General features: G+C 40.2%; 2 protein-coding genes across 3 annotated transcripts; one reads left to right on the top strand and one right to left on the bottom strand.

The window, feature by feature from the left end:
• The first annotated feature begins 39096 nt into the window (after positions 1 to 39096).
• Positions 39097 to 101423, top strand: LOC114478533 (TGF-beta receptor type-2-like). Of its 2 annotated transcripts, none has more exons than XM_028471645.1 (10): positions 39097 to 39349; positions 60993 to 61137; positions 62057 to 62247; positions 75216 to 75511; positions 75589 to 75837; positions 75920 to 76033; positions 77472 to 77609; positions 80347 to 80488; positions 98072 to 98199; positions 100527 to 101423. In XM_028471645.1, the coding sequence occupies exons 1-10, from the start codon at positions 39232 to 39234 to the stop codon at positions 100785 to 100787; spliced, it is 1782 nt and encodes a 593-aa protein (XP_028327446.1). In that variant the 5' UTR covers positions 39097 to 39231; the 3' UTR covers positions 100788 to 101423. The 2 variants fall into 2 exon arrangements, with proteins under 2 accessions (XP_028327446.1, XP_028327445.1); XM_028471644.1 differs by having other exon boundaries at positions 75213 to 75511.
• Positions 101424 to 112449: 11026 nt separating this feature from the next.
• Positions 112450 to 115572, bottom strand: LOC114478458 (potassium voltage-gated channel subfamily G member 4-like). The gene is made up of 2 exons (XM_028471555.1): positions 114841 to 115572; positions 112450 to 113208 (listed from the first exon to the last, which is right to left on the bottom strand). The coding sequence occupies exons 1-2, from the start codon at positions 115570 to 115572 to the stop codon at positions 112450 to 112452; spliced, it is 1491 nt and encodes a 496-aa protein (XP_028327356.1).
• Between the last annotated feature and the right edge of the window lie 28607 nt (positions 115573 to 144179).

Genomic DNA, 144179 nt, shown 5'->3' with positions numbered 1-144179 from the left:
CATTGGTGAACTCGATTTGCAACGCCCTGTCGACCCAACCCTAGCGCTCACGGCACGTGACTAGAAAAAGGGTAGGGTAAGGAAAGGAGGCATGCAGGCTCCAAGCTAAGTTTATTTAATGATATCAAAAACGAACTAAGTCCCAAAGAAAAACAATAAAAGCCACAAATTAAAACTAACAACGGACTGACCAACACTTACCCTTCATGTTATTCTAATGTTTCTTAGATGTACCTGTATTTTCGTGGGGACAGAGCTTTGATTTTCTGTACATAGTCTTAGTTCGTCTTTTTGTAGTTATGTTTTTGGATTTATTTTACTTCTAAGTGCAAGACAGCCTCCTTAGTTTGAATCCAGCCTTTTGTGTGACTTCCTTGAGAGTGACTTGTTAATTTACGTCATTGTAAATAAATTGTTAAATATTTTGTACCTTCGACCTTGCGTATTAGTTTACGGACAGGGGCTAACACTTATTTTCCTGAAAACATTATGTTATGTACCTTCCCCTTAGATGGGTGCATAACAGGATTGTTTCAAGCAATGGCCGAATATCGAACATGTGATATCTACCTTTTCATACGGTATTTATGGTTCAAACAGTCCTTTAAATAGTGAAACTGGATACACCTGCATAGTGACAAGAGGAAGCCTTCTCTTGCTCTCTGAACATATGCAATTGTAAGACGGGGTGTTGACAACTTGAAAGTAGTAGTAGTGAGAGAGACACGGCTCAAGAAATAAATCAATATACAAGAACAACAAAAGTACAAAAACGACCAGCAAAGTTTTTGAACGGGGGATTTGAACCTCACACATTACTTTCATGTTGCACTACTTTGTGTGCTATCAACACAATTTAACACAACCACAAAAACAACAAAATATAACTCATTAATGAACACAAACGTTCATTTGACTTTCACAGATCCATATACAAACTTCACTCTGCATGTAGGGGGTATTTATGTCCCATTCTCCTTCCTGTGGATTCTTGTTCTTGTTCCATTTTGGCCTCTTCCAGGCATCTCTGACTTCAGCAAACAGATCTTTGACAACAGAGTTTTGTTTTTTCCACATATTGTACCCCTCTCCTGTTCCCGTATGTGGAGGTAATGCATGTACACAGGAAGAGTTTGCAACCTGTTGCATATTTATCTTCAAACTTTGTGTCAAGGATGTTGGCAAGGCTGCGTTGTGTTTGCAATATAAAAAAAATCTGTGCCAACTGGTCTCTCTGGTTTATAAAAATAATAAAAATAATAATAAAAAAATCAAAGACACAGGGCAGAGTATTTGTAGTTTTGCACAAGAATAACCAACAGCTGCAAATAGACACTATGGCAAACCCAACTAAGGAACTAAAAGAAAAGAAAATTGGAAGCAGAGACAGAGTCCAAACAATCAAAGGCAGCCATAGCAACAGAAGACACACTGTTTAAACATAAGGTCTGTATTTTAATTCAAACTCTTGAAAAAACATGTATTTGAATTTAGACTTTGAATTGTGGGTTTTGCAAAAACATCCAACAAAGCTCACGTTAAATAATCAGGGTTGGGAGGGTTACTTTCAAAAAGTAATCCGGTACAATTACAAGTTACCTGTATAGAATCAGTAACTTACTCTAAGTATCACTATATTAAAGTAATGTAACTGATTACTTTTAGTTACTTTTTGGATTACTTCAATACAAATGTGTGTAACCTGCTCACTGTATTATTTTAGACAAATATAAAACCACAGTCAGACTGAAATGTTTTAGTTTTACACAGACTGGGAGAAACTGTAGTTTGAATAAATAAGGTGTTGAAAAATCAGTTTATTCATTAATTATGGACAATTAAGTTGGACCACTGACCTAGACCAAAGACTATACCATATTGATTATTGTATTGTGTATGATAATTGTTACAGTTTTGTATAGTATGTAAAGCAAAAACACCACCTGAAGTGGTATGTCATGTTTTAACTAGTTCTATAGTTATAGCTACAAAGTTATAGCTACAACATAGAAACAATTGTCATTTCTATTAGAAAAAAAACACCACCTGAACTACTGTAGATGTTGTAAGTATTAACATGCTCCAAAGTTAATCATAAGTAATTTTGTCTACACTGGTGTCAGCATGTCTATCATTTGTCATCCTGCATCCAACCTCCACTGGGCGGACTTCTGTATTCCAGCCGCGATGTTGTGCTTCTGCAGCTAGTTTGGCATAGCGCAGGTTTCATATATATAAACACTAGATGACTTACCCGTGGTGTTAGACAATGGGGAGCAACGTGGCGGCCATCTTACCTCAGACAGCTGGCCCCGCTCATTACATCAATGTCAAAGTACTATTTAAACAACCCTAACTTGCTCAATTTTCAACCAATTTTCAAATGTTTTGACTTGTTATAAACCTCAGAGACATAGCTGTCAAGTATCTTGTTTTGGCCAGGAAACTCAGGTATTTCACTCCCCTTTCCTGCCATCTTCCTGTATTATTATCCCGTCAATTTCCCATATTAACAAAATACAACCATTTTAATGTCAGCAAAGATAGGCCTATCCGATTCTGATCAACCATTTGTAGTTTGTAAATGGTTGACAAGGTGGTATTTTGGATTTCTTGTCCATCTCTTAAAATGCGATTGTTTCCCGTCCAACATGGGAGACTTGACAGCTGAAATGCAACGGATATTGAAGCTTGGTTGGTGCGGTGGGACGGGTCGCGGCGGACACCAAAAAATAAAATACAAAACTCAACAGGTATGGTCGGATATGTATGTTCCTTTATACTCAATGCATTGATTTTAACCATGGTCTTTCATAAATATTAAGCAGATAGCTAAAGCAATTGATATACAAACAAAGCAGTTATATTAAATCATTATTTATAAATAAAACATTTTATTGTTCCATGTATGCTACATTAGTAACTTCTAGTATAATTATAACTAAATACATAGTGAAATATGGCGTATGTATTTGTTTTTAGATATAAATATCAGTATCATGTTAGCTTTATATTTCACCATTCTGTGAACTAGGAGTTGTTAAGAGATGGGGCCTCAAGGTTCAAGGTTATTTCATTTTGTCTTTTGAGGTAAAGACCATATAAACACATTACAGTATAATACAAAATGTGCACCCAAACAAATAAGAAGACAACAAGCAACAAATACCCAAATCACATCTGTCAGCCAGAACTGGCCCACCAGCAATAAAATCCAGCAAATGATTTTGTATTTTCACTTCTTCTTGAACAGTCGTTTTCTCATTTATGGAATTTATTTTGATTTAGTCATGAAATTACTGAAAAAATCTTTAAAGGTTAAACTTTTTGGGAATGTATTCTGAAAAGGTTTAAAATAATTAAAAACAAAAGGTAGATCGATAGATGGATGAATACCTTATTGATCCCGCAAAGGAAAAATTCAGGTGTCCAGTTGCAACAACAAAAAATCATGATTGTTGTCTCAGCCTTGATAACTTACGTAATAGGCGAGACATAACTATGTTGCACAATGAAGTCCTTTTTCCGAAAGCAAAAGCGGCAATTTCAACATGTACAGGCATCCTTTATCATACCTATGTATAATAAGGTTTGTAATAAGGCAAACCGTTTGTAGATCCATCAATGTTTCATCGAGTTAAGGGTATTTATGTATATTTGCCTCCATCGCAGTTACGCACTCTGGGCTGAGCGGCCCTGAAGTGTGGGCGTTCCCATTCAAATCTGGCCTTACACGTATTCTCCTGTCTGCTTAAGTTCTTTTTCTCATACGCGCTTCCAAACCTGGAATAAGTGCGGCGCCCCAATAAGGTGAAACATTGTGGTGCACTAGAAATATGGACTTAGTTACATAGTTAACAACAAAGGTTAATCTGTCGTTAGTATGAGGGCAGAAAAGGAGAGATTTTAGCTGTGACTCGGACAGAAGAATGCGGCCGATTCTCCCACTGCGACAATCTGATCAAATCAACTAACAACAATGTGATCAGACTAACAACAGTCTGGTCTAATGGTAGTAAATGAGCAGGTGTTTGACATCGTTCACCAGCAAAAACATGCACATACGCAAATGTCGAATAGGTCTTTTAGGTTGCCTTCTAACGTATTTACCCCGAACTGCTCCCCAGGCGCTGCAAAATGGCTGCCCACTGCTCCTCAGGGATGGGTTAAATGCAGAGGACAAATTCCATTAATGTAATAACATTACATGGCCAATTAAAGCCAATTTAATCTTTTTAATCTTTTAATTTAGAAACTCCTCTATGTCCCCTTTAAATTACATTTTAACAGAATTTAAGACAGCCATGTGGTGAGTACCCAGCAGTAACCACTTGCTTAAAGAGTAACTAAACCAAACCCACTTTTTCTGTGAAATATTATGTATTTGGGTATTAAGTAGTGTTGTTGCTTGATCCTAGTCCAACTATTAACATTTCAGGAAAAGTATTATTATTTATTTATATTTAGCTGTAAAATGTCAGAGTAACTGCCCTCTAAGGGTTGAATGCCGGATATTACAATTGAATTTTGCTATTGCTGAGACAGATTATTTGGACCATTGTATGTCACCAACTGTCACTGTTGGTCCTATAAAAGCTGGGAGAAGGAAGGAGAATATCCTCCAATCACAGCCCTCAGTGAGCATTGATTGAGGGCTCATCAATCTTTGTGTGTATGTGCAGATACATTGTGTGTATTCCCATCTGTCTCTGCGTGTGCGTGAACGTGAGTGTACTTTTCGCCGCTGTGTGTGGGTCTTCCTGGTTTATGTGTGTGAGGTGATGTTCTGAGTCTGAAAACTGGAGAGCAGGGCTGTTTGCACATAGTGTATGTAGGGTTGTGTGTGAGATTCATGTCAGGATTGTGTGTGTATGTTAAGCATGGGAATCTCCATCACTGACAATGATTCGATACACACCTCGATACAGTACAATACATTAGCGATACATTGAATCCCCTGGCAATACAATTCACCCCTGTTCCCGATTCGATACAATTTGATATTGATTTGAAGGAGATTCAATTCTACACAATGCGTTACAAAATTTTAATAGTAAATAAGGAGCTGCAATTCAGTAGAGTTTATACAGGATTCATAGTATTCCCTATAAGCCCCAAATTTAACAAAAAAGTGCACATTTTGCTTATGATCTTTACTAGTACTATGCATCACTTTGTGCAACTTCTTTTTGGCCTCTGTTTTTCAAGTAGTATTGGGATTTGGAACCAGATTCAACATAGGAACAGGAATCGTTTCCTCACATTTGGAACCTGTTTATCTCACTGTCACAACTTAAACAGTAAACATGAGTGCCTTAAAGTGACACTTTCAATAGTAAAATGTCCATATTTCTGTCTGCCAGACAGATACTAATATGAACTGTTCCGCAGGTATTAGGCTAATACAGTAGTGAGGAGCAGAAAGCATTACCATTTCTAATAAGAATACAGTAGTCCCTCGCTATATCGCGCTTCACCTTTTGCAGCCTCGGTGTTCTGCTGATTTTTTTTACAGTGCAATTTTGGATGCATTTTTTTACAGCGTATGAACACGCATTATGTTCTGCGTCCTGATTGGCTAATGCTGCGTTCACCCACCAGCGACACATCCAACTCGGTGAGTTTCACTGCCTGCTGAAGTGAGGAGCTGTGCTCCTTTTTCTGCTCTCATAAACATAAACCACCAGTGAAAAAATTAGGGGGAATAGCGGCTAATGCTATCCTAGCTCAGTGCTACAGAGAGAACTTTTAGCTGCTACTACCACCTCCTCGCTGATTCACCTCCACGCAAAATCCTTCCTAGTCCGGTCCCGGTTATAAAGGCTGTGTCCTACAGCTCCAGGTGGTCACACACAGCTTCTACTCCATGGTTGAATGGGTGAACAGACCAGTGTCCCTGCTGACAGCCTGACGTCATTGTCAACAAAGACTCTGATTGTGTTCGGCATCAATGTCTGATCACTAGCAGTGTGACTCTGAAGTGCTGTATGTTTGAAAACAGACTGAAGTTTTAAAATCTACGAAGGTTTGAACTTTGAGAGTGTTTAAACAAGAGAGAAACGTGAGAAAATGTTAATTCCTGTCTGAAAAAAGTGTATAAATTATGTGGTGAGGGGTGTTACAGCCTTAAAACGTATAATAATTGTGAAAAAAATAAAGCTGACTACTTCGCGGATTTCGCCTATTGCGGTTTATTTTCAGAACGTAACCCCCATGATAAACAAGGGACTACTGTAATACAATTAGGTGTTTTAAAATTGCTTGTGCAAAGAAAGAAGGAAACTATTATTTAACAGTCATTTCTGATACTTTTCTGACCTGTTTTGCTGGAGCTGTGATTCCAATCTGCTTCGGTATCATCGGAGGGAGCAGCGGCTTTGTATCGTTACGACTGAGCCCCTCAGTTTGTGTAACGTTTAGCAGCACAGCATTCTTTGAAAATCACCTGCGTCTGGACAAGTTTACCATCTTTTTACGACTAATTTTTTGTTTTTTGGTGCATTATAAATCTCTTCTATAGCTGCTGCTGCTGCTCTCACTGACCTCTGTGCTGTAACTGTGTTGTGGAACAAATGTGCTTCCCGGCTTCATTCCGTGTTCAGAACAAAACAGAGATGGAGCATTCATTGTGCCTCGGAAACACAGGATAAAATGAAATACATGTAAAAAATGCCCTGTGACCCTGAAAACAGGAACAGGCAGCTCAGAAAATGGATGGATGGATGAAAAAATTGATGCAACCATGGATTTTATCGATGCATCTCGATTTCACCCGTAAAGCGTACCGTTGCACACTGAATGAATCGATACACTCGCATCGTGCATGTTTGTATCTAAATACCAATTCGTATCGGTATTAATCTCCACATCCTTTGTGTGTGTGTGTGTGTGTGTGTGAATGTGTGACACTGTAGAAGTTGACCACAGCTGAGTCAGCTGTCATTGCCAGCGCTGTGCACTGCCTGACTGGGCATGTCTTACTGCTTCAGCAGTAACACCATAATCAAGGCTTTATTTTTAAAATTTCCAACCTAGTGGCAGGTCAGCAGAAAACAGGGGTTTAGTTACTCTTTAAACATAACTGTGGATTTGACGGCTACGGCACCAGCATCAGGAGGGATTCATGAAAAAATCTGCCCTTGCTTAAACTTCCGTATGGCGCAAGGGAAAAAGAATGTAAGCGGTTTGCTTCAAAAATGTATCAACGCAAAATCAATAAAATCCTCTGAGCTTTGTTCATTGTTGGTACTGTGGCTGTTTTCTATGCACTGTGGTGCTATGTAGGGGAAAAGTGAGTTAGCAGTGGAAAGACATGCCTGACAAATACAATTATAATTACATTTGTCCTTTAAATGCTAACAGCCTCTTTCTCCGTACTAAAGGGGGTTAACATTTGGATTACTATTCTCTGAGAAAGCATGTGAATAAACTGCATGCTAATATCATTTATTATAACATAGAACACGCACATCTACTGGACCTAAGATATTGTCCAATAGCTTACCCAAAATTTGTATATCAAAAGTACACTGGCTAAAAAGCTGGCTAATAATATCTACTTTAATGAAATTAAAGTTGATATTATTAGAAATCTCTGACTCTGTTTCCTTGCTGTGGAGGGTAAGTGGAGCAGGGAAATCACAGGGCGGCAACGTGCATGGATCATGTTCTGCTGACTGATGAGTCCCGGGCTCCCTGCACTTCTACCTGCTAAAGAAAACCAGCAAGCTCATATTCTGTCCACATCTGTGCCAGATGCAATGCTGGATACTTGTTTTTACACACAACATGGGATTAACAGAGTGTCCCCTCCACAAGCAACAGGAAAAATCAGCCGCTGAAACAGACAGTGGACTAAGTTATTAATCCATGGGTTTTAATTGAATTTAAGCTTTTTACTCCTGAAACTCCTCTCCCTTTGGGCCACATGGTCCTGTCTGATTAGGCTGATTGTATGCACCTGGCTTGCACTTCCATGCAAGAAAAAGAGAAGTGAAAGAATATCCCAAAAATGAAACCATTTCAAACAATGAATTAGCAAGATTAAAATATAGGAAAATACCAAATTATACTAAATATTGTAGAGGTGGAGTCCATACATCTGTACAGTGAGGGAGAGTTCACTACAACCCAGTCTCACTACAACTCGTCACATATCAACGTTTGAGAGGGTACCTTTGATGTCACTATGACACCAAAGTTACCCTCAAGAACGTCAATATGTGACGAGTTGGGAGTGAGAATGTGTTGTTCACTACAACTCCCTCACAACCCCTTATTTTACCTATTGCTCTGTTACAGACATTTCATATATATATATATATATATATATATATACACACACATTTACATACATTTGTAGACAGATGTTGATGTATATTAAAAGAAAGGAAAAGTGTCTTGATGGAACAGTGCTTTTTATATCCATCATAAAAGATGTTAAATTGTGTACATTTTCATTAAATTGATTCTCTTCAAACTTTAACTATTATTAGGGTCCGATGTCCCAGAATGGGACAGAGGAACCTATTGTTTTCGCTTTTATTTCCTATTATTATTATTATTATACCCCGCCCGCCTTTGATCGCTAATTCGACCCCCTAAAAATGCCCGAAAACTCACCGAAATTTGCACGCACCTCAGGCCTGGCGAAAAATTTGATAATTTGGTGGCGTGAAAAAAACCGGACAGAAAACGCACGCATAGCGTGCGTTTTAGCCGCCAAAACAAACGATGGAACCACACGACCGCCAGGTCTGACCGATTTGCACGAAAATCGCCACATGTAGTCTTCGCCCCAGAATGAGCAAAAAGTTACATTGTGACCCCGCCCAAAACCAAACAGGAAGTCAGCCATCTTGGGTCAAAGGTCAAAAATGGCGTTTCGCCCTCGAAACGCATCTGCGCTATCTAGTCTGAGGGGATTCATCCGATTCGCTTAAAACTTGGCAACACCACATAGGACCCATTGAAGATGAAAAGTTATCGAAAGAATTTTCGTATCTGTCACGGTTTGGTCGTGGCGCCGCCACAAAAATGCAATGCTAATTTTCGTTAGCACGCAAAAAATTCCAAATCTCCATAACTCTGACACACAAACTTCGATCAGCTTAAAATTTCACACAAAGGACATGTGCCCAAGCTTGGTCATGACTGCTTTGAAACATTTCCCATCATGCCTTGTGTTTTCGACCGGTGTCATTTAAGGTCATGTACACGGTTAGCATTTACAGGACGCCGTTCTAGGAAAAAGCTTATAACTCTAGAATGCAAAGTTCAAACTGCTTCATATTTGATACACATGATGACCGTACAGCCATAAACAAAACTCGAGAACCAATTTACCCATAATGCCTTGCGTTCACAGAGGGCGCCGCTTCTGTGGTCGTCCAACACGAGCAGCTGTAGCGGACGGACGATATGTCGTGTTGACTTCAAAACACTGTAGGATGAACCTACACAGAAGGTAGCAAATTGCTATGGAAGAAAAAACAGGCTGTGATCAGTGGGAGGGGCCTAAAATGACACGGGAGAATCCTTCGCCATCAGCACGCTATAATAGGAAAATGCTTATAACGCTTCAATGCAAAGTTCAAACTGCTTCATATTTGATACACACGATGATTGTCCATCCATAAACAATGCTCGATGACCAAATTATCCATCATGGCCAGTGGGAGGGGCCTATAATGACACGAAAATCCCTCGCCATAACTACGCCGTTATACGAAAACGCTTATAACTCTAGAGTGCAAAGTTCAAACTGCTTCATATTTGATACACACGATCACTGTCCAGAGCTAAACAACAAACGATAACCAATTTACCCACAATGCCTTGCGTTCTCAGAGGGCGCCGCTTCTGTGGTCGTCCTACACGAGCAGCTGTAGCGGACAGACGATATGTCGTGTTGACTTCAAAACACTGTAGGATGAATCTTATTAGATGGAAGCACATTGCTATGGAAAATAGAGCAGGCTGTGAAAAGTGGGAGGGGCCTATCATGACACAGGAAAATCCTTCGCCATAACTACACCGTTATACGAAAACGCTTACAACTCCAGGCCAATTCCCAAATCCCCAACAGTGGTATACGTGACCGTGGGTTACCGCCCCCGGCCGCTTCATCTGACCCTATGACGCCGCTCGCGGCTTTAATTATTATTATTATTAGAAATCATAATATTTTTTGCACTTCTCCTAAATAAAAACTGTGCCAAACCAAGAAACATATTACAAAATTATTACAAGATTGCCTACAACAATGTCAACCTGTGCCTTTTCCCTATAATGTAATTTATCATATCATTGTATATAATTTGTAAATAATTTATGTGTATATTGTTCAGAGTTTTCTTTAAATTGTTTTAAAATTAAATCTCCTGTTTTCCCAAGACTTGCCAAATTCTCCTTTTTTGTGCAGTATTTGTGGCTGCTTTACAGATACAAAGGACATTTTTGGCTCCTTGTCTCTCCTCGGAGTCAAAACTCAGATTACCTTTTTTCTTTGGTAGCCATAATTCTCTCTGATCAAAACATCTCTTCATTTTCACTCACCACTACGACCTGTGAGTGTTTGAGCAGATGTGTCTCCTCTGTGTGTGTGTGTGTGTGTGTGTGCACGATGGCTTTAGCAGATGTACATAGTGCGCTCCTGTCCTGCCAGCTAGGAAAATGAGAGGAAGCGTTTTACAAGTTGTGTGCTTGTCCCCCTCTAACCTGACACACTGTAAGTCTCAGCCTCTACTGCTGAAAGCTGCTATTGTGTGACATCAGAAAAACAATCTAAACTCTACTTCACCTTTAATTATGCAATGTTGTGTGAAAAAGGCAAACCTACTCTTAATGTTTACAACCTTGGAAAGACTTGGTTAGAGAGAAGAGACTTGATAAAAGCAATGGCTTATACAGTGCATTATAATCTAAATCCATTCTGACAGAAACATGGCTGCCAGCTTTATGCAAACCCATAAAAAGAGTTACATTTACACAGGGGTTCTTTTTCAAGGACACAATAACAGTGTTCATTATTGACAAAAATGTTTGAGAAATGAATTTGGTAATTTATTGGTGATGACTCTTGGATGCAAGGGTAGGTTGGTGATGCGATTTTTGAATGTAATTAAAGCAAATTTCCAAATCACTGTACAGTGGCTCGATACTTACATACTTTATAGAAAGCAACAACAGAGATTAGTTTAAGGGACTCCAGTGGGGTTTAGTGCAGAATTTGAAATCTGATTGTAGAAGAGCTAAGCGTAAATGGAGAACAACAAAACTCCAAAAATTATCCAGAACTGTACAAAATTAGTCTGCGTAAATTCATGGATGGATTGTTCAAAGCGAGGCAGTTACACTTTTCGAAAATTATAGCTAACAACATTAACAACTCTCACACATTGTTTTCTATAATTGAAAAGCTCACAACCCCCCTAGATCAGATAGCCCCTGAATTACTGTCAACTGGAAAATGCAATGAATTACAGTCAATATGATCAAACCAGCAAAATAATAAAAAGCTTGAACAGCTTCAACCACTGAGGGATGAGTCAACTACAATGTCAGAGTTTATCTCGGTGAACCTCAAAACAAAAGAGGAAACTGTTCCACAGCTAAATCTTTATTGCCTTGACGCAATACCTTCAAACTTATTTAAAACTGCTGTAAAGTCAGTTGTGACTGATTTGTGTCAGATCAAGAACTGCTCATTCCAGTCAGGCACCGTACTGAAATCCCTGAAAGTAGCTGCTGTGAAACCTCGGTTTAAAAAGAGAACAATGGATGCCTCTATACTGGCTAACTATAGACCAATCAGCCACCTTCTTTTCATGGCCAAGATCATTGAGAAGGTGGTCTTCAACCAACTGAGTCAATTCTTAACCTTCAACATAATAGTTAATACATTTCAGTCAGGCTTTTGTTCTGATCACAGCACAGAAACCGCTTTTATCAAAGTGATCAATGATATAAGGTTGAACACTGATTCAGGAAAAGTGTTTGTTCTCATTTTATTGGATCTAAGTGCTTCATTTGACACTGTGGACCAGAACAGTACTGGAGCACTAGAGTACTAGAGTTTAAGTCCTACTTGGAGGAGCGAAGTTATTTTGTAAGCATCAAAAACTTTGAATCTGACAGATCAACAATGTCCTTTGGGGTTCCTCAGGGCTCTGTTCTTAGACTCCTTTTATTCAGCCTTTATACAGTGCTTCTTTTAGGACACATTCTATAGAGCTGTAATTATCAGAGATATGCAGGCGACACACAAATATATCTGTTACTGAACCCAGAAGACGATAGTCCCATAGAGATTTTGTGACTGTTTTGAAAAGGTAAACTGCTGGATGAGTAAAAACTGCCTTCAACTAAATCATGACAAGATGGAAGTCTTCAGTAACAAAGAAAATAGAACTGCCGTCTGCGAGTACCTTCAATCTCCATCTCTAAAAGACCAAGTCCGAAACGTTGATGTTCTGATTGTCTCAGATCTGAATTTCAGCAGTCAGATCAAATCAATTAAACTTAAGATCATTTCCAGAATGAAAGGTTTCATGACTCAGAAAGATCAGGAGAAGCTGCTTCATGCTTTTATCTCCAGCTTAGTTGAACTATTTGGCCGTAATTCCAAAAGCTATATTTGCGCGCAAAAACAACACTGCTCACCACCAAAAGAACACCATACCTACAGTGAAGCATGGAGGTGGCAGCATCATGCTTTGGGTCTGTTTTTCTTCAGGTGAAACTGGGGCCTTGGTCAGGGTGGAGGGAATTATGAACAGTTCCAAATTCCAGGCAGTGTTGGTACAAAACCTTCGGGCTTCTGTTAGAAAGCTGAAGATGAAGAGGAACTTTATCTTTCAACACAACAATGACCCTAAGCACACAGCCAAATCAACAAAAGAATGGCTTCACCAGAATAAGATTGAGATTTTGGAATGGCCCAGCCAGAGTCCAGACCTGAATCCAACTGAACATCTGAAGAGGGCTGTGCACAGGGGATGCCCTCACAATCTGTCAGATTTGGAGTGGTTTTGTAAAGAAGAGTGGACAAATATTGCCTCATCAAGATGTGCCACACTGATAAGACTCTTACCCAAAAAGACTGAAGTAAAAGCCAAAGGTGCTGCAACAAAGTATTAGTTTAAGGGTCTGCATGTTTATGCAACCAGGTTATCTTGAGTTTTATTTTTTTTATTTTTCCCCTTAAAAGGTTTTAGTTTGTTTTTGAATTGCATTGTACATGTTATAGTTCACATTAAAGGTGGAACAAGTTGTGAAATTATTTATCTTGGTGTCATTTTTTTACATCACAAAAACCTGGCATTTAAACAGGGGTGTGTAGACTTTTTATATCCATTGTGTGAACCCAGCAGGTCTCTCAGATCTACGAAGACAGGTCAGATAGTGGAGCCCAGAGGTCACAGCAAACATGGTGATGCTGCTTTTAGTTGTTATGCTGCAAAGAAGTGGAACACACTCCTTTTCAACTTCGTATGACCGAGAGGGAGATTTGTAATACATTTACTGTTGCTTTTTAAACTATGTTTACTGTTTTCTAGATGTTGCTCTTTTAATCAAGTAAAGCACATATAATCACCTTGTGTGTGAAATCTACTATACAAATCCATTTGCCTGTTCTTTATCAATCAAACATGAAAGCATGGAACGTGTGTTTCCCGTTTCTCATTGCTCCGCTTGAGCTTTCCAAACTACAGCGGTGAAAGGTCAATCCCATAAAGCTGAGCTGTGAGATGTGTGTCATGTCAGAGGTCCTTTGCAGAAAAGCATTCATACAGCTCAAGCTAAAGAGAATGTGATAGCAGAGAGCCAAAGAAGACACCAAAGATGAAGCAAGAGATCGCTTTTGATATGATTTTTTAACATTGATATCAGATGAGACATAGTTTTTCTTTTAAAGCAAATAATGCTGCTTCATGTTCAGACATGCATGTAGAGGCGAAAAGGTGTATTGCTCATAAGAGTTTCCATGCAAAAAAATCATTGCTAACTTTTTACCACATTATCCTAAAAAGATTTATGCATAAAGTTATGCAAAAATTACTAACAGGCCAAGTAACAATATATTAAATATGATGTTTAATACATTAAGATAAGGAAACCTAAGTAAAACAGGAACTCTTACAGACTCCCTGAGTGCTCTTCACAATGGCTTTGAATGGTTAATAAATACACTCTAGTTTCTCCTTTTGGGCTTGCTCTACAAGTGAGTGAAAAGCATTATGACAAGCATCAAAACAAAGCTTTCCCAGGGATTTCAGTCCACTGAGCTTGATGGTAATGACTCTCCCACTTTACATCCCGAGCTCTCCCAGCCTTCCATTAAAGCCATGTATGACTTGGAACAAAGCTCTCTCTTCTATCTCGATCCAAAAGGGTTCTGCCTCTCACACAAACCCTCCTCTGTGCTGCTGACGTCTGTATTTCCTGCATCTGTGCCAGGAAACCATGATAAATGATGAAGAAGCAAAGCAAGTGCAGAAAATAATGTCTTTGTAAAAACAGGATTTTAAAATCTTTTGCATCATTTGTTGGTGGCTGATCCTATGCAATGTGCTGCTTGTTTTAAATTTGACATATTCTATTTTTCTTAGAAGGAAGGAGATTAAAACCTCTTCTTGCTTCTGAAGCAATGAAGTGTGTGTAGGACTTGGTGATATTTGCAGTACACAGAAGCACATTCCATGCTTTAGGAGCTGTCCTCCACACAGGACACAGTTGAATGCAAACGCATGCAAATTCACATGTTCCACATGCTCCTCTGCCCACTCTAATCAGCTGTTATTTGTTCTTGACCGTAGATTTCTTTTCGTGACCTCCCACATCTGCTCTGGAGATAAGGGCGTCCTGACACAAACCAGCTAATCATTCAGGGCTAATCTGTATGAGGCATAAAGAGTTGGGAGGAAACACATTAACAAGAGGCATAAGATTATGACAAGATGTCTAAAATGTTCCTCCCTTTAAGTCTGAAAACAACAGCTATAATACATGATAACTAGAAAACACTCACGAGAACACAGACCTCTGCCACATCCTAGCAGTCCCCATTGTCTCCTAAATGATAAGATGTGGATGGATGGACACCCCCCACCTATTTTCTTTAAATTTGCTATCATATTTGCAATTTAGATCCGATCTGGAACCGTGATAGGTTTCTTTATCACTATATATTATATATACGTACATTACATACATACATATACATTATAGTATCACAAACTCAGCTGCTGCTTCGCGATTAATTAAACCTCTGACAGACGCAGACTTCTGTCCACGTTGGTCACAGTGATGTCCAACGCAAAGTCACAGTTTGTTCCACTACAGAGTAAAACAAGCTGTCATATGCGTGGATGCATGGATGAGGATGGACCACAAACTGTTCCCACACATATTTTAATGAGGCTCAGCTCAGGTCACTTTAAACTATTTATATTTAAAACAGCGTATCATACTAGCCAATAGTTCTGTTTCACTGCAAACATCCCTCTGGGTTATTTCCTCATATCTCCAGCGCATCTAACTCAGTCACGCTTTACAGCGATGGTGATGATGATGATGATGATTATTAAGGAGAGAGATTTTAACTGTGACTCGGACAGAAGAATGCGGCCGATCCTCAGTCACAGTGCAATAATCTGATCAATGATCTGATCAAATCAACCTACATTACATTGTTTATCAATGAAGGCGTTTCAAATTAAAAGTGAACTTTATAATTTTCACGGATTTCGATGACATTTACAAGCTTTGGGAAAACTCCATGTTCCGTGATTTCTAGACAGCCCCAAAAAATGACATCACTGCCTTCATTCACAGACTATGAGATTTTGCTCTACTTACGCGCGGTGGGCGTGTCAGTAGTAGGCTTGGAAAAAAAAAAAGTAGAAGGCTAAAACTTGCAGTGAGTTGCTGATGACGTACAACACCTTGGGGGGTCATCAAGGTGATTTTTCCTTCCCCCCCGGGAAAATTTAGCAAAAATTATGCTTTATGGAGGCTTTTGGTGCATTATACTGTATTAGGGTTATTGTGGCTTTTAATCTGTCTGTTTTGTAGCACTTAGCTTTGCATGATGTATTTTCTCACCTAGTTTTTGTTTGCATGATGCATTTACAAGTTGAAATCTGGTATCCATGGTAATGATGCTAATAGGAAAAACCTGACTTTTACAGATATTCACGTAATATTACACACACACACACACACACACACACACAGGTGTCAGAGAGAGAGAGTGATAACAGACGCGTGTAAACCACGATAAGCTTATTCAAGGTGAAATAATTCTATATTCTAGAAGTGGAGTGAGCTCTGTGAGCTCTCTGGTGGGGACGAGCTGACGGCAGTAGCCGCGTTGCTCTGGACAGTAACTAGAGTGATACGTGCGTTCATGTTACAGTCTCTAAAACACCAGAAACATATCCAATAACACAAGATAAAGTCCATACATTTGTCACTAGTCTATATTGAGAAAAAAGTCAGTGTTCAGAAAATATACCGGTCAGGGAGGTTCAGTTTAAGTTTCGGTTTGAAAATGGAACGGAGAGAGGATTCTCAGAACTGCAGCTTTAAGAGTAGAAGGCGACCAGAAAGAGAGTAGTAGGAGATTCCGCCCGCCGCCTTTGCTTCTGGACATCCCTAGAAATGTAACTAATGTTTCTGACCAAACCGACAAGCCCCAAAAATCATGGCCTGAAGGGGTGAGAAATGATGAACTTAGATGGTGAAAAATTAGAATGTGTGTAGAATGCACGCCTGTGTTAATGTGACACAGACATTGATAAGGAAACTCCATCCATATGATGAAACAAAAAATAGCTGGAAAGAAAAAAAACAGAAAAACTCAAATCACTAGACTGATATGCTGCCTTGCTATTAAGCAAGTGTGAACCCTACTTTAATCTTGTTGTATTTAAGTTGTTCTTCAGTTTGAGTTCAGCAAAAGAAAATGACTGTAACAAAAGAAACACCTCAAAGAGTGTGAACATTTTTGTTTGATGTTAACTGTACATAGAACAGTATTAATAAGTGTCTTAACTAAATAAAAAAGAAATGGTTGAAAAGTTGCCAGTTTTCCATATAGGGCTAAGATACTAAATAGGTCAATAGGCTTGTTTTACTGGGATATAACTTTCAAAACAGTCTGATAATCTAAATTAAGAAGTTGTGACAAAATCATGATCAATATTTAGCAAAAAAAAAAAAGGGATTAATTGGGATATGATTTCAGCAGTTACAAGCAAAAAGACAACATACTGTATTCTTGCTTCCTCTGTGTCTACATCTACGCACGTCTGCCCATATTCATTGCTTTGTCTGCATATGAGCCATTGTTTAAAGCCTCTTCCTCCTTTTCAGGGACGGGAGGTTTACATGGAAACAGATTTATTTGGCCTTATTAAATTTTGCTTTATGTCTAGGGTTGGGAAGGCTTCTGATTGGACGGGGCACGAGGGTGATGTATCACGTCTGAAAAAACACAAAAAACCTTTTATTGTCGTCTACAACACAGAAAACCACACATGATAACTATTTTCATCTTTATTTTGATTGTAGTTTTGAAGCAGCATCCATCTTGGATTATATCATCACCAGCGCGTCATCGCGACTGGCCGAGCATCTGCAGAACAACCAGAATGAACTTAAAGCAGAATTAAGTGTTTACAAGATGGAGGAATTATTGAATTTGAAATTAAAATCGGAAAAATACAGCCAACTAATTTGGATTTAAGTTTAATTTGGAATTGCATTTGCTTTAAAGGGTACATATCATGCTAAATCTACTTTTTTAGCCCTTAAATGCATTTTGTTGTATATTTAGAGTGCTTAGAAGTACAGAAAAAATCAAATTAGTCACTTCAGGTGCTCCGTAGACATCTTTATATTCTGTTTTGGTCATATTTTTCAATCTGTTTCGATTTTTCTTTTCAATCCGCCATTTTTGTTTCTTGCTGCGATTTTGTAGTCCAAGCTCAAGGATGCCGAAGTTACGAGAAGATAAGTCAAAATGTTTGGTTGTTGGATGTAGTAACCCACACGCTTCATTACACCGTCTCCCAGCATCAGAACCTTTTCAAAGTGCCTGGTTGAGTTTTATTTTCACAGAAATGTACCCACATCTGTGGGTAAGGTCATTTTTGTGTGCGCGAAGCACTTCAATGATGACTGCTTCAGCAACCTCCACCAGTATAAAGAAGGATTTGCTGAAAGACTTTGTCTGATTGAGGGTTCAATTCCTTCTATCTTTGGAGACGACGAACAGAGCACTTCGGTAAGCTGTAAATAACGCTAAAAAGTGTGATGATAAGACAGCTTCATATGTTAGCGCTGTGTGCTCGTTTTAGATCCTTGATGATATGGCCTACGTGATTTAATTTAAGTCTAAAGTTTTCATTAGTCATTTCCTTTTGCCGTTTTTGTCTTTGAAAAGACTGTATTAAAATGCATTTTGTGACGTTAGCTTGGTGCTAGCGTTAGCTCGGTGCTTGTGTTAGCTCACTTGTTAGTGTTCTGCAGGTTCATCATCTTCATTTTCATCTCGCTCCGCCGGGTCAGACTCTGGCTTGAACATGTAAGGCTGGATGGACAAGTCTTCTGTTGTTGACATTTTGTAAATAACCTCTGAATAAAAAGTTTATGCGCCGCTACATAACCGTATCTCTTCTATCAAACTACAAAAATGGCCGAGCAGGGTGGAGTTGAACCGAGTGTCACCTGGAAAGGGGGCGGGGTATGAAGTGTCTCATTTGCATTTAAAGAGACCGCACCAAAACGAGTTGCTCTCAGAAGCACATCAGAAAAGGGGTGGAGCTATAATAATGAGGAATTCAGACCCAAGCATTGCAGTTCCGCTTTATATAGACCACAACTGTATGATTTATATCTAAAAAGAAGGATTTAAAACCATATGTCCCCTTTAAGAATTAAGTAATTACAAGGTCAGTTTAAAGAGGATTTAACTTTCATTCTGAATTAAAGAGGAATTAAAGCTCCCATGTAAACGTGGCCACTCACTCCTACGGGATATCTAGACCCTCCAATTTAACTAACAGTCATGGTTATGGATGGTGGGAGGAAGCCTAAGTACCTGGAGAAAACCCACACCAGCATGCAGAGAACATGCAAACTCCACAGAGAAAGGACCTAAGTGTCCACCCTAGGGGTTTTTAAAGTTGGATTGGCTCTGTAGCTGTCAGTCAGCTCTCTGTCAAAGCTGTGAATTCCATTGGAAACGCTTCATTACGGCCAAAACTTTGCTCCACACTTTGTTTGCGTGTTTACACCGGCCCAAACAAGGTGGACTTTGGAACAAACAAATTCTCTAGTGTTTCAAACGCTCCAGGATTTGCGGGTGTGAACCAACCCTAGAAGAACCACAGTATCACAAAGGTTTTTTATGCTTTGGCACCAATGAGTTGCTAGCACTAACAAGTTGTCATGTTTTCACAAATAAGTTTGTATTGGAATTCTCTGATTGTATTGGAGTTTTCTCTAGAACTGCCTTCACAGCAAAGATCTGAATCTGAGAAAGCATTCCAAGCACATCCTGAATAATATACAACAGTTCCTGTTTCCTGTGATGGCTAACTATCTCTAAGCCTAAAGAAATTCCATCAGAAGACAATAGCGGAAGATGAGAAGATCCCAGGATTACTGCTATGGTTGGGTGAATACAGCTGTGTATAGATGATTATGTACAAAGATACACAACTCAATCACAGTTTTTACACTCAGAAGTATCTTGGTGTTATTTAGTTTCTCCTTAAGCATCCTCTGCTCCTCCCTCCTCCATAATACATCTCCTGTTTTGAGCTCCTTGTCCTTCGCTTCCTGTCAGCAACATTCCAAAGCGCATATCGAGCCCCCCCCCTCGTTTCTGCAGGGATTGCTGTTGTGAAGAAAAATCTTCCTCAGAATACCATGTTTTCTTATCCTCCTGGTGTGTTTACCACTGAGCTTCAAAACAAAGAGTCGGGAATGTGTAAGAAAATGCTGAGAGGCTTCTATTTCCTCTTCCTTTCACAGTTTATAAAGTACAGGTTTCATTTTGAGCAATGGTTCCACATGCTGTATTTATCATTTATTTATCAGTCAGTTTGTAACGATAAACTTTTACAGTAAATGCATGTGGTTTTGTAGCACTGCGACCATGTCATGGCTTGTTCAGAATCCTTCTCACTTTCCTGTTTAAACAAAGCTTAGGTGCAAACATGCCAACTGTCCTTTAAAGGCTCAAACATACTTGGGCGGAACGCACGCATAGCGGACTTAGCAGACTCTCCTCAGAGCTTACATACTTACACCGCGTAGTAGTTTCCATTATAATCCTACATGTCCCATGATTCTTAGTACTTCTCTGTAGTCCTTGTACTCCTGGGACGTGTTTTAAAGGTGTCGCTACTGTCGTAGTTTATCTGCCAGTCTCTGTAATCTAGTCACTGAAGTGACGAGATTACTTTCACAGTCAATCTAAAAGACACGACTTCAAGCGAACTCTCTTCAAGCAACCCGACTTGCGTGATTCCGGCGACTAGGTCCTGTGTGATCTAGTCGCTCAAAGTTAAAAAAAAATGTTAACTTTTCAAGAGACAACTCCCCCATCCTTCACTGTCCGTAGAGCCGAGGCAGCCCCTCCCTCCCGCTACAGTGACCTACAGTGACCATTTAAACTGTAAAAGCAGCGCTGTCTATGATAAGTGCTGTAAATGTACAGCCGGAGAAGAAGTGATCAGCTGATCAGCCCTCTCTCTTCACTGTCACCGACCACACACACACACACACACACACACACACACACACACACACACACACACACACACACACACACACACACACACACACACACACACACACACACACACACACACACACACACACTGTTCCCTGGTCATCACATCACTGGAGCATTGAAGTGATGGAGTGACCAAAAAGCACCACGATGTTCAAGCGACTCATCACGGGTGATTGAAGTGACTGCAGTGTGAACGCACCTTAAGCTCGTGTTCATCTCTCCTGCTCTGTTTCACCAAGACAGTGAAATGCAGGTCAGTGTTACATTTATTGCTGGTCGATACAATGCAGAGCAGTGTTTTGAGTGACACCAACTATGCAGTCATAAAATCTGAGCTTTGCATTTAATTGGCTCCGCTCCACGTACTCTGCGAGGAGTTCGTGTGGACTCAGCTTTTCAGGGATGTACGCCCGAGTAGGTTTGGGCCTTTAGGACAAGTACCAGGGTTGGGGTCGATTATAATTGTAATCATGTAATTGATAATTAACTGCAATTATGCATAATTATAACTGTAATTTCAAAATTATGTTGCTATCGTAATCATAATTAAATTGTAATTGATTTTAGATAATTGACTAGGTAATTGTAATTACCATGAAAATTCTATAATAATTTGCCAATTATAATTTAGCTGGGAAACCATGTCACAGTTCTACATACAGTATATGTAGTTAACAATTATACTGACACAAAAAAAGCTCAGACGCCCACAGTAAAAATATTAAAACCTATTATTTCATTGATTATGAAGCCTAACAACGTAACCAATACATAGGACATAAATTAGATGATACATATTTGTTTTTAGTATATTTTACAGCTGATTTAGGACCCATTGTCATAAGAGATGCTAACAGAAAGTTAACACAAGAGGAAGGTTAACTTTTATGAGATTTATTTCAGGCTCAGTAATTGATTTATATTAGATAAACTTTAGTAATTGAGAACAGAATTGTTTACTTTCTGAGAATTGAAAAAATAATGAATTAATTATAATTGTAAAAAATGTTGGTCACTGTAATCGTAACGGAACTGTAATTGAACAATGATATTGAAAACGTAAAAAATGTAATTGACCTCAACCCTACCTGGCCTGTACTACTTTAGCAGGCTTCACCTAACCACACATTCTCTGTCAGGGAGCCCCTGTCCTACGAAGCAGGATATAAACACCCTCACTTAAGCGAGTTGATTTCAAACAGACTACGTGCACGCTCCTGTGACAGAGGTGGAGATTGCAGCATCATACTAATCACAAACATGGACAGACTGTGTAGAGGAATTTACATCACAATTTAGGAATAATTCTTCAAAAACATTAAGAATTAAAATCCATAATTCAGACCAAAAGCAACACTGTTGCTGCAGTAAAAGGAGAGAGGAACACAGGCAGGAAGCTTCCATGGGATGATAGACAGCGCTCTGATCAGTTTCACTTTATTACATCACAGACATGTTTTTATTCATGTCGTCCTCCTCAATTTATCTCACACACATTTTTGTAAATAAGTGGAATGAGATGGTATTTAGTGCCTCCTGAATAGATTTATTTATCATTTTATTGTATTTTCAGTTCATGTTCTAATCAAGATCATTTTCATCATTATTATTATGATTATCAGTTTTAACTAAAAAACAATCATTAGAAAATCTTATGTTTTATTGCTTTAATTTATTAATTTTCCATCTCTCTCTCTTAAAGGTATAGAGGAGAATTTTCCCTGAAGTTTCCCTCTCCACTTTTTGAAAAAATGCACATGCGAAACGCTCTACCAGCTCCCAAGAGGGAACGCCTATTAAATGTGTGCGAGAGAGCGTGCACAAGCCCAGTTTTCCTCGTGCACAGCTCTGTTTACAAGTTGGTGTCGGCATTGCTCATACAAGCTTCAATAAATGGCTGAAACCGTAGCTCACGAGACACAAACACTTGAAAGTGCGCATGCACAGCAAGTAAAAACTAGGAATGAGCACATACGTCAGAACGATTGACAGTTAGGAGGACTGATAGTCTTGATGATCCACCCGGAATTTATTTATTTTATTTTTTATTTATTTATTCAGTTTATTTCCGACATGGTTACATTCACTTTTTTTTTTTTTCACATTTTTTTTTTCTTTTTTGTACATGCCGAAAAAGGAGACGAGAGAAGCAGTTTGCTTATCCGGGTCCCGTCCCCTGTTTTACCATCGCAAATTTACATGGGTTTACATGTCTCTCTGGTCAAACATTCTTGAGTTGTTCTAAACCGTCCTTTTTTGTGTATTCTCATCTGTGTTGTCCTCCTCCTCTCTATCGTTTGAAGCCAAAATAACATCCTCCACAATACCTTAAAGTACCCCCTGCAGTGCCATTGCGTAACCCTCGGGATACACGTACCCCCATTTGAGAAACACTGTTCTAAATCACTCTCTTAGGGTAGAAATTCATATAAATTTGTAATGATTTCTCCAAAAGAGTAGGAGGTCAATGCCCTAGCGGTCGATCACAGTTGTATGATTTTGGCAAACACAAGTCTTGACTATATATTTACTGTTCAGTGGGTCCAATTTGATTTAATGTGACTGAATGGCAGTTTATCCACTCTAATCTGCCTAGAACTTCTAGAATAACTTCATCTAAGTATAACTTTCGGCTTGTTCTTCCTCTTACTGTGTAGACATATAGCTTTTATCTCCAATGTAAGAAGAAATGCCATCAAACATTTTGTGATCCCATTTGAAACCATCCTTTTCTCTACTCAAACTTGTTTTACAGACCTTTTGTCAATGGACAATGGTTCCTTCTTAACATTGTTGGCTGATGGACAGTGTTGGTGGGGAGAAGAATTAGGAATGAGGGCAGTGGGTACTTTCCAAAGTATCACTAACCCTTTGAGTTTGTAAAGGAGCTGAAGTGATCTGAACGACCTCTTTTCTGGACTCCAGTCAGCACCGTTAACTATGACATGAGTGAGAAAAGAATAAAAAGCTGTTTATTAGTAAACGGTCTTTTAAACCTAGAGGGTTATTCCTAAAGGGGTGTGGCAAATGGATAGAAATGTGTGTGTGAACAACCCTGACATTCATCCATTTATGTGTCCCTCTGTGCTTTATGTTCTGGTTATTTAATAGACATTTCAACACGGAGCCATATGTTGCAACATGAGCTTCCCCTCCAGCCACAGGACAACAGGTGGTCCTGGTGCTTATCAGCCCACTGCATTCAGCTGCCTTCAATTAGTGGTGTGAATGTGTGTGTGCATGTGTGAAGGCAAAGCCAGGCCTTTTACATGTGCTCAATACTATTAACCCATAATACATAGGAATTGTCTTTCAACGTGTCAATTCATCAATGCCACAATCATCTGTGTGCGTCTGTGTAAACTTACACATTGAGTGCTTGGTTACAGACACAGGTGTTTTATTACTATAGTTGTTAGAAGTGTTTGCGTATGAAAATAATGTTAATAATCATATTCACTGAACAAAAATATAAACACAACACTTGTTTTTGCTCCCATTTGAACTCAAAGATCTAAAACATTTTCTATAAACACTAAAGACCTATTTCTCACAAATATTGTTCACAAATCTGTCTAAATCTGTTAGTGAGCGCTTCTCCTTTGCAGAGATAATCCATCCACCTCACCTCACAGGTGTGGCATATCAAGATGCTGATTAGTAAGCATGATTATTGCACAGGTGTGCCTCAGGGTGGCCACAAAAAAAAGGTTCAGTTTAATCATAGCACAGTGCCACAGATGATGCAAGTTCTGAGGGAGAGTGCAATTGACATGTTGACTGCAGGAATGTCCACCAGAGCCCGAGTTGAATGTTCATTTCTCTACCATAAGCCATCTCCAAAGGCGTTTCAGAGAATTTGGCAGTACATCCAACCGGCCTCACAACCGCAGACCTTGTGTAACCACACCAGCCCAGGACCTCCACAACCAGCATGTTCACCTCCATGATCATCTGAGACCAGCCACACGGACAGCTGCTGCAACAATTGGTTTGCATAACCAAAAAATTTCTGCACAAACTGTCAGAAACCGTCTCAGGGTAACTCCTCTGCATGCACGTCGTCCTCATCGGGGTCTGAACCTGACTGCAGTTTGTCATCGTAACTGACTTAAGTGGGCAAATGCTCACATTCAATGGCATCTGGCACATTGGAGAGGTGTTCCCTTCACAGATGATTCCCGGTTTTCACTGTTCAGGGCAGAGGGTAGACAGCGTGTGGGTGAGCGGTTTGCTGATTTCAACGTTGTGGATGCAGTAGCCCATGGTAACGGTGGAGTTATGGCAGTGACGTGCAGGCAGTGCTTACCCAAGGGTGAATTGATATTTTGATTATTTGTTTTAATTATAATATAATTATAAATTATTTATTTTACAATTTCCGATAGCCTACAGTACCTATAAGTTTGACCAACACCTGAGCTACCAGACCTTCAGCAAAGGTAATTTCAGAAAATGTTTCATACTTTCCACAGTAAATGATACAAAAGGAAGGAATGGCTTTGTGGATGCGCCTCACTGAGGCTGTTCCGAGTTGTTGTTGTTGTCATTCTGTGTTTCTGTGTTTCCGACACATACAACGGATGCGCTGCCGTGTCATGAGATATATCTTGTTGGGAGAGTATGGAAGCTATATTAAATAATTGTTTGTTTCTTTAACTCACTCAGTGCCATTGATGAGATAACTCATCATTTCAAATCCAAACGCTGAGTGCCACTGACGAGATAACTCGTCATTTGCGTTTTTTCACGGGGATTACGAGAAAACACTCTGGCGGAGGTCCCTCATCAATATCTAAGCTGTGGGGTGTTGTAGTGACCAACTGTGTCCTGAAGATGGCAGCAGTGCACCTTTAGATGAGAGATTAGCCACTGATGCTACCCAGCGAAGCAGGAAGAAGCAGGAAAAAGGGAGATTATGGCGCAATATAGTGATATTGTGACGTATCCAGCAGCTCACAGCTCCACATATGAACACAGAACATGTGTGGACCTGTGTGGATTATTGATAATGTTGTGATCGTGAGAGAAAACCATCAACAAACCAGGCCAAACGGGTCATCCCTGCATGTCGGGAGGAGGGGGTGTGTGGAGGGGGGTACAAAATACCCCCAGCCTGTGAGCCAGATAGCAAAATAATAGGTGACATGTAGATCATCCATGCTCCGTAGAGCTAAGAGGGAGAGGAGGAAAGGCGTTTTACGAGACAGAAAATGGTGCTACGTACAGAGCTGACGTTCCCAGCAGAGCACACTCGACCAGAGCATGTGTGGAACTCATGGATAGTGTGGCGATGGTGAGATAAAAACAGGGAACGCAGTGTATGTCCGGGAGGAGAAGGAAGTTACGTGTGTGCAGAATGACGGGAGAGAAAGTTGGAGGAACGCCAAAATACAGTAAGAAATACATTCAACTCTGACCCAGTTAGCAAAATAATAATAGTTCTGCCATCAAAAGCCCAGTCTAAGTGTTTTTTTTAAAAAATGTTTTATATAAGGAAACAATGTTCAGAGCTGTCACTAAAGCAAAAAGGCTTTTTTCTCAGGTTTTTGCTCTGAAACTGATGATTTGTGTAAAACTTGCTCTATTCAACGGCTGATTACAAAAGGACGAAACAAGCCAGAACAAATGTTTTTTTTTTTTTTTTGTTTTTTTATGAAAGTACAGGCTTCAAGAATCTGGTGTCAGATTTCAGATAGTCATAGTAGAAAATATTCTGTGGGTCTTTAAAATCTGTCAAAATGCTCAAAAACGGCTGGCACTGAGGGGGGTAGAAAATCGGAAAATGGCTGGCACGGAATGAGTTAATGACGTTTTACAATGTTGATTTTGTTAGATTAACACTAGCCAGCAGAAATATATGGAATTGTCATTGGTGTTGACATTGGTGGTCTCGATTTGCAACGCTCTGCCTACCCAACACTAGTGCTCACGGCACTTCACTGGGTTATGGTATGGGCAGGCAGCGTATATTATGGACAACGAACACAGGTGCATTTTATTGATGGGATTTTGAAAGCACAGAGAGACCGTGATGAGATCCTGAGCCCCATTGTTGTGCCTTTCATCTGCGACCATCACCTCATGTTGCAGCATAATATTCACGGCCCCATGTTGCAAGGATCTGTACACAATTCCTGGCAGCTGAAAACATACCAGTTCTTGAATGGCCAGCATACTCACCTGACATGTCACCCATTGAGCATGTTTGGGATGCTCTGGATCGGCGTATACGACAGTTTAAAGTTTAGTTTCCTGCCAATATCCCGCAACTTGGCACAGCCATTGAAAAGGAGTGGACCAACATTCCACAGGCCACAATCAACAACCTGATCAACGCAATGCCAAGGAGATGTGTCGGACTGTGTGAGGCAAATGGTGTTCACACAAAATACTTCCTGGTTTTCTATTACTATAGCAGTCAGCCATGTTTGAGATATTTGGACATGTTAGGAAATCGGAATGTTCAACTCGGAAAGGCAGAGTTCTGAGTTACCTTGAATTGGCTAATTTCAGTTAATGTTACAAATCAGGGAACATGAGTCGGGAGTCGTCATCTTTCCTCACAAACAAGGATTTTCAGTTATTAAAAAAGTTTAATATTTAAGAGTGTCGCGCCTTTCAGACCAGATTATCAGGACTTTAGTCATTTTTGTGATTTTATCCCCCCATCCCAACAAAATGGGTCAAAAATTGTTAGACCAGGGTTAGACAGTGGGACCAAAATAAATAAAAATACAAAAATACTTCAATCCTAAAGTATCTACAATATATTTCAGTGTTAATATAGCAATATTTATTACTTCAGTAAAAATAGTGACGTTTATCTTAACGTTACATTAATGCCAGTCAGTTAAGTCCAGTGCGGAGGTCAACTGGTCAGGACTAAGCGGGACAATTAGGTTAGCAGGCAGCCAGGTCGTTTTTTTGAATAGGCTAACACTCAAGAGGTTTTCAGGTGCAGAAAAATATAGAAAGAAAAAAAAATGAAGAGGAACAAAAGTAGAGACAGCGGTGGGCTATACAGAAGTTTCTGTTGGACAACTGCTAATGTTAGCAGAGCCAGAGGCCGAGCAAGGCCTGAAGACACGGCCTGAAGACAAATCAATGGTGGGGGGCCCAAAAAATACAGTCTGCCGAGTGTAGTCCATTTATTTAATTTGGCTCTGCTCATAAACAAAAATGCCATACTAAGCACATACTAACGGAGCGAGTGAAAGAGAGAACAGAACACAATGTGTTTTTGTTAGCTTGATTAAGCTAATATTGTGATTTCTTGTAGATTGTGTTGCTGAATCAGCCTTTGGTCTGTGAGGGACGACCAATGCTCCGACTGTCTCAGTCTGAGCGGCTGACGCACAGAACATAGAGTTTGTAGTTTGAAAGCTGAGGTCAGGAAGTCGCTGCATGTTGAGCAGGTTGCTGTGGTGACAAGTGATTAGGTTGGAAAGGAATGCAAGTGTGTAGATAGAGAAAGAGCAGAACAGAGGGGGCAGATGTGACTCACTCTGTGTGTGTGTGTTGCTAATATTACCCTTCTCCTTTTTAACCCTGATATGTTTTTAATGCAGAATATCAATAAAGTAGATCCAAACCATCTAATCCTAAAAGTATAGTGATGATGAAAGGAATGCTGTGAATGAACAACAGTGTTTTGTTTTTGTTGAAGGTTCTCAGATGTGACCTAACTTTACAGAAGAAAGTAAATAAATGCACATAAAGCAGGACCTGAGGGAGGTTTGCTCTATGAAACACTGTGTGCACAAAGTGCTACCTGCAACATGACTGTGGTTTCATCAAGTCTCATGTGCATGATTCATGTTTCCGGTACGACTTTGTTTTGGGATGAAAGGTGTAACCAAATCCACTCGTTTGAAAAAAATCAACCTACACAAAATGTAGCATTTTCCACTGGTACTGGGAAACCTTGCTCACCAGCTTTCTAACGTTCCTTATCACTAGTTTAGTGAACAGTTACTTTATCAGTGGCAGGCTGTCATGGTGCAGTGCCTAACACACTCAACACAAGGAGGACAGATGATAAGAAGACTCAACTACTAAGACAGTCACCAGACATTACTGGATGACATTTAGAGCTAATAAGAGTTCAATAATAATTTTTTGGGAGAGCTTTTCCTATGCTCACAAAAAAAACAAATCCACAAGATCTACTACACACCAGATTCTAATGGCTGGTGTTTTATTAATTTTTTGTTTCAACTGAGCTGAAAATCATACCCAGAGCAAGTACATGAGTACTGTGTGACAGCCTGCTGTTTGACACATTCACACATGAGCTGCAGGGTTGTGGAGGTGTGTGTCTCAGTCGTTCTCTCTTTCTCTCTCTCTCTCTACCTTGCTCTACACCTGTAGCTGCTTTTTCTGAGTGAGACGTGAGGGTTGGATAAATAATACAGCCACAACTCGTAGTTGACGTAAAAGTAAATTATACAATTTGACTTTGTCATTAAACTTGTGACAGGTGTCTCTTAAAGTTACATGAATAGTGCTGTTAATGTTCCACTACAGTTAATAATTGGAGATCAAACTTAGCATGTAACCAAATACTTTAAGATACCGGTAAGTATTTCCAAATCAATCCAATGGAATGATACGGTCATTATCTGCTTCTCTATACAGATGTGTGCCTTCAGGGATCCTGTGTAGCACAGATCACATTAGCTAACTAATCTGGCAACAATAGAGAGGAACTACAGTATATTTTTCCATCATGTGTAACATGATGTTGAATAACCTTTGACTTTTCCAATATTCACCCAGAAAGAAAGAAAGTATGCTCCAAACCCAACAAATGTCAAGATTTCAATGTGATGATTTATGAACTTTTAACTAGAGATTAGTTAGAAATGAGTTCATATTTTTGTGTGTTCATCCATTTTATGACCCGCTTGCTCCTTTTCAGGGTCGAAGGGTCTGATGGTGCCTATCCCAGCTTTTATCCAATGCCTGGCAGGAGAACTCACTGCTATGGGAAATCTAGAGCCTCATGTTTTTGAATGGTAGAGGAAACCTACACAAGCACGGGGAGAACATGCAAACTACACTCCAGGGCACCCATACATAGATAAATATCACATATTAATATATCATCATTTTTTCCCCAATATAAATATCAGAAAAACAAATGTTGAATAATATCTGCATCTTGGCAAAAAGCTATCACCAAACATCCATAAAAGCAGCAAATCCCAGAATTCTGTATACGTGCATTTCAGACTACATGATGACATGACCACACTGAAGGTAAACACATGTCATTCGTGTTGTTTCTACTTGTTTTAAAGCCTTCCTGTTTTGAGCATGTAGCTCCACTCACTCTGAGTTCACAGCCTGCTCATTTAAAGCTGTTCCTCTACAGCTGTGATGTTGGACAAACAGACCTGCAGCCTGCTGGGCTCTGACCCGAAGTTACAGAAGCACACACCGGAGAACTGGGGGTTTGGAGGGGAAGGGGAAATGTGAGTGGCCAGTGTTGATGCAGAGCTGCAGGTTCAGACCTGCTGAGCCACACGACGAGCTATGAATTGTTGGCTCTCTGTCACTGAGCTCAGTTTCTGATGCTACTAGTAATATCCCATCAGTGTTTCACTGTCAGAGTTACACGGATGTAATTTTATGTCTAACCTTTAATTTCCACCAGATGCATATCTGCTCAGAAACTGCTCCGCCGCACAATTGCAGCACAATCTGATGTCCGTCAATCCCCACCGCCTCCGGTTCTGCTGCGTATCTGTTGCAGCAAGGACTCAGAAGAACCCGCTAACCCACGTGTAATCATGCAATATATATATATATATATATATATATATATACTGTATATGTGATTCAACCATGGAGAAATGCAATATTTACATGTTAAATATGATTTTGGATTGAGCCAAACGTGGTATCAATGGAAAGGTCTGGTCCCCCCTCAAGTCCGAATATGTGCTTGGTTTTCAGATAGAGTCCAAACTGGGCCCGCTGGAGGCCCCGGAAGGTCAGTGTTTTCCTCTGCCAATTGGATGGAATTATGATCTGCCTTGAGTTTTTTATTTTGAAAATAATCCAGATATTTTATTCTGTGTCTATGCACTACTTCCTGTCCCGCACAAGCTTATTTTTGTTAAATTACTGCAGCACAACTCCTGCGTCAGCCAAAAATAGAAGGGCTGTGTATTTGCTGCCGAGGGCTCAGCATGATGGAGCAGTAACTGTGATGTGTTGGTGCAGATTCGGATGTGATGGGAATTGACAGATTGACTTTGATGGAAACCTATCAGATGTGCCTATCTGCTTTAGTTAAAGTAACTAATGATCTACTCTGGGCTTCAGATGAAGGACGACTCTCAGTGCTGGTTTTATTAGATCTTAGTGCAGCTTTTGACACTATAGATCACTATATTCTACTAGAGAGATTAGAGAAATTACTTGGAATTACAGGGACTGCCCTAAACTGGTTTAAGTCCTACCTATCTGATAGGTACCAGTTTGTACACGTGAATAATAAGTCTTCTGTGTACACTAAAGTAAGCTACGGGGTTCCTCAGGGCTCTGTGCTAGGTCCAATCCTCTTCTGTATCTATATGATCCCCCTTGGTAATGTTATGAGAAAATACTCTGTTAACTTTCACTGCTATGCTGATGATACCCAACTGTATGTATCAATGAAGCCAGGTGAGACAAATCAGCTATCTAAACTTGAGGCCTGTCTAAAGGACATTAGGGCCTGGATGGACCAAAATTTTCTTCTTCTCAACTCAGACAAGACTGAGGTCATTGTACTGGGCCCGCGACACCTTAGAGAAACCTATGCTAGCCTAACTGCCCTAGATGGCATTACTCTGGCACGAAGCACAACTGTTAGAAACCTTGGGGTTCTATTTGATCAGGATTTATCCTTCAACTCTCACATAAAACAAACTTCAAGAACTGCCTTCTTTCATCTCCGTAACATTGCTAAAATCAGATCTATCCTGTCTCAGGGCGACGCCGAAAAACTAGTCCATGCTTTTGTTACCTCTAGACTGGATTATTGTAATTCTCTTTTAGCAGGCTGCCCGAGCAAGTCGCTTAAGACACTTCAGCTGGTTCAAAATGCTGCAGCACGTGTACTGACTAAAACTAGGAGAAGAGATCACATTACTCCTGTATTAGCCTCTCTGCATTGGCATCCCATAAAATATAGAATAGAATTCAAGATTCTTCTTCTCACTTATAAAGCCCTAAATGGACAGGCACCAGTCTATCTCAAGGAGCTTGTAGTGCCATACAATCCCCCCAGAACACTACGCTCGCAAAATGCTGGACTACTCGTTGTTCCATTTGTCTCTAAAAGTAGTATAGGAGGAAGAGTTTTCAGTTATCAGGCCCCACTTCTCTGGAACCATCTACCAACCACGGTTCGGGGAGCAGACACCCTCTCTACCTTTAAGGTTAGGCTCAAAACATTCCTCTTTGATAAAGCTTTTAGTTAGGAACCAGCTCATAGCTCATAATTAAGATGCAATAGGCATAGACTGCCGGGGGGGGGGTCTGGCATGCTCGGTTGGAGAGAGGTTGGAGAGGGCGTTAAGAGAGAGGTCATTTAGGTTAGAGAGGGACCGGAGAGGGTCCCATTCCTCTTTCAAACACTCCCTCTATGTCTGCTTCTTCCCTTGTGTGTTTGCTCCTGTACTCCTTCTGGCTTTTGTCTTGCAGGTCCGTGGGATCCTCAGTGTGGAGTTACAGAGTCTCAACAACTCTGTCTCCACCCTTTCCTCTGCACACACCCAACACAGCATAACGTGGATTGCTGTTCATCATAGGAATGGGATCCACACAAGGTTCCTGCTGCTTAACAGAAGGTTTTCCTTGCCGCCATGATGAATTCATGTTGGGTGTGGGATACTTATGTATGTGTATATACGTATATATGCATATGTGTGTATCCATAAAATGAAGAGTCCGTCCTTAAGACTGCTCTACTGTAAAGTGCCTTGAGATACCATTGGTTATGATTTGGCGCTATACAAATAAAGATTGATTGATTGATTGATTGATGTGTTGCGGTTTCGGAGCAGTTTTGGGGCTGAGTTACAGATCCCCAATTTCCACCGAATGCGTAACTGCTGCATCTGCTGCAGAACGGCAGATGAGCTGGTAGGTTTCCATTAAAGCCAATGTGCCAATTCCCACCGTATGAGGTCTGTCACTGCTATGTAACTACTCTTTCATGCCGGAGCCCTCCACAACAGATACACAGCCCTTCTAGAGCTGTACTGCATAAATTCAGCATAGATACTGTAAGTAGTAGTTTATTTTCAAAATAAAATATTCCATGTTCACGGTGGATCTTATTTCCATCCAGGATCTACTGAATCCTTGCTGCAACAGATATGTATCACAGAGGCAGTGGGGATTGAGGGATTACAGATTATGCTGCAGTTACCCACCGGAGACATGACGAAGCAGTTACGCATCTGGTGGAAATGCAATGCGATTGGCCGTCCTGCCGTTTGGGGATTGTGGATGTGTGTTGTTAGAAATGAGCATTAAAAAAGCCCTAGTTTATCTTCCGGTCACAGAAAAATATGTTTTATGTTTTTTAAGAATTAAAATGTAATTTATTTCTGGATTATTACTGACCTACTGTACCTAACTGTGTGTTTTGTTGGACACAAATATTAAAACAACAGTTTCAAAACGTGCACTTTATTATTCAATACAAACATAGGTGACTAAGTGTAAAAGTGCATCGAGCTGACTGTCGACTGCTCCAGTTAACAGTCACACCAGGGGTGAGGGGGCTCCGACCCCGCCATAAAGTAGAGAGAGAGCAGCGAGGTAACCGGGTCCACGGCCCCAAGAAGCGGGGAGTTGGAGTGGGACTACGCTGTAAAGTTTGCTTTAAACATAACGTCATGTCTGCTCCCCTATCAGCCTCCACAGCATGTTTACTGTTTATGAAACACACACTGTAAGTACAGGGATGAGGCAGTAGTAGTGATAATAACAGTAAACACACACCTTTTGTCTGTGATTGACTCCGTTTGGCGATGTTTCATGTGCTGCAGCCATGACAGGAAATAATAAAATTCTGGCACTTTTAGTCCGTCTTGGTTCTCTCTGTGACTCAATCCACTGTAGAAACAACTCTCGTATCGCTACGCTAAAAGTTGAAACATGGCGATGTGACTGGAAAAGGCAGAGACTGGGGCTAAGGTTGGGAGCTGACCAATCACAGCGCTTGTTAACTACCCATCAAGGCATCGCTTTGACTAGCAGTCAGGATTTTTGGAAGGCGCACGGTTAGACAAGGCAAGGTTACGGGGGAAGGGGTCTGCACCTACGTGCATCTACGGTGGGGGATTTTACGCAGAACCTTAAATCAGGTTTAAGGCTGCACATCTAACCTGGTCGGGACCAGGTTATGAGGTGGTTAAGATCAGTGTTTGGAATAACAGCGTTTAAAATAACGGCGTTATGTAACGGCGTTTGTTTTTCAGTAACGGGGTAATCTAACTAATTACTTTTTATGCCGTTACAACGCTTTTATTGTTACTGAAAGCCAAATGCGGTGCGTTACATGCACTGATTGAATAAACTGTTATCCGAAAGCATCCCCGGCTTCTTACTCAGCTGTAGTGAGGAGGTGGGTTAAAAACAAGGTGAGCGATTATGATTGGCTAAGGCGGCGTCATGTGTCATGGTAGCCAATCAGAGCCAGTATTTTTACACATGTGCCAGCACACGCGCCACACACACACACACACTACAGATTTGATGAAGCAGCAGAGATGGCAAGCGTGGAGCAGTCCAATGAAAAGTTGACATTTTTAAGGTGGCGATACAAACACTACTTTAAATTAATTGTAGTCAAAGGCAAGAATGTGCATGTGAAGTGTTCATTATATCCAGGAGAGAAGACTTTGTCCACATCAGTTGTAAGCAACTCGAATTTAATGAAGCACCTCACAACACACGCATCTAAAAAAATCTAAATTCTTTGACATAGAGCAACTTATTTTTTTTTTTTAACGGTAACGCAAATAGTTACTTTACTTTGTAATGAGTTACTTTTATTATAGAATAATTCAGTTACTAACTCAGTTACTTTTTGGAACAAGTAGTGAGTAACTATAACTAATTACTTTTTTTAAAGTAACGTTCCCAACACTGGTTAAGATATGATGGAGTACTAAAGTCCCGCCTCCTGACCAACCAGTTCTCTTGGAAAATGAGCTGCCCATTGTTAGAAGATCCTGGTTGGTGCAGACCTGACAGCCGTGTAAGGAAAGAAAGATTATTAATGTATAAATGCAGTCCTTTCATTTTCATTATTATTTTATTAATTCATACATACGCTATAGTAACGGTGTGACAGATCAGGTCTGTCACTGATTGCGGGCAGCATTCACTTTAGGTAACAAGTTGATATTGTGCTTCATAGTCCAGCTTCTGTCTTATGGAGAACATAGATAAATCCAGGCTTCATTTATCTAGTTTTGTTGTACAGGGCATGCACATTAAAGTTTATTTTCTAGAAGTCAGACATGAATACTTACATTGATAAAGCAAAAAAACAACAAAAAAACATGATCCTTTCCAAACAAAACATTCATTCATTCATTTTCAGACCCACTTATTCCTGTTCAGGGACGCGGGGCTCTGCCGGTGCCAATCTCCGCCTCTCACTGGGCGCTGGGCGGGGGTACACCCTGGACATGGCGCCAGTCCATCGCAGAGCAACACAGACAAAAACCCACTCACTCTCATTCACTCATATGGGCAATTTAGAGACTCCAATCAACCTTCCAGTCATGTTTTTGGATTGTGGGAGGAAGCCAGAGTACCCGGAGGAAACCCACGTAGCACGGGAAGAACATGCAAACTCCACACAGAAAGGACCCAGGTGTCCACCCCAGGGCTTGAACCCAGAGCCTTCTTGCTGTGCGGTGGACGTGCTAACCACTAATCCACCGTGCGCAAACAAAACATTATATTTAAAATAAACTAACAAGACGGCTAGTGAAAGAACTTAACAAACCACAGCGTGGGAAATGAAACCCAACACATAGTTAACAGAAAACAGAACTTATATATCATCTGAAAGGGGAAAAACAAGAACCAAATTTTAGAATCAGAAAGTTTTTTTTTTTCAGTTTAAAAACAACATAACTAAACTCCAAACTCACATCACTAACAAGACTATATTCTCATAACGTAATAAACAAACTTAACTCAGATGAAAATTGGATCCCTGGAACACTGTTTGAAGTTAGAAAGAATAGAAGTAAAATGTAAACACAAAAACCTTCAAATTACTTGGTGGAAAAAAGCCTAATCAGGCAACAATGACTTGTCGCACCGTTTCTGTAGCTGCCAATTCAAACAGATGCAGTGGTATTTGTTTTGTTCTTCACCAGCCAAAATGGCTAGTAACGCTACAATGTTACCTGCTAAAGTTAATTTTTACCCACATCAGAATCAGAATCAGAATCAACTTTATTGACCAAGAGAGTATGAATACACACGAGGAATTTGTCTTGGTGACCTGTGCTCTCTCAGATAGTGTAACATTAAATAATAACAATCAACTAGAATAAAGAAAAATAAATTAAAAAAAAAGTATAAACATGAATATAAGAGTAGTTAGACTAATATGTGCAAACTAAATAAAATAACAAGATAATAATAATAATAACAATAATAATAATAATAATAACAATAATAATAATAACAATAACAATAATAATAATAATAATAATAATAATAATAATAATAATAATAACGAAATAAAATACAATAATAATAATAAGATAATAGTGCAGTAGTGCATTGATGAGTAGTGCAGGTGAACATTTAAATGAAAATATTATGTCCATGAACATTCTCAGTGACAGGTTGATCCAGGGTTGTTATGTTTAGTTCCATGGTTATTTCACAGAAACAGAAACAGGTCTGACACACTATGACTGTTTAGTGTTGATCAGAGTGACAGCCTGGGGGAAGAAACTGTTTTTATGGCGGGTTGTTTTGGCGTACAGTGATCTGTAGCGTCTGCCGGAGGGGAGGAGTTTAAACAGATTGTGTGCAGGGTGGGAGGGGTCTGATGCGATGCTACCTGCCCGTTTCCTGACCCTGGACAGGTATAAGTCTTGGATGGAGGGCAGATCAACACCAATGATCTTTTCTGCAGTCCTGACTATCCTTTGTAGTCTGTGTCTGTCTAGTTTGGTTGTAGATCCAAACCAGACAGTGATGGAGGTGCACAGAACAGACTGAATGATGGAGGTTGTAGAACATGATCAGCAGCTCCTGGGGCAGGTTGAACTTCCTCAGCTGACGCAGGAAGTACATCCTCTGCTGTGCCTTTTTTCTGGTTGTGTCTATGTATGAGGTCCACTTCAGGTCCTGTGAGATTGTGGCTCCCAGGAACCTGAAGGAGTCCACGGTAGCCACTTTGCTATTCAGAATGGTAAGGGGGGAGAGTGGGGGGGGATTTCTCCTGAAGTCCACTGTCATCGCCACATTTGGTGGGTGTTAATTTAAAGCCCTGATAGTATGGAAAGATTGCGTAAGTGAGAATTTTTTTTTTTTGGAAGCTGGGCACACTATCAACCGCCCCATGATGCATTATGAGCGGAAAGTAAAATCGTCCTGGGACCGGTGTCATGTACGCATCGTACTGAGATTGTATATGCGCATGTATACAATCTCATACCGGAAAATGAATTTTTGCTGAAAAAAAATAATAATTCATTTTTGTTTTCAAAGTGAACAAACTCGTGTTTTGTTTGTTTATTGGATTATGTTAGGGTTAGGGTTATAATCTGAGTACGGAGGTAAACTCAGTACGTGACACGGGCTTTAAATATTCCCTTTTCAAATAAAGGCATCTCTTCTTGTCTTTCATTAGTTTTTAACACTTTTGTAAATAGGTCTCTTGTTTTGAGGTTAACCGAAAGTTTAGTCAGTAGCACAACGGTGGGTCTCCGAAAATCTAAGAAAATCTAAGGAATGTCGGCATGAAATGTGTTTCTGCGATCCTAATTCCCATTGAGCAAGCCAAAGTTGAAATAGATTTCTTTTGTGGACGTCGTCTGGTCAGGTTACTTCATTAAAATACTCCCAAAATGATGTTCGCTCTCACAGGGCAAAACAGTTATTACAATGTATTTTAATGCTGTATTTTGTCACTAATTCAGACAATTTCACACAACATCCAAAAAAGACGTAAAAACTTTCACTCTGCACAGAGACGTCTTCGCAACCATCACATCACTTCAACGTTGTTTTGCTCAGTGGGTACTTGAGGTCCCGACCCCAAGGTTGAAAAATACCAGAGGTGACAAGTAACGCAGTACAAATACTGTACTTTGTTACTGTACTTAAAGCTGATATCTGGAGTTTCTGAGAAATATGTTTATGTATAATTATTTTGAAATACCTAACTAGTATTTTACTATGGTCTACTGCCGGTGGTCATTCATATACATTAATGTATATAAGTCCCTCCTTTGTCCTATAGACCCCTATGCTAATGTAAAAGAGCGCCGTGACCGCCCAGCCAATAGGCTTCAACTTCCTGTTTTTGAGACTGTCAATCAAAGTGAATGCGGAAACAGGGCCGTGCATCAAAACAGCAAAAAGGTAAATATGATTTTGGCTCTTACCTGACCCATAGACATATATCACTGTGACCCAATGCGACCTTGTTATGTCCGCGATGCGCATGCAGAAAAGTAGAGGCGTGGCTTCTGGTAGATTGGCAGAGGCAGAGGAGGAAGTGGAGCGGTTTAGGGCGGGACATTGAGACGTTTCTCAGAAACTCCGGATATCAGCTTTAAGTAGTTTTTTCAGGTATCTGTATTTTACTTGAATATTATTTTTTGGTGCTTTTTTACTTTTTAAACAAATATATGTTCTTTCTACTCCTTAAATTTAAAAAAAAATAAGCACGTTACTTTTAAGACCTACTGATGATGTGGTGTTGCAATAGTAATCCTGCTATTATTGAAGGGACATTTGTTTTACTTTTTACTTTCGGTAGTCTGTACTTTTTTACTTTTACTCAACTTCAATACTTTTTCTTTTACCAGTCATTTTTTATTCAAGTATCTATATTTTTACTTGAGTATTGAAGATTAATACTTTTGCCACCTCTAAAAAACACTGGACTAAAGCATGTGTTTGATGATAATCTGCTTAAAAGTGTCTGAAGTTGTTGAGATGTTTGCTCTTCAGATTCCGTATTTAGAGAGCGCGCGTACACACACGTGGGGAGAGAGGGGGTCCTCCCTCTGACAGCGCTGTGTGTGTGTGTGTGTGTGTGTGTGTGTGTGTGTGGTGGAGCAGGGACTCTCCAGCTGCTGAGCACTAGAGCAGCGGTAGTTCTTCCACCTCTGGCTCCGTACGGTCTGCGGACTAACGTCGCCATGGAGGAGCGCTGCGGCCTCACTGCGCGGATACCTCTACCTTCACGCCTGCCTCTACCTCTACCGCTTCCTCTCCTTCTCCTCCTCCTCGCTGCTCTGCTGGAGTCCGGGACTAGCGGTGAGTCACAGAGACCAGAGTAAAGTCCACAGCCGTGAGACTGAGTTCAGACAGTCAACAGGTGACTGATTAATTTATGATTAATTTATGATTAACAGATCATTAAAATAACAATAATCAGTGCTCTATTCTGAGTAAGTGTTCACTTTAAACTTAGTTTTAGTCGAAGTCTTTCGCAGCGGTGACAAAAACATCGTTACTGTACGAGTAATTTTTTTCTGGTATTTGTACTTTATTAAAGAGTTTTTTTTTTTATTTTTTTTTGGCAACTTTTAACTTTTACTCCTTACTTTTTTTTGAAGCAAATATCAGCACTTTCCACTCCATACATTTAAAAAAAAAATGAGCTTGTTACTGTTAAGACTTTTACGTCATAACGTAAAATACATTGTGGTTGTAGGATCTTTAATAAACTTTTTCAAGTTTTTCAAAATCTTAAACTCAAAGCTGTTCTGCATGGGTTTTGTTTTTCATTAGCACTTTTTTTCTTGACACATTTTATTACATGAGTTCTGATTAGTTTTGTCCCATGTGACAAAATTTGAGTTTTGTTTTTATTAGTCAATGAAAAATATATATATTTTGATATACTGTAGTTTTCATTAAAATGTATTGCCGGTAGTCATAGTCTAGTTATTGTCACTAAAAATAGTCGATAAAAACTATGATGAACATTTTTAGTAAATGTTGTTGGAGGTTTCATTCACTGAATTGTTTGAGATTGGAAAAATGAATAAGGATTTTATTCTGACACCCGTAAACCTGGGCCAATTATTTCTTTGTCCTTTATTTAAATTTTTATGAATTAATATTTAAAATAAAATAAAAAAAAATAATAACATTGTTATCTTAGTTTAAAGCTGCTGAAGACAAACCTTTTTTGCTTTATTTTTTAAAACAGATAAGACAGTGTAGGCCTCACAGATCAATAAATCAAAGATAATTAGTTTAAGAAAAAAGACATAAAGAGTTGAAATTACAGCTTTCACCTCCACCATAAACACTCTGTTTGACATTAGCAGAAACGTGTTGTGCATTGCATTGTGGGACAATGCAAAGTAAACAGATGCATACAAGTGTTTTTACTCTATTGTTACTGTAATTATTTTAGTTTCTTCTCCAGACAAGGAGAACAGTGATTGGTTTGACTCCATTTTTGTTCCAGTTTGTTCCCGGATTTCCCACAATATCAAATGCAATGCACACAACTTTTCTGGCAACTTTAATTAACAGTAGAGCTCAGAACAAACATTCTAATAGCAATTTTAACCTTCTACATCTAATTTCATTTTAGAGTAAATGATCTTTGATGATTGTATCTATGAGGTTGACACTGTGTCTTTATCTGATAATAAAAACATTTATCGTTATTATGCAGTCATCATGTGTTTGGATTTTGGACAGAAGCTGCAGTTTTAAGAAAGAATCTAAGCTTCTTTGGAGACGGGAGGGCATCCAAACTCTGTACAGTAAGACTTGGTCCAAGTATGTGAATGAGGAGCCCAGTCCTCCAGTAAGAGGCAACACCAGTGACAGTAAATAAATGTTGGCATGTGGGAAACCTACGTGTTGTGATAGAAGCTGCATCCTGCTCAGAGGTATCTGGGACCTCAGACCTATTAGAGCACGGATGTCAAATATGGCTGAACAATCAATTGCATTTGCGATAATAATGCAATATGAGAAAGCACAATTTCCTAACCGCAAAGGTAACTTCCCAGATACGGTAGTCCGGTGCCCTCTGCCAGATATACGCAGGGCTTCGATTTCTGGAGGACACCGGAGCACGACGCATCAATAAGCACAGAGCAAATGAAGCTAAACGGGAAATTAAGCACGTACTCTGCAATAAAATATCGGATTACTTTTCAAAATAAAACACTTCAGATTATATTTCAAGTAACTACATCACCAAAAACGTCATAATGTGTAAAAACAAATTCACATCCACTATATTGATTCCTCTCATACTGTAACTCACTGTAAACTGCAACAACTTTAATTTAGTTCATGTTTTACTGGTGCAGTTTTATCTCTTCTCTGTTGCTTAAAAATGTGTCTATGATAAATCCAGAGTCCAACCTTCTTGTTCTCCTTCGTTAGGAACACTGACCTGTTTATCTGTTTATTGTTGCGTATATAACACATACATTTAACTGCGTTCTCGTGCAATTATATAAGTATCGTGAGAACTGCTCTGTCTCGTGACGTCACAGTCGTCCAACCAGAGTGCACCGTGGCGTACTCAAAATGCAACCGGTGGGGATTACCGGACGGCGGACAGCGAGGCAAAACCGAATTGGTGCTGTGGCGCAGCAGAGACGTATCTAGTGGAAACCCCCAGTCAGGCTCAACAGATGCCGACACCACACAAAGTTTAGTACCAAAGAGGAGGAGCGCAGCAGTTGTGTGGAATTTTTTTGGCTATAAAAAAAGATGCTGCACTCCTCCACCAAGCGACGCGTCTTGCTACAAGGGCTACAATGTAGCAAGACGATTGTAGAATACTATAGATATTATGTTGAAAGTTAAAAATGATGTAACCAAATGGGTCAGTGTTTCTCATACCTACTGTTGCTGACTATTGTTCTCTGTTTGAGTAACATCACTTGATCAAGACTTTTCTAACATTCCACACTACAAAATAAGTAATAAAAGTATGTACGATCTCTACTGATATCGTATCGCTATCGGCAAATACCCAAGGCTGCAATGTTGGTATTGTATCGGAAGTGAAAAAGTTGTTTCTGGACATCCCTAATTTTTATTAGTGTTCAAAATGTTTTGTTTAATAAGAACTTACACGTGTTTATTGGGACTTTGATTTATCTGATAATATGCTTTTTGTTTAAGCACATATTTGTTCTCCTTATTTCATATGTCAATATATGTATATATTATAGCATTATGTATATAAAATACTAGTTTTAGCAGTCGCTGCTTTTACTTCTCAGAACAACATGTAAAGCTCAGTTAAATGATTAATGAGTGCACATATTGTGCATCTGTTTAATAATAAATGTCGCTGTGTAGCATTTTGCATCAGCAAATTTAACCCAGAATTGTCTTTCTGGTCAGACTTTATTTGATTAAATTATCTAGATTTAAATCGTTTATCCCCATTTTGAGAAAATATATTGAGATATGAGTTTTGGTCCATATCACCCAGCCCTAGTAGGAATGTTCACAGCTTTTTAATGTTAATAAAGGTTGACCTACCAGATTCTAATCACATAATTGTATTTAGTAAGTGGTTGACAATTGGGTATTTTAGATTTCTCCTACACCTGTCTTAAAATATAAGGGATAGTGGTGCTTGGTTGGGCGGGTGGGAAGGCTCGTAGTGGGCGTTAGAAAATTTCCCTTATTTTCAAATCCAAAACTCGACAGGCATGAGTTTGACATGTGAAATCAGTTACATTTCTTTTTTTTAAACATTCAAACCGCAGACATTACATCTTGTGACGTTTTAATATGGCGAGATCTCGTCGCACCCCCCTGATGCACTGTTAATGTGGCTTCATGCAGATCCTCAGGGTTTACCCTAAAAACAAACTGAGGTTTCATAGCAGCAGCACTGCAGCAGATGGAAAGTCCTGTGAGTCACTGATTGTATCACTATGTGTGTGTGTGTTGGAACTGCCAGCCCAACATGTCTCAGTCTTGAACTCTTGTTCTATTCTTCTTGAACTAGTCCATGCTTTTGTTACCTCTAGACTGGATTATTGTAATTCTCTTTTAGCAGGCTGCCCGAGCAAGTCGCTTAAGACACTTCAGCTGGTTCAAAATGCTGCAGCACGTGTACTGACTAAAACTAGGAGAAGAGATCACATTACTCCTGTATTAGCCTCTCTGCATTGGCTTCCCATAAAATATAGAATAGAATTCAAGATTCTTCTTCTCACTTATAAAGCCCTAAATGGACAGGCACCAGTCTATCTCAAGGAGCTTGTAGTGCCATACAATCCCCCCAGAACACTACGCTCTCAAAATGCTGGACTACTCGTTGTTCCATTCATCTCTAAAAGTAGTATAGGAGGAAGAGCTTTCAGTTATCAGGCCCCACTTCTCTGGAACCATCTACCAACCACGGTTCGGGGGGCAGACACCCTCTCTACCTTTAAGGTTAGGCTCAAAACATTCCTCTTTGATAAAGCTTTTAGTTAGGAACCAGCTCATAGCTCATAATTAAGATGCAATAGGCATAGACTGCCGGGGGGGGGGGTCTGGCATGCTCGGTTGGAGAGAGGTTGGAGAGGGCGTTAAGAGAGAGGTCATTTAGGTTAGAGAGGGACCGGAGAGGGTCCCATTCCTCTTTCAAACACTCCCTCTATGTCTGCTTACTCCCTTGTGTGTTTGCTCCTGTACTCCTTCTGGCTTTTGTCTTGCAGGTCCGTGGGATCCTCAGTGTGGAGTTACAGAGTCTCAGCGGCTCTGTCTCCACCCTTTTCTCTGCACACACCCAACACAGCATAACGTGGATGGCTGTTCATCATAGGAATGGGATCCACACAAGGTTCCTGCTGCTTAACAGAAGGTTTTCCTTGCCGCCATGATGAATTCATGTTGGGTGTGGGATACATATGTATGTGTATATACGTATATATGCATATGTGTGTATCCATAAAATGAAGAGTCCGTCCTTAAGACTGCTCTACTGTAAAGTGCCTTGAGATACCATTGGTTATGATTTGGCGCTATACAAATAAAGATTGATTGATTGATTGATTGTTGTTTTGTGTCTTGTAATGCGGCGGAACAACTTCACCCACCTGGTAACCGTTCTTCTTTAACGGACTTGGCCACTTTCCACCTCTCTGTTTGGAAAAACTCCTATTTTTATAAACCAAGGCTTCTTCCCACTGCTGGTTAATACCCAGTAAAAGGCTGGGAGAAAAAATGTAGACTTTCATTGGAGATTTTAAAATGTATGTCTATGCACTGCGATCCCGGTATATAGTGGCAGGACGTTGTTAAGATGCAATAAGGAAGAAGGTATGTGAGAGCACGACTTGTGTGGATGCAGACATAACAAGGTGTGGGAGTCTCCTGCATATAGAACACTATCTGCTGGGGATTTTCACCTTAGCAAACATATTTACATTATTTTCATGAAGTTGTGTTAGTCAGAGTGTCTTGGGTTCCGAGGAAGCTTCAGCATCTTCTCTGATGTTTTAGAAGGTGTGGGGAAAAAAGAGGGTATGGATGTTCCACTAATCCAAAGCCCACTTTCTCCTACAGACACATGTTTAGGTAATTTTCATCATGCAGGGTTCTGGCCAGCACCGCTTAGCGTAAGGCCCCCGACGTTGGGGGTTTTCTTGTTGTTTTTTCTATTTTGAATCGGTACCGTCGTAATAATTGTTGCACACTTGGACAGAAAAGGGACTTCCAGGTATGCATGGGTTGTTTTAATTCTCTTTTTAATATGAATAACCTTGAAACACATACATCTATTTAGTACAAGAGATTTGTTCAGATGGCCCTGTCTTTACCTGAGGACCCCTGTCGCCACTTAGCTGCCCCTGATGTTGCTTGTGTGCATCCTCCGTAATCACCGTCCGATATAAACAGTGTGCTTCAACCAGACGAAGCGTGTAGCATCACGTGCTCGTTATGTTTATAACTCACAACGGATCATTCTACATGCATGCGTGTGGATGTAAATACCGTCTGGTTGAAACGCGTTCAGGTTTAAAGAAACATCGGCTTCATTAGAGTTGGACAGGTTCAAACCGTGCTCTCTTGGGTCAGGTCTTCTATTTTCGGCCGGATTAAAGCTCTACTAATTTGGACCTCAGAGAGTTATACATTTCAAAATGTTCTACGCCTGCGGCTCTCACTCACGCACTGCGCGAACGCCCTATGCTGTGAAAAATTCCTGGTGAGAACCCAGTAGTAGTTATTGCTACCTGTGTATACTGACTGCATTTAAGGAAGAAAGTAAGTAAAAGTGGTCATGGAATGTCCATGCTACCTTTATTTAATCCAGTTGTTGTAAATAAATATCACAAAGTGGTGATTTCTAAGGAAATTCATATGGTGATTAAAAATATTTTTGTCAAGTGATTATTTTTACCCAATCAAAAAATGCCATTTTTTGTTCTTGTGTAAAAGAGACGATGCTTTCACCAGGAAAACCTCACATGCCAAAGACCAAAGACCAAGTTTCCAGTTTCATTATTTTTTTTTCCCAAAGAATATTTTGTTCTTACATTTTTAACTTTTCAGTAATTTTGGTTAATATTTTTAGAGTCCACCCATTTTGTTAAGCATGGCATGGTTTTCCATGTATTGTCATGTTTTGATTATTATTACTTTTTATTGGATATAAAAAAAATCACCCAGCGATAGTGATGGTGTTACTAATTTTAGCGATAGGTTAATAGCATGTCCCTGATGGATGCCAATCATGGGAGGCATGCGGTGTTTAGCGATTTTATGGCTATATTCACTGAATTTTCACACTCCTCCAGGAAAGCTATATCACACAAAGTGCTGAGCGACAGATTTAGCAACTTTTTCTGCTGTTATTGGAGACTTTTGCAGATAAAAACATGGATTGTTTCATGGACCTTTTTAATGAGCAGCGGTGGTCACCCTGAGCTCCGCCCCCATCTCACTGCATTCACAGGCAGCTCAGTCCTTGCTCAAAGACGCACTGACAGAGAGCTCACTGACAGCTACAGTACTGCAGTGCAAGGAACTTTTTTAAAAACACATTAAAAACGGCTCATACGTAGACAAATTGCAGGTGAATTGGGCAGGCGTGTGACTGTTTGAAAAAACTCCGTGGGAAGTTTTTCCCTGAGCACTGCCTGCAGACACAATGAGCTGTGACACCCAGAGGAGGAGTGAGTAAAGCAGTCAGTTTTTCTGTCACTTTGGAGTGGACCAAAAGGTGTGCTGTGAACACAAACCAAACCATATCAAGGTGATACAATCATCATCTGTTCTCCGCCCAGTTTGGGACCTAATGTTTGTCTATGATATTAATGTCTTATTCTAGGATTAATTTGCTCAGATACTCCGCCTAGTTTGGGCGGTGTGAACAGGCAAACGAAGTCTAGAGCGAATCAAACAGGCAAATTCTAGAGCAATTGTTTCTGTCGTCTCGGAGCGTTTCCAATCGAAGCTATTTGGAGCGCCATGAACACAACCACACTTGGAGCGGCTCAAATACAGGAAGTATCGTAATCATGGCTTTATGGGTGATCAGTAGAACCAGCAGCGGTCCAGAACCAGACTTTAAAACCACCAAAAGCACAGCAACTTGGTGCTGCTCCATTGTTAAATGTTGTGAAGGAACAAACGGACAAGGCAGAATTTTCTCAGCACTCTTACGCTTTGACTCATTGATGAGAGTCTCTTTTTCTGTCTAGAGAAGTCTCTACTCCAGTGACAGCACCCTCAAGTGGTTAGCTCATGTAACTGCACCAGAGGCTGTTTAAAGAGGCTCAGAAGTTGTGCTCTGAACGCAAACCGAATCAAACCAAGGTGATAAAAGTATCACCTGTCCTTCGCCCATTCGAACTGAGTGCAGGACTAATACCGCCAACTGGCAAAGCACCCTCACCTTTTACACAAAATCCCACACACAGTGTGATTGGATTAGCTTCTGCTGTGATGTGCCACCAGGTAAACTGATCACCAGTTCAGCTATCACACCATCAGCTAAACATGCCTTTGTACCGGAGCCTTTACAAATGTGAATGCAGTCATAATACTTATTACCTGCACCAGAGGCTTTTAGGAGTGAAGCAGAAGTTGTGCTCTGAACGTAAACCCACAAAACCCACAATGTCGACTTCTGTCTTAAAAAAGTGTATAAAGTGTGTGGGGAGGGGTTTTACCGCTAAAAACATGTATAATAATTGTAAAAAAAAAATAAAAAAACAAAGTTGACTACTTCGTGGATTTCGCCTATTGGTGGTTATTTTTTAGAACGTACCCCCCACTATAAACGAGGGACTACTGTATCTAATAAATTCACAATTTTCAGTAATAATAAATAAATAATTGATAGTTAATTATAATAATAAAGATAAAAACTGTACAGCACTGTGGTCAGCTGAAGTTGTTTTTAAAATGTGCACAATTTGTTTTATAAATGTTGATATTGTACTCTACATTTATGTTAATAAAGGTCCCTGTGTGACATTTGGCATGTGGCTTCAACTGACTTACCTTATTTTATGGGTTTGTCTGTGAAAAAAGAAACTAATAGAAACTAATTTTCCCATAACTAATAGTTATGGGAAAACCCAATGACATCACAGAGAAAACAATAATATATATTAAGTATTGCCATTCTGGTTCCATTTTATGCATCAATGCATCATCTCAAGGCAAGGGCAAAATATTGAGATATATATATTGTATATCATGATATAGTTTGAAAATATTGAGTTATTTAAAAAACACCGTATTGGCCAGCCCTAGGAAAAAAATTGCCATCACATTTTGGGAAATTTGTAATTTTAAAAAATTGCAAGATGTAAATAGTTGGTGGTATAAAGCGTTCAGCAATTCACCCGCTTCTGTTTCTGCTGCTTGTTTCTGCCCTCCTGCTACAGCGAGGCCTATTTTGAACCTGGAAATCCCACATACCAGAAGGACTGTGTGGTCCAGCTACAATGTGTGTCACAAATAGATACACATGCACATGAAGACATACAAACTCGCCCTTTGACTAATGCACACACTAACACGCAAACACACACGGCAGATCCGTTTGAAGGTTTTCTGCTTCTCTCCCAGTGTTAGAGCATCCTACTCTTCTGCTCATCCACTCAGCAGTGTCACTGGTTTTCTAATCTCCTCTTTTTCTGCTTTGAATTGATTCCAATAACAATCCGCTTGGCTGGCTGTCTGCAAGGTTTTGTCTTCTTTCCTATCCATGGTGTCGGGGCAAAGGCCACTGAGTGCTCATGTTTCTCAACCTTTGTATGAAGGCCAAGGGTTCGATCTGAAAAGAGACTCATTATCATTGCTGCACGTATTTTTAAGCTGCTTTGTGGTGTCTCAACGTGAAGATGATCAGTTTAAGTTTATTCTCTGTGCTTTTATTGTGCTTTTATGTTGGGTTTTCAGGTAAAACCCTTTTAGACTTCATAGGTACACATTTTTGTTCTGTCAAATTTAAATATTAAATATGAAAATTTGTTTTTTTAATTTACTTCCTGTAATAGGAAAACGTTTTCCCATTTATATTTTAGTTACACAGGTAATTCCCCAACTGTTGTTTTAATAATGATCAAACCATAATGACAAAGGAATGACAATGACAAAACTTAATTATCAGAAAATACCATTAATACCACTAAAATAATTATTAAATATACAATTCATTAAAAGAAAACAGCATACATAAGAATATAACAAATGTAGTGTCTCCAATATTCTGTGATCAAAAAAAAATGGACAGACAAAAAAACTAAATTCATGTTCTGAAAGGGATAAAGCAATGTGTTTTTTTCTCTCTTTTTATTTAAAATCAGGCTCCAACATGACACAGATATGCCCTTAAATTCATGTTTCAGGACAATATTACACGTTCACATACTATTTTTCACGGGAAAATCTGTGACTGAATGTCTAAAAAGTTTCACAAATGAACCAACATGTCAAATTCTGCCCATAATCCCGTTCAAAATTTCTCACTATGTATAAAAGTTCCTGAGGCTGGTGGCTTTTAACTTTTTCTGCTACAAAACAGAAACTTTAAACCCATTTTTGTCAGCATATGTCACTATTTTACCAAAACACATTTGGGCTTTGATTCAGCTCATTTTCTTCCTGAAAGAAAGAAAATGAACATTTGAAAACAACTTTTCAAATGTTTTTCTAGATCTGCAGCGAGTTGCAAGTATGTAATCATAATCTTCAGGGATTAGCACTCTGTGAGGAGTTTGCATGTGCTCCCCACTTACTCCCACTGTCCTAAAACATGTATTGTAGGGGCTATGGAGTTTCAGAATCAGAATCAGAAATACTTTCTTTATCCCAGGCGGAAATTACATTTTATATTCCTTAAAGATAACAACATGGTTTAAACTGAACTGAACCAATTTAAGTAACACAAAATAGGAGCTTATCAGAAATAAAAATACAGTGATAGATATAGTTTAGTTTAGTATAGTCTGTTAAACTTATACACATAAATACCTTGTAATAAAAATAAATCCCTCTACTAAAGGGTGTGTCTACAAATGTCAGCAAAATTAAAGTACAAAAGTATATAGCCTAGAGCACTGCCTACGACCCACGAGAGTTTTTGGTTCAGTAGTCTGATGGCTTGTTTTTAGTCTTTATTTTCACACTCTTAGGACCTATTTACACAACAACTTTTGAGCTGAGTCCAATCAGAAGACGGTCCTGTTTTAACGTCACATTGGAAAGCCTTCCTGTTTCTTTAGGAGTGGACATGGTTCTTTGTGTTGGGTGTACGATGTGAGCTGGGATAGGCCTCAGCAGACATGGATACATGATACTTTCAGGTTGTAAAATATTTCAATGTAACACATAGGTATTGCAGATGGTCATTAAAAGAGAAAAAAGACCCAGTTTTTCAGTTCTTTGATACACATCCACGTTTTTTATCATTGATATCTCCACTGACGTTATTAATTTATCAGTTCTTCCCATCTCTGTAATAGCACAATTTTTGGAGATCGTACCTATAACCTTGGTAATGTGTTCAAACCTCAACTATTTGAACCTTTTTCGACTTAAAGTGTGTTTGGGTTGGTTTAAGAATTGCTTAAATAGGTTAGTTTGTAAAAAGTTAAGAAATAACTGGGATTAAAACCAGTACTAGCATGAAATCCCAGGAGTCTAGTAGAGCACTACTGGCCCATAAGAAAGATCAATAGTTGGATAAAAACAAGTGGCAATGGGAAGAGTGGAGTTGAGTTGGAAGGAGATTAGATTAAAAGATGTGGGTGATAACTTTCCGGACCAAAGGGGGGAGTGGAGTCGCCTGCTGAGGCAGTTATGTAGCTGTAAGCCGCCTCCTGCCAGTTGTCTCCATTCATTTCAGTGACAGCTCTCCAAGCAGAAGAAGAGAGGCTCCTGTTTCCTGTCACATGAAGTTATGTTGTTGTATTGGTGCTTGACAGATTCAGTGACGTTTATCACTTGGATTTATGCACCTTTGTTGTTTGAGCTCTTTAGTTATGAACTAGAATGTGTGCTCATCATAAACAGTAATGAGTCATCTGACTTAAATAACATCTGTAATCATTAACCTACATTCTTGTTGGTAGTAAAGAAAGTAGGCATTTTTTTGCGTAATCTCACCCAGGTACATGCATACTTCCACCTACGCAACATCAACTGTCTCCGCCCCTCTCTCACTCCTCACTCCACTGCCATTCTGGTTCACAGCCTCGTCACTTCATGCATCGATATTTGTAACTCACTCCTTTTCGGTGTTTCTCACAAATCCCTCCATAAACTCCAACTGGTTCAGAACTCTGCAGCCCGTATCATAACCGGAACCCCCTTCTCTGACCACATCTCCCTGTCCTTCAGCAGCTCCATTGGCTCCTCATCAAATTCAGAATACATTTAAAAATCCTTCTGTACACTTTCACACAACCTTGCCCCCACTACCTGTCTGACCTCCTTCATATCATCACTTCCTCTCGCTCCCTCAGGTCTTCATCCTCCATCCACCTCATTGTATCTACTGCTCAGATCACTACCATGGGGAGCAGAGCTTTCAGTCACTCTGCTCCCAAACTCTGGAACTCCCTCCCCCCTGACATCAAAATCATTGACTCCTCACCCCTCTTCAAATCCATACTCAAAACCCATCTCTTCCAATCAGCCCACTTTCTGTAAATTCTCATCCCTATTTCACCTACTGTACATTGCTTTTCTTTTGTGTTCTTTGTACTGTTTTAATGTATTGCGCTGTTTGTATTATTCTGTTTTATTATTCTGTTTTTACTGTAAAGTGTCCTTAGGTGGCCTGGAAGGCGTTTTTAAAAAAAAAGAATTATCATTATTAATTCCTTTATGCTGTCACGTATTTGTTGGAGTTACTCTACATTCAAAAACGACTTTTAACACCACTGAATTTACACATGAAGATAACCCTGTGTTGTAGATTTTATGTTTAGTCGTGTTTGCATTGGTTGCACTGGAGCGCATAAAAGCGATGTTTGACATTTGTGCTTTTGCTGCCACAAAAGTTATTATTAAGTTTGTTCATTGGTCATTAGTGGGAGTTACTGACAGAAGCAGGGATTTCCTCCTTGGAAACCTGGAGCACAAATAAAGCCAGATTTGGTCACATCCCTTTCAGAGCAATGAAGTGTACAAATTATGATTTTTAACATTTTCCTCATCTGCTTTTCCAGTGACAGACTGAGGTCACTTATGTTTTTACTTCTATAATCGCAGCACACACAAAACCACTGACCACGATTTCTTTAATTTAGCGCTACATGTACAGAAGTTGATACATTAAGTTAGAATTAGGAATTGACTAATGAGGTTTGTTTTAAATGGATTGGAGCAGGACGATGCTACCGAATAGCGGCTAACTTCAAAACTAATGGAGCTGGTGGGATTGGTTAGTGAACAAAACTACTTTGACGTGGACTTGCCAGGTGGGAATGTTTGTCATCCTATTGGATCTAAGTGCTGCATTTTACACTGTAGATCATACAGTTTTGCTTCACAGATTGCAAACATGGGTTGGACTAAATGGAAAAGTAATGCAATGGTTTAAGTCATACTTGGAGATGCGAAGTTATTTTGTAAGCATTGGAAACTTTGAGTCTGACAGATTACCAATGTCCTGTGGGGTTCCCCAGGGCTCTGTTCTTGGACCTCTTCTGTTTAACCTTTATATGCTTCCTTTAGGACAAATTTTGCAAAACTGTAAGGTTGATTATTAGAGCTACACAGATGATACACAACAATCTATCAGATGACTATGGTCCCATGGAGGTGTTGTGTGACTGCTTAGAAAAAGTAAACTGCTGGATGAGTGAAAACTTCCTTCAACTAAATTATGACAAGATGGAGGTGATTGTCTTTGGTAACAAGGAAAAGAGGACAGCTGTCAGCGAGTACCTTGAGTCTTGATGTTTAAAAGCTAAAGACCAAGTCAAAAACCTTGGTGTTCTGATTGACTCAGATCTGACATTCAGCAGTCAGATCAAATCTATCACAAAAACAGCTTCTGCCATCTCCAGAGTGAAAGGTTTAATGACTCAGAAAGATCAGGAGAAACTGGTCCATGCTTTTATCTCCAGCAGACTGGACTGTTGTAATGGTCTTCTGACAGGAATCCCCCAAAAGAGCATCAAACAGTTACAGCTGGTTCAGAACCCTGCAGCTTGGGTCTTAACCAGAACACAGAGGTCAGAACACACTCCTCCAGTTTTAAAATCTTTACACTGAATCCCAGTCAACCTCAGAATAGACTTTAAAGTTCTGCTGCTGGTGTACAAATCTGTGAATGGGTTTGGTCCAGAATACATCAGTGAGATGTTAGTCAGGTATGAACCCAGCAGGTCTCTCAGATCTATGGAGACAGGTCAGATAGTGGAGCCCAGAGCTCACAGCAAACATGGTGATGCTGCTTTTTTGTTTTAGTTGTTATGCTGTAAAGAAGTGGAACAAACTGCCAGCAGAGCTGAAGTCAGCATCACATGTGAACATTTTTAAATAAAAGTTAAAGGCACTTTTTTTCTCTGCTGCGTATGATTGAGAGGGAGATTTTTGGCCATGTTGTTGATGTGTTTTTTGATGATTTTAAATGTTTTTTACTGATGATTTTAAATGTTTTGTTGCAGACTTTAATGTTTTTATTAATTTCAAGCTGTTTTCTGTTGTACTTTTTCATCATGTAAAGCACATTGAGTTGCCTTGTGTATGAAATGCGCTCTACAAATAAATTTGCCTTGCCTTGCCTTCCCTAGGGATAATGATGCTCTAAGTAGCCAGTGGAAAGTGTTAACGTTAGGGATGTCCTGATACATCTTTTTCATTTCCGATATGATACCGATATTGAAGCATTGCATATCGGCCGATACCAATATCAGCATGAATCATACATACTTTTTTTTTCTTACTCTTTTCTTTTATGACTTATTTAGTAGAGTGGAATGTTAGAAAAGGTTTGATCAAGTGATGTTACTCAAACAGAGAACAATAGTCAGCAACAGTAGGTATGAGAAATACTGACCCATTTATTATTAACCAATTGGTTACATAATTTTTAATCTTCAACATAATTTCTACAGTATTCTACAATTGAATAAAATAAATAAAAAATTAATACAAAAAAAAATATATTACATTTTTTTTTTAAAATTGGAAAATCCGGAAATTTGAATCCGATATCATATTCGTTTTCAGGCTAATATCGGATTGAGACACCCCTAGTTAACGTTGAGCCCTGTATGTTAGACAAAAGTATCAAACGAAGCATCCCAGCTCTGAGCGCTCCAGTGGATCCCGGGATGAGCTAATGGTCGGTTCAACCATTGAAGTGGATGTAATAGGAATGAGTTAACAGTAAGAATAGTCAAACTTCATAACTTTGTATTGTAGTTTATAGAGATGTAACGATTTGTTTTAATGATTCAATTCAACAATGATAATGTTCATTTCGAATGATTCAATCACAAATGATTCAATGACTTGGGAAAAGATGTAATTACTTTTAGCCAAAATAATAATTCACCCAGCGTGACTGTGAGATAAATACCTGAACACTGGACGGTGCAGATGGGCTTTCCTTGATTCCTGTTTCTTGTAAAGGACTCCTTTTTTAAATTTAATCTGGACATAAACAAGTAAACAACGTTCAATGGCAAATGTATTCATATTTTATTTGAATAAAGTCCAAACAGCACTTCATTTAAATTTTTGTTTTAACATGATTGTGAGGCCCGAGGCCTCTGTAGAGCTAACGCTGATGAGGTAATGCTACATGTACTGCGGCTGCTGTTAGTTGATGGGTTGACACAGCCAGCGACTCCTTTACAATATTTCCGTCTGTGCAAAAGCCAAAGTGTTTCTGTACACTGGACCCCAAAGTTGCTTCTCATTCCCCGGTGTCACGGTCTGAGTTTACATCGTACTAAGATTGTATATGTGCATGTGCACGAAAAATTAATTTTTGCTAAAAAAAATTATTCATTTTTGGTTTATTTTTGTTTTCAAAATGAACGGACATGTGTTTTATTTGTTTATTGGATTATGTTAGGATTAGGGTTAGGGTTATAATTTCAGTACGGAGGTAAACTCAGACCATGACACTGACTTTTCCATCATGCTACATTTTGTGGTCTGCTGGCGAATGCCATAACATCACAGACAGCTGACAGAGACGGCAGTGACGTCTTAGAAATAAAAGCAATTATAAAACACATCCATATAGAGTCTCCTGTGCTTAAATCCAATGCATTAGTTCCTTGTATCGATACAATTGATTGATTACCTTTCACCAGAGTTGGGGACTCGAGTTTGCGACTCGGATTTGAGTCTAAATGCTAAAATAAGTTAGTATTTAAAATATAGCAAATTTCTCTTTAATAAAATTCAGAGTGAAAATATTTAATTTATGTATGGAAATAATATAATATAAAAGTATTTCTGTTGAGAAATTGTTAAATTAAAATTGAAATTGTCACATGTATAATTGATATAAACATAAAGAAAATGGTTTCAGGTTTTAAAAGTAGACCTAGTTTTCTGTTTGGTTAATACCTAATTTTACAGATTACTTACATGCATTAATTTAGTAAAAAATAATAGTTTAAAATATACTTCAACCTAATTAAATGTGCTTAGCTGAAATTGTGTTTATTTGTACTTAACTTGTTTGATGGAAAATTTTGAAATTTTTTCCATTGTATTCAAAGGTTTTTCACCTTTCTTGTCACTGGAAAGAATAAAAGTAAGAATGATTGAACTCCTGAGTCTCGTCAAGTCTTTCCTTTTTCAATTGTGGGAAGCCATGATGTTATAAAGACACTTGACAAACAATCATTGTGTTTGGCGCATTAACTCTGAAACATCTGACGAGCTTAATGTGATTCCCTCCTTTTTTCATGGTAACCATAATATGCATCAGGTGCGCGCCTCGCGGTTCAAGCACTAGTATCTCGGCTGATGACCGGCGGCACACCTGCAGCTGTACCATTTATCATCACATTTGGTTACAACAACTTCAAACTGGATGGTACCAACAAAAGGAGCGCTGACTGCAAAGTCTGCAGTACATGAATCAAAGATTGGTATTGCAATAGCTTGTTTAAAGTGCTCATATAACAAACAACTAATAAGTACTGATACTGTATGCTAATAGATAAAGGAGTGATGATAATACAGTAATTGCTTTGAATTTCTTAGATATTGCTGTGCAGTATTCTTAGGAGACCAGAGAGCAGCAGATGACAGAAGGCTTATTACAACCAGAAGAGACGTAAGACTTTTTAGAGACTTAAGACTTGACTTGGACTTGCAATAAAAGACTTGTGAACATTTCTGCCTTTAAAAATGATTTTAGATCAAATAGTGTCATCTGGAGGGCCAACTTGCTGAGCACATATTGCAAATGGATCGTAGGAATATAAATCGATTCACTGATCTAATGGATGAATCGTTAGTTTATAATCAGCATCAGACCATAATGAATCTATAGTGTGGAGGGTTGGTTAAAGGCTGCCCTGTCTCTGGTGTTCATCTACTTTCTGTGTGACTTTGCTGCCCTAAATCAGCAGCTTTTATTTGCCTCTGAGGTTTCGTGTGGGTGTTCCAGTTCTTCTATTGCTCACTCTCTGTGCTGCTCTGAAACAGACAGTGTGTGACGGAATGTGTCTTGAAAATATATTAACCATGCTTTCTGGTAAATGAATAATCCAGCCTGTGTTGACTGGGCTCGGGTGTCCAGCCAACGCACACGCCCCCTCGTGTAAACACACACTGTAGCACAGGAAGTGATCTTTGAAAGATCCTCAAAAAGGATTTGAAGAAGCTTGAGGGAATGTGAGCGGGGCTGTAAGCATGTAAATGTACGATTCGCCTCTAGTCGAGGTTCACAGTCAGACTCTGCAGACAATCAGACATCAGTAGATTTTATGATAGCTCAGACTGCAGTTGTTTTGTCTGTCTTTGTAAGATAGAGGTCTCTATCCGGTCACATCAGTCATCTTTTCTCCTGAGAAGAGTCTGAAGTAAAAAGACTAATCACAAGTAGATGTTGGAATTGATTAGAAACCTTTCATTTACAGGCTAAGAGGAATGGAGACACCTTTGTATTCTTTTCTGATAAAAGCTGGTCCATGTTTTTACCTCCAGCAGACTGGCCTCTGGTCGCTGACAGGAGTCCCCCAAAAGAGCATCAAACAACTACAGCTGGTTCAGAACAAAGAGGTCAGAACTAGGGATGTAAAGATTCACTCAACTCCCGATATGATTCGATTCACGATACTGGGTTCACGATACGATTCTCTCATGATTTATTTTACAAAATGGGAATGTAGACAAATATTCCTTTATTTTTTTGGGGGAAAAAAAACTAGAAAATACTTTACTATTTTCCTTTTATTTTTAATTGTCAAAAGAATTCCTTGATAAACTATTCAAAACAATGCAATTTCACTAAAAATATATCTTGAATGAAATAAATAAAGATATAATACAAATGAAGAAGAATCTTATTAATTTAAATTCTGATTCTATAGTAAACAATGCAAAACTACATAATAGTTCCTTTTACAACTGAAAATGTATTTTGTGCCTTAACAATTGGACTTTAAAAAAAAAAAAAAAACAGTCTGCAATGTATTTACGTCAGATATTTGTTTGGACCAGAAGAGGGCGCTGGCATGCAGATATCCTTGCAGTGAAGAAGAGAAGCTATGCTAGCAGACAGCGCTAATAGAAAAACTTGACTTTTACAGATATTTATGTTATATTACAGATATTCTTACGGTGCTAAAGGGGTAAGGAATCATTTATGAAAATGCTTAAGAGTAGAGAAGGATATATAGTGCCCTCTGCTGTTTAAAAAAGTATTGCGATTCAATTTTCAGAGCATTGATGTTAACCGTGATACCTATGAATCGATTTTTAACTGCCTTACGATTAATCGTTACATCCCTAGTCAGAACACATTACTCCAGTTTTACTAGTTTTTCCACAGGCTCCCAGTCAGCCTCAGAATAGACTTTAAAATTCTGCTGCTGGTGTATAATTCTGTGAATGGATTTGGTCCAGAATACATCAGTGAGATGTTAGTCAATTATGAACCCAGCAGGTCTCTCAGATCTATGGACACAGGTCAGATAGTGGAGCCCAGAGTTCAGAGTAAACATGTTGACACTGCTTTTAGTTGTTATGCTGCAAAGAAGTGGAACAAATTGTAGCAGAGCTGAAGTCAGCATCGCATGTGTACATTTTTAAATTCAAGGTAAAGGCGCTTTTATTCTCTTGCATATGACTGAGGTGGTTATTATTAATCATATTATTGTTGATTTAATGTTTTTACTGCTGATGTTAGTGTTCTTTTTTATTTTTTAAACTGTTAAACGTTTTCACTTTAAATCTTGTAAGGCACATTGAAGCGCCTTGTGTATAAAATGAGCTGTAAGGTTTTTCTCTACCATCTTCCCGGATCTTTAAATTGAACAGCTTCGAGGAAAGATGGCGAGTAATTTTATTTCTCAGTGTAGTTTATTCTAAATTAGTCACAAGTAAAATTTAGCAGCAGGTATCAGAAGCATGACTGTGTCTATAGAGAATTGGTTGTAGACATTTTATCTTCTCGGGCTGGGTGTACTCCGTACTATAGATTAATTGGTGCATGACGTTTGGGCCTGTTATCTGTCACACCACAACTCCTGCAACTATGATTTCTGAGCTTTTATGTGGTGCCAACAAAATGTGGGTGTTATTTCATTGTGACATGTACTAAAATTCAACAGGTCTTCAGAAATACAAACTGGTAGTGAAAGAGAAGCAATGTATCTTCTTTGCGCCAAGCAACACCTCAAGATCTTTATCACTGCAGCTGTTTGATAATGAAAGAGCAGAAAGAAAGCCAATGCGTTGTCCTTCCTTCCAGCAAATACTGCACAGAAAAATGGATGTTCAGCAGAAAACTACAGAGAAAGCCTTCATTTAAACAAGACCCCACGCAATTTCATGGCCACCTCCCACAGACCAAAAAAAAAATCTATATTAAAGGTAGGGTAGGCGATTTTCAAAAGCTAGCATGATTTTGAATGTAGCCTCCCCAATGGCTCCGCCTTTACCCCCTCCCCCCTCCCCTCTGTGCTCCGTCTCACTCACATGCATGCGCACAGCTGTTGCAGAAGCAACCTCAGCTCATCGCTTGTATTGTGTAGAAACTTTGTTGTCTCATTCAGCAGTAAGTAAACAATAAACTTTACCATTATATATGTTAAAAAAAAAACTCTGTTTTAACTCTGTCAGTGGTGAAGAGCTTTCAGTGTGAGCTTGTGCATGTGAGGGATGGAGAACGAGCAGGGAGACAGGGAGACGTGATTGGTTAAAAAAAAAGGTTTGTTTTTTGTCCATTGGTCGAAGTTATTACAGGTTTACAGCTGCTAAAGATGGCGTTGTAGAAAATTTAAAGGGGAGTGAAAGACTTTAATAAATTACTCTTTTTTTAATAAATTGTTATTAAAGCATTCATGTTTTTTTTTTTTTTGGTTAATTATTTTGTGTGCGACGTCACATGATGGACACACAGAAAGTTGACAATTTGTGAGAGTCTGACACACAAGCTGACTTATGGAGCCAGGTTAACCCTGAGCTGGGGTTTGATGAAAGACCCCTCTGGTTATGAAGTGGATAAGATCTGAGCGAGAACAAAAGTCCTGACTCCTGACCAATCAGTTCTCTTGTAAAACAACCTGCCCGTTGTTAGAAGATCCTGGTGGGTGCAGATCTGACTGCTGCTTTAAGGAAATAAATAATTTTAATAGATAAATGCAATCCTTTTTATTTAACAATGACAGCCTTAAGTATAGATTTACATCTGATGGACTGATCTACAGTAGGAGTGTGACGATATCTTGATATGGCGATATATTGCGATATTTTTTCGCACGGTGGTTTTTTTTTTTTTTTTTCCAAAACCTTTTCTGCTTTTTCACTAAAATGTGTAGGTACCAATATTTTGTTTACTGGAATATTGCACTATAATGGTGTCACTGCTAAGAAAGAAACACTATTGGAGATACTTATTTACAGAAATGTTGCACTAAAATAGTGTTACTGTTCATAGGACACTTTTTCAATTTATTGTCTTTCAGAGATATAAAATAAAAATTGTATTTTTTCATTTTTTCATCGTGAGCTTTGGATCGCGTATCGTATCGTGAGGTACCCAGAGGTTCCCATCCCTAATCTACAGTCAGCTGATGAAGCCTGTGTTGGTTGCTCTCCGTATCACGGATGGATAAAGTCATTAATTCATTCATACACTATTGTGATGCTGACAGTCTCAGCGGGAACATATAGTGAAACAATGCGCTCTCATCCCAGTGTGTGTGTGATAAATTGAGGACTACCTGAATAGAAACACGTCTGTGCTGTAATATAGTGAAACTGATCAGAGCGCTGTCCGTTTATCATCCCATGGATTCATATTGTAGAATCTCACGACTTTACGCATTAACAGTGTTGGCAGCTTCCTGCTTGTGTGCTTTTCTTCCTGCTTTTTCTGCATCTATAGCTACATTATTTTTGGTATAGATTATGGATTTAAATTTTTCATATTTTTAAAAAATTATTGCTCAATTGTTAACGTAAGTTGCTCTACACAGTTTCTCCGTGGTTGTGATTGGTCTGACGCTGCAGTCTAAAGCAGACAATGCTGTTGTAATCATTGGGAGTGTGCAAGTTTAAACAGACGGAATACATTTAGTACACAATTAATCCATCCATCCATCCATCCATCCATCATTTCAAATTTGTTTCCAGATTATAAACTTGCGAACATTTTGCCAAAATATTCCACTGCACTGCCCTATATATTGTGTAATTAAATATTTTGGATGACATATTGAAAAAACTAAATTTATTGACTTGCGTTTGAGTAAAATATCATGAAAAATGGTTCAGTGCTGAGGTATTGTTTGTGGTTTAACTGGAACTGGACACGCTTTGTATCTCTTAGCGACGTAGGAAACGTTGATCAACATGGTGCATGGCTACAAAGAAAGGATCCAGGGTGTTGCTCAGTCAAGCTGAACTGGGGCGGATGCTGGGAGTTATGGAGGTTTTACTTCAGACCTCCCAGCCTTCGGCCTCACAGCACCTGTAAAATCCACACACGGTGCTACTGTCCAATCCAGAAAGGAAACCATAGCTCACACAGGAGCTCAAATCCCTTTTTTGGAGTTTAGAATAAAGCTGTAAAGACAGACATTGGTATGCAGTGATTTTTCATTAACTTCATAAACTTTCCACCAGATGTTAGGGGGACAAAAAACCAGCCTCCCAAGGTCATGGTTTGGTGACACACACTAAGACAATCAGATTTCTTTTTCTCCGTGTGATTCTGAGTTACTTTAAAAATAAAATAACTCAATTTAATTATTTGCTTTTCTTTTTCTTGTCTTTGTTTGTGTGTAATCTGCAGATAATTTACCATTTTTCCGGATGAATGAGCTTTGTAAATTCTGTGATGTGGAGGCGTCCTCCTGCAGCGGCACAGGGACCTGCATGTCCAACTGCTCCATCTCATCCACCTGTGTTCATTACGCGGATGTCTGTGTAACCATCTGGTATGTTCCAAACAACATCCTTTCTGTATTCAATAACAAAATGTGTCCCTGTCCTCTAGTACTGGGCTTTTCTACCTTGGAGTTTGGACCTCATTTGCGGTTAAGAAACTAATAAACTGAGCCCATTTTACTCTTTTATCCTAAACCAACTTTGCCATGTTTTAACCTATTTTCATCACTTTTTGTTGCCACATTTTTGCTCCTTTTAATGCATTTTTGCTATACATTACTCCCAATTCTGCCACTTCTCCATCAAATTTCAATGCCTTTTCTGCACGTTTTCCACTTTTCAAACATTTTTTACACTTATATATCCTTTCCACCACTTTTCCCACCTAATGTCGCACATGTTAACCCGTTATTGTCACTTTTAATTTCTTTTCAATATATTTTATGCTTATTTTTGCCAATTTAACCACATTCACAATTTGTCATGCCCATTATTTGCCAGTTTAAACTAAGTGTTCCAGTATTGACACTTTGAACCCCTTTTACCACTTTTTTTGTCAGTTTTTGGCCACTCTAATTGTTCTGGTTTTTAAAATCCCATTTTACCACAGTTTCCACTATTTTTGGTCACTTTTAACCTATTTTATTTCCGATTATAACAAGGATTTATATCTTTAATATGACTATATACTACGGCACAAATAATAATACACTTCCTGGATAACAGTGAATATTATTCAAATAAATAAAAAAGCTCTCCCCTTTAAAGATGGCCCTGTCTCCGCATGACTGTTCTTCAACCTGAGAACCCAAGGTTGAGAACCACTGCTTTAGTACTAACCTACCTGATTAAGATGTCTTCTACTGATCAGTGCATTAATTCTGACCTTCTGTAGACGGAATGATGCAGTATAGTAGAGTCTGCAGACCATAAACATCTGTTAACTTTCTAACTCTGTCTGTCTCTCAGGAGGAAGAACGAGACAGGCTTCTTCATTGAAACCATTTGTCACGACCCCTCGCTGCCACTTTACGGTGTGATGCTTGATGACTACAACAGCTCCACCTGTGTGATGAAGGAGAAGAACACCACCAGTGGGATGGCTCACTTCTGCTCCTGTTCAGAAGAAGAGTGCAACGATGAGCTGCTGTTCCATCCTAGTGAGTGCTTTGGTTTAGTTCCAACATCAAGTATTTTCTGTGCATGCCATTAGCTCTTAGAGGTGGGCGTGTCTGCATGTATTAGGCCTTCTCTGCCCTGATGGTCGCGGTGTAGTCTTTCTGTGCAGAGATTGTATTTACTCCGCTGTGCTGAGGGAGGTTTCTTCTGGTTACTGGTCTCATTATCTAAAAACAAAATAGCCCTCATTTATCAACGTGTGAAAACGGGTACAAATCTGAGTGCACATTTGGTTGTATGACAATGAAGCAGCTGAATTTGAGAGTTTGAGAATTTGAGATTATCAGGACAAATTCACTCTGAACACACCTCACACCACAGGGTCATCTGAGATGATAATCTGATAATACATAAATTAATCTGGTGTTTTGTCGGGAAGGAGGAACAACTGGAGAAAAAACACCTGATCATCTTTGTGTGTATCATGCTTAAACGAATGGTGAGGTAAACAGTTATGGCTAAATGCTATGAATTAACTTGGTATTTTAAGCTAAGGTTATCCCTCGTTGAACCACTTGAGTTTAAGATTTTTTAGTTTTTCAACCAATGCGAGCAGCAGAGCAGGTCTGTGTACGTTAAGTACCATGAAGTAAAATGAACAAGAACAGGTGGTGAAGTCAAACACAAAGATTGTGGTTATAAATTCCTTGCTTGCTCAATAGCACAGCTTTCCCTGACTCCACCTGCAAAGGAGAATTGTGGTGTCATTACTGTAGCGGCCGTGCTTGGCATGGTTTTACAAGACGAGGTGGAATTACTCTGCTTGCGTCTCACTAAGACAACAGTGGGGACTCCTCAGTGAGGTTGTAGCATGCAGCTGTGTGTACGACCACACTGTGGACAAACCACAGTGGAGAGCGCAGACTGTTTCCTGTCTGTCTTTACCCAAACAGCTAGTTAAAGAGTTTGTAGAGACCTCTGCCTGCCAAATGCAAAAAAACCCCCAAAAAACTGGGATCTAAATTTGCTTGGTCTGGTCTACAGGTTTCCTTAGATAGCTGCACAAGCACTGACGGAAACTCTTTAAGCATATTTTTAAAGCATGCTCTTTGACCAGCCCTCAGTAAACATGTCTTTTAACTCATTGCGGCTGCCAGCCATTTTCACAACATATACTCCCCTCACTGCCAACCATTTTAGAGCATTTTGACTGATATTTTAAGACCCACATAACATTTTTTACTATGACTATGTCAAATCTGAAACCAGATTCTTAAAGAATAGACTCTCTAATTTCATCATTAAAAAATGTTTCTATCTTGTTCCTTTCTTACGTAATCAGCAGTTAAATTTAAGTAGGTTTCACAGAAAATGCCAATTTTTGAAGCAGAACATTGTCTTCGAGGCTAATGTTTTTAGCTTTAGTGACACCTCGAACATCTTAACATTGGTTTCCTTCTATCAAACAATAAATTAACACTGAGACTGGGCTTTTGATTCAAAGATTCAAAGTGTTTGTTGTCATTTGCACAGTAAAGAAACATGTTTTGTTGCACAATGAAATGCAGCGTTATGAAACCTCTGAGTCTCACGGGTTGTTCACCAGTTGTTGAAGGCTTTCTAACACGATCGACACACTCCTAATAGTCCATCTAGATCTACACATGCTCTGCTCTGAGTGTGCGCTGCTTTGAATCCACCATCTTAGACTTGTTTTTCCATTTTCTCCCTCATAAACGCTTCACCTCCATCTGTGCTGTTATAACCACCAGCTAATCTCTCAACCCAAAGTGCATTGCTGCCATCTACAGGGCAGGAGTTCGTCACTACACCACAGTGTTTCCAAGCAACCCCCGTGAAAAAACACAATTGACGTACAATGGCAGTGAACGTTCGGATTTGAAATGACGTATAGGTACGTCAATGGCGGTGAGTGAGTTAACATTGCTGACAATGGGATCAAATGACATCAGTTGCTCGTCATTTGAAAACAGCTTTTTATCCTGTGAATTTCCATGAATGAGCACCGTCTGCAGGTATAGAGGCCAACTTTGTCTCAATTAATCTATCATAGCAATAAAAAGCCAGACCTTAAAGACTTCATTTTGTTTCTTTCAATATGCACAGACATCCAGCCTTTTGACAAATCCTACACCTTCCTTCCTCTGATTGCAAGTCCCTAATGGGCCTTTACCGACATTAATGTATAATTATTAGGAAGTGGTTTTTTTTTTCTTCTTCTGTGCAGTCATTACTATCAGTTCTGGGACAAATGAAAATGTGTGTTTCACAGGAAATTTAGGAAGTAGAACTTAACCCACTGAATTGAATAAATTTAGTTAATCCATTAAGAACAGATATTTCTCATCAATAAACCATTAAGAAAGACCATTCTGGTCCCTATCTAAACTTGCACGCACTCACACATATGCAGGGTCCCTGAGGGCATGGTTGCGTTTCCTTCCTCCAATTGAGGACACATGCAGCATGAAGTTCTTGTTTGCTTGTTGGACAACATCCACAGCTTATTCTTCTGCAAATGCCTGGCATTGTTCTCCCTCTGCGTTACTTTCTTATGACATGCACGTTGTTGTTTATTGCTTCAGAGTCACACATGTGGGATCTGCTGCATGGTGTGGGACATGAACATGGGAATTCAATAGCAGCACAGACACTAGCAGAGATTAAAGAGCTTTGTTTCACAGTGAAGAAGAACGACTGTCTCTCAGATTCAGAAAGGTCAGATATAATCTTCACCTGCTAAATGTGATAATAAAGACATTTAGAGCCCAGACACTAGTTTTTACAGCTCAAAGTAGAATTGGAAGGGGCATGGTTGTGACAATATTCAACATATAGTATGTGTCGTGAATGAAGGCGTCTGCTGGGACTTCTTCCTTGTTGGGCCTAAATCTGATGCACAGGATGTTTTTTGTTCTCTTTGGTGGTCAAAATTTGGTCTTAAAGCTCTTTAGTGGTGGTGGAAAAGTGGGTTTGATTCCAGGAAAGCAGAAGTGTTTCTCTGCAAAGGTCGTCAGACTTATCCTGTCCAGAATGTTCGACACAAGTTCCTCGTGGACCTGAACTGGATTAATGTTTATGGTTTAATAGATAGATGCAAGAAAAATATCAGATGCCAAGTTACACATTTCAGCCTTCACCATAACTAACAGTATTTTAGTAGACATTATGTCAAGAACATAAAACACTTGTTGGCAAAGATGTGGCCTAATCAAAGAAACATGATGGATGCATTTGCTTCCAACTAAAGGCTTGTAAAAAAGGATTTTGACGTGAGTAACACTGCCATTCAGACTCCATGGGTTACACGTGTGCTTTACAGCCTTTGAACCAGTGCTAACATGCTATTCATTTCAAGGCTATATTTGACCCTCGACTTGTGTGTTTGACGGGTTCTGAGCCATGAAATATGTTGGATGAAATGCAGGTAGAACTGTCTTGTGCTGTCTTAACTTGTGCAAAGATCATCTGATTCCTCGAAGTCATGTGACAAGTTTTTTTTCTGGCACTGGGAATAATGTTGTTAAAAAGGGGAAACATTGCAAAGAGGAAGACTCAAAGAAGACAAGCAGAACTGGTTGTGTGCCTATTCCATGCTGTGCTATTTTATTTCACATCATATTTTTGCAGTTCCTCCCAAACTCTGGAATCTTGGCTTGTCATCAGTATGAATATAAGTCATTTTGTCACATGGCAGACTGGCTGATGAAGAAATCTCTCCAACAGGTCCAAGTCTTACATAAAATAGAGGGGAAAAAGAAAAAAATAATAAGCAGAGGGGAAACATTTGTAGATCCATGACAGAAAGAGAGCAAAGAAAGGATTAATCTAAACAAGAGGTGTGTTCCCTGTTTGTAAAGTCAGAAAGATTGTAAAGGTAAACAGTCAAAACATAATCACCCCTGGCCTAATACAACCTTGGGTTGTGGTATTTTGAGAACACAAAATCTGGCACAAACAGGAAGTGCAGCTGACATTGTTATTTTCCGACATGCAAAATAGAAATTTTTAATTAATAAAAGTATTTCTAAAATTGAGGTGGGGTTTACCAAAGTTCTTGGCACACTGTGACTTTGCTAATCCACAGTGGGTTGGTTGAAAGTGTGATTTCTCTGGGCTTTTCCACTTTTCTGTGGTGAGGACTACATACCTTGAATGGGTTGTGTAAAAAAAAGTTTGAGGTGGGGTTTTGGCGCAAAATACAGGCGCAGTGCTATTTGTGACAAGAAATAAAATCCGGTTGTGTATCCACTGGCCAGAGATGTCATTTAATCATGTAGCACAGTTTGTCCCTGCAGTGTTATAGGCCACATAGGCCAGTCAGTAGTTCCACAGAGCTTTTCTAGGCCTCTTAGCTTTTACTTTAGGGTCTCCCAATACTTCAGCCTCTAAGGCTTTGGGTGTTGACCGTGGCTTTATTCCGACCCAACGCTTCCTCTTCTTGTTCTTGACTGACACAATGCTCTGGGTTAATGAAATAAAGTCTACCAATTACCAGCTTTAATAGCTAATCATGTCCTTTCTGATCTATGGCAGCACCCCCTTGCCGCCATAGGGCCCCCTGGTGACAACGGTTGTCACCAATGACCTAACTTGCAGAGATTCAAAATGATATCTTGAAGATGATTTTGTTAAGGATGGCCATGTCACAGTGCTGTCTTCCAGCTCAGTGACTCTTCTGCTCCCAGTACTTTTCCACTCTCTTCTCCAGCTCACTCCATTCACCTAAATCACAGCTGTGCCTCAGTAGTAATCTACCCAATATGTAAACCCTTGCAGATTATTTACTCCAACACTTTCTCCGGGTTTGGTTACTGAGTTACAACATCCTAGCCTTCCGTCTCTGCCCTGGTAAACTCAGAATCAGAATCAGAATCAGAATCAGAAATGTTTTATTTGCCATGTACAGTTTTGAGGACAGTACAAGGAATTTGACTTGGTGGTTGGTGCACAAAACAAGCAACAAAAAGAAATAAAAGAAATAAAAGAAATAAAAACAACACAACAAAGAACAACCCAGCAACAATAATAATAATAATAATAATGATAAATATAAAGGATGAGGGATAAATAAAGGATAGATAGAGAATAAAGGATAAATAGGATAAATATAAATATAAATATATATATACAGTGCAGCAGGTATCAAGCTGGTGGAGGTGGTGATCGGGTGGGGGGGGTTCAGTGGGTGACTTGGGGTGTGTTCATGTGGATGGTGGCAGAGGGAAAGAAGCTGTTTTTGTGTCTGGAGGTTCTGGTCCTGATGGACCGAAACCTCCTACCAGAAGGGAGAGATTTAAACAGTTTATGACCGGGGTGGGAGGGGTCGGCCACAATCTTTCCTGCACGCCTCAAAATCCTGGAGGCGTACAGGTCCTGGAGGGAGGGCAGATTGCAGCCGATGACCTTCTCTGCAGAGTGGATGATACGCTGCAGTCTGGCCTTGTCCTTGGCCGTAGCTGCAGCGTACCAGATGGTGATGGAGGAGCAGAGGATGGACTGGATGATGGAGCTGTAGAAGTTCACCATCATCTTTGTTGGCAGACTGAACTTCTTCAGCTGCCGCAGAAAGTACATCCTCTGCTGAGCTTTTTTGATAAGGGAGCTGATGTTCAGCTCCCACTTGAGGTCCTGAGTGATGATGGTCCCCAGGAAGCAGAAGTACTCTACAGAGCTCACTGTAGAGTCTCCCAGGGTGAGGGGGGTGAGGGGGGCTGGGTTCTTCCTGAAGTCTGCTATCATCTCCACTGTCTTTAAAGCATTGAGCTCCAGGTTGTTCTGGCTGCACCAGGACACCAGCCGGTCTGTCTCCCACCTGTAGTCGGACTCGTCTCCATCAGCGATGAGACCGATGATGGTCATGTCGTCTGCAAACTTCAGGAGTTTGACCGACTGGTGAGAGGAGGTGCAGCTGTTGGTGTACAGGGAGAAGAGCAGAGGAGAAAGAACACAGCCCTGAGGAGATCCAGTGCTGATGGTCCGGGGAGCAGAGATGGTTTTTCCCAGCTTCACGTGCTGCTTCCTGTCAGACAGGAAGTCTGTGATCCACCTGCAGGTGGAGTCTGGCACGTTCAGCTGGGAAAGCTTGTCCTGAAGGAGAGCTGGGATTATAGTGTTGAAAGCAGAGCTGAAGTCCACAAACAGGATCCTGGCGTAGGAGCCTGGGGAGTCCAGGTGCTGGAGGATGAAGTGGAGAGCCAGGTTTACAGCATCGTCTACTGACCTGTTGGATCTATAGGCAAACTGCAGGGGGTCCAGGTGGGGGTCGGTGATGTCCTTGATGTGGGAGAGCATGAGGCGTTCAAAGGACTTCATGACCACAGATGTCAGAGCGATGGGTCTGTAGTCATTAAGTCCTGTGATCCTCAGCTTTTTAGGGACAGGAACGATGGTGGAGGCCTTAAAACAGGCTGGTACGGTGCATGTCTCCAGTGAGGTGTTAAAAATGTCTGTGAACACTGGAGACAGCTGATCAGCACAGTGCTTTAAGGTGGAAGGAGAGACATAGTCCGGTCCACAAGCCTTACGGGGGTTTTGTCTCCTGAAAAGTCTATTCACATCTCTCTCTTTGATGGAGAAAGGTGTCTCTGTAGGAGGGGGGGAGGAGGGGGGGAAGATAGGGGAGAGAGCCTCTGTAGGCAGCTGGGGTGAAACTGTAGCTTTGATGTGGGGGGTGAAGGTGTTGGAGTGAGGCTGGTCAGAGGTGTGAGGGGGGTTGGAGTCAGGTCTGTCCCATTGTCTGTCAAATCTGCAATAGAACTCATTCAGACTGTTGGCCAGGCAGAGGTCGTTAGCAGCAGCAGGGGCTCTGGGCTTGTAGTTTGTAATTTGCCTGAGCCCTCTCCAGACAGAAGCCGAGTCATTTGCAGAGAACTGATGTTGTAGCTTCTCTGAGTACAAACGTTTGGCTCTTCTCACCTCCTTTTCAAACGTGTACTTCGACTCTCTGTACCTGGCTCTGTCTCCACTCCTGAAAGCGACCTCTTTGTCTGCCCTCAGCCCTCTGAGCTTAGCTGTGAACCAGGGTTTGTCATTGTTATAACTCACCCTGAACTGAACTGCCTTCCACCCAGGACCACTTCTCCTCATCCCGGCTCTGGTAACTGGATTGCTTTCTGTCTCAGGCGACGTCTTCTCTTTTCTGTTTGGTACTGAACTCCTTATTCCGTCTGTTGCCTGTTTGGTCTCTTGGATGTTCATAAATATGAGGACGAGATGTTGTAGTGACGCTTGTTGTCTTGAAAATATTGGAATACAACCTGCACATGTTGAGGATTTTAAATTGTTACACACAATTTGTGATCTATATTTTTTTAATGTGTTGAAGATATGAAGAAACTAATATTATCTGAGAATTAGCTACTAATGTTGTCAAAAAACTCGATACCGAATAAAGTATCGAGACCAAAAAAGTGAGTATCGGATCTCCAGTTTTTGTTCCCTCGCCTGTTTCAATTGACAAAACTTTAATCACTTCGGCAGACACAAACAGCCACACTTTTAGCCCCTCCCTTCAGCTGCAACTGAATACTAATAGGGCCCTATAAATCATGGAATCAACCAATAAAAACGGTTAAATGTGGAAATGGACAGAATAAACACAAAACGCCGTCACTGTGAGGCAAGGAACCTTTTTTTATGGGGAAATGTTCTGGGGACCACTGATAAGGTGCACCGTGCTCCCCCCTCCTGCCCTGGCTACATTAAACACTACCTAAAACACATCAAACACTGTCCAAAATTGCAAAAAAAACTGCGCAAATCATCACTGACTCTTAAACACAGAGCCATCAGTGCCCGTTTAACTTTGCTGTGCCTGTGAAACTCCGTCCGTTTTTTGTCAAGTACAGCTGCGCTCCGTGAAAACATGAGTCAGCTTTAATCAGCTTCACCTGCTCAGAGCATTAACCTAAACAATAAACCAGAATAATCCATGTCACTACAACTTAAATCTACCTTTTAATTGTATTGTACTTTATTTTTGACATACATTTTTGTGTAATTATGTTTTTTTTGTATTTATTTTGCATTATGTATATTTTTTCTGAAAATAAATTATTAATATTTCTAAATAAAAACCCGGAATTTAAAAAAAATTAAAGTGGAAAACATGAAACTTGGAACCAAAGAAAATGGAATTTGGAAAAAAAACATAAAAGGGATTTTATAGGACCCTCATCATAACACTGAGGTAGCTGATGTCGGCACGGCTGCAGCATGGCTAGTGCTGCTGCTGTGGGGCCTACGCAACCAGTTATAGCCAAAAATGAGAAGAAAAATTTGCTAAATGTTGTACTTTCTCAAAAAAGTTTGTTAAAAGTTTTTATTGTTTACAGGTGCTGCTAAATTTTGTTATAGTTTCTCAAAAAAGTGTAATAGTTTTTGTTGTTTACAAGTGTTAAATGTTGCAATACATTTCACTTAATTTAAAAATACTTTGTATCCTGTTCATAGTTTGTATTCTCAACTTTATTAAAGGAAATTATGCTTCTAAATTTTTGTCTGTTTTTTCCCGTGTATTGATATCGAATTTGAAATTCTAGTATCGTGACAACCCTATTAGCTACTGTATGAGTAACAGGTCTTTAGTTGGGTGAAAGTTTCTCCCTCTTAATAGGTTGACAACCTTGCTATAACAACTTTATAAGTTTACGTAAAAAAAAAAAATAAAAAAAAAATAAACTACGTTAGACAAACTTTTAAAGCTAGGGTAGGCGATTTTCTTCAGATACACTTTTAAAGTTTTTGATTAAAATTGTCTTTATGTCCTGAATTAAGATCTTATGTGCTCTGAAAAAGGAACGAAAAAATTCCATCATCTGTAGAATCGTTTTTCCGACCAACGGAAAAAAAAAAATGAACGTCTTTTTTTTTTTTAACCAATCACGTCTCCCTGTTTCCCTGCTCGGCCTCGATCCCTCGCATGCATGAGCTCACACTGAAAGTGCGTCACCGCTGACAAAGTGAAAACAGTTTTTAGTCACGTTTTTTAGCTTATATACTGTAATGGTAAAGTTTAGTGTTTAATTACTGCTGAATGAGACATGAGACAACAAAGTTGTATTCTACACAATACAAGCGATGAGCTGAGCTCCTCTTCTGCAGCAGCTGTGCGCATGCATGTGAGTGAGACGGAGCACAGAGGGGAGGGGCGAGGGGGATAAAGGTGGAGCCATTGGGGAGGCTACATTCAAAATCATGCTAGCTTTTGAAAATTACTGACCCTACTGTTAATGTTTTATATATGTAAATGTTTTTTTTGTGCACCTTGTAACTTTAGGGTGCAAGAATCTGTCAAATTTGATGATTCCAGTTTTCGGGTGTTTTAAGATTGCAGGAAAAATCCCTATTTTATATAAAACTGCAGAATAATGCTGATTCTTTCTTTGACCCAAATGGCTTTTCAAACATGAACTAAAGGAAAAGACAACATGGAAACATCTGCTTGACTCTGTTTCTATCTCAAACACACACTTTACTTATCAAACACACAAGTGTCCAGCTGTGTGATCCACCTTTACTGCTCAACCCAAAAAAATGCATTTGAGTTTAAAGAAAGCATATCCTGCTGTATGTTTTTGATTTACTGCATGTCGGGTACAGCCAATAGCAGTCTAAAAGATTTACAACCCCATGCTCTCACACACAAACACAACCTCAAAATTAGGATATTTATTCTCACGTTGAGGTGACTGAAAGTGAGTTTGATAGTCCAGACATTTAACAGACATTTAAGGGTGTTTGAGTCAGACTGGTAATGATGCTATTTGGCAGTTATTTGGGCGGGGCAATGTCATAACTTTGTGCACGATGAGAGATTAGTCATTATTATTCCACCCTGTCCCAAACTGCGCCAAAGTGGGTAGGATTTGAAAGATCTTCACCCATCTATCCATCCATCCAAATAAATCAGAAGGCAGATTACACACCTTCATAATGCTAACACAAAGAAACAGGTAGGTACAACCACGTTTATTATCACAAGCAACCTCATGTACTCAACCTGAGGCACATGTTCATGGACTTGAAGTGAAGTGAACATCGTTTCTCAGGTTATTTAGGCACAAGGGGCCATTATTGAATTCTAGGACCTCCCAAGAGATGCTGAAAGTAGGGTTGTTTTTTGTAAAAAAAAAAAGATTAAAAAAAAGAATGAAAGACTATAATTAATTTATCTCCGTTATCGCCTCACAATATTTAACACGAGAAGCAATGTCTTGATTGAAATATAATATAGTATAAAATCATTATTTTCCTTCACTGATCGCTAAGATGATGTACAATATGAATAAAGAATTTTATGACTGCATTGTTCACAAGGCAGTCATAAAATTATTACAAGGCACTTAAATTAAAGTAAGATATATTCATGCTTTTTTCCTTTTTTTTGGTAAACTTCCCATAAAAATAGTTTTTGTGTATTAAAAAAAAAACAGCACTTAGTACACTTAATTTCAGAGAAGTGCTGAACATAGCAAAATAATGAGAATATCTGTGGCATGAAATAAATAGACCAACTGATAAGCTATTAATGCTTGTTTGAAATTGTCTTAGCAGTTCATAAGTTGGGTCAGATGATGCTATCTGTAACACCACTTCTATCCCCGCCCACATCTTCTACTACTGAGAGTGGTCGACTATCATCTTTTAGCCAGTGAGACTGTTAATTTATTAGTCATTTATTTTGGCTCTGAACCCTGTCTTCTTGTCGAGCTTGTCTGTGTTAGTTTGCTACATGTTTAGCATTGAGGTGCTAGCTGCTACATGTTTAGCTTTGAGGTGCTAGCTACTACATATTTAGCATTGAAGTGGTAGTGAAGGCTAGAGGAGCTCCAGTGATCGGCACACTCTTTCTTTCTGAATTTCCACACAACTGAGCTTTTGTTTTCTATCCAGCATTATTTTTTTAAATTTCCGCCCACAAAACAAAGGACCGACTTCTCCTTGTGTTCTCCCATTCCTTGTGTTGTGGTCTGTACATCAGTGTTATGGGTATACGGGAATGCTAGAAAGGTTCCGTGCTGTTTGGAGTGCAAAAATAAGTGTTATTTTCTTATAGTGAAGGGACTTTAACACGATAAAGTCCCAGCACTACAATAATTATCTTTCAGCAATATCAGGTCAGCCTCACAAGACTCCCAACGTTTGTAGTACTACTACTATTACTACTACTACTACTACTACTACTACTACTAATAATAATAATAATAATAATAATAATAATAATGGCTTGAATTTATATAGTGCTTTTTTCAAGGACACTCAAAGCACGTACAGAAACCATTATTCATTCACACCAGTCACACTGGTGGTGGTAAGCTACATTGTAGCCCCAGCTGCCCTGGGCATACTGACAGAAGCATGGCTGCCATTTCACACTCGTGGCCCCTTTGACCACCACCAACATTCATGAACAATTCACACCCATTCATACGAGGCAATGTGGGTAAAGTGCCTTGCCCAAAGACACGGCAATGACTTGGATAGAGCGGAATTCAAACCTCCAACCCTTCGGTTATAGGATGACCCACTCTACCACTGACTGTGCGCACTGATTGACATGTTCATTTAAGGATTGATTTTAAACTCCTTTTATTTGTTATTAAATGATTGCATGGCCTCGCACCCAAATACCTAGCAGACCTTCTTCACCTCTATGTCTCTGCTCGGGCACTTAGATCAGCTGACCAGTGACTGCTAAGGGTGCCAGACAGCAGAAAAAAGCTCAGAGGCGACTGGAATGCTCTGCCACTTCACATCAGAGCGACTACATCTTTGCCTGTTTTCAAATCTATTTCTGTTCTATTTTTACTTTGGAGTATGGTTTTTAAATTGCATTGGTTTTATGTTTGTTTTGTTTTATCGTTTCTCTTATAGTGTATGCACTTTTGTCACTTTGTACAGCACTTTGTCCCTCTCATCCTGGGTTTTAAAAGTGCTTTATAAATAAAGTTGAATTGGATTGGATTGGGTGTGTCGCTGGTGTCACATTTTCTGAGCCGTCTGTTTTTTATATCATAGTAAACAAAAGCACAACTATGTAGTGTCTTTCTTAGATAGGTCCAACTTATAGCTGAAGTGTAGGCATGTCCACTTTGCCTACACTGCAGCTCAGCTCAGTAGAGCAGTGTTCTCCCAGGATTCTGTGTGGGACCCTGTTTGAAAAGGTGCCCAGTCTGCGCAGACAAGTCGGTCCAGCCAAAGCACACAGGCACTGGACTGGCCTTTCCTCTGAGGGTTGGCTGCCATTCTGTCCGGATTCAGCGCATGGAGAAAATGCCATAGCTGCTCATTTTTTGGCAGTTGCAAATATAGGCTTATTGACTGGTTATGTTAGACTCAGCTTCCTCCTGAGATTACTCAAACTACCGAACCAGATGCTTATATGTGCTAATGCTTTTATGAGACTCCTTAATTGTGGAAGGAATTCTCACATTAGATGTTAGAGAGACCATTAAGTTTTAAAAAAATTTTTATTACTGTCTTTAAAAACGGTGGCCTCACTTTGGACCATATCTGAATTCACCACTCTGAACCAATGTATCCGTGTCAAAGAATATTCTACTACTGAATAAATTAACTTAAAACTAAATTAGAAGGTCCTGAAAATGAACCTCATTAAAATGAATAAAAACAAATAATATATCAGAGTGCTTGAGTGTGAGATTTTAGATGCATGCCGAGGTAATCAGATGCTTTTTTTTGTTGATCACAGAACAACAGGGACCTGTGGACCACACTTTGAAAAAGGTTGATTCTGATGTTTAGAAGTGGCAGAATATGATACATGAATATTTCGAAAAATATTTGGTTATTTTTTATTTACTTGTATTTTTTTTTTTTTTTCAATTTCAGTAGTCCTTTTTTGTAGCTTCAAACTGAGCCTTTCTTACAGCATATTTTGATTTGTTTTGCACTGTCACCAGTTGTTTCCTCCCTAAACTTTATGCATGCCTTGTGTTTTCTTTTCTCTTATTTGCTTCAGTAGTAGAAACAACTCCGGATGATCCGTTGAACTTAGTAATTCTTGTGAGTTTGCTGCCTTTGGTGGTGATGGTGATCGTATTGGGCGGAATGGTCTACTGGTACCAAACCTATCGCAAGCGTCAGCTCAACCAAGAGTGGGAGAGTAGCTTAAAGAAGCGCAAGCCAATGGCAGGTGGGCTCGATTGCAGCGATGCCTGCGCCATCATGATGGATGATGACCGGTCAGACAGCAGCTCGACTCACGCCAACAATCTGAACCACAACATGGAACCACTGCCCATTGAGCTGGATATGCTGGTATGTGCTTCTTTACCTGCTCAATGATCTGGTTTTCCAATAACTCAAAGCCTTCTCTATACGTTTATGTGTCCCAGGTGGGGAAAGGCCGCTTTGCTCAGGTGTACAAAGCCAAACTGAAGCAGTCCAGCTCAGACCAGTATGAAACAGTGGCTGTGAAGATCTTCCCTTATGAGGAGTATGCCTCATGGAAGAATGAGAAGGACATTTTCTCTAATACTGATCTCCGCCATGAGAATATTCTTCACTTCCTGACAGCTGAGGAGAGGAAGACCGAGAAACAGTACTGGCTCATCACTGCCTTCCATCCCAGAGGAAACCTTCAGGTGAGACAATGTTGACTGATTGTGGGGACAAGTTTCATATTGAGCACATTTTCTAAACTCCTGTCACCTCTCTGTCTCCCAGGAGTATCTGACACGGAACGTGATCAGCTGGGAGGAGCTACAGGTCCTAGGTAGTTCTCTGGCCTGTGGTGTTGCCCACCTCCACAGTGACCGACTCTCTTGTGGACGCCCAAAGGTATCGTAGATGAAAATGCGTCTCATGCTTCATCCATACAGATAATCACATGCACATTTCTGAGAAGCAGATAATTTATGGGATTTAAAGCGTGTCTAAAATACATCAAAGCACACAAAGATGTTATGAATATAACATTTTCTACAATCAGAGTCATTATTAAAGGCCCACTGTGTAACTTTTGGCCACAAACGCCGCATCACTGTCGCAAAAAACAGTCAGTCAGGCCAGCCTCCCTTGTCTTTTGGTTGTGTATGCAGAAAGTTGTTGACCTGTAACTTCGCGATAAGGATAAGGATAAGGATAAGGATTGGTCGGGCTGGGGTGCGAAACGGGGCCCGACGCTCGGCCCTCCTTGCTGCTTCCGTGGCATTTCCCCCCTACTCTCTGGCCTTTGCCACCGTTGTCGGCCCCCTTCCCTGGGGGTCAGCGCGGCGGACGGGGGACGGGTGACCAGGTGTGTGCAGGGCGGTGTCCGCCGCTTGGCGGAAGGCGGGTCTTGGCGACCACCTCAGAAGCAGTTTTAAACATTTTGCTTGCTTCGGCCATGACCAGGTGTCGATTTGGCGGAAAAATAGTAACAAAAGCCTTAGCTTAGCTCCATGAGTATATCAGAGCCTGCAGTCACATGACAATAAAACATTCTCCAGGTCACATGACCTGTGAAAGACGGTCCATCTCCTCCAAACTTACATAGTTGGTATTTCAAGAGGGAAGCCCTGCTCAGGGCATTGATATTTTCAAGTGCTGTATATTGGCCTGAGGAATCATTTAAAATAACTCATATTGGTCAACTCTTTAGGTCGAAAAGTCCACGGTTTGCCTTTAACTAAACTACATGTCATGGTTACTGGTTATTTATCCTTGCTTGGCTGGACGCATTGATTTGTGCTCCTCCTAGAGGTGCAATTTGCTTTCCCGCAGTCCACATATGGCCTATAACAGTATTCCTAATGGCACATTTAATACAACGTGGAAATCAACATCTGGAAGATAAAAGTTCAGATCTTCTCAGCGCAGCGAAATATCTCCAAATCATGGCTGACCAAGATGATATTTACAGTACAGACATTAACGTTTGTGTGATTTGTGGCCTTCCAATGCACCATATTCAATCTTTGAGTTTTGAGTTTTGAGTTTACTTGAATGCATCATTACAGCTTATCAAGGTACTGCTCTGTTTTGTACACCCCCCCTTTTCATTATTCATTATTTCACTCATTGGTCCCATTGTTGTTGTCGGTCCTTCTCTTTAATATAATTAGCTGCAGACTGAGTATTTTCACCTCATACTCAACTTTAAAAACCCATTTTTTGTCTTTAAGAAATATGCTGTTCTTTTGGAGAGTTAACCATCTTTAACAAATGCCACTCAATGGAAACCAATGGTGAATTTATGAGGCAATTTCATCCTAAGTCGTTTTTTTTTTGCCCAAAGGTTCCAATAGTTCACCGAGACCTGAAGAGCTCCAACATTCTTGTGAAGAACGACCTGACATGCTGTGTGTGTGACTTCGGCCTGGGACTCTGTCTGGACAGCAGTCTTTCAGTGGACGACCTTGCCAACAGTGGACAGGTCAGATTGCATTTTGGGTCAGCAAAATGTTTTAGCTAGAATCACTGAAATGTTGAGCGAGCCTTAGATAGTCCCTACTCTAACAGAGCTTTACAAATGGGCACAAAACTGTACATTTACCAAAGTTTAGACCAAAGGTCACCAACCATTCTGACACTGTGAGCCAGGGTTGCCAATTACGCTTTCAATTACCCATGTTCAATTACAATTCAATAACGATTACAGTGACCAGCATTTTTCCAATTACAATTAATGTAATTGGAAAGTCAATTATGTTCCTAATTACTAAAGTTCAATTACAATGAATCACAATTACATAAAGACAAGTATATATCATCTAATTTATTTCCTATCTATTGGTTACCTTGTTAGACTTCCTAATCAATGAAAATAAAGGTTTCAATATTTTGGGTGTAGGGATCTGAGCTTTTTTTGGTGTCGGTATACACCTTGATTATTTTTTTATTAAAATTGGTAATATGTGGGAAAGATTGATATGAAACATATAAACAATGCGAATATATGCTCATAATCGATCTCAGTACGAGGTAAACACACCGTGACACCGGGACGCATGTGTATTTACTTTTGGCGAAGAATGGAGGCTGCATTGGAGTGTTTAGAAAACCTATTTCCTACCTTGAGTCTCTCCTCCCTACTCAACCTTACTCCTCCCTACTCCTCCCTGCACCTCCCTGCTCCTCCCTGCTCCTCCCTACTCCTCCCTGCTCCTCCCTACTCCTCCCTACTCCTCCCTGCTCCTCCCTGCACCTCCCTACTCCTCCCTGCTCCTCCCTACTCCACCCTGCTCCTCCCTGCTCCTCCCTACTCCTCCCTGCTCCTCCCTACTCCACCCTGCTCCTCCCTGCTCCTCCCTACTCCTCCCTGCTCCTCCCTACTCCACCCTGCTCCTCCCTGCTCCTCCCTACTCCTCCCTGCTCCTCCCTACTCCTCCCTGCTCCTCCCTGCTCCTCCCTGCCCCTCCCTACTCCTCCCTACTCCTCCCTGCACCTCCCTGCCCCTCCCTACTCCTCCCTGCTCCTCCCTACTCCTCCCTACTCCACCCTGCTCCTCCCTACTCCTCCCTGCTCCTCCCTACTCCTCCCTACTCCTCCCTGCACCTCCCTGCCCCTCCCTACTCCTCCCTGCTCCTCCCTACTCCTTCCTACTCCTCCCTGCACTTCCCTGCTCCTCCCTGCTCCTCCCTACTCCTCCCTGCTCCCAGCACTGAGTTGTTTTAACATCAACTCACACACTGTTTCACGTTTTCAGATGTTCGTAAATTTCAGCAAAATAGCCTCCAGTGTAGTTTAAATGTCAAAATTAGGACGACTCACCTGGTTTGTATTACAATTTAAAAAATGTAAATAATAGATCTTTTTGTTCAGGAGGACATGTACGGGTAATTTCAGACGTATGGTCACCCAATACTATAAATTATTTTGAAAAATTCTCAAAGTGGAGAACCACCTTCGAGCTAATTATCAGATAAATAATCAGTGTCTTACACACAGTTTTTATACCTGTCAAGTTTTGGATTTGAAAATATGGGAAATTTACTGGTGCCCACTACGAGTCGTCCCACCTCCATAACCAAGCTCCACAGGGCTCTACACTAACTTTTCCAGTGGTGGCACTGGTGCGACCAACCTTTTCAGTTGGTCGCACCAGCACAGAATTTGGTCACGCCCTTTTTTTGAACCGGGAGGGGGGCTGTTATTAAAAACAGGTTACATGTATTCTGTTTTTTTATTTTGCAGAAAGGCTGTACTTGAATTAACTAAACAGTAGCATAACCAACTTAGCATCTGCATTGCTTCACCTCATGAAATTAGATTTAGAAGGTCCAGCTCTTATAGTGGGGTCTCCTACATTTGCTACTAGAGCTGGGTGATATGGACCAAAACTCATATCTCAATATTTTTTCTCAAAATGGTGATATATGATATAAATCTCAATAATATTATTTCAAATGAAGTCTGAGCAGAAAGATCATTCTGGGTTAAATTTGCTGATGATAAATGCTACACAGGCTCATTTATTAACAAGAAGCTGCACAATATGTGCCACTTTTGGCTTTTTCACCTGCATGGGACAGCATGTATGAGTGAGTTCTGTAGTGTAGGTTGTTTAGGTGGATTTCTGGGTTGGGACGCACTCATTAATCCATCTACTGTAACTGAGCTTTACATGTTGTTCTGAGAAGTAAAAGCAGGGACTCCTAGAACAAGTATTTTGATACAAAATAATTGTTTCACTCTGCTGCGCCGTCTAGGATTAAGAAGTCAGATTGAATTATGGAACACTTTTCGCTCGGAGCGGGGCATGAAAACGAAAATGCAATGATGTCTTTGCTTTCTTTAGTTGTGTCATGAAATGAGCAGTGTTGAAGAAGAAAATGAAAAAGCAATTTTGATTATTAATTACCAATTTGATTCATGAGTCAAATAATGAAGCTACAACCTTCAGTTTAGAGAGGCAGAGAAATGTTTTTATTTATTTATCTTTTAATTATTACTACATTATAATACAGGATATTTCTGGGATAATACTAATACAGTGGGATGGCAGGAAAGAGGGGTAAAATACGGGAGATTCCTGGCCAAAACGGGATACTTGACAGATATTTTACATGCTAATATTCTGCTTTGGTCTTGTTTTGATACTTTAATGCACTTTCTACACGATGTGAGTGTGTGATTGTATTGTTGACTACTGCAGTGTTTCTCATCCACAGGTAGGAACTGCACGGTACATGGCCCCAGAGGTTCTAGAAGCTCGTCTGAATCTGGAGAACATCGAGTCCTTCAAACAGACCGACATTTACTCCATGGCACTGGTGCTTTGGGAGATGACGTCAAGATGTGAAGCTGTTGGAGGTCAGTAGGCAAAAACACGCACAAATAGAGAAATGTAAGGTTTGTGACGTGTAATGATGTCATGAGCAAATGCGCCTTTTTGGATCCAAGTGAATGTGCTGAGGTAAAAAGCTCATCACAAAAAGACTGGACAATAAAACACATGCGTAGGTTAGTCATGATGTCACATTAGGATGGATGTTTGCATACATTCATCCCTTTCTGCATGTATAATCCACATCATGCTTTTTTTCTAGTTGTTGTTCAAACAGCTACTTTTCTATTCATAGAAAATATTCTTCAGATTTTTGGTAATGAATTTTTAATCAGGTGCTTTTTTTTGTAGTGCAAACCATTAGAAAACAGCCCATGTAACTGTTTAGCTTGATCCAAACAGACAGTTTCTTCTCTTTCTGCTTCCTCGTGTAATAGAATGAAATATGCACATGTTGATGGTTAATATGTGAACCACTGAGAATAGACGAAGTAAGTGTATTTTGTAGTGGTCAATAGATAAAAAAAAATGTCATTATGCTCTGTAATTTATTAATCTAACCCAAAAAAATGTCAACTTTTCATTTAATATACACTTTTGTGGCAGATAAAAGTATTTATATATAACAAAGTGGCTTTATAAAATAATTTACTGTTTTTAACAGACTTGAATAGATGCAGGCGTAACCTTTTACAGTACCTTCCACTGTATGTGAGACTAGTCCCAGGGATGCTCCCACCTTTAGTTCAGTCCATCAGGGGGAAATTGATGTGTACAGGTCCATAGAAGTGTTATAAGTTAGTTATAAGTTATCATAATCAGTAAGAACACTTTTCCTGGCAATTGAATGAACTAAGAACACCAAGCTTTTTCTTTTATTCAGATAATGTAAAATAAATAAAACAGACTCATCAATCACAGTGCTGTAAATTAGCACATCAAAAATAACATTGTTCATCACAAAATAATGTGCTGAAATAACATCAAGCAATCACCTCTAGTAGTAGCAGTAGCCCCGCCCACATCCTCTGTCCTCTACAATCAATTATCCACTGACTTTGTTCATTTGTCAGTCATGTACATAATTTGGCTCTGAACCCTGTCATCTTGTCCAGTGTGGTTTGGAGACAATGACTGCTCGGTCTAGTGCAGCGTCAGGACGACCGCTGTCCGTGCTCGCTGCTACATGTTTAGCGTTGAGGTGGAAGAGCTCGGGTGATCCACAAACTCTTTCTTGCGCAATTATCACACAACTGGGCTTTTTCCATCCGGTGTGTTTTTAAAATGAACATGCAGGAAGCCTTCTCCTCATGTTCTACCATTGTAGCCAGTGCATCAGTAATAATAATAATTTATCCTTTTATTAATCACCATAGTGAAATTATTTCTCTGTATTTAACCCATTTTCCTTGAGGGGTAGCAGTGGGTTGCCACAGTGTAGAGCAGTTAGGGTTAAAGCTGTAGTATGTACATTTGTTTTTTGTATCATTTTTTGCATCATATTTGAGCATATTGTAATCCAAAGTGGACAGTGAACATCTTCTCATTCTCCTGGCCTTGTAAATTAAGTTCAGAAATCTAGGAGCGTGACCCTGGATGTCAGGCAATCAGAAATCTTTCTACAAACACATGCTATTTTGGGCGTTACTATTGGCTGCTTAACTGAAGTCAGGTGCGTTCATGTACCCTTGGTAGTAAGAGTGTAATGGGATAAGTTCCAGCAGAAGTTTCTATCGCGTCGTTGGGCACAACAGTTGTATGGCAAATCAAGCGCGGATCTTCGTGAATACGCAGGGTCCGCCCCACAGACTGGTGTCAGAGAGAGAATTATAACAGACGGGATAAATGGCGTGTAAACCTTAGAGAAGCTTATTGAAGGTGAATTCATTTTACAGTCTGGATGCGGAGTGGTGGTGGACACTCTGCTCTGAGCGGCAACTGGGATCAGTGCAGCCACCTCTGTGTGCTTGTGGTGGGGACGAGCCGACGGCAGCAGCCGCTGACAGTAACTACAGAGGTATACGTACATTCATGTCAGAGTCTCTAAAACACCAGAAAAATCTCCAATAACACAAGATAACATCCATACATTTGTCATGAGTCTCTATGGAGAAAAAAGTCGCTGAGAGTGTTCACAAAAGACACCTGTAAGGGAGGTTAAGTTTCAATTTTGGTTTCAAAACAGAGCAGAGAGAGGATTCTACAAACTGCAGCTTTAAGGGACTTGCTCAACATCCCACAGTGATGGCCCAGGTGAGATTCAAACCGGTGACCTTAACCACTAGGCCACCACTGCCCCCAGTTTTATGAGTATACAGTACCAGGAACTTGTGTTGTTTAGATTTAAGTTCTGGCACACTGTTTTCTTTAAGGCACTGGTTTTAAGGGTTTTAAAAGGAGTCTGTCAGACGAGATCTTGACCTCAGCTCTTGGTCTGGAGCAGGAATCTAAGGAATGTCTGATGTGTGAGACAGACGAGCTGAAAGCGGCTCCTAGCCTTCTTTGGGCAGGAAATCAGGGGCGAGAGCACCCCGATGGTTACTCTACCTGTTTCAGTTGGATGTATGTGTGTCTGCAAAGACTGTTATAAACGGCAATAATGGACTTCCATTAGGTCCCATTCATTATAAAATAATTCAATAATTCATTAAGTTAATGTCACTCTACAAAGAATATATCTCCTAGTACAAATGTTTTTTTCTGCTCCCATACTGTCTCAGAGAACATACAATAAAACTACTCCTAAAAAAAAAATAATCTGTTTTTAGAGTATGAGTTTGTAAATTTAATGCCAAAATGGAAAATAGATGATTCTTTTTTTTTTGTCCGTCATATTCTATGTGGTTAGGGTTTCTTCACTCTCCCTTTTCAACAAAACCTGTAAACTGGACCTGAAGGTGTTTGTGTTGCTTTCTAATCGTTGAATTCAGCTCAAAGGCTGATTAATTACAAAAGTGAAAATCCAACTTTATTTTTACATAAATAAAACTATTTATTTATTAGAAACACAGCGGTGTTGAATCCAAAACCAACTTTTGACTAAAAACAACCCTTCAAGTGCACAATGACAAGCACATACTGAATACATGAATTACAGTACTTGTAAATCTGTGGCTGATTTTTAGGAAAACATTGAAGAAAGAGAAGAAATTAATGTCTTGATGCTTGCTGAGCAACTTACTGCATGGGAAAAAGCAAAGAAAAGATGTTCTATAAAGAATATAGAATATCTACCACCGAAGAAGGAAACAAATAAGTTTGACAATATGGGAAAACAGTGTTTGGCGTAGAATATTCTCAACTTTAGGAAAAATACTTTAGGAGAAGTTTAATCCTTAAATGCACACACGTTGGCCCTCATTTATCCTCTTTTGGCTAACTCTGGCTCATTTACAGCATGTTTGTCTATTACTGTGAATTGTCCCTTTTAAATAATCTATAAATTCAATAAATTTATCAGCCTTGCGTGAAAACGGGTATAAATTTTAGTGCACATTTGGTCGTATGAAAGGACCAATGTGTGATTTATGAAACATTCGTGTGTAACTGGGCGATATGTCTGAAAAATGTATCACAGTGTTTCATATCAGTCGATATCGATATTGATTTATTTTTTTTAACCTATTCAAAATAAGGACCAGAAGAAAAAAGTCAAAATTTAAATACTTTTATTTTAAATGTAATCTGTAACATTTAAAAAGAGGTCAACAAAACGATGGGAAAAAAACTAAAAAACCTCAATTAAAAAAAAATAAACTGTTAAATGTACAAATATAGACATTAAATGAATGCCTAATCAAAGAAACTGTGCAATGCATTTTGTCTCTGACATGAAACAAACTGTAGGGTTTGTATTAAGAAAATATTATGAGGGCAATGTTGGCATTTATTTCCTCTTTTATAATGAAATTATTTTCTGAAAAAAAAAAATTACATGAAAAGCAAAAATACCTCCAATATTGTTTTTACTATTTACTCTAAACCACTGCTGCTGAATCTTGTTTATTTTATTCATGATAACCATAAAGTTATGGTTGATTTATCTCAGACTTGATTATTTAATCATTGATTATTGAGAGCAGTACTAACTAGGGATGTACGGTATATTGATAAGGATTTAGCGATTACAATGCTTTATCAATTCCTGCTAATCCATCCGTTTTTTTTTTTATCGATTCTTTTATCGATTCCCAAATAGGCTGAAAAATAAGTAGTACATGAGTACAGAAAAGAATACAACCTGGTTTATTAAAATAAATATTAGGTTTATTGATATAAATCTTTACCGCTGAGAACAAATAAACAATACTCACTAAAATGAGAACACAAGTCAAGTGGCTATTGACTTAGGATAATAAATTAACCTCATTTCATCATTATCACACAATGTTAGTAGGTAAGTAAATAAGTAAGTGCATGTTATTTATATAACACCTTTCATAGATAGAAATCACAAAGTGCTTTACAGTAAAAACACAGTGCTTCACAAAACAGAATAAACAGTTATTTAGTGTCCTTGGGCAAGACACTGAACCCTAAGTTGCTCCCAGTGGTCGACTAGCGCCTTGCATGGCAGTCCTGTCCCACTGGTGTGTGAATGTGAGAGTGATTGGGTGAATGAGCTGATATGTAAAGCGCTTTGGGACTGCTTCAGTGTGGTGATAAAGCGCTATAAAAAATCAAGTCCATTTACCAAGTCCATTTACAAAGATATAATACAAGACAATCCTTCAAAATAAGGAAAAAGAAAATACAATGTTAACACCAAGTAACAAAAGAGGATAATTAAAAGCTTGTCTGTATAAAAGTGTCTTTAGCTGCATTTTAAAGGAGTTAGTGGAGTTAGTGCAGCGTAGAACCAGCGGCAGAAAGTTGTTTGATTTTACCTGCTGTGCTAGTGCTAGCACTGGTGCTGCTAAAGTGAAACCTATCAGCTGCACTGGCGTGGCGGAGACGTAACGCAGCGGACCCGTATCCAGTGGAAAATGGGGGTTAGTGTGTCAACCCGTTGTTTGTGTGGCCCGATGTTTGGACATATTGGTTGTGTTACCGCCTTTGGTGCACAGATCCCTCTAGCAGGAATAACAGGTAATGATCCCTGAGGTGTCGTCCTTCTTTATGAAATGCAGCAGCTCAGCTCAGCTCACCTCTGCTCTGCACTGCTCTGCTCTGCACTGCTCTGCTCTGCTCACCTCTGCTCTGCACTGCTCTGCTCTGCTCTGCTCTGCTCACCTCTGCTCTGCACTGCTCTGCTCTGCTCTGCACTGCTCTGCTCTGCTCTGCACTGCTCTGCTCTGCTCACCTCTGCAGCAGCTTGTGTGTGTGACGTCATTGTGAGTGGGGTATGTTTGTTTACAGTAGTGGCGTAGCCCGGGAAGAATCAATAGCAGATAAAGGGTTTTTGTTTATTGAGTCATAAGAACCGTTTGACTAAGAACCGGTTCCAAAACAAAACCGGTTAACGATGCGCATCCCTAGTACTAACAGGATATTTTGATGTAATAATTGCAATAGTTTCATTACTGTCTAATGAGACCAGCTTTGTCTTGTGATCATGTGAAATCTAATAAAAAAATATTGCATTTCACAATTTGGGATGGATGAAGAGTGATGTTAGCTTTATGCTAACAATTATTTCACACGACCTGTGACATATCAGCTTTTATCCTTCCATACAAGTGTTAAATCTTACAATAAGTAAATTAGTGGTCCTTTGTAGTTTGATGACATTAAGCTGTGTACTTTTTACTTGGTCTATTCTTTTAATGAAGTGATTAGCGTTAGCTCTTAGCCCAGTCTTATGTTTCGGTGGGTTAGCTTAGCTTTGTTAGCTTTAGTTGAGTTTCCAGTTCATAATCAATGCTGCAGGTTCATCTCTGTCAATGTGTTTGCGGTTACTTTGGGGGATCTGGCGGAGGATCTTGGACTAGTTCATTTTGTTGGGTGTGTGTCTGGTCTTTAACCAAGTAGCGGTCCATGATGTATCACATCCCCCAGAATGCCTTGCGGTGCTGGGTCAGGGGTTGTATCTGGGTTTTTTCTAACGGAGTTCAGTGAAATAATACTATTCTATCTCAAATAGTTTAAATTGAAATTGATTACATCTCTATCGCGATATATATTGTTATCGTTTTATTGCTTAGGCGTATGTCTCACCAATCCTAGCGTACAAATGATTGGGTGTTGATAGATCGTCATTAACATGATACGTCCTTAAATATTCCTGTTCCGGATGCCCCGCCCACTGAGGTCAAACAAACACAAAAAGAAAGTAAATCCTTTTTTTGACAGTGAAAACTGGACTGAAAGGTACGGTTTTGCAGCGTTCCTGCGCTTGCAACATTTTGCTGTTTGCTTCGCGTTTGACCCTAGAAGCCACAGTATAACGGAAATTAGAAAAAACGGCTCATTTAAAGAAGCTCTGTTCACCAATTCGATGTTGTCGAAAGATCACTGATCAGGCAAAAAATAATGTGCCACACTTTCTATGGTGTACACAGCAGCGTTCTCCCGGTCCAAGATAGAGCAGAAGCAATGTTTCACTCCTGTGTGTGTGCGTACTCAGACGGTTTACCAGCGGGGTTATCAGGTATTTCATGGAAGGAAAACTAAACAAGTGGTATCAGTAATAACGTGGGCTTTTTGGAAATTCAATTTATTTTGTTTAAAGGCAGGGTAGGTAAAAAACTAGCATGGTTTTGAAAATAGCATCTTCCGAGTGCTCCGCTTTTTCCCGCCCCCTTCCCTCTGTGCTCCCTCTAAAGCCACGCCCCTCACTCACAAAGTGGACCTCAGCTCATCGCTTGTATTGTGTAGAAACTACGTCATCTCATGTCTCACTCAGCAGTAAGTAAACATTAAACTTTATCATTATATATGTTAAAAAACGTGACTAAATCTTTGTTTATATCTGTCACCGGTGACGTGCTTTGAGTGTGCCTATGTAAGCACACTTCAGCTGGTGTACTTTGAAAACCAGGAACTGCGTATTATTTTTTTTTTCGACTTATAAACGAGTGCGCACGTACGCCCCATGCCTGTTTCCGTTTTAAATCACAATCAATGTGGAAAGTTGTCACACGTGAGGAAACACCTTGCTCCGCCCATACGGTGTCTATAAAAGGTTTGGTGAACGCCCTTAATGAATATTCATTAATACGAATTTCATGATTGGAACGAGGGGGAAAACGAGCACATAAACCAAATGTCACTCAATGCGAGGTGGAGGTATTAATTGTTGAGGTGGACACACGCAGGAGAGCGCAATTTGGTTGCACTAGTACGCATTACGAATGATAGAATGGCTGATCGCGTTGCGTTCTCTCAGAGCGTAACACTGTGACTGAGGTGATCAGGTGGAGGGACACACAGATGAACTATATGCACCAGAAGCATTGGGATTAAATTGTATTTTCTGTTTGAAATAATAAAAATGAACAGGTAGTGAAACACCTTTGGAATTATATGTTATTCACAATATTTAATTTAAAGCAAAACTATATTTTTTCATCAAGTCCCAAACGTTGCGCAGCGTTTAGAAATGAGGCCCCAGACGTGAGATTCGTAGCGTACACTCACGTCAGAATTGATAAATGCCGAAGCTTGTGTTAATGTGTTTGAAAGCACATCGTACGCTCAGATCTGAACGTACAATGTGCTTTCAACACATAACGTAACAGTTGATAAATGAGGGTCATTATATGTATACATGAAGCTAAGGAGCTACTGGTAATTGCTTGGTGTGTTCTGGCATGTAAACACAGAGAAAATAAGTTGAAACTACAGGGATTTTTACACTCCAGGAATGTTCAGACAGAGAAACAAGTCTCAGTGGTCTACCTCACCTCCACCTCCTCGTTGAATTTTCTAGACAGTCCGAGATATTTTGAGTGAGACAGTCACATTCCATATGTGTTTTTTCTACGTCTGTTTACGCAGACAGTCAGCTACAAAGAGACCATTACAAAACGTTATCCACATTTCCCTCTGTTTCAATCCACGTGTGTCTTTTCATTTCCTCCCTATGCAGGAGCAGGGCACAGAGTGGCAGATTGAAACACTAGCCTTAGCAGGTGTTGTTGTTGTGGGCAGTCATAGCTCTTTCTCTGTGTGTCTGGGACTGTTTTATTTACATATCCTGAATTAGCCTGTAGGGTGTGGCAGGGACTGCATGTACTGTCTGAGCTGAGGGTTATGGAGGGTAACTGGAGCACAACAGAGAGCTCGCACTATGCCAAGCAGCCTTGAAATCTGCAAAAAAATCAAATAAAATACAGACGTGGCAACAGCTGCTGAGAAGTCGATGTATGTTAAAAGGATCATAAAAGGTGGAAGTAATTACAGTGTCTCACAAAAATATGTTATTTATGCTGAATAAATTACATTTTCCTACAATGTATATAACGGTGTACATTTACTGTCCCCTCAAATTAACTGAACACACAGACATTAATGTCTGAACCACTGGCAACAAAAGCGAGTACAACCTAAAGTGAAAACATACAAATTGGGCCAGATTAGCCATTGCCTTACTCCAGTGTCTGCCTTGTATTACAAAGTGAATGGGTTGTATGTGCATTTAATCTGGTGTTATCAATCTCACTCTTTGTCATACTCATCACCTCATGGCAACTCCATGAGGATCAGAGAGTTATTTAAAATATTATTTGAAATAAAATAGTTGTTGCTCTCCATGAGGATTTGAAGGTTTGCCCAAAACATTGATTATGGGCTGAGACCTCATAAATGACTAACAACTACACATATCACACTTACCAGCAATCAAACCCTTAGTCACAATCTAACTTCCCACCACACCATGAGGTGCCGCTAGTGAGCTAGTGATTTACACCCTCCAATAAAAAGTAGAAGAAGACCCTCAGCCTGACTTAAGACTCAACGGGTGCGTCCGAGTAGTCCCTCCTATCTCTTTTCCTATCCACTGTTCCTTGATCCTCGGAAGTGCCATGATAAAGAGCTTTCCAATTCTCTTTAAGCTAAGGAAAGGAGGCTCAATGCTTCCTTTATGACCTCCTTTAGCCTAGGAAACACTGATGCATTCTTTACCACAGGAGACCAGAAATCGCTGACCCCCAAATTCCTTGCGGCAACCAGATTTAAAGGGACGCACACACCCGAGCGCTCATGGAAACTCATGATGACCGACAACGGAAGGAGATCATGTAAATTACCAATGCATTAATATGCCTTGAACAACTTAAAATAATCAAACACCCATATATTATGATATGTAAGCCATATTATCAGATTATAACTGACATAAAACAGACACTCTGTCACTCAAAAAAAGGGATCAGAGACATTTTTAGTCACATTTTTTTTTTCAACATAATTCATATTTCTGAGTGGAAAGTGAGTGTGAGCAACCATTCACAATGTGATGTTCTTTTAGTTTCACTTTTGTTCCTCGTAGCCTGGTAGCCTTTTTTCCTTTGATTTACATTCAAACCTTGTGATTTTTGTGATTATATCAGCGGAAAGTGTTATAAATGTGCTTTTAGCTCATTTCACGGAGAGCAGTCTGTGCAAGTAGCTCACAAGCCTGTTACGTGTGAGCACCTCATGGCTAGGCTATAATAAGATTGCCAACATCCTGAAACTGGACTGTAGCACAGTGACCAAGACTCTGCGACACACCATATCAGATCAATCTGCATGGCCATCTTCCTGGATCAAAACCTCTTCTAAAGATGATGAACCAGTTTGCTGAGGCAACGTGAGGCAAAATTATTTATGTGGCACATTTCATACACGAGGCAATTCAATGTGCTTTAAATGTACATCAGCAGTAAAGACATTTAAAATCAGCAGTAAAAGCAATAAAAATATCCCTCTCAATCATACGCAGTAGAGAAAAAAGTGCCTTTAACTTTGATTTAAAAATGTTCACATTGGATGCTGACTTCAGCTCTGCTGGCAGTTTGTTCCAATTCTTTGCAGCATAACAACAAAAAGCAGTGTCACCATGTTTTCTGTGAACTCTTGAACTCTGGGCTCCACTATCTGACCTGTGTCCGTGGATCTGAGACCTGCTGGGTTCATACCTGCAATGAAGCTTGGTGGTAGAGGGAAGTTTAATGGTTTGGGGCTGCATTATTGTTATTGGCCTTGAGAAGCTACAGTTCATCGATGGAACCATGAATGCCAACATGTACCGTGACATACTGAAGCAGAACAGGACCCCCTCCCTTAAAAACTAAGCTGTAGAGCAGAATTTCAACATGGCCGTGACCTCAAACACAACTCCTAAAGGAGCTGAGGGATAAGGTGATGGACATTTCAGCATGTTCCCAGACCTGAACCCTTCTGAACATCTGTGGGGCGTCCTCAAATAGAGGTGGAGGAGGTCAAGGACCAGCAGGGCTGGAAAATAGTGGTGACCACACAAAATATTGACACTTTCAGGACGATTATGACGTTTTCACTTTGGGGTGTACTCACTTTAGTTGTCAAGTGGTCAAGCTTTAACCAAGTGTCATTTATTCAATGCTGTTCCATTAAAAGATAATACATTATTTGCACTAGGCTTTACACACATCTGATCAGTTATATTGGATCAGCCGATATTTTGTATTTTATGCAATTAATGTGATCGGTTGTAATGCCTTAATTCGCTGACCCATCAATGACGTCATTGTTGTGATGAAACTTTCTGTAGATTGCATTGTTTCATTCATCTCATTTACACCGTAGTTGTTTGCGTGACGTGACACGGCTCTATAGCATTTTACTCACATTTGTGCACAAATGTGAAAACCTATGCGGTTGGAACGAAGCGGATAAGCGCCAGACTTCTTCTCCAGTCTACTGCCTCTGAAAGCGGGGACAGCGTCTGCTGTTAGTGTCTGTGTGTGTGTTTGTATGTGCTTGTTTTGTTTATTCAGCCTGAGCATGTTAAAAGTGAGAGTCCTAGGGCGGAGCAATGGGCTCCCGTTTACTTTCGTTTTCATAGCTGATACTTCTGTCCGTTTCACCGACACCGAGGCATGCGTACGTGTGTGTCTGCGTCCCACCGCTGCGATGCACCTGTGAATGTGGACTATAAGCAACAGCAGGTTTTGCGATGCCACAGTCTGGAAATATGTCTTTGCTGCCGCTAATGCTGATGGAGGCTTCATCTACAGTAGTTCCAGTGTGGTCTGCCTCCGCAGCTTATTTATTTATTTGATCACGACAGTACACATTAATGAACAATCATATACAAGTCGTACACAAATTGTAAATGTGCCAGATTATAGCAAAACTGCTAATTTACATCTGTAGTCCCGAGGCAGGTCACACAAGTAATACAATGTATAAAGGAATATAAAACACAATATAAAAACTATACAAATTACATTTTTTTTGAAATGAGCGCAGGACTGATTTACTTTAAGATGATGTTCTAGTTGTTTTTTAAAAGAGCTATAAGTCAGCCATTCCATTCTGTTTGTTGGAAGGCTGTTCCAAAACTGACCCCCTCTGATGGACAGTACAGTTCATCCAAATATTGTTCTTCTGTGTGGGATCTCCACGTCTCCTCTGGAGGAGGTTCTGGTGCGGAGGACCCTCACTGGTTTAGCTTTAATGTAGTTAGAGAGTAGGGGCGGGGCAAGACCATGAAGTTTTGAAAATTAATGAAATTTAGAAAAATAAGCATTTTATATTTTTTATTGCAGTGATGATATGACCAAGGCTTTGATCTAGAATTTTTATGGACTTTGTGAAAAAGATTTCTATGGGTTTGGTATTTGTTTCTTCAGTGAGAGTGTTGAATCCAGAGTGACCTCGAGATACTTGGACTCATCAACAAGGTCAAGCTCAGTGTCTCCAAAGAACACGCTGGACCAATCCAGTTTAATAGATTTTTTGTGAACCTCATTGACATGGTTTTCTTTTTATATAATAGTAAGAATGAGTTGGTGAGCCACTGCTGTATGTCTACCAGGGCTGCTGTGAGGGTAGATGATGCCTCCTTAGTTGTTTTAGCAGGAGTCAAAATTAAGGCATCATCTGCCTACATTTGAAAGTGGACATTTTGACAAACCTTTGACAAGTCATTGATGTACACAGAAAAAAGTACAGGTCCTAATACAGAACCTTGTTGGACCTTTGCAGGGCTTCTAGAAATGATGACATGGTGCCACCCACACTCACACACTGTCTTCTATCAGACAAGTAAGATGTAAACCAAGCAAGAGTGTTCTCCAACTCTCTAACAAAATTAAATGGTTTAGCTCACATTTACACCTGCATCACATTTTTATAAGCAGAGCCATGATGCTCTTGTGAGTGCAATGTTATGTTCAGGTCCTGCATGGAATTCGCCAACTCTTAAAATATTGTACCGTTGGATTTTCTGGAAATCTGTATCAGGTAGTACCGAAGGAATTTGGTCGTTACCTTAAGAAACATGTATTATCAACTTGAAAATGATATATAATGAAAAAACATCATATGATCAGATCAGTGATCATTTTTTTTTTTTTAAACTCACTGATCTGTGATTGGCCCAATAAATCCTGATCGTGTAAAGCCTAATTTGCACAAATGTGAACAATTTACTGTACTGTATTTTTTGCAAGAATCTCATGTGCTTCATTTTAAGTTTACAGGCTTGATTTGCCAATAAAAATGATGGAAAACCTTAGCTTAGTTTACTTTGAAAGGCTAATATGCATCATTTTGCCCATCTGATTAGCATTTGGCATGCTTTAGCCTTACTTATTTTCATACCCTCGGTCTATGTCTGATAGATACAACCACTGCAGACCAGAAACACCCAACAAGAGCTGCAGTTTAGCCCTGAGTAGTTTTTTTAATTAACCTAAGCAAGCCTCAGCTCACTTTAGCCACTGAATTCACCTGCTTACTGAAGAATAATCCTCCACCCTTCCTGAGCTGCATTTTACTGTGCCTATCAAAACACCACCTGCTGCACTGACTTTGAAATCCCCAACATCCTAATGTGTAAGCCACAGCCCAGCCACAGGAATTTACACGCTAACCGTCCCAACACATGGGCCCATTTTCAGCTCAGACTGAGAAAACAGAGTTTGTTAGAGGGCAGGTTTACTTTTTGTGAAGTAGATCATGTAGATTACAGTCCCATACAGGGACTGTAATGCTTTTAAGTCCTAGACCTAGACAGTGTTAGCAGCCTCTGTCATTACTGTTCTCCTCCAGGTCACAAAGCTTTCAGACAGATAATCTGAAAAGGAAACATATTTAAACCACTTTCTGTTACTTGGATTAAACAGACAGGAGGAGAACCTGTACAGACTCCTCACTGTCTAATTCATAACCAACTAGAAAAGGACTCGGAGAGTTCAGACCTCCACCAAGTAGCTCATTTCCACCCATGCAGTTTCTGCTTAATTTTGCCTAAAAAACAATAAAAATATTTTTAGAAATAATAAGAACGTTGTCATTTCCGTTTCAGGATTTTCATTCTGTATTTTTTGTCAGTTTTAAAAGGAAAGCTTTAAGAAACTAGAACCTGACAATGAAGCTAATGATGATTTCATGAAGTTTTTTGGGCCTGTAATGAGTCTGACAGATTTGGGAAAATCTGAGGCTATGGTTTAGAGTCATATTTATAATGACACACGAAAGTCTGTCCGTCTTCCTTTCATCACATGAATGAGTGTTTAATCATCATAATCTGAGAAAAATACACACAAATTACAGAAAAATATGAAAAAAACACAACAACACACTGAAGAACCAATAAAAAGACAATTGAATTCAAAACACACCCAAGACGACAACATATATACACAAAAATGTAGATAGAAAATCACACAAGAGAATAACAAAATATATAAAAGCACAACAAAAAACACTAAAGGACCATTAAAATGACAAATTCACCTAAAAAACACACAAGATGACAACATAAAGTAACTCACATCTCATTTGAAATTGCGCCGCATACAATGGCTAAATTTTAGGTTTAGGTTTAGGAGTGGTTTAGGTCCTACCTGTCGGAGAGGTCATTCTCCGTCAGGCTGGGGGACTCCACTTCATCTTCTGCCCCACTTCACTGTGGAGTCCCCCAGGGATCTATCCTGGGTCCCATTCTTTTTGCTATATATCTCCTCCCACTTGGAGAGATTTTTAAGAAACATGGCATGTCTTACCACTTCTACGCAGATGACTGTCAAATTTACATGCCCATTGCAAAGAATGACCACAGCCCCCTGACACCCCTGCTCCACTGTCTGGGTGACGTCAAGGCTTGGTTAGCCCAGAATTTTTTAAAACTGAATGAGGGAAAAACAGAAATAATGGCATTTGGATGTACCCTCACAGACTTGGGATCACTCCAAAAGTATTTGCATCCCAAAGTCACCAGCCTTGGCGTCACCATAGACAGTGATTTTAAATTTGATAAACAGATCAATGGCGTTTTAAAATCGGGTTTTTATCATCTTCGTCTTTTATCCAAAGTTAAGCCTTTTTTATCATTTAATCTTTTTGAACAAGTCGTGCACGCTTTTATTTCAAGCCGTCTGGACTACTGCAACGCACTTTACTCGGGCATCAGCCAAAAGGCACTTTACCGCTTGCAGTTAGTCCAGAAAGCAGCAGCATGCGTGAACACATCACCCCAATCCTTGCTTCTTTGCATTGGCTCCCTGTTAAATTTAGAATTGATTTTAAAATTTTATTGTTTGTTTTTAAAGCTTGGAATGGACTGGCCCCTCAGTATATCACAGACCTCATCCAAATTTACCGACCCCCGCGCACTTTGAGGTCTGAGGGCCAGCTCCAGCTCGTGGTTCCAAAGGCGAACCGTAAAACTAAAGGGGACAGAGCGTTTTCCGTTGTCGGCCCTAAGCTGTGGAACGCTCTGCCCCTCCACATCCGTACGGCCCCCACCGTGGAGTGTTTTAAATCTCGTCTCAAAACTCACTTTTATTCTCTGGCTTTTAGCACCACGTAAGTTGTGTGGTCCTCTGTGTCTTTTATTTTATGTTATTGAGTTTTATTCTTATTTATAGTTTTTAATGTGTTTTTATTTATATTTATTCTTTTAAACTGTTTTATTTTTATTTACTGTTTTATACTCATTTAGTGGCAGAGCTCATTTGTATTGTTTTGGTTTTATTGTTGTGGTCGCATGTTCAGCACTTTGGAAACGTTTTGTTGTTTAAATGTGCTATATAAATAAAGTGGATTGGATAAATTTCCGTTCGTCTATCCACCACAAATCCAGAATAATTCCAACAAAAATTCATATCCTTGCAGAAGAAGGGAAAAGATCCAACCTCTGTACTTCAATCCGTAGCAAAATATTGATACTGATCTCGGTGTGTCGCTGTCCGCTATCCAGTGGGGAGACAAACTCCTGCTCGCTAATCACGCAGCAAATCTGAATCCAGATTGGCTGGTTACGTCTGTCGTCTCTGCTGTCGTGCAGGTATCACATTAACTAGCTTCCCTACTGCTACTACATTACCCATGAGCCACCGCGCTTAAAGGAGCAGGCTCAGGCAAAGCTCACATTCATCCATATTGTGATATCCACGAGTGGTATTTTCTCATTTTTAGTAATCCAGAACATCACCAAAATGTAATCACCTATTCCTTGTCCCATTATCAACATTTCCTGAAAATGTCGTCCAAATCTATTCATAACTTTTCAAGTTATCTTGCTAACAGACAAACAGACAGACAGACAAACAGACAGACAGACAAACAGACAGACAGATAGACAAACAGACAGTTAAATGCAGGGTTAAACATAACCTTCTGCGCTTGGTGGAGGTAATAAAGGAATTGTGTAGTTGTTTTTTTTGTTTTTTAAATAAAGCAAATATTTGTTTATTTTTCTTTCTACATTATAAATGTTTGTGCAGCAGACAGAGAAGTCCATCTGCCTCCAATTTAACTTCTTCAAATGTAATTTTGTGCTTCTGTGCTCTCACCTCTCCACGTTGAACGAGCAAAATGTTCATTTAAATAGTGTGGTCTCAACCACGTCTATATGCCACAATCTTAGTGAATTCCCCACAGTAGGTAGAGAAACAGTGCCAAGCACCTGGTTTACTACCTTTTTCTTCAGATCTTAGTGAATCGGCCCCATATTCTTTGATGTTTGTGCAGTTTGGGTGGATTTATAGAGAAAATGGGAAAGATTTGGGAAGTTCCTTACATCAAAACAGGAAGTGCAGGGCTGTAGAGTCAGCTTTTCTCTACATGGTCTTGATCCAAGGGCTGCAGCTTCCTGCCTGGCTGTTTATCTAACCTTCACTCTTCCTGCACTTGTTGGCACAGGAAGATACGCAGGAGGCTCGACTTACTTGAAGCTACAGTAACTGCTACTAATGTCCCGCAAAAAAGATGAGAATCTTATCAAACAAATAAGGAACTGTTGACGCTCTTAGCTCTCACAGGATGTAGTGTTAGAGGACCCAGGCACAGAGGGAGGAGGCAGAAATGCTAATACAGCCACTCCATGTTTATTTACAAATGAAATAAAGATAAACCTAGCAAACAAAACCTGACTTAACCTGGAGGTAGGAAGATGCCCCAGCACACGAGTAGCACACTATTCAGCGTCCAACAGTGAGAAAAGCTGATCAGGAAGTGAAGTACGCCTGAGTGGAAACAGGAGGGAGTCTCATCACTCACAGCATAGACACTCTGACAGGACTGGGAGTGAAATAGACACAGACTGGATTCCAACACCAAACAAGACAGACGTAAGAACCTAACAGGCGAAATACTCAAACAAAAACAAGATTTAAAGGCAACTAAAAGAGAACCTCACTGGGGATGAAAATCACATCATTCAGAGATTTCTTACATTTAATACAACAAAAAATAGCAACAACAATGAAACCAGGAGACTCTGATTTAGCTTGAAGGTGTTTTACCTCTCCCCCAAAGACTTCTTCAGTTATACACAAACTAGTTGGGAATGTGGGATTGACCCTGTGGAGCTGACCAGCCTTGATTAACCTATTGTGTGACTCATTAACACAGTGAAGTGTTCCTAAAAGGGAACTTAAACACATAAAAGTCTGCTAGAATGAGATAAGATGTTCCTCAGGAGGAAACCACTTTAGGTTTTGGAGGTTGAAGGTAGATTTACACTTTCTAAGATGCATGTGTCAAACTCAAGACCTGGGGCCCAAATCTGGTCCTTTGGAGCATCCAATGCGGCCTGCAGGAGAAAGTAAAAATGAGAGCGAAAACATGAATCATTGTCTGAAGGAAACTCAACAACATTTGAAGGGGCTCATAGTTTTCCCAGTGCTTATATTGCATTATGGGAATCATTTTTAAGGTTAAACTTGTAAATATATATATACTGTATATATGAAATTCTTACAAAATCTTTAAATTGTCCTCAAATTATTACATGACGTTTTCCTTAATTAAATAGAAATTCATCACAAAATCTACAACATTTTAAGTGAAGATCCTGTTGGGACTGATATCTATCACTTATTGCTTGGATATTGTCAGTTTCCTTTTTTGTATTTTATGTATACGTACAAGTGCAAACTAGGGCACAATAATGTTAAAGTTACTTGAGGTCAAACGAATTCGTATTTGGCCCCTGAAATAAAATCTGTGGGTTTGTTTGTGTTTTGCAGAGGTGAAGGACTATGAGCTGGCGTATGGATCAAAGGTGCGTGAGCACCCCTGTGTGGAGAGCATGAAGGACAACGTGCTGCGAGACCGAGGAAGACCGGAGATCCCTGACAGCTGGCTGAGACACGCGGTGAGACGCAACACTAATAAGGGATCATTGTAACGCTGTGGCACAAATTTACAGTATGTGTTGTACACGGGGATCATGGGAGATTCCATGAGGTGGATAAAACTGGGTAAAAAAGTAGCTGACATTTCACAGAAAGCAGCTACACCTTAAATAACGTGGAAGATGCTTTACCTGTCTACACACACGCACGCACGCACGCACGCACACACACACACACACACACACTAGCCTGGAAGTGACAGGAAACACAGGAACCTAAACAGCTCAGAACAAATGAATTTACTTAAAGAAACCAAACCAACACAAAGCCACTGAAACTCCCCATAGAGCAGGGGTTTTCAACCTTGAGGTCAGGACCCCAGTTAGGGTCAAAAGTCACTGGCAGGGGTTCGCCAGATGCCTTAAAGAAACTAACTTTTGAACAATTTGAGCCCATTTTTGCTGAATCACTTCCATTTCTGCCACTTATCCATCAAATTTCTATGCATTTTCTGCTCTTAAAAATCTTTTCTACCACCTTTTCCACTTAATGTTGCATATGTTGACCCATATATTCAATAGGCACACTGTATTTTTTTTTTTGTTTGAGCAGATTAAAGTTTTTTGAGATATGGCCAATTTAGTGAGGGGGCTATGTCAATGTCAACTTTATTTCTGTAGCATGTTTAAACAGCCAAGGCTTACTAAAGTGCTTTACAATAAAATAGGCAAAACAATAAAACAAATATATAAAACAGTAGCAAATATATATATATATATATATATATATATATATAAAACACACAATAAGCAGCAATGGATAAAACCATAACAGGGAGAGAATGAGTGCTGCTAAAGGCCAAAGTCAAGAAGCGCATATTAAGACTAGTTTTTTTAAAAAGGTTTGAGGAACATCTAAAACCATCTGGTCAGCTGACCTTCGGGCTCTGTGGGGCTCACGCAGTGTAATGAGGTCAGACAGGTAACTGGGTGCCAACCCATTCTGAGACTTAAAAACAAATTAAGAAGAATCTTAAAATCTATCCTGTACCTAACTGAAAGCCAGTGCAGAAATGTGCTTACGTTTCTTAGTTCCAGATAGGAGACGAACTGCTGCGTTCTGGACAAGCTGTAGGTGACAAGCTGTTACAGTAGTCTAAACAAGAACAAAAGCATGTCTCTCTGGCTTATAGGGTTTTATTTTGGCTAGAAGCTTCAGCTGAAAAAAGGTTGCTCTCACCACTGGGCTGACCTGCTTGTCCAATCACCGTCCATTATCACGCCAAGATTCTTGACATGAGATGCTGTGTCAGATGCCAGTGGGCCAAGTGAGCTGGCAAAGACCCGAACCAGGTCAGGGCGGCTGAACAGGACAACCTCTTTTTTATTGTTATTTAGTTTTTAAAAATTCAGGTTCATCCATGTTTTTACATGACTCATGTGGTGAAGCAAGGCCTGAAGAGAGTCAAGGGGGCCACTGAGGACAAACACTGGTCCATATGTACGGAAAATGATCTCCCAGAGAAATACGATTCAAACCAGGTCAAAGTTGTGCCTGTGATGCTGACACAGTGGTGGAGGCGTGACAGGTGTCAATCGCGGCTGTCAGATCAAGTAAGATTAAAATTTCACAGTGAATCAATTTTTAGCAAAAGATCATTAAAAACATTTAAAAGTGCATTTTCAGTACTGTGGAGGGACTTAAAACCAGACCGACATTGGCCCTTTGTAAAAATACTTGTTATTTAAAAACTGCTTTCTCTAAAACCTAGGAAATACTTTTGTACATCCTAGTTTTTTTATCTATTTTCAGCTTCTAATATCTCAGGAACTGCATCACATATGAAACTCAAATTTGGTTTAGTAATACAGCTCCACCTACTCTCTCAGAATATACAAAAATATCTGCTATACATACTATCTGGTTGACATGCCAGTCCCTCAAAATTGAAAAAAAGTTTATTGAAGTTTTGGTCTGGAACATGTTTAAACCTTCAGTTAACAACGTAGCATATGTTTCAGCTCCCTGTAATCAGCTTTGAGCTATGGACATAGACTGTTCACATCACTAATCCATTGGTTCTTGGGTGACAGTCTCTTGAAATCCGTTTTTACTGTAGAAAGATTACTCTTTCTTGGTATAAAAAACGTTTTCATTTTGAACCCAAACTTTGGTTTATTTCACCACTCGCCAATATTAGAAAATCCTTTACATGAGGTCATGGTATTTTGCCTCTGTGTCTTATAATCATTTATTTGCTATTAGTTTAGTGGTTAGTGGTTAGTGATTACAGCAGAAACTTTTTGGGCTCTCTGAAAGTCTAAACCTGTTCTCCCTCCACCTGCAGGGCATCGCCATAATCTGCGCTACCATCACTGAATGCTGGGACCATGACCCAGAGGCACGCCTCACTGCACATTGTGTGTCTGAGCGTCTCGCTGAGATCGAGGACGAGATGGAGAAGCTGTCGAGCCGCAGCTCCTCCGAGGAGAAAATCCCTAAGGAGCAGAAGATCCCCATCAAGGTGGAGATCCCGGAGGAGGAGCTGAAAATCCTCCAAATCCAGGACATCATTGCAGTGGACTGCTCAGTGAGCGACTTCAAGTGAGAGACGGCTCCGTCTCACTGAGGACTGTTGAATCTGCTTTGATGAAGAAGCTCAGACAGGACTTTGAAAGCTCTACTGAGTGATGCTTATGTTTTCTGAAAAAAATCAAACATGTATCAGAGAGCTGCAGCGACACCCAGACAAAAAGCCTAAATTAACTGGAAGCTTCCAAAGATGAGTTGAACACAGTAATAAACAAACCAAAGTCATTGGATAGGCACTTTATCATGGGATTAACAAGGCCTACTGTTGTGTTTCTCTTGTTGTTTTTTCTTATGTGCCTTTGCCTGAAAGTGCCTCTGTGTGTTTAAACTGTGAGCACACGTCATGTTATTAGTTAACATGTTAACAGCATTATATATGTGAGCGTAGGTGTGTGATTGCACTCGCTCTCTAAACCCATTTAAGCCTTAATCTTATATGCATGAACAAGCACAATGTAAATATGGTGAAAAAGTGTGTATAGGAGAATATTTTACCAAAGAAGGGAACACGATCCTACAATATATCAAGTTTAAACATCGTATCTGTCAGTCATAGAGGAGAATGTGGATATTTTTACTTGGTCTTATATAAAAGTATGTGTCATATGTAAAATATTTGTAAATGTTGGATGAATAAATATATATTTCTGTGTAACGATTCCGTGTTCCAGTTTAGGTTACGATTTACTAAAAATGTGTTGAACTGATGATTGTGTCACGATATTTTCAGAAAACAATATTTGGCAGAAGTGTAAAGAGTACTGATATATCCCACTCAAGAACAAGTATAGATACTTGATTGAAACTGTACTCAAGTACAAGTAAGTCATATAAAAAATACTGAAGTACAAGAAAAAACTTGCTCAACTAGATCATTTCACTACACACGATTGGAACTTAATTTATTTTCCACAAAGGCATCTGTATAAAATAAAGGTTTTGTCAAAATGTACATTTTTTTAAAAAAAACCAAAATACCAAGGAATTAAAAATGAAAATAATATCAGGTTCTAAGTACAGCTACATTTATGAATTCTAAAACTAAGAAAATACCCAGCATTCAATGCGGTTTTGGCGCGGTGTGTTACGTTTAGTCTGGTTGGTGGGCTATGATGTGATGCATTTGATTGTTGTCTGCTGCCTTGTCCAAAGCACGCAAAAAAATACTCAAACTGTGTCTGTCTACAAAATTAGGATTTCCAGCTTTGAATACAATATGATATATGGCTAACAAATTATTTTATTTTATTTATCTGCTGCTGGAACTGTGCAAATTTCCCCTTGTGGGACAAATAAAGGTTATATTATCTTATTAAGTAATAATCATTATATACTAGGCTTTACACCGATATGATCGGCTATATCAGATTGGCCAATATTTGACATTTTATGCAATTTATGTGATCGTCTGTAATGTCTTAATTCGCCGATCCAATCAATGACGCCATTGTCATGATGAAACTTTGTGTAGATGCTCCTATTGCATTGTTTTATCATCTCATTCACACCAAAGAGTTGTTTGCTCTACGAGACACGACTTTATTTCACTCACATTTGTTCACAAAAGCGAACAGCAAAAATGTTGATCGCTGGAGCAGAATTAAATGGTTTTTAATTAGTGCTGGAGTGAAGCTCACATTTACATCTGTGATGTTTTTTGCAAGCGCTCGATCTGCATCACATTTTATGAAAGCGGAGCCGTGACGCTCGTGTGCAATGTTATGTTCATGTCCTGCATGGAAATTCTTCAACTCTTCCACTCCCAAGGCTTCGTTTAGGTCCTGAAATATGGTACCGTTTGATTTTCCGTGAATCTGTATCAGGTAGTACTGAAGAAATTCGGTCGGTACCTAAAACAATTCGTACGGTACCGAAAAAACCCCAACCTCACTTCATATGATCGGGTCAGTGATCGTTTCTTTTTAAACTCACTGATCGGTGGTCGGCCCAAAAATTCTGATCATGTAAATCCTAATATATACCATAAAGCTTTCTATTTGTTAGATTCTCTTAGGAAGTTATTTCATGGTAAATTAAATGCCGACTTGTATTGTGTTCTAGTTTGATTAAGTTAGTCAAAGCTATGGTTAAACAATGCTGCAGAAGAGCTCAGACTATTGTTATGATGTAGAATTGTGTTTCATCCATGGAAGACTGATATAGCTGATAATTCCAAGCCAGAAAAGTTCTGTTCTGTTCAGTAAGTTGTGAAAATCACAGAGGAAGTAAACGTGTATCTGTAGTTATTTGCTTTACATGTTCCACCATTTTCAGACTTTTCTATTTTCTATCCTCAGCTTTTATCACCATCCCTCCTCATCCTTCTTTATCCGCTCTCCTCGCCCCGTTTAAACACGCATCAGGAAGTTCACCACCCAGTCCTTTGTTTAAAACCCATAACACACTGGAAAGAAATCAAAATGTATTTTAAAACACACAGTACAGGGTGAGGTCAGGGATTAAAGAGGATCAGATTACAAGATTAAAAAAATATTAGCTGTGCTAAATGGTTACTTCATCACTGCAGTTCACAAAATTCCTTTAGAATACTCTTCCCTCTAGAGAGAATCCCAGTTTATGTTACTGTGGGATTATAGAACTGGTCCATATTGGCCAGTAGAGTATTTATCCTATATGATGAATGTCTTTTCTGTTAATTATGTCTTTTTCTAGGATTTGTAAAGCCTTGAATGGGCCACAAGGAACTGAGGTTTACATCAATGTAACGTTGTCTGTGCACCCCATATTTGTTTCATGGTTAATGAGCCAAAAGCAAACCTATATTATCTTTTTACCCTTTCAACACTAGATGATGAACTTCTTTCACATTCTATATTTATGTAAACTAAGCAACCAGAAGAAAATGAAAGCATTGATTTATTTGAAGTTTTTGCCATGTGCAGTAAATTTAGGTCTACAAGCCTTCTTTGAGCCATTAAATTAGGAACAGTCTGTAATACAGATTTTTAATGGCACCATATTGTATTACAGTATGGTGCCATTCAGGGCCACTAGGGGTGCTACAGCACCCCCTAGTGGCGAGAGGAAGATAAAAAAAAATGCAGCCTTTTTTTTTAACTGGTATGTTTTATTATCTATGGAAGTATGGAAGCCCGTTTCCGCCACTAAAAAAAAAATCACCAAGGAAAGTCATAATTATAGGAAACAAAGTTAGTAAAGTCATAATTATGAGATAGAAAATCATAATTATGAGATAGAAAGTCATAATTATGAGAAAGAAAGTCATAATTATGAGATAGAAAGTCATAATTATGAGTTAATAGTCATAATTATGAGTTAATAAAGACATAATTATGAGAAATAAAGTCATAATTATGAGTTAATAAAGTCATAATTATGAGATACAAACTGTGCATTTGCAGCCGTCTACCGATGTACGGCTTTGTAGGCCCAACACTGGCCTGGGCACATGGACTACAAAGGATCTTTCTTTTATCTTATACTGGATTTTTCAGTGTTACTGGAAATTAAAGATCCTTGACTTTACTTTTCCTTGTTTCTTAACGATGTGATTAATGTTCAGAGAATCGTTAAACTGTACAAAGTGGATACAGGCACCAGTGTATGTCATGTCACTAAAACAGTGCACTAAAGTTATTTATAACACTGATCATGATGATGATATGGGATGCTAAAGTGATAGTGATTCTCTCTCCAGCGTTTGCGTTTATAGTTCATCCTTCCTAGTTTAGGTGGCATGAGTACGGGTCATTTTAGTGTGGCGGGATGCGGACGTAAATAAGTGTGTTTAGCATTTTAAAGTAAACAGTCACTCCTTTCCTTTGTGGGGAGCTGCTGCTGACTGTGCCTCAACAGGTGTTGTGCTGAAATTGGTGACCCCGTCACATTGTGTGTCAGCAATTCACAACAAAAACATGTGCGTAATTGTCAACAGCAGAGAAGTTATGTTAACAATGGTGCCATTGGCACACTAACCGTAGGATACTTTAAAACAGTGTTCCAGTAGTTAGCACTATGAGAGAGAGAGAGAGAGAGAGAGAGAGTGGGTCTTGGTCCCACATTAGTTGAGAGATGACTGGAAGTTATAACAACTATATAATTAGTTCTGTTCAGGAGGCACTAAATACTGTTTCATTACACTTATTTACAAAATAAGATTCTTTAAAATGTGTATTATCACTCGTTTGTTCCATCATTGTGATAAATAATGTTTTTTTTCATAGTATTCTGAGTAAAATGTCGGACAAAGGGGTACTTGGACTCAGAAACAAGAAAAAGGGGGAACTTGAGCAAAAAAAAGTTAGAGAACCACTGCTTTAAACGGTCCTTAATTTTGAGTGCTATATTAATGCGCAGTTAAGGAAAGCTTGCACCAGTACTACTTGAGCAAGCTGTTCTTGGGGTTGTGGAGAGTGATGTTGTGGATAGCTTTCTCAAGTATGTGTCTGAGTCTGAACGAATCATTTTTGAAACTTGCCGTACAAATTTTGATGGTGTTGACCAAGAAGAATTGTTGGAAATATTGGATATTTACAGCTGCCGCAGGCTTCCAACAGCTGGTAACTTTGAGCAAATTTTAAGGGAATTGGCTCATCAAAAACTTATTCAGGAGCCATCTTTTGTAATTGAACAATGGAGTAATATGCTTGCACAGTACGATCAGAGTTGAAAGTGATTAGAGCTGCCTATGATGCACTACAGCCAACATCACGCAAGATCATAAAATCCCTTACTTACCCAAGTGCCCAGAATGCACAGGAGAAACAGATTATCAAGTATGTGAATGCGTATCTTCGAGAGTCAGACACCCAACATCTCCCTTATTTCCTGCAATTTTGCACAGGGTCAAATTTGTTCACTGAAAAAACCATCAGTGTCACTTTCACTCGACGAGAGGGCTTTCGAAGAAGGCCTGTTGCTGATACGTGTGGCTGTTTCTTGGAGTTGCCTGTACACTATGACAGCTACCCAGATTTTCGACACAAAATGAACAAAGTCTTCGAGAGCAATGTGTGGGTAATGGACATTGTTTACAATAAGGAGAGTTAAAAACAGGCAACTGACACCAGTGCAGTATAATGATGACCAATAAAATTGTAAACTGAGTGAAAGACGAAACATGTTAAAAAAATATTGAAATCCTTTTTTTCTCTTTAGTTATTTTAAATCTGAATGGGTTTTAAAGACAACATACTGTGAAATTTATGAGTATTAGGATTTTGTCATGTTTACAGCTTCTCTGAAAGTTAAAAGAAATAGGGTACTCTTTAGTTTGATCCATACAGACAAGCATGCAACCACTTTTTTATTATTGAAACCAGCTTTGGGTAAGGATGCTTATTTGTTGAGGAGTAATCCCCATATAAGAGAACCTAAAGAAACTGCATTTCTCTGTTGCACACATTGACTAATATGTGATTCAAATATGCTAGATTACTTTTATAGTTTGAATTACTTTAGAAAACAATTATTACTGGTTGCAGTATTTTTATTTATTTTTTATTGTGCTACCTCAAAATGATTGTTGGGCCCAAAATTAAAATATACATACTGGTACTTTTTTTTACCAGCCCATCAACTCATTGAAAAGTTTTTGGTTTTGCTGATTCTGATTTCCAAGCTATCTGCTGTTTCTCTTATTGGTCATTTAAAAAAAAATGAAACAAGGTGTGAAACAAGGTGTCTGTATTTTTGGGGGCAACACAACATATTTAATTTAGTAATTTTCTTTTGCACTTTATACAATAGCTTTATTTCAAATATGGATTGCTTTAAAGGTATTTTTCTTATGTTTTCCTGAGAAAATTTGTTAATGTTTAACTTTAATAAAAATGATAATAACATATTCAAAGCCTCACAAGTAGTAAAAACAGACACTGATGTGTAACTTGGAACTTGATCTGGAGTTACGGACTTGACGAACTCTGTGGTTGTTCCAAGTCATTACATCCTCATTCATTTCATCCTGAAATAAACAGTAGTAGTATTAGTGTACACAAATAGTTAGGATAATGTGTGTATTTCCGGTGTGTTTTCATTATCACATTAACAAATGTAATAGTGCACCTAAGCTAGGCCCATGTAATGTATGTTATTCTTACCTGTATTTTTTGAAGAAAACAAAACTGGATCAAAGATTTGTCCAAAAATGTGTCTGAGAAGTAGCCATCTTCTCTCAGTTTGTCAAACAGGTCCATCCAAAACTGGGCACACTCACTTCGCATGATCAGCCACCATCTTTCAATCCGCTGGTTTCCAGTGCTTGGACCAAAGGTTACTGATTCATTCTGATCTTGATTCTCAGAAAAATGCAAAAAGCGCTGCATTTGTGCCATGTGTCCATTTTCTGTTCCTAAGTCAAGCCTCAGACGGGCAGGGCACCCTCCAGCAGTTATCACGGTATCTATGAAGTAGCCAGCAATGACCTTTGGATCATTGTTTGTCTTGTAAGCTTCAAGCCATAGCACTTTTCTGGAAAATCCATCAATGCATCCAAATGGCTTAAGTACGGTGGCTGGGAAGTGTCAGGTGAATGCATTTACAGAATGCAAAAACGTCACAATACAAATGCAAAATGGCCACAACGGAAGTGTTTCCGACGGACCGGTATTACAGACGGACACGTTTCTGTCGGATGTTTCGGATGAAGCAGGAGAACAGAGGAGTGATCAGACTTCCCAAAAGCAGGTCTGAAACAGGACTTGTATGCTGCCTTTAAGTTGCCGTAACATGTGCACCTCTAGTTGGTTGAGTCACATGCTGATAGTAGTTGGGAAGGACAGACCTTAAGTTACATTTGTTAAAGTCACCAGCTGCTATAATCACAGCGTTGGGATACGCACTCTCACATTTGTGCAGTATGTCACCTCGGCGCCATTGCTTCCTCAGCATGAGCAAAGCGACATTAGTGCTTTGCAGAAAAGACTCTACATGAAACTCACATTAAGATCAGTCAATGCTAACTAACTTGCAATAATTCAACCACCGCTGGTATGTTTTAAGAGAGCTGGGCCATGTTTGGTACTTCATTTGTGGGCCAGATTTGGTTCACATCCAGATTTGTCAATGTTTACGTGCCATAATCAGCCAAAACTAGCCCAATTATATTTTAAGACAACTCGCTTACATTTGCAGCATCATATGTGGGCCAGTTTTTGTCGCCAAATATTTGCTGATTGTGGGCCATATTTGGGCCAAATGTAGCATTCACCACATGGGCCACTTAAGGCTCACATCTATTTTGTATGGGCCAGAAAAATGCCAAAAGTGCCGGTTTATTACCTGATGTGGCCCAAATCCGTATGCTATCTATTATATTAAATCAAATTATGCTCAACTATTTCCCTCCATGCAGCCATCGCTGGTCACCTGAGTTTTTTTTCTGTTGAAGTAAAGCAACTGAAATTTAAGAAAATGATCTTGAACTAACAAAATGTTGGTAAACTTCCCAGCACTGCACTCTGCTCAGCTGCTGACTTAGTGCTCAGAAATAAGCAGAATGTTCATGCAAACTACTTCCAGATGTGTCATTCAACACTGCATTAAACAGAAACAAGATAATGTACACTTGTTAGGTTCTGTTATACCTTGTACAAAAAGTTGTCAGGTATGAAGAAAAAAAACATGATTCTAAACATCTAAGACAGAACCATAACACGTCCCAAGAGATAAAAGCGGAAACTTTAATGACTTAGAGGTGAATGAGAAGGATAAATAAATCAAATCAAAAGCCATGTTGGCCTATTTGCCATTAATTCACAAGTTATGTGTTGATACATTAAGATGAATAAAGTCTGCCAGAGAATATGAATGTAAATTAAACTTAGAAGATTTAAACTGTTACAATGGATGGAGAATTTCTGTTGTATATGAACTCATTTGCCTAAAACCTAAAGTATTGCGGTAGACGTGATTGCTTCCTTGGCTTGCCAACCGTGCCTTAAAAAAAAAAATTGCTTTGTATTTGAACACAAAACCGTTACTGAACTGATAAGGTACGTACTTTGTCCCGTATCTTGGTCAAACACAGTAGACTGGTATTGTTTATGAACAGATTTTTATAAATCCTTTCACAGTATATGACTTTATTGTCCTCCAATCCCCGCTGGGGAGCAGGTGTGTTGATTACTGGTAAGCAATGGCTGCAGACAGTTGTGTGCATGGTACCATGGTACCATGGTAACAACTAGGGAGGCGTAACTCAAAATACACACACACAACTGGAAAACATAGCAAATCACATCAAACAAAACATGCATATAAAACACACAAAAACATAATATGCCTTCCTATTTCAACCTGATTACATATGGAAGTATGTATGTGAGCTATTGTGGATCAAGCTTGCTGATCAGAGTTTGTTCAGGTACGTTGAAAATGAAGTCCAGTAGAACTAGCAGGTGCTGTGTTGAAGAAATGCAGTGGGACGTGCCACCGTTGAGTTCTGTTGCGTTTCAACAGATTAGCCCCTTCAGCCGATCCAGGTGGTTCTGGCCTTCGCAGCCGGGTTAGAGAACGGCTCGTGGCTTACCACAGTGGGTGGCGGGCCGGGCTTCTTTCGGCTGTTACGCACGACACTATGCTGGATTTGTCCGAACCAAGCAAGCTGTTTTTTCAACAATGTAACTGTTTCAACTAAAAGTAAAATAAATGAATAGATGGGGGAGGGAAACCCGTTGAGCATGAAATGGCCAGCGCCCCAAAACTAAAGTTTTGGGCGGCTTTCTTCCTTTTAAAAGATTATCTTTGAGGCTCGCCTCCCAAGAATGGGCTTCGTTGATGGGTTTAAAGTTGCCAGCATCTCAGCTGTCTGTTTGTGGGCGTGTCCGGGGTGTGTGTATGTGTGATGACATGAACAAACATGAGGGATGATTCCTGGATTTACATATAAACCATAATAATGAGTTCAGCATATTCAAATAATGTTTACAACATCATATCTTGAAATATCATGTATAATGAGACAGTTTGATACCAAAGATGACTGGAAAATAGCCTAGTATTACTTCAGGAACCAGTTAATGAATTTTCTGGTCATTAATTAAATGTAAAAAATCATGTTATGCCTCTTCTTTACTATATGGTTGCAGTAGATACCTTAAAGGAGACAAATCCTGCTTTTAAATCCTTCCTTTTTACATATAAATCATACAGTTGTGGTCTATATAAAGCGGAACTGCAATGCTTGGGTCTGAATTCCTCATTATTATAGCTCCACCCCTTTTCTACCCCTTTTCTGATGTGCTTCTGAGAGCAACTCGTTTTGGTGCGGTCTCTTTAAATGCAAATGAGACACTTCATACCCCGCCCCCTCTCCAGGTTGCAGAGGTGACACTCGGTTCAACTCCACCCTGTTCGGCCATTTTTGTAGTTTGATAGAAGAGATACTATTGTCTAGCGGTGCAAAAGACTTGTCCATCCAGCTTTACATGTTCGAGCCAGAGTCTGACCCGACAGAGCGAGATGAAAATGAAGATGTTGAACCTGCAGAACCCTAACAAGTGAGCTAACACAAGCACCGAGCTAACGCTAGCGCCAAGCTAACGTCACGAAATGCATTTTAATACAGTCTTTTCGGAGACAAAAACGGCAAAATGAAATGACTAATGAAAACTTTAGACTTAAATTAAATCACGTAGGCCATATCATCAAGGATCTAAAATGAGCACACAGCACTAACATATGAAGACGGTGCAACTGCTAATGCTAACAAAACAATGACAGGGACGTCGTATCGTCACACTTTTTAGCGTTATTTACAGCTTACCGAAGTGCTCTGTTCGTCGTCTCCAAAGATAAAAGGAATTGAACCCTCAATCAGACAAAGTCTTTCAGCAAATCCTTCTTTATACTGGTGGAGGTTCCTGAAGCAGTCATCCTTGAAGTGCTTCGTGCACACAAAAATGACCTTACCCACAGATGTGGGTACATTTCCGTGAAAAATAAAACTCAACCAGGCACTTTGAAAAGGTTCTGATGCTGGGAGACGGTGTAATGAAACGTGTGGGTTACTACATCCAACAACCAAACATTTTGACTTATCCTCTCGTAACTTCGGCATCCTTGAGCTTGGACTACAAAATAAAAGCGAGAAATAAAAATGGCGGATTGAAAAGAAAAATCGAAACAGATTGAAAAAATATGACCAAAACAGAATATAAAGATATCAACAGAGCACCTGAAGAGACTAATTTGAACTTTTCTGTACTTCTAAACACTCTAAATATACAACAAAATGCATTTAAGGGCTAAAAAAGTGGATTTAGCATGATATGTCCCCTTTAAACTAACTTTTGTGATGTTTTCTGGAATTTAAGCACTTTTTAAATGATGAAACATCTAAAATGCATTCCGTTGTGGAAAGAATCATCTGAAAAGAGTGGCATAGGACAGACAATATTTGCAATTTAAATTTCTGTAGGAATCATTCCAATAATGTTTTCTTTTGTGACTTTTCAAACATAGTACAGTTTTTTTGTTCTCATTTGGTTTGGAAAATTACTAGTATTCCTCCACTGGGACACATCCCAGAGGAGGCCTGGTCTGACGCTGTGTAGGGAACCAAACCACTCCAAGCTGAACTTTAACCTAAAGACCAGGTCTGACAGCGTCAGACCAATCACAAACATGGAGAAACTTTGTAGAGCAATTTAAGTCACAATTGAGGAATAATTCTTTAAAAATATGAATAATTAAAATCCATCATTCAGACCAAAACAACGCTGTTGCTGCAGAAATAGCAGGAAGAAAAGAACACAGGTAGGAAGCTGCTGACATTTAGTAAAAGTGTGCGATTATACAATATTAATCAATTTATTACATACAGCACAGAGATGTTTCGTTTCAAGTATTTCTACTCAGTTTATCACACACTGGGATTGTTTCACTGTAGTATGTTTCTCCGTCACATAGCGTATGTACAGTATAAATGAATGAATGAGTTCCACGCAAACGGAGAGCACCCGACTCAGGGTTCTTCAGCTGACTGTAGATCAGTCCATCAGATGTAAATCTATATCTTTCCTAAAGGATGTCATCGGTAAATCAAAGGATTCTATTTATCTATTAATATTTTTTCTTTCCTAAATGCAGCTGTCAGATCTGCACCAATCAGGATCTTCTATAAATGGGCAGGTCGTTTTCCAGGAGAACTGATTGGTCAGGAGGTGGGGCTTTTGTACTCGCTCAGATCTTGTCCACGTCATAACCTACGCCCGACCAGGTTTGTTGTTCAGCCACTGTGATTTATCCCGTTAAGAAGTTAGCCAGTTAGTGTCTTAGTACAGGCCCAAAAGGACAGAAAAATACTCAAAATGATGACTAAAATACACAAAACTCCAACATTAACACACAAAGTATTTATGGTTTCTTGCGTTTATGCTCAAATTGGTCATAATACTAAAAGTTGACATGATTGTTGATCATGTGACCCTCTGTCGTAAATTTGTGGCCCCACTGTGAGAAAAGTTGCAAATTTCTTCTTCAAAGAAACTCTGTGTTGTTGACATGGAAAGATGTATCTAATGTTATGCTGTCTAATATCAGCAGTAAAACATTTGTTGATCTTTATGTGTTCAGAATAGTCGGACTTCTTTATGAAACTGGAGACAAAGTGGGATTACTGGGGAGTCATACAGGGATCTGTTTCTTGGATTAATTAGTACTTGATGAGAAGTAATCTGTTAAATCTGGTAAAATCAGTTATCAGGCCATGTTTCCCTCTCTCTCATACTTTCCTCTGCCTCAGTGGCAAGCTCCGCACCTCGCTCCTCCTTCCACAGCCTCTCGTTCTCTGTCTTTAGCTCAGTGTAAGTCTGAGCAAAGGTGTGGAAAATGGAGGTAGATGGGAACGACAAAAGGAGAATCCCAGATACAATGACGATTAGTGCCACCAGTTGGCCGGGAATGCTGTGTGGTACCATGTCGCCGTAGCCCACCGTGGTCACAGAGATGATGGACCACCAGTACGATGCTGGGATGCTGCTGAAGCTGAGCTGAGGAGATCTGGCACTGTTTGGTGCCAGCTCGCTCTCTGTCAGGTGGACCAGAGGAGAAAACAGGGTGACAGCAACGCACACAAAGAGCAACAGCAGGCCAAAGTCCTTCAGGCTCCGCTGGATGGTCAGCCCCAGAGTCTGCAGACCCACCGAGTGACGGGCCAGCTTCATCACGTACAGGATACGCAGAGCCCTCATCACACGGAGGATCAAACCCAGTTTATCTATAGTGCTCCTCCCTGCTCCAGCCACAATGTCGTGCATGGACTCTCTGAGCTCCAGGAACAGGGTGACATAGAAGGGCAGGATGGCACCTGCATCAATGATGTTAAACGGACCTAGAAAGAACTCCAGCTTGTTTGATGCATGAAAGAATCGCAGCAGGAACTCACAGGTGAACCATGCCACACACACCGACTCCACAATGAACATGTAACGACATTTTTGAGAACGTTCCCCCTGCAGGAAAAATATACAGAGCTCAGTAAGTTTACAGGCCAACGATATCACCAAAAATTATCAGAACGATAAACAATTTAATACCAGTGATCTCCATGATAATTTCCCTGTAGGCATTATGAATGTGAAAAAAAAAGAAAGAAAAAAAAAAAGCAATGTTTCAACTTTTAGCGTAGTGATACGAGAGTTGTTTCTACAGTGGATCGAGTCAAAGAGAGAACCGAGATGGACAAAAAGTGGCAGTTGTATTAATTCCTTTAATTGCTGCGGCACATGTGAAGCACTGCCAAACGGAGTCAATCACGCACAAAAGGTGCGTGTTTACTGTTAATATCACTACTACTGTCTCGTCTCTGCACCTACAATGTGTTTGTGTGTGTGTTTCATTAACAGTAAATAATGACTAACATGCTGTGGAGGCTGCCAGAGCAGTAAACATGACGTTGTATTTAAACGAGTTTTAAACCGCTGCTCCACTCCCAATTTGCCGCTTCCCGGGGTCATGGACCAGGTTACCTCGCTGCGCTCTCTCCTCTCTACATCTAACAGTTTGTTTTCGATCTCCACTGTAAACACTCTCTTATTGACATTGGTAGAAACGTTTGGTGCATTACATTGTGGGATGTGGAGTCCTGTGATTTCTTGTGTTTGCCCCAAAAACTAAGTGACTTCCCAACACATTTCTGGTGTTTTCACTGAAAGTTGATGTCTGATGATTAATTTGAGGATTACACGTAAAGATCTGAATCCAGCCGAAACTGAATGTGTGGTAGAGTGAGATGATACCAGGGGGAATACTTAGAACAAACGACAAAAAAAAGAAAAAATGTTGTCAAACCAAACACTGTTGTCTGGAGAAGAAACAAGAAATCACAGTAAGAATGAAGTTATTTTTTATTGTTCATGTATTTTCCCCCATACTTATCGTCGCATCAACGCGACAAAACAAATTCCTTGTATTGTGTAAACTATACCTGGCAATAAATCTGATTCTGAAAAAACACTTCTATGCATCTGTCTATAAGACTCCATATCCCACAATGCAATGCACAACCTTTTTCAACACTGTCAATAAGAGTGTTTACAGTTGAGGTCAGAACAAACTTACGTGCAGAAATTTCTACCTTACCTTTTTTTTGAGCAAACCATTTTTGATTTCTATATCTACGAAGCATACACTATGTTTTTATCTGATAAATAAATGATCAACTCCATCATTAGCAAGAATTTGAAACATAAAGGCAAAACCAGTAGGTGAAAGACAAATTTGACTTTGCCAGAAGAGTCTGTGAGGCTTTCATTCAAGAATAGCTTAAGGCAGGGAGACACTGAGTCAATTTTACAGCGTGTCCTACGGTGTTCGCGCATGCGCGGTATGAGAGTTTGAGTTAAGCCGGTTCGTGGTACTGCTTCAACAGTGATACCCTCACAAGGAGCGACCAGGATTTCAAACATGTTTGACTTTCTTACAACAATACCATTGCTGATCGTGAGGTGTTAATCACTTCTTGTGACCCCATTTATACTACACAATGAACGACACACAATTTAGCAAAGACTCCCAAAAATAGACGCACAAGTCAAAAGTCGCAGTGTATGGAATTGGACTCCTCAGGTTTGGTTTGTACATACCAAGGCATCTTGCTCCTGGAATTCTGAAATCGTACCAATGCATACACTGACCACTGTAACCAGCACCATGATGACAGACAGGAAGGCGAATACCTTCCCTAGAGCCCCAGAATGAGGGTTATCCACAGCTTCTCCCAGCATGTGGAACAGCTTGTCCTGAGCCACAGGTTCCCTCAGTGCTCTTCTCTTCTTCCTCCACTCCTCTTCCTTGTTCTGGTACAGGACAACATCCTCAACGGACACCTTTACATTGTGACGACAGCAGGGCGCCATCTCTTCTACATCAATCCCCCAATAAAGCAGCTCAGTGTGAAGGGCAACATTGCAAACATCCTGCATCTGACGTAGTTTTCCTTTTGCCATGTAGCAGAAGATGGCTCGAAAGGCCAAAGGATCTCGATCAAAGAAGAACTCCTGACGTGCAGAGTCATAATCATCACAAAAAGTTGCTATTTCTCTCTGGCTTGTGCAGGAGAGCAGACGACCGAATCGACTGTGAGGGAAGTCTTCTAAAGTGTTCCAGGGGAAGGTGTAGCGCATGCCTCCAACGTTGATGAGGGCCAGACTGAACGGGTCAATGACCTGCTTAGAAGTTTCTGGTCCTCCGAGCAACTTTCCACGTTGGAAGTACACACCTTTGACTGGGGGATCTTCAGCATCTGTGAAATAATGGCCATAGCTCCCATCGCTGCTTATTGACTGGTCATCAAAGCCAGCACCAATGATGGCCATTGCTGGTGGACGGTGTGCGAGGAAGGCTTTGTAGACAAGCTACTCACGGGACAGCCTGAAAATAGAAAACGTTCCACATTGATCATCTGTATAAGGTGAAAATCATGCCTTTAATGTGCAGATTTCAACATGTTAGGTGCATACGAGTTTAACTGCTCATTAACAGAGAGAGCTATCAGAAAAGCCCGATCTTATAGCAACCACTCTAATTCTGAATACAAACAGGAGAAACATGGTATGGGAGGATTTCTGTGAGAAATAAAATGGTGATAACAAAACAAAACATCAGGTGAGCTCAGGAAAAGATGTTAGATACAAGGCAAAAATATATTAAGAGGAAGGAAGTTTGGACTACTTTTTATTCATTTATTTTAAAAATTCTGACTGAGCATGTTTGCCTCTATTTTCATTGTCTCCTTGCATTCATACCTGTAGCTGTTGTGTTTTTTGCAGTTATGGCAGATTTGCCCAGATTTCTCATCCATTAGAGGCAAACACATTAAATAGATTCTTTGTGGTATTTTGCACATTTGAACGAAGCAAACTTGGTTTAGGTTAAGCAGATCAACTTCAGTGTGTGGTCACATTTCTCACTTGCAAACTTTCGGTAAATTAGGCCCTTTGAAAGCTATGTTGATTATGTCTGTTGATGATGAAACTGACCAAAGGCATAGTGAAGAGACAGGATTTGAATACATTTGAGTATGGCAAAGTCAGACTATTTCAGAAAGTGCAGAGCCATCAAGACTTTCCTCAACAACCAGCTCCCGGAAAAGGTACAAAAAAGAATAAATATCCAGTGAGCAGTTTCTCGTCCTTTGGCTAATGACTCTGGATATCTGCTGCCACAATCACCTGTTGGCCTAGATTGTTTTTGATTATCAAAAATCTTGTTTTGTTGACTGATGTATTGCAAAAAAAAAAAAAACCTAAAATAAAGTGGTTAGAAAAATAATTAAGTTGGGAGTTCTATCTATGACTACTTCCAGCATAACTACAGATGTTGACGAGTAAATGGTTGACTGTGTACATGTCGACAGCATTCTAGTGTATAGTCACAGCAGTTGTCACTTTTTTGATTGATTTTCAGTGAAAAAAACACAAAACTATAATAAAACAACACAAAACATTTCATGCTATAATTAAACCGTTGGAAATGTTGTAATGATCTCAGGGCAGAGGAGATATTCCTATGGAGAAGATAAGGGTGCGAGGTGTGTGTGTGTGTCTTACCATGTTATGTTTTACCATGTAGATTATTTAGTCCTTAACTTTGACAATTTTAGATAAACATTGTGCAATAAACGAGTCAATAAGAAACATCAATGTGATCGACAAGGATAATAGTAACAGCTTTCACAAACCATGGTCTAGCTCAGTATGGATCACATCACAGGGCTAACACACACATAGACAGTCAACACACTCGTAGTCAAACACATATTTCATGTTACAGACCGACTTTAGTCAACAAACACATTCTACTGTGGGAAAAATTTCAAGCACTTAAAGTAAATCAATGAATGCAAAGGAAAGGCCTCTACATACATCTAGTCAAGAGTATGATTTGCTTCTAACCAGGTATGAACAGTATTCTAGTTTGTCTTTCTTATTTAAAAAAAAAAAAAAAAAAACAGAACCATTTTTTTTCCCAAACTGGATAGCAGTGAACTAAAAAAAAAAAGCAGTGATATATATAAAATATCTTTCTGATTTTAAGAGAATGTTCACTGGACAGTTTCTTTAATGAGCCTATTCATTCTTCAGCCTTTGGGGGAGAGGTTTTTCTTTTTTCCTTGTTGGAGAATCTGCCAGTCCCAACCAGACGTGGTTTAACTCACCTTCTTGATGTTGTGGCAAAAATGTTCTCAAAATGAAATTCCAAGACATTTCAATAATGATAATAGTCCGTGTGTTTCACCAGAATGTGAACACAAATTAATGGCTGAATGAGAGACATCCTTTTCTCTCCTGTCCTCTTTAAGCTCCAGTGTTTGGGTGACTAATGGATGGCATCGTAGTTCCTCTAAATGCAATCAGGAGGATTTGTGTTTACTTTGGACTAAAACGTATCCTCTACATGGTCACATTCAAAGCTTTTTGGCTTAAACCTGACACAGTGTGGAAAAAGCCTTGGTCACAGATGGATTATGAAGAATAATAGCAGGAGGGTAAAGAGCTAAAAGTGCCATTCATTAATCCATGTTTTGACAAACATGGTGAGTATTATTAGTATCAGTTATGTGAGGCGAGTGAGGGTTTCAGGTGGACCAAAGCACACACAGAGAGAAGGAGGTAGAAGTAGCATTCAAACTCAAAGTCCATTTAAAAAAGCAAAAAAACTCAAAATGTAGTACAGACACAAGAGGAGTCCATAACTAGGACACTTAAAAAAACAACAAAGTACCAGTGGAAAAAGTCCATGTAACAAAAGTATTCCTTTTTTTTTTTTTTTTTCCTTTGTCTGCACATGCTGTTGAAGGTTAACACTACAAGAAGTGCAATCTTTTAACAGCAATGCATATTTTATTATTGCAATTAAATAAATTGATTTATTTCATTGCATAATTGTGACCATCACCAGCCCTCCCTAGGGAAGGGTAAGAAATACTTTATTAAAGGGAGGATGTAAAAAAGAGAGGGCAGTGTTACACCAAGGTGAGGGGGTGGAGGGGGGTGGGGAAGTTAACAGGGAAGAGGGATACAAGATAGGAAATGGAATGGGTGGGGAGTAGTCGATAGGTTTCAAGTGATGCGATGTGAAATTGTGGTTGTGTATATTGTGCTTATTGTTGTGTTATCAAGCCAGTCTGGTGACCAGTGTGTGGCTTAGGAATAATGGTGGTGGCTGTGAACAGAGGAAGAAGTGAGTGGAAATTCCATAAAACAGGTATTTGGGAACAACGTGTCTATGGTTGAGCCCAGTATGAGTGTTATCTCACAGCCCAAGGCCAGTGCATCCATAACAAATGTATTTCCAAGAACCGCCACTGCAAAACCCATGAGCCGCCCCCGGGCCCGAAGAAGCAGCCAGGCCAGCAGCAAGAGCGGGCAATCTAGGGGCCCCCGGCGACCACCCCACGGCCAAGCAGCCCCCCGAACGCCCCCAAGATCCCAAGCCGAGAGGCAACCATCGCCCCCCCCCATACACACCCGAGAAAGCGCCAAGGAGCCAAGGACCCAGCGCACCACGCCACCGATCCAACCCCCAAACCCCAGACCCCCCCCAACACCCCCGCGCCCAACCCCTCGAGGGGAGGGCCCAGAGAGCTCCCTGCCCGAGACCCCAGCGGAGGAGCAAAAGTATTCCTAAGGGAAAAGAACCAAGAAAACAACAAAATAAATTAATAAATGAAGTAAACATGAAAATTGTGCAGAGATAACAAGTAATTTGGTAACATAAGGCAATACAAGGATTAAAGTTAAACACTAGAAAAAAGAAGAAAAAAAACTAAAAGCTTAGCACTAAAATGAGCAAACGAACCACTAAACAATTACCAAAATAGAAACAAATAAAACCAAACTGACCAAAAAGACCCACTTAAACATAATCTGTTAATTTACTGTAGACATAAATTGAACTCTCATTGAAACGCACGAGTGGTGAATGTATAACCCACATACTCATATTGGAACTTGTACGTTGTTAGTACTTAAAGGACTTTTTCAAGATTTATATAATCTTACTATATCATTCCCTCATCAAAAACATACCTGGAGTGTTGCCTTGGCTCATTCATGTATGTTTGAATAATCTTTAAAAACTCTGATCCATTTTAGTCCATTGAGTACTCCTAGGAACGCCCCACCTCCTAGAGACACCTCGGACCTTTCTTCACCACCGCCCACTTCGCAGTTTAGCCCCTCCCCCCCCCATGTTCTCTTCCTTAGTTCAGCTCACAGCACTTGCCTCCATAGTTTTAGCTTTTCATTTACTTATTTTAAATACTTTTGTAAGAAACCCATGACTTATGTTGTCCGTACTCATTAATGTACGCATTAAAATTAAAAAAAATGTAAATAAAACTTGCTTGTACTCCGTCATATCAGCTGCAGTCACAGCAAACAGCTGAGAGATAACTGCGTGTCGATGGATTAATAAGTACACAGACACAATGTGATTCCTATTCTGGACTATAGAGCCAGCAGCAACAGCACGTGTAAGCGGGTGTGTGTGTGTGTTTGTGCGTGCGTGTGTGTGTCAGTGACAGGGAAGAGAGATCTCCGTCTGTATGTTGGCATTCCTCACTTTGATAATCACTAGTACAGTGCCCGTCGGAAGTATGCATTCATGTGGGAGCATAGGGGGTATATTTGCAGGTCCAATTTTCCTGGTTTAATTCTATGGGACATGTCCATGACTTCATCATCACTTTTTTTTTGGTGTAGTTTCCTGTGAGAATATAAAAAGACAGGGCAGTGTTACACCTAGGTGAGGGGGTGGGGGGGAGGTGGAGGGGGAAGCGAGCAGGGAGGAGCGATTCAAGGAAGAGAAATGGAAGGATGGGGAAGAGTTGATTACTGTAAAGTGAGATGTGAAGTTGTAGGCGTGAGGCTTAACTATAATGGTGGTGGCTGTGGGCAGAGGGAAGGAGTGAGTGGTAATACCTGAAACAGGTATTTGGGATCAACGTGCCTAAAGTTAAGCCCACTACAAGTTTTATCCCACAGTCCAAGGCATGCTTGTGCATCGTAAACTGATGTATGTGCAAGAAACTGCCACTGTAAACCCTAGCGCTGCCCCGGACTCGAGGACGCAGCCAGAATAGCAGAAAGAGCGGGGGCCAGCGAGCCCAGGCAACCCCCCCCCCCGGCCAAGCAGCCCCCCAGACGCCCCCAAGACACCTGAGGGGAGGGCCCAGAGAGCCCCCCGCCCGAGATCCCAGCAGAAGGGCCAGAGCCGCGATGAACGGGCAGCCGGCGGGCACCCGCTAGTGGGCCCAGAGTCAGCAGGGACCGGACCAGGCCAGAAGGACTCGGAATAGAAGCAGCACCGGGAGTAGCACGCCCGAGGACAACGGCCACACTACCCGGCTGCCCTGGGGGCCCAGCCAGACCGCTACACCGGCATGCGGTGCGTGCAAACCAGAGGCGGTCTTTTGGGGACCGCCCAAGCAGGGGCCACCCCACGCCGCACCCACTGGTATGCAAGAACGCGGCCCGCACCACCCACCCCCAAGAGCACCCCCCTGGGACCAGGAACCCCCAAGGGCGAGACCCCGGGCGAAGCCCCCCCGGGCAGGCCCCGCCGCCCACCGGACAGTGCACGCCACAAGGCAATGCCACCCACCGGCGCGAGCGATCGGCGGCCACCACCGCAGGAAGGAGGCACCCCAACGGCACCCACCCAGTGCGGAACAGCAGTCCACAACTAAGGGTGCCCCGGACCTATCCACCGATCCGCAGATAGCAGGACAGACCTACCAGGCAACCGACGGCAACCGCAACCACCGGAGCAGCTAGCGCCGCCCCCCAGCAAACAGCATCATCTCGAAGCGCCAAGCAACCCTGCCCCAACCCCGATACAGAAGCCAGCAACCCCCAGCGTGCCCACCCCCCACACCGGCGAGATAGGCCGCCCCAGGCCCACACACATCGAGGACAGCCCCCAAGGCGACCAGGAGACGAGACATGGACCAAACCACATCCATAAGGAAGAGGTACCCCCAATCCCCGCCGGGCCGACACTACCCGGAGAGACCCAAGCCACCCAGGCCACCCCACAAGCCCAGGGAGATCCAGGTCTACAGTTTGATTAGTGTGTTAGAAAAGAGTGGTGCTGGCAGTTCGCTTGCAAGCTAGATCATTAGGCTAAGAAATCAAGATTAAATGCAGTTAAAAAAGGAGTCCAGCGCTCCTCAAAGCAGGTTATTTCATTTTTTCTGAGAGCAGACATCTTTTCCATGGAAATATATTCTATGAGGAGATTTTGCCTTTGGTTTATGTTTAAGGATTTTTTTATCTTTCCAATTCACTAATATTGTTTTCTTTGCTATGGTGAGTGTCGCGAGGATGGATTGTGATCGGTTTGCTGGAAGATCAAGCTTCGTCAGGTCTCCTATCTACGGTGGCTGGGAAGTGTCAGGTGAATGCATTTACAGAAACAAACACAAATGCAAACAGGTCACAACACGAATGCAAACCGGCCACAACAGAAGTGTTTCCGACGGACCGGTATTACAGTCGGACAGGTATTATGATATGATAGCCTGATATGAAAAATATAAGAGTATCCTAATCAACTTTCACTTACTTTCATACGCGTTTCGATGTCTTCTTCTTGTTCTTCTCTGTTCTGGTGGGTTAAAAACATCCGCCAGAAACGTGTCCGTCTGTAATACCGGTCCGTCGGAAACACTTCCGTTGTGGCCATTTTGCATTCGTGTTGTGACCTTTTTGCATTTGTGTTCATTTCTTTAAATACATTCACCTGACACTTCCCAGCCACCGTAGTTTGGTGCGGAATCCAGATTGAAATTATTCGAAAGGGTGATTAATGTTGAGATGGGATGTGATTTGTGAGGCAACAACGCGTTCCAGAACTTTTGACAGGAAATGGAGGTTGGAGATGTGTCGGAAGTTGCTCATTATGTCGGGGTTGAGACCAGGTTTTTTGATGACGTGGGTTACGGCAGCCAGTTTCAGTGATGAAGGAACGGAGGGAAAGGTGAGGGAGGAGTTGATGATTTTTTAGATGAGATGGGAGATGGTGGGGAAACAGTGCTTAACAAAGGTGGATGGGACCGGGTCAAATACGCAGGTGGAGGTTTTCATGGTGGAGAGGATTTTTTAACAGTTCGACTGGGTGGACAGGTGTGAATTTGGAAAGAGAACGAGTGGTATGAGGGGCGGAGGCAGGTGAGGAGTGGGCGGGGGTGAGAGAAGTATTTAAGGAACTGTAGAGGGTGTTGATTTTTGATTGGAAGAATGATAGGAAGGAGTTGCATTTGTCTGTGTTAAATGAGTGGGAAATGTTGTCACAGGGTTTGAGGAGTTTGTTGACGGTGGAGAAGTGAAGTGGAAAAATCATGAGGAGAGATGGATTTCAGGTTTATAAAACAAATGGTTCGCTTGTCCTTGGGGTGGAGGGTGGGGAGGTGGAGGTCCATGGTGATAGCCAGATGGTCGGAGATGCAGAGGTCAGTACTGGAAAGTTGCTGGATGGTGAGACCGGTGGAGCAGAATAAACCTAGGGTGTGACCATTGGTGTGTGTGGGGAAGTTGACTTGCTGAGTGAAGTTGTGGCAGTCCAGTAGAGCAAGGAATTCAGAGGCATAGGGGCAGTTGATGTTGTCCAGATGGAAGTTGAAATCGCCGAGGAGGAGAATGGAAGGTAAGATGGGTGAGAGCTGTGTGATAAAATCAGATAAATTGATAAAAAAAGATGGATTGGGTTTAGGAGGGCGGTAAATGACTGCAAAGACGAGGTCGGGAAGGACCGGGGAGTTTGAAGGTGATGTGTTCGAATGACTGAAAGGATGTTATGGATATGGTGCTGATGTTGATGGCTTTTTTATGGACTGAGGCTACGCCACCACCCCGGCCAGTGAGACGGGGCTGTTCAATGCAAGTGTAACCAGGGGGAGTGGCTTGATTTAGTGAGAAATAGTCTAGAGGTTTATGCCAGGTTTCAGTGATGCAGAGGAAGTCCAGGTTATTGTCAGTTATGAATTCATGTAGGATGAGGACTTTATTGTTAAGTAAATGGGTGTTAAGGAGAGCCAGTTTCAGTATTTTCAGTGTTGGGGTGGCTATGAGGAACAAGGGAGTGGACGGAAGATGGGATTAGGCCGTTTTATACGTTTAGTGTCATTTTTGTAGGGTTTAGGGGGGCTGGCTGTGATTATGGACTGAATGGGAAAGGTGTGAGCAGAGGGATGTCGTAACGGGTGGAGCCTGTAGGGGGAGCTGTGGCAGGAGGAGGCGCTTTGGTGGGGCACAGTATGTATGTATATATATATATATATATATATATATATATATATATATATATATATATATATATATATATATATATATATGAAATACATCAGACATCTTGGTCCAGAAAAGTGCAGTTCTAGGAACAGCAAAGATACTGCGCAGAACCCTCAAGCTCCCAGGCCTCTGGTAGAGGACCCGAGCTTGGAGGAAAAAAGAGACCGCCCAGCCTGTTTTTTTTTTGTTTTTTTTTAATATGAAAGACTTAATATATATATGAAAAACCCGGACGCCATCTTCGTAGTCATTTATATCATTCGTGACAGAAGAGATAATGACAGGCAGACACTGTGCGATTTTTTTCAATCGTTGTATCAGCTCCAGCTCAAACTCATGTTCTCACACCTCTTTTGTGTTGAACGATTCTGAGTAAATGGGCTAAAGGTTGACAAGTGGGTATTTTAGATTTCCTGTACACCTATCTTAAAATATAAGTGATACTGGAGCTTCTCAATGTTTTTTTTGGGCGAAAAAAAAATAATTTGAATTAGAAAACACATGATCATGTCGGTCAACACTAATCAACTAGTACAAATTGCTAATTTTTTGCAACATATCAAGCATGCATATTAAGCATGTCGGCAGTTAAATAAATCTTTCCCAACACAAATAAAATCTATTTTCTTCCGGAATAGTATTTTTGTTAGTTTTGTTATCTTACCAGAGTTATAAAACTTAAGGTTAGCCACAGGTGTAAGGAAAGTTAATGGTCTGACTCTGTAGAGAGGTTGCAGGAGGTGAAGTGGCAAGAAGGTTATTTTTAGGTTAACAAATTGTTTTATCATGATTTTATTTTGAAGTTAATGTCAGTAATAATCAATATCCTCTTTTAAAAATAACATTTCATTTTTTTGTTATTTAAAAAGCTATTGGGAGCCATACAAAAAGAGTCAAAGAGCCTTATGAGGCTCCAGGGCTGCAGGTTGCAGAACCCTGCTCTAGCACAAAATATAGGACTGCTGAATGTAGGCTTATGAGTATTAAATGATTAAAGATTGAATGTATTGAAGTGATTGTCCAAATATTAAGGTAAAACGTTACATTTCTAAGAATTGTAGCTTAATTATGCATGTGCACACGCTCACCCCTTTAGTTTGCTCCATCTTATTTTAATATCAGGCTAACCCATGGCTGTGACAATATCTTTGCAGACATATCTTACCCAAACTAATAATCTCAACACATGTGAAAAATAAAAAAAAGCATAGCTGTAAAACCTGTCATGGCAAATTTTATATTCATCATCATATCCTCAAATGTATGTTCATGTGTACAATTTGTCATGTTTTAATACATGACGACTCCATTAATCTTTACACTTTTGAACAGCTGAATCATGATTAAACAGTACAGATCGTATTATTCTCAGTGCAGCACAGTCTCTGCCAAGGCCAAAATCTCTGCAGACATACACTGACGTACACACTTATCAAGACAGATAAAGACTGGAGCCAAACCTTCTCATAACATCTTCATCATCCTCCAACATTGCCACTATGGGCATCTGACTCCCTCCCTTTTGTCTCTCACTGTTGGGACCTTTTCTTATCTGTATAAAAAGCTTAAGCTTTGAAACTGTTGGGGCAGGGCGCGGCACTTCCTTCGGACGTCCGCCTGGACGGACGCTAATTTTGTTTCACTTTGTTCCACTTTGTATTCTTTTATTTAGTTTAGAATAAAATCATTTTTTATTAAATCATCAATGCTTCTCCTGGATTCTATCATTCAACCAGAGCAATGAATCATGTCTCAAATGAGGTCAACCGTAAATTCTGCCGTAACAATTGGCGATCACGAACAGGACCATCTTCTGTCCACCCCTCGGACAGAGACTGGAGCACGAACCATCGGTTGAACCTCAAACACCAATTCGGACTAAGGTAAAGCTGCCTTTATAAATATATATATATATGTAAATTTTCATTTACATATATATATATTCGCTCTGTGTTGATTTTTTTTTGAACCAGTCAAGCATTGTATTGATTTTCAGCTTTGAGCTTTGATTTTGATCCTCAGCTGTTCTGTGTTTTGACGCAGTGAACTGCCATGAGAAAGGCTCAAATGGTTGAGGTTCTGTGCTTTTTAATGCTGTAGGTTCTCTCTGGTTTTCTTCGGGCTCGGATATTTTGTTTAGGCATAAAATACGGCTGGTCATTATTTACTTTGGTTTTGTTCGGACACCCACAGACAGCCTGTGAGGTCCTGACCATAGATAGACGGGCAACAAGGTTTCCAAAACATCCCAGCGGTGCCATGATCTGAGTTCACCTCTGTACCGAAAGATTAAAACCCCAAATCTAACCTAAATTGTGTTTCTGTGAATCAAACAGATGAAGAATCCAATAAACAAATGCATACGCATATACAATCTTGGTATGATGTGAACTCAGATCATGATTCAGTGAGTTTTACTTCTTTTTTTTGTAGTTGTTTGGCTTTAAGGCTCTCATTTTGGAGAGAGCCGGCTTTGGGTTTTTTTGTTTTGTTGTTCTCTCGCAGTGAGCTGCTGTGTTTTTTTGTTTTTTTTTTCTCTCAGAACAGACGTGTGAACACACACGCACACACACACACACACACACACACACACACACACACACACACACACACACACCCACACACCCACACACACGTACAGAGAGAGAGAAAGGGAGAGAGAGAGAGAGCACACACACAGGCACGCGCACGGGCGCACGCACACGCACAGGCACGCACACGCACAGAGAGCCACACCCAACAGAGAGAGAGAGAGAGGTGGCGCCCCTCACTGGCCAGTTTAGTGCACTACACACTTGTGACACAACATTGTGATTTCTCACTTCTCCCCTGCCGATAGAATAGTGCCATTACACACAGACACTATTTTTATTTTTATTTTAAATTTTATTTTGATTTCATGTTTGATGGGAAACACACACACACACACACAGATGAATACAGTATTTCATTTTATTTTATTTTAATATTACTGTTACCATCATTATCATTTTTTATTATTTAAATTGTTAGTTTCTGTTGGCTTTGTGGTTGTCCCCTGAAGAAACGACATCTTCAATGAAAGAATGAAATCACCTTCAACTCTTACGCTAATGGAATGTCAACATCATTCAAAGGACCAAGCATCAGAAGGAAATGGACAATCAAAGGTGTGTGACCTTTCAGGACTCAAGGACTCAACTCCCATTCAGCAAAGCAATGCTGAAATAACTCGCTCAGTCCCAAGTCAACTCTTCATCGTCTATGAATGGGCCGCATGCCAATGCTGGATTAACACATCCTGCCCCATCATCAAAGACTGAGAACCTGTGGGCGTCGGAGTGGTTGGACACTCCCCCACCAATGAGTTGCGAGTTAAATGCCACGACTACTGCCTGAATGATGGGCAGCAACTGCAGACTGGTCACACGTCTGCTGGAAATCTTCACCAAAAAGACACTGTTTCAAAAGCCACAAGGATACCAAGCAACAAGAAGTCCACCACAGCCTTTGGTGGTAGAGCTAAATCACTTTAGCCTTGAACTTTGGCATGGAGGGGGACAACTAGCAAATAGCCAACAAGCTTCTCCTTCGCACAATACTAACCCCTCTATCTTCTGACTGTGCACTAGATTATTTTGTTTTCATTTATTCTCTCACACGCAGCCACATGAGATCAAGTGTGCCCATCATTTATCTTTGCTTTTATTCATTATGTTGCTCATTTATTTACACTGCTTTGGCCTTTATGAGAAAACAACAAACAAAGGGGAAGAAAATAGTGTTACTGATAAGGCTTTTCTTTCATTTATTTTCTTGATTGAGGGGAGGCCCCCACAATGCAAGATATGGTTACATCCGCTGAAGACAGAGCCCTCTGTTGCCTCAGCTTTTGGAGCTGAAGTTTTAATTTTTATTGGCCATGATTTTTTTTTGAGCTCACACGTTTTTCTCCTTTGTTATTTCTGAACGATTCTTCTTTTTCTCTTTTGTTTTTACTCAATTTCAGGAAAATTGAGACAGAGATTGAGGACTGCAGCCTCAACAAGTTTAAATTTTGACATTTTTTTGACCGATACCCTCGTAAACAATCTGTACCTTACCCTTTTTGAAGCTGCTTGCGACAGACAGCCTAGTTCAACATTCATTGTTTTCATTTTGCGCGCTCCCCCCTTAACCGCGTCGGACTGTCTGGCCGGCCCAAAGCCACTCGACAGCAGGGGGGGGGTACCAAATTTTTCCTGAGAAAAAATGTCCCATTAGTTGCTATGAGTACATAGGCAATTACTTTTCAAACAAGAAGTCCTGGTTTAATGTGCAGAAAAAGGATAAACCTTGCTAGGGAAAGCGCTCTTTGGGGGATAGCGGTCCACCTGATTTGATACATGCTTGGTAACCGAAGACCGTTCTGAACAAATTTCTACGTTCCCTTAGAGTAAGGGTTATTAGAGGTTGCGTGCTCCGTTCAATCTTAGAGGTGCCCAATAAAGTCCTGACAGTCTGCGTTGGTGTTTGTTATTGTTGTTCTCCCCAGTTAGCCGGAGGTTAGAGAGTTGTTCTCCCCAGTTAGCCGGAGGTCGAGAGTTCTCCCCAGTTAGCCGGAGGTTAGAGGTTAGTTCTCCCCAGTTAGCCGGAGGTCGAGAGTTGTTTGTTTTGTTCTCCCCAGTTAGCCGGAGGTTAGAGAGTTGTTCTCCCCAGTTAGCCGGAGGTCGAGAGTTGTTGTTCTCCCCAGCTTTAGCCGGAGGTCGTTGTTGAGCTTTAGCCGGAGGTTGAGAGATCCCCCCCCATAGTTCTCCCCAGCTTTAGTTGTTGAGCTTTAGCCGGAGGTTGAGAGTTCTCCCCAGCTTTATCTTTTACAAAGCCGGAGGTCGAGAGTTGTTGAGTTTGTTGAGTTAGACACGGCCGTGCGATTCCTGCCTGATCAGCAGATGAGCAGACTGTCGGTACCACACGGGCAATAATCTAAGTGTAGACTCCGCAAAGGCGGAAGTAAAAAGGAGCGTACCTCTTAGTAATCAGATGATACCAGTGAAAAGCAATTAATTAACACTAAAAGGTTGCCAAGCATGGGGGGGCAATAAGAGCTCATTGACCCCGAGAGACGAGGTGGACTGGCTATCGCCATTGGTGGGTTAGATGAGACCTATATTCCACTTAGACACTGCAGCAAAACCTTGTGAATGCATGGACGTGAAAATTGAGGCATGAACGTGTGCGGTGCATGAGTGACTGAATGATGACACGTTACGTATGCCTGAGAGAACCGCGTTGTGAGTGCGAATGTGCCGTGGACGTGTCATTGAGTGATTGACCGATGAATGGCTGTTTGACCACACATGTTCCTCTGTTTCACCTTCTTTTCCTCCTGGGTTTTGATGCACTTGATCTTCTCCCTGTTTTTGCCAATTATGTAGTGGGGTGTTCAGAAAACACTGCTGCTTGTTAAAAGAACTATGGTTTTAGGCCTTGGGCCTTCTAAAAAGTTTACCAGGTTTTAAAGGGTTTTTTCTGGGTGTTTAAAAACTCCAAACGACATTTTTTATATATGATACCACTTTCAGTGGAATGACTGGCTTTGACCTTGACTGACCTTACATGTTCAGTGTCCATGTTTTTTGTTGTTATATGTGTATACTCGTTGTGGTGTGCACTTGTCTACGTCTTCGTCTTAGTTGTTGTTATTATGTAGCTTTTTCCAAAATACAGGTCGCTGTAAGGAGACGAATCAGATCCAACTAAAGAAAAGAGATATTTTAAATTATCCAGTTAAGTCTTAATGGTTTCCTCTCTTTCTGTTTCTGAGTGTTTCCTAACAGAATGCCACCGCCTTCTCGACTCCGATACTTCCTCCAGCCGCCATGCCTGGTCACTGCTTGTTATGATGAAGGATGAGAATTAAAGGGAAGTATTGTCCATAACTGTAACTGGGAAACAAAGGGGAAATAGATTGAAATAGACACGTGACAATATGACATATTGTGGATGTTCTAACATAATATCTATTCCAGAGACTACAGAGACTTCCAATCCAACTGCGAAAGTGGGGACAGATCTTCAAATTTCCAAAAGGAGCGTACAGTTGACCCTGGCTTTGACCTTTATGGCTGAGGAGAAGGAGGTCGAGGAGGTTGGAGGGCACAAAGGCAGGCGGACACAAGAGAGAGGAAAACGGAGACACATCCAAAATGATCAGATAAGTGATTTTCCAATGATATTTATCATATGGTTTTAAGAATCCAAATGTATTCTTATGTAAAAAAAGGGAAGGGAGGGGCCAACGTCCCTCTGATTCTTGATTTATATTTTATCATAGGAAAATATACCTCAAACCCTCCAACTATTTTCTTCTTGTTCCACCAGCACTTAGCGTGCAAGACCATAAAACACCTTCACTGGGTTTAGACACTTTTAAGGGAAAAATTAAGTGTTCTCAACATTGGGTTGGTGGCCCAATCTGGGTCGCCTGAGATTTAAAAAAGGGTCCTCCTGAAATTCTTGATAATTGATTGAAATAAGAGATAGTTTAAAGTTGAGTAACTTCCAAGCATTTAAGGAAGCTCTCCAAACCGTGCTGGGGCTCGTCACCCCCACGAATGGGATAAATACAGAGAGCAAAAGACAATATGATTGTTCGACTCAACTTAACTTTAATTCTGTCTAACCTTAAAGGGCCAATAATCTTGCTAAACTCTGGTTCAGACACAGAATAGGAGACACTTTTGCCACCAATTGACCTTCAAAATTAAGTAAATTACATCTCAAATAATAATTATGAGGGAAATGAATGAAATAAATGAACTGACAAATTCAGCTCTATAAAAGAATTAGGCTATGTAAATAGGTGTGGAGTGTTAACATTATTCAGAATAAATAAAGGATAGAATAAGATTTCTCCTTCACAAATAAGAGATAGCAAAGAAAATAAACAAACAATTTAAATAAATAAATAACATCATTTATTTATTTGGTTAAACTCATTTAGCTTTCTCACATCTCCATGTCTCCCAATTGTATGTATTCATCTTGAGAAGACATGTAATCACACTCCACACTTCTCCGTCTGACTTGCATGTCCTTCTCCGTCCGACTTGCATGTCCTTGTAAACAGTGGTTCTCAAATTGTTGCTTCTCACCAGGTAAGTAGATGTACCACAGATAATCACTGCAACTCCAGCTATGCTTCTTCTTACTCCAGGAAAAGAAAATCGAATTAATACTTCCTGCTTTTCTTTCAAGCCTCATATTTTCCCACTCGCGTGCGAATGGGCTACAGAGCTAGCATGGCTAAAAGCTCACTAACCCACACCTAACCACTGTGTGATTGTGCAGCAGCACCTTTTAGGATCTGAAAAGCTCTCAGATCCTGACCTCTGACCTGTCTCTGCCTTCCTGGCCATACTAACTATTCATTTAGTTAGTTAACTAAACCTAACACCCCTAAACTTCTATTCTATTCTATTCTATTCTATTCTATTTTATTTTATTTTATTTTATTTCATTTCGTTTTATTTTTTTATTTTGTTTTGTTTTGTTCTGTTTTGTTTTTTTTCCCCCCCCCTTTTTTTTTTCTGTCCAGGTACCAGCTAAAGCCTACCAGGTACCAGGTACCAGCTAAAGCCTCAGTAGTGGGATCGCGCATGTGTTCAGGTACCAGCCAATCCCAAGAGTTTTGTTTTGGTGTTTTTCCCCCTCTTCTGTTCAGGTACCTTCCGATCCCAAGAGAGGTTGCCAGGTGTGTGGAGACTACCCTTCCTCAGACAACAACCAATCATCTACAACGCCGACCGGAACGACCCACACGGCAGTGAAGGTCGCGGAGCAGGCAACATGGATCCAAGATGATTGCCGACACCAGCTGATGCTGAGACGGAGGCTGACCGAACAATGAAGGGGGAACCGACAAGGCCACTGAGACACACACACAAGAAAACTCTCTAGAACAAGGGCCTAGCTTTGTTTATAAGCCACACCAAATGCTCATAGCTAGGTTGAGGGACAACAACCTCACACCTAGCTGCAGGAATACAGTCATAAACCCTTCTGCTACGATTGAGGAAAATACTCAAGGTTCTTCACTCATGATGCTATTGGTTACCCCAGTTACCACTGAACTCAGCCGATGAAGACGAGTGATGTCCTTGATGCAAATGATGATTTTTGCTTATCTAGATGCAATAAAGGATGATTTTTGATGATTCATGCCATTAATAATAATGATGAAGAAGTTTATTTCCACATTTTTCTTGATATATCTGTGCCTCACAAAAGAAGAATATATCCAATGTATGACAATAACGATGCTAATGGTTAACCCTGACAGACAGCAAAGGTGGAATATAATAATTTTGTTTCTTGATTTGGTCGTTGAGGCGACCAAAAGTGGGGAATGTCATGGCAAATTTTATATTCATCATCATATCCTCAAATGTATGTTCATGTGTACAATTTGTCATGTTTTAATACATGACGACTCCATTAATCTTTACACTTTTGAACAGCTGAATCATGATTAAACAGTACAGATCGTATTATTCTCAGTGCAGCACAGTCTCTGCCAAGGCCAAAATCTCTGCAGACATACACTGACGTACACACTTATCAAGACAGATAAAGACTGGAGCCAAACCTTCTCATAACATCTTCATCATCCTCCAACATTGCCACTATGGGCATCTGACTCCCTCCCTTTTGTCTCTCACTGTTGGGACCTTTTCTTATCTGTATAAAAAGCTTAAGCTTTGAAACTGTTGGGGCAGGGCGCGGCACTTCCTTCGGACGTCCGCCTGGACGGACGCTAATTTTGTTTCACTTTGTTCCACTTTGTATTCTTTTATTTAGTTTAGAATAAAATCATTTTTTATTAAATCATCAATGCTTCTCCTGGATTCTATCATTCAACCAGAGCAATGAATCATGTCTCAAATGAGGTCAACCGTAAATTCTGCCGTAACAAACCTCTTAACGCAATGTGTTTTTTGAGATTAGACGCTGAAGTCTTATAAGCTGATATCACCGTAGGAGTCAAACAAAGTTCGCACTGCTTCTGGACGCTGTCTCCTTTTTTCCTTCTGTACTTAGAAACGACTTTTGATTTTAAAAGTAGCAAAGTAGATTACATGTATGAGTAAAATTACACACTTGAAAAAAATACTCATAAAAGTACAAGTACCCCAAAAATCTACTTAATTACAGTAACGTGAGTATTTGTGATTCGTTTCTTCCGCCCCTGGTAATTACTGGTCTCTCTCCTGGTTAGTTCTAGTCAGACAGCACACTGATAGCACACACTACTAGGGACTCTCCCATGCTTTGACTACTACTATCAGCATCATACATAATGTAGCAGCACTAGGGTGTCTGCAGACAAAATACCCTCTGATTGGTCTCCTTGTTGGGTGGGCAGTATAAAACGGGAACGCTGGGTGTCAATCAATCAATCAATCAATCAATCAATCAATCAATCAATCAATCAATCAATTTTTATTTGTATAGCGCCAAATCATAACCAATGGTATCTCAAGACACTTTACAGTAGAGCAGTCTTAAGGACGGACTCTTCATTTTATGGATACACACATATGCATATATACCTATATACACATACATATGTATCCCACACCCAACATGAATTCATCATGGCGGCAAGGAAAACCTTCTGTTAATGTAGTGGCACTCGGCTCGTTCCTCTCATGTACCACCGTGTAAACCGAATCTTTAACACCACGTTTCTGACGCGAGCAACCAGACATGACAAGCTTCTTCTTGTTTTAAACCTTTTAGTTGACAAAATAAGAAAAAGATTACAAAATCTGAAGCACGGTCAAAAGACTGTGTTGCTTCCATCACTTATTCGGCCCAAAAAACACATGATTGACGTAAGTTACATCCAATCACCGTTAAAAGTTAGGAGTGACGTCATAACACAGTCAGCAAATATGAAACGTTTTAAACACACAAGCACATCCCTAAATTATGCATTTTAAACTAATATAAAACATATGAATTATGATAAACATAAACATGTCATTCCAAAAAATGTTAATATTTAAACACAAATATTACTATTTTTAAAATAGTATCCTTATGGCCCTTACATTACCCGGCCCCCAATTGTTTAATACTGGAGAGTTAAACAATTGAAACTTAAACATTTGCATGTAAAACCTTTCATAATGTCCATGAACTGTTCAACTCAAACATATGTAAAACAAACTTATTTCCTAATTTCTCTTAGTCTTCTGTAGGCTTCTCCGCCGACGCTGCCTCCTCTAACAAACACAGTTTGGTAATGGGTCTTTCCATGGTGCTGGTCCTGGTTCTGATCTTCACTCTGCGCACCAAGCCGCTGGAATCTGGTAGTGTTTCGATCACTCTCCCCATAAGCCAGGAATTGCGTGGAGAAGAACTGTCGACTAGCAGTACAACATCTCCGGCCACAAAGTTTCTTCTTGAACTCGACCACTTCTGACGTTCTTGGAGAAGAGAAAGGTACTCCTTGGTCCACCTTGTCCAGAATAAGTCTGTGAGATACTGGACTTGCTTCCATCGCTTTTTTGTGTAAGAGTCGTCCTTGCTGAAGCTCCCTGGAGGCATGTTGGGTTGTGAGTTCAGCAACAATAAATGATTCGGTGTGAGAGGTTCAACGTCATTTACGTCATCTGAGATGCTCGTGAGTGGCCTGCCATTGATAATGCTCTCAACTTCACACATGATGGTCTGAAGACAATCATCATTCACAGTTTGTTCTTTCACCAGCGAGCTGATTATTCTTCGGACCGTACGAATCTGCCTTTCCCAAATCCCACCATGATGGAAAGCTGCAGGGCTGTTGAATATCCACTTTATTCCTTTTAGTTGCAATAATCTTTCGATCTTGTCATTGTTCAGATGTTGAATAGCCTCTCTCATCATCCTGTCTGAGCCAACAAAGTTCGTGCCATTGTCAGAGCGCATGATGGTGGGTGGACCTCTTCTGCTTATAAAACGTCGAATTGCATTGATGCACGAGTCTGTGTCCAGGCTATCGGCAATTTCAATATGTACTGCTCTGAGAGTGAGGCAAGTAAACAGTACGCCATATCTCTTTACTGTAGTGCGACCTCGCTTCACATCAAAGGGTCCAAAGTAATCGACACCAGTGTTCGTGAAAGGCGGTTTATCGAGCAAAAGGCGATCTTCGGGCAGGTTTGCCATCTTTTGCTCTCCAACTTTACCATTGTTCCTGCGGCACACTGTACACTTGTTTATTAACTTCCGAATAGCAGAATTGGCTTGAGGGATCCAATATTTGCACCTTAGTTGTGCCAAGACATAACTTCGTCCACAGTGTCCTGTTCTTTGGTGTATGTCTGTCATGATCAATGTGGAAACTCTACTGTGCTTAGAGAGTATAACTGGGTGTTTTGCATTTACTGGCATGGCTGACTTATTGAGTCTTCCACCAACTCTCAAAGTGCCTTCTTGAAGAATCGGATCTAGTTTGCGGAGCTGACTGTTACAACTGACTTGGTTGCCCCTTTTTAAAGCTTTAATCTCCTCTTCAAAATGTTGTCTTTGACTGAAGTGAATTATTTCTGCTTCTGCTGCAATCAGATCATCCAAGGTGATTGAGTTTTGTTTTGTTTTTCGACATTTTTCCATGTGATGTTTTAACTTTGACCTTTGCTTTTGCGGTTCCTTTTCAGTTTCACTGATTGCCTTTGAGAACGTTTTTCTTTCATTCTTTAGGTGCTGCAAGGTCTTCTTTAGCTTTAACATCCAGGCAACTGACCTTTTTAGTTTATGCCAGTCCGAGTAATAGTTTATCAGTTTGCTCATAGGTTCCACATTTTCTTCAGCTTTGATTGTGTTGACTATTACCGTGTTTTTGACCTCTGGGTCATCTTGAAGACTTTCTTTTCTTTGCACAGGTTGAGTTGGCCAGTCACACTCTTTGTTTAACAAAAAGTCTGGTCCTTGAATCCATGTTCCTCCTTTTAACAAACTTTTAGCCCTGAGGCCTCTGCTAGCTTGATCTGCAGGATTTTCTAATGTTCCAACATATTTCCATTGGGAAGGCTTTGTTGCTTCTCGGATAAGTGTGACTCTGTTGGCAACGAATGTTTTGAACCGAGCGCTTTCACTGTCAATGTACCTGAGCACGGTTGTGCTGTCTGTCCAAAAGATAGATGGCTGTAATGAAATTTGAAGTTCTTGACGTAACATCTTGTCTACTTTCACCACGGTAACTGCTGCTGTCAACTCGAGCCGTGGAATTGTGACTTGTTTGAGTGGTGCAACTCTTGCTTTTCCCATCAAAAAGGAGCAATGTTTCTTTCCTTGCTTGTTGTCTTGTAGTAGATAAGAGACTGTTCCATATGCATACTCTGAGGCATCGGAAAAATGGTGCAGTCTCGCTGTTGTACCGCTTCCGAAGTCAGAAGGTTTGATACATCTTTTTAAATGGAAATTAGAGAGGTGGGTTACGTCGTCTTTCCATCTTATCCAATTTTCTGTGTGTTTTTCTTTGATGTTTTCATCCCAGCCATGTTGCTCTTTACATAGCTGTTTCAGTATTAGTTTAGCAGGCAAGACGACTGGAGCCAGAAAGCCAAGCGGATCGTAGATGGAGTTCACAATAGATAGAAGGCCCCTTCTTGTCATTGGCTTGTCTTGCAGCTTCATGCTGTAGGTGAGGCTATCAGTTTCTGTGTCCCACTGTACTCCAAGAGCCCTTTCAACTGGTAAAGCATCATGGCTTAGATCCAAGTCTTTGGTTTCACTGGCTCTATGCTCTTCCGGGAGGGACATCAGCACCTTCCTGTTGTGGCTTGTCCACTTGGTTAAAGTGAAACCACCCTGAGCACACAAAGTGCGTAGATCTTTTGCCAATAACACTGCATCATCTTCTGTAGCTACACTTTTCAAACAGTCATCTATATAAAAGTTGTGCAGGACGGTTTGTACAGCTTCTGAGGATGCGGTAGCCTCATGGTCTCTTGCTGTTCTTTTCAGGGTGTAGGAAGCGACGCTTGGTGAGGAGGTGGCTCCAAAGAGGTGCACCGTCATCCGAAATTCCTCAATAGGCTCATTCAATTTGCCGTTGGGCCACCAGAGAAAACGAAGGAAATCAGCATCCTCCTCTGGTATCTTCACTTGGTAGAACATCGACTCGATGTCTGCCATCATAGTGATTGGCTCCTGACGAAATCTCAAGAGGACACCGACCAGTGTGTTGGTTAGATCCGGCCCCTGTAGTAATTCGCCATTCAAAGATTGTCCTTTAAATGAAGCCGTGCAGTCAAACACCACTCTTAATTTTCGTTTCTTAGGGTGATACACCCCATGATGTGGAATGTAGAACACTCTATTGTCTTCACGGTTCAATTGATGAGCTGGGACTTGTACAGCATAACCTTTGCTGAGGATAGTGTCCATAAAGCATTTATAATCTTCGAAAAACACAGGATCCTTCTTGAATTTTCTGAACAAGCTGTCAATACGCTGTTCTGCCACACAGCGATTGTTAGGCATTTGAAGCCTCTTGTTTCTGAATGGTAAACCAATCGTATAATGTCCATTCTCTAGAGTTGTTGTTTCATGCACAGATTGCATAAATTGTTTGTCCTCTCGGGACAACTCTTCTTTGTCGTCGTAGCCATGTTCGATGAACTCTGTGTTATATTGTTGGATCAACAGCTTCTCAATTTCCATTACAGAGATCCTATTCACTGAACATTGAGGTGCTCTGCTCTTTGTGTCATCAAGTTCCTTTCTCATGGGACCATTAACAGTCCACCCAATAGCCGTCTTCACTGCGTAAGGTCCACCATCACTGCTGTTAATTATGTGCCACGGTTCCATGGCTTTCGGGCAGTTTGATCCAATGAGTAAGCCTACACCCACATCCAGTTCAGGCAGACTTACTTCTTTAAGATAAGACCACTTCTCAATTTCTGATTGTTTAGGTATGTTGGAGGTGTGAACAGGTATACTGCTGTGTGTGTACACTTTGGGTAGGTCGATATACCTGTTTTCTTCCAGTCCACACACTTCCAGGTCTGATAACACATAACTGTTCATAAGTTTTTGTTCTCCAGGTGAGTTTTGACCCATGGTGCTGAGCAGTATTTGTGTGGGTTTTCCTTTAACGTTCATCTTCCTTTGAAGTTCACCTGTGCAGAACGTTGCTGTGCTTCCTGGATCTATAAAAGCATATGTTTCCACATATTTGTTGCTTTTCTTTGATTTAATTTTTACCGGCACTGTTGGCAGCACACATTCAGATTCCCCGGCCCCCGTGAGGGTACAGGACTCTTTTTGGATAGAAACCTGAGCACACGATACTTCAGTTCCACGAACACCGTTGCTTTTCTCAGCTGAGTTTCTATTTACTCCGCCATTCCTTTCAGGTGAAACAGTGCCTTCTGATTTTGCAATGTGTAGAATATCTGGATGTTTTAATGCACAGTCCTTACACTCTAGTTTTCTTTTGCAGAACTTACTGAGATGACCAGGAATTAAGCATCCAAAACACAGGCCCTTTGACTTCAAAAACTCCAAGCGATCTTTGTGTGGTTGACCTTTTATTTTGTTGCATGAAGCCAAAGTGTGAAATTGCTGGCAGTACAGACATGGTTTATCAAATGCACTTTCTACTTTGTTTGAGTCTGATGTCTTTACACGTGTACTTGGAAACTGCTTACTTTCAGCTGAGACATTAGTTGCAAAACTGCTTCTGCGGACCTCTCTTTTAGCATAATGTTTTACTTTTTGCTCAGATTTTCCAGCTGGAGATGTTCGACTGTCCGGTATATCACCAAAGAGGGGATCTAATGCTATTTTTGCTTGGCGGTCTATATATTTAACCAAATCGGCAAACTTTGCTCTTTCATTTTTTCGTTCTTTAATATTGTAAGCTTCAGCACGCCAACGTTCTTTCATTTTGTAGGGAAGTTTGGACACCACTGTCCGTAAATTGGTAGGATTGTCCATCTCCTCCAAATATTCTATGTCCTCCATAGTGTTGTGACATCCAACCAAAAACATTGCGTAGTTGCTCAATGCCTTTCCATCATCTGCCTTAATTTGTGGCCACTTTAATGCTCTATCGATGTAAGCACTGGCGATGTGTAATTCGTCCCCATAATGTCTGTGAAGTAATCTTTTAGCTTCACGGTATCCTTTATCAGATGACATGTGAACACAGCTTCGAACTAGCTCTTGAGGTTCACCGGCTGTAAATTGCTCCAAAAAATAGAGTTTATCTTGATCATTGTCTGTCTTTTGTTCTATTGAATGTTGAAATGCTCTGATGAATGACTTATATTGTAGCGCGTCACCTTTGAAAACAGGAATATCCTTCATTGGCAGCTGAGACTGCTTCTGTTGTTTTACCAGTAGCTCAGTAATTGCATTTTGATTTTCCATAACCTTTAGTATGTCATCATCTCTTTTTATTTGTGCATTATTCATTGTGTCTTGAGGAGCCACAGTTTGAAACACTCCTGATGGTGCATGAAGGCTTGCTCTGTCTGCTGGAGAGCGCGCAGCTGTATTTGTGTCTTTTGTGTTCATGCTTTGAGATTTTTGTTTTATTACATGGCTAATCAAACCATCTTCTGTACTCTCGTACTCTTTAAACACTTTTAATTTTGCACTGCTTTCTGCCAAAGCGGTTTCCATCTCGAGTTCTTCCTTTGATAACTTAAGCTTAGCCATTTCAATCTCAAGCTGTTGTCTTTTCTTTAGTGCAGCAACCCGTTCAAGTAGTGCTGCATGTTCTGCTTCTTGTTTAATACATGTTGATGACAGTCGTGATGATGTTGTTATTTGACTGACTTGTGAACCACATGTTTGTGCGTGTTCAGCATCCCCGAATCCAGCTTGTGAGACACTGTCACTTGGTTTTACAAAATCTTGCATTGTTTCCATGTCACAACCGTTTTTCAGCACTGATTCATATACATCTGCAATCCATGCTTTAACTGTTTTCATAAAGTCTCTAATGGCTGCCATTTTTGGTTCGAACCATTTCTCCTGATCATCCGTTTTTTCATCTTCAGGAAGAAAACTGACAACATCATTATTGAGGCAACAAAACTCATTGAGAAAAATTGCAAACTCTTTTTCCATAGCATCATTTACAATTCCAACGTTTTGAGCATCTGCCATCAACATTTCCACTTCTTTTAATTTACTTGACAAAGCTGCAAACTTTTTTCTTCTCTGTGCTAAGCACCTGTTCAATTTCTCCTCCAACCCTTTTTCTGTCAGCCTGCGGTGTCTTCCCTGCTCCATTGCATCATTCACACTGCCAAACCCTTTTTCATTATCCATTTTAATATTGCAGAGAAGGAGCTAGTTGTATGCAAAAGTTTAAAAGCACCTTGTTTCAAAGTCACTTTTCTTCATAAAACGAGTGCAAAACAACTTCTTAAATGCTTCCTAACTCCACAATTATTAACTCAGGGCTTGCAATAAGAACTTTCACGGAGGTATTTTCAGCTCCGTTTTCATGCAGGGATGACGTCAGGTCTCACATCAGACGAGTTTTAAAGGAGGATTTCACCATACCTTGTCTTGGTAACACGTCACAGTAGCATCCGTTCATGCACCTGTGTCTCTGCAGCGCGCAGCCAGTCACGTAATCCACACCGTGCCGTGCAGCGCGGTAGCTCGTTAGCTAGTCTTTTGACTTATGTAGTGGCACTCGGCTCGTTCCTCTCATGTACCACCGTGTAAACCGAATCTTTAACACCACGTTTCTGACGCGAGCAACCAGACATGACAAGCTTCTTCTTGTTTTAAACCTTTTAGTTGACAAAATAAGAAAAAGATTACAAAATCTGAAGCACGGTCAAAAGACTGTGTTGCTTCCATCACTTATTCGGCCCAAAAAACACGTGATTGACGTAAGTTACATCCAATCACCGTTAAAAGTTAGGAGTGACGTCATAACACAGTCAGCAAATATGAAACGTTTTAAACACACAAGCACATCCCTAAATTATGCATTTTAAACTAATATAAAACATATGAATTATGATAAACATAAACATGTCATTCCAAAAAATGTTAATATTTAAACACAAATATTACTATTTTTAAAATAGTATCCTTATGGCCCTTACAGTTAAGCAGCAGGAACCTTGTGTGGATCCCATTCCTATGATGATCAGCCATCCACGTTATGCTGTGTTGGGTGTGTGCAGAGGAGAGGGTGGAGACAGAGCCGCTGAGACTCTGCAACTCCACACTGAGAATCCCACGGACCTGCAAGACAAAAGCCAGAAGGAGTACAGGAGCAAACACACAATGGAAGAAGCAGACATAAAGGGAGTGTTTGAGAGAGGAATGGGACCCTCTCCGGTCCCTCTCTAACCTAAATGACCTCTCTCTTAACGCCCTCTCCAACCTCTCTCCAGCCGAGCATGCCAGACCCCCCCCGGCAGTCTATGCCTATTGCATCTTAACTATGAGCTATGAGCTGGTTCCTAACTAAAAGCTTTACCAAAGAGGAATGTTTTGAGCCTAACCTTAAAGGTAGAGAGGGTGTCTGCCCCCCGAACCGTGGTTGGTAGATGGTTCCAGAGAAGTGGGGCCTGATAACTGAAAGCTCTTCCTCCTATACTACTTTTAGAGACAAATGGAACAACGAGTAGTCCAGCATTTTGAGAGCGTAGTGTTCTGGGGGGATTGTATGGCACTACAAGCTCCTTGAGATAGACTGGTGCCTGTCCATTTAGGGCTTTATAAGTGAGAAGAAGAATCTTGAATTCTGTTCTATATTTTATGGGAAGCCAATGCAGAGAGGCTAATACAGGAGTAATGTGATCTCTTCTCCTAGTTTTAGTCAGTACACGTGCTGCAGCATTTTGAACCAGCTGAAGTGTCTTAAGCGACTTGCTCGGGCAGCCTGCTAAAAGAGAATTACAATAATCCAGTCTAGAGGTAACAAAAGCATGGACTAGCTTTTCGGCATCGCCCTGAGACAGGATAGATCTGATTTTAGCAATGTTACGGAGATGAAAGAAGGCAGTTCTTGAAGTTTGTTTTATGTGAGAGTTGAAGGATAAATCCTGATCAAATAGAACCCCAAGGTTTCTAACAGTTGTGCTTTGTGCCAGAGTAATGCCATCTAGGGCAGTTAGGCTAGCATAGGTTTCTCTAAGGTGTCGTGGGCCCAGTACAATGACCTCAGTCTTGTCTGAGTTGAGAAGAAGAAAATTTTGGTCCATCCAGGCCCTAATGTCCTTTAGACAGGCCTCAAGTTTAGATAGCTGATTTGTCTCACCTGGCTTCATTGATACATACAGTTGGGTATCATCAGCATAGCAGTGAAAGTTAACAGAGTATTTTCTCATAACATTACCAAGGGGGATCATATAGATACAGAAGAGGATTGGACCTAGCACAGAGCCCTGAGGAACCCCGTAGCTTACTTTAGTGTTCACAGAAGACTTATTATTCACGTGTACAAACTGGTACCTATCAGATAGGTAGGACTTAAACCAGTTTAGGGCAGTCCCTGTGATTCCAAGTAATTTCTCTAATCTCTCTAGTAGAATATAGTGATCTATAGTGTCAAAAGCTGCACTAAGATCTAATAAAACCAGCACTGAGAGTCGTCCTTCATCTGAAGCCCAGAGTAGATCATTAGTTACTTTAACTAAAGCAGTCTCTGTGCTGTGTTGAGCTCTAAAACCTGACTGGAAGTCCTCGAACAGGCTGTTGTTTTGAAGAAATTCACAGAGCTGAGCTGCCACAACTTTCTCAAGAATCTTTGAAATAAAAGGAAGATTAGATATAGGCCTGTAGTTTGCTAAAGTGCTGGAATCAAGAGTAGGTTTTTTGAGAAGGGGTTTGATTACAGCTACTTTAAAGGACTGTGGCACGTAGCCTATTGATAGGGGTATATTTATTGTCTCCAACAAAGATGGGCAGACTAGGGGAACAACTTCTTTAAACAGCTTAGTTGGGATCGGATCTGAAAGGCAGGTCAATGGTTTGGAGGATGAAATAATAGAATTAAGTTCCTGAAGTCCTATATGTGTGGAACAGTTTAGGTTAGGCCTATTTACATTTAATGGTACAGCAGGCCCAGGTGAAGGCAGGGAGTGGCTAATTTTATCTCTAATCTTATGAATTTTATCGTTAAAAAATGTCATAAAGTCCTCACAGCTGAGGGCTAGAGGAATCATGGGCTCAATAGAGCTCTGACTTTGTGTTAGCCTGGCTACAGTGCTGAAAAGGTACCTCGGATTATTTTTATTTTCTTCAATTAGTGAGGAATAGTATGTAGATCGAGTATGTCATAAGGCTGTCATGTATTTACTATGGCTTTCTTGCCAGAGTATTCGTGACTCCTCTGTTTTATTGGAGCGCCACATTCTCTCTAATTTACGGGTTGTTTGTTTGAGTGTGTGAGTTTCAGAGCTAAACCACGGAGCTTTCCTCTGACGTTTAATAGTTTTTTCCCTCAATGGGGCAATTGAGTCAAAGGTGGATTTTAGCAGACTAGCAGAGCTATCGACAAGCAGATCCAGTTGAGAGGGGTTATAATTAATATCATAGTTATTTATTGGATGGTGCACTGAGTTTAAGGCAGCAGGAATGGCCTCTTTAAATTTAGCCACAGCACTATTGGACAGATTTCTACACGTAACTATTATATTGCACAGTGCGAGATCCTCTAGGATAATGTTAAAAGATATTAAAAAGTGATCTGATAGCAGAGGATTTTCAGGGTAGACTTTTAGTTCATTAAAATCAAGGCCATATGTTAGAACAAGATCAAGAGTATGATTTAAACGATGAGTAGCTTCATTAATAGTTTGAAAAAAGCCAACTGAGTCTATTAGGGACATAAAGGCTGAGCTCAGGCTATCACTATCTTTGTCCACATGGATATTAAAATCTCCTACTATCAGTATTTTATCAGAACTGAGGACTAAGTTTGATATAAACTCAGAGAATTCTGATAGAAATTCAGAATAAGGGCCTGGAGGACGGTAAATTATCACAAATAAGACTGGCTGGCAGGTTTTTGATTCGATATGAGATAAATTTAAAACCGGGCTTTCAAAGGAAGTGTAACTGGCCTTTGGTTTAGGATAAATTAGGAGAGAGGAATGATAAATAGCTGCTACACCACCTCCACGGCCTATGTCTCGTGGCATATGAGTATTTAAATGACTGGGAGGAGTGGCTTCATTTAAACTAACATATTCATCTTGATACAGCCATGTTTCAGTTAAACAGAATAAATCAAAGTTATTTTCTGAGATAAGGTCATTTACTAGTAGAGATTTGGATCTCAGTGATCTAATATTTAATAGAGCACATCTAATGGTTTTATGTTTTGGTGTTTCTATATTTGAGATTTTAATTTTTTTCAGATTTTTATAATTGATAGCTCTTTTATTTGATTTTATGTTAAAATCATTGTGAAATTTGGGTCGGGGGACAGACACCGTCTCCATAAAATAATATTCATCACCATCACAACAGTTGTCACGGCGATGAACACAGCTATCATAATAGCAATGGGAGGGAAACTGTCCTAAGGCAAGCGCAGAGGGGCGTGGATGACTCCCCCTCTGTAACATGGTCTCATTCATGAGGTGTCATAACAGTGACTGTGCCATGTTTTCTGATAGTAGAGATGCTCC

This window comes from Gouania willdenowi, chromosome 16, assembly GCF_900634775.1.
Source record: "Gouania willdenowi chromosome 16, fGouWil2.1, whole genome shotgun sequence".
Taxonomy (NCBI): Eukaryota; Metazoa; Chordata; class Actinopteri; order Blenniiformes; family Gobiesocidae; genus Gouania; species Gouania willdenowi.
This window is presented reverse-complemented; position numbering and strand designations above follow the sequence as displayed.

What these genes read in the sequence shown, in the direction of transcription:
- LOC114478458 (XM_028471555.1), bottom strand. Translation starts at nt 115,572, where the DNA reads ATGGCCATCATTGGTGCTGGCTTTGATGACCAGTCAATAAGCAGCGAT. An exon ending in TCCAGGAGCAAGATGCCTTG is followed by an intron (nt 113,209 to 114,840) that starts GTATGTACAAAC and finishes TTTTTCCTGCAG; the next exon opens with GGGGAACGTTCTCAAAAATG.
- LOC114478533 (XM_028471644.1), top strand. Translation starts at nt 39,232, where the DNA reads ATGGAGGAGCGCTGCGGCCTCACTGCGCGGATACCTCTACCTTCACGC. An exon ending in ATCCCAGAGGAAACCTTCAG is followed by an intron (nt 75,838 to 75,919) that starts GTGAGACAATGT and finishes TCTGTCTCCCAG; the next exon opens with GAGTATCTGACACGGAACGT. An exon ending in ACAGCTGGCTGAGACACGCG is followed by an intron (nt 98,200 to 100,526) that starts GTGAGACGCAAC and finishes CTCCACCTGCAG; the next exon opens with GGCATCGCCATAATCTGCGC.